This window comes from Netta rufina (genome assembly GCF_964035555.1).
Source record: "Netta rufina genome assembly, chromosome: 5".
Classification (NCBI taxonomy): Eukaryota; Metazoa; Chordata; class Aves; order Anseriformes; family Anatidae; genus Netta; species Netta rufina.
In genome coordinates this window covers 39,930,192-40,033,728 of record NC_140128.1, presented here as the reverse complement: position 1 = coordinate 40,033,728, position 103,537 = coordinate 39,930,192, and the positions used below count along the sequence as shown (strand labels likewise).

The 103,537-nt window shown below is 53.4% G+C and overlaps 4 protein-coding genes across 8 annotated transcripts; 2 read left to right on the top strand and 2 right to left on the bottom strand.

Annotated features, from left to right (window-relative positions):
• Positions 1 to 7,503: 7,503 nt before the first annotated feature.
• On the top strand, positions 7,504 to 27,426 carry VSX2 (visual system homeobox 2; the record flags this gene model as incomplete). Its single annotated transcript, XM_084288250.1, has 5 exons — positions 7,504 to 7,945; positions 9,006 to 9,090; positions 11,810 to 11,933; positions 26,095 to 26,275; positions 27,110 to 27,426. The coding sequence occupies 5 exons, from the start codon at positions 7,504 to 7,506 to the stop codon at positions 27,424 to 27,426; spliced, it is 1,149 nt and encodes a 382-aa protein (XP_084144376.1).
• A 3,538-nt stretch (positions 27,427 to 30,964) lies between these two features.
• On the bottom strand, positions 30,965 to 44,552 carry ABCD4 (ATP binding cassette subfamily D member 4). Of its 5 annotated transcripts, none has more exons than XM_084286913.1 (19): positions 44,500 to 44,552; positions 44,277 to 44,401; positions 44,029 to 44,156; positions 43,680 to 43,819; positions 40,446 to 40,562; positions 40,057 to 40,182; positions 39,378 to 39,428; positions 36,982 to 37,076; positions 36,545 to 36,666; positions 35,847 to 35,938; positions 35,595 to 35,684; positions 35,157 to 35,365; positions 34,785 to 34,876; positions 34,546 to 34,582; positions 33,744 to 33,793; positions 33,416 to 33,468; positions 33,004 to 33,080; positions 31,757 to 31,872; positions 30,965 to 31,591 (listed from the first exon to the last, which is right to left on the bottom strand). In XM_084286913.1, the coding sequence occupies exons 1-19, from the start codon at positions 44,544 to 44,546 to the stop codon at positions 31,496 to 31,498; spliced, it is 1,863 nt and encodes a 620-aa protein (XP_084143039.1). In that variant the 5' UTR covers positions 44,547 to 44,552; the 3' UTR covers positions 30,965 to 31,495. The 5 variants fall into 5 exon arrangements, with proteins under 5 accessions (XP_084143039.1, XP_084143041.1, XP_084143040.1 ...); XM_084286915.1 differs by having other exon boundaries at positions 31,757 to 31,866; XM_084286914.1 differs by having other exon boundaries at positions 35,157 to 35,362.
• A 9,358-nt stretch (positions 44,553 to 53,910) lies between these two features.
• VRTN (vertebrae development associated) lies at positions 53,911 to 55,935 on the top strand (the record flags this gene model as incomplete). Its single annotated transcript, XM_084288249.1, has 1 exon — positions 53,911 to 55,935. One exon carries the CDS (start codon positions 53,911 to 53,913, stop codon positions 55,933 to 55,935), a length of 2,025 nt encoding a protein of 674 aa, XP_084144375.1.
• A 6,707-nt stretch (positions 55,936 to 62,642) lies between these two features.
• Positions 62,643 to 65,824, bottom strand: SYNDIG1L (synapse differentiation inducing 1 like; the record flags this gene model as incomplete). Its single annotated transcript, XM_084287717.1, has 3 exons — positions 62,643 to 62,801; positions 64,192 to 64,329; positions 65,396 to 65,824. The coding sequence occupies 3 exons, from the start codon at positions 65,822 to 65,824 to the stop codon at positions 62,643 to 62,645; spliced, it is 726 nt and encodes a 241-aa protein (XP_084143843.1).
• Between the last annotated feature and the right edge of the window lie 37,713 nt (positions 65,825 to 103,537).

The window sequence follows — 103,537 nt, the reverse complement described above, 5'->3', positions numbered from 1 at the left end:
CTCCACTGGTGGGTGATTCCCTATTTAATTTTCAGAACCACTAATTAGTTGGTTTGTAATTCATTTAATGGGTATAATTCCGATTTTACATCAAGCTAATTTTATTGTTTAAAATGAGAAGGTCACATACTGCCAAGGGATGTGCTAAAATGACAGCAAAGTGTGTAGTGACGACCAAAGCCACCTCCACCCACTGGCTTTGTCATCTTGTTGGAAATGACACGGAGCCTGCATGGCAAGAGATGTTTTCTGTGAACCCAGCCTGATGGCCAGACCCTGCCCTCTCCCTACAGCTGACCCCTGTGCCCGGCACCACCGCATGGTCCCATGTGTGGTGAGGAAATCCTCATCTTTCTACCTTCCTATCAACATTATTGGTCAGGGAGCATCTTGCCTAACACGTGCCGTCACGGTTAGGGCTTCCCTTAGTCCACGCTCTTTTCCTCTAGAGCTGCAGATTTCCACAACTGCTGCCCAGTGGCCTGGGTGAAGCTGCTGGTGTCCACCTCCATGGGGGATCCGCTGGTGGTAGCAGGCCCCAGGGCAAACGGGGGTCCCTGCACGTGGGTTCCCTCCTCACTCGACGCCGGAGCTGCCGCCGGTAATTAGCAGCATTAGCGGAAGGAAAGTTGCCTGCTCTGATCTCCTGTCCCGAGGCCACAAGGTCCCCGGGTGCGCTCCTTCCCTTTCCTCACTGCTCCATTGCACGCCGAGCGGCCCCCTCCCGCCAGCCCCGGCAGCCGCAGGAGGCTCCCGCTTGTATTTACCAGCAAATGATTAATTGCGGCTCTGCGCCCGCCGCTAATGCTGCTAATCCGGGCGGCTGCGTGTTCGGCCGCTCGCCCGGTGCCAGGCCCCACGGGCCGAGGGGCGCAGCGGCGGCTGGGGGGCCGCTCTGGGCTGTAATTACTCCCCAGACAAATCTCCGCCGACGGAGGAGCGGGGAAATCTCTGCCCATATTGCACGGGGCTGCAGCCCCCACCCGCGGGATAATTTGAGACTCAAATCCCAGCAAAGACCTGCTACAAATTGCTGCAAATTAAGCTGATTTTGCCCCGAATGAGGGATTTTCTGCTGCAGATCAGCCCTTCCCGGAGCTGATGAGGTGGGGATTAGAGAGGGGACTGAAATCAAAGGGACAGGATGGCATGGGAGGGGGGAGCGAGAGAGGGGAGCCTAGCAGTGAAAGTCCTGGAGCATTAACACTTATTGATTTCTACTTTGCTGACATTTTATTCTATTACCAAGTTTCCGATTAGCCTTACACTGGGATCCATGACAGCCAAAGCAGGGTGCAGGGGCTGGGGGGCAAAGGGGAGCCCACTCTTTGGGCTGGCACCAGCCCAGTCCTGCATGCATCAGCTGCGAGCAAATGCCTCCTTCTGGGGACACCGGTGCTGGGAGGGCTGGAGGCGAGCTGGGCTTGTGGCTCTGCGAGGGCAGCAAGCTCCTTTTGCTCACCGGAGATGCTGGTGACCTCTGTCAGAGGAAAGGCGCTCCTTCCAAACTCCAACTCTTTATAACCCACCAAATCTTCCCCATAACAAGCGATGGGAGGAGCCAATTTACCCCTTTTTAAACATCCGTCTGTCTGTCCATCTCTCAATCCCTTCCTCTCCTTCCTCCCCCCCGTCTCGGGATCCTCATTTCCATCTGCTTAAACAGCAATAGCAATGTATGTTGCAGGTATTTCAAATTGCACCATTAAAGATTTTATGTAGTGGATGTTAAAATTAAAAAGATATATGTGCAAATAGTCACTACGAATTTAATCAACTTGATTTAATACTAATAGGAAACAGCAAATGGAATTTATGACTCAAAAAGAAGTGAATTTTTTTTTAAATAAATACAAGTACTTTGTGCAAAACAGAAAAAAAATCCCAATCTGAAGAGTTTATTAGAGTCTAATCCCCCAACAACAACCGAAACCGGGGCTGCCCACCCAATAATCCTGGCTGCCATTAAAATATTAAAGATAAATCTAATCGTCTCTTTATCCAAAATAAGCGACTTTTATGTGGAGAGAAAATGTCTAACCCTTTGGGAAGAGAATTACTCCTAATGCATCAAATGGAATTCAGTCAGGATGGCAAAACTAGGTTTAAAAGCAAATGAGATGGTAATAGAGATAAAGGCCAGTATAACAAATTAAAAACACTCATTTACACGAATTAAAATCCCTCCTGAAGGGGTTCCGAGTAAGGAGGCCACTGGACGGTCTTGGTCCTTCTTGGAGCACAGGGGCTGAGGTGGGCTCTCTGGATGCAGGGGAAGGCAGGATGCGGTGCTGAGCAGCTGCAGGGAAGAAGTTTTTCTTGTGATCCCACATCCCACAACCAGTTTTTAGCCCCGTCCTACCATGGATGTGTGCTGCAGCTCCAGACCCACACATCAGAGGTGATACCAGCCCACATCTTCCTAATAGCTGCCTCTGCCCCCAGCAGCTCTGCCCCAGCAGGTGCTGTCTTGCCGGGATGTCTCTTTCCACCCGTGCTCGTAACACGTGGTGGCAGCCCCCAGTGTCACCCTGAGCCCATGCTGTTAGATCATTTTGAGAGTTTTTGTGTGCCACAGCTCGGAAACCCCAACCAATTTGTGGGTGCAATGGAGGGAAAATCCCACCAGGAGTACTTCTGTAAGTTAAACCCAGCCCACGGCACACTCCCAGGCCAGGTACTGTTTGCGATGGGTTACAGCCAAGCACATTTGCCAGAGCTCGGAAGGCACTGAGTTCTCTCACAACCAGCTTCGCGAAAGATACTTGGTAAATCCATAAGAATAGACCTTTACCTGCTTAGATTTCTTCTTCCAGTAAGAAACACAAACTTGTTTCCGTGGTGAGAAAGTGAACGGCAGAGAAATTTGACCTGTCACCATTATCAACATAGGACATGAACAAGGGCAGGTCTCCGTAGAGCTGGAGCTTCAGGCTGCTTAGGTTTCCCAGCATAATTTAGTGATCGTGTTATAACTTTAAGATTATTGATGAAATTTTATAGGCAAGATAATTTTTTCTTTAGTCAATGCTCAGGGCCTGGCGAACAAGGATGCTTCCTTTAGGAAAACCAAAATGAAACACTTGTCTTTCCAGTTCTGATCTTTAGATTTCAACCATAGTAGAAGGCTTTTGTCTTCTGAATGTCCTCCTATACTAATGCCTATCCCATGAGGTAGGCATCCTGTCCTAACACTTTCCTAACACTCTCACATTGTTAGAGAGTTTCTCCTACTGTCTTGTTACAGACTAAGCCATTTCACCTGATTCTCAATAAATAAAATGGACAAATTTGGCAGCTCATCACTGCTGCATTTTTAAAATGTATTTGAAGACTTGATGGTATCTCACCTCAGTTATCTCTCCAGAACAAAGAAATCCAGGCTTTCTAGACATCTCATTATTTTTCTCTGGTTCCTCACCAATTAGCTCAGATCAATCTTGAAGTTTGGAACCAAGGATGGATACAGTAGGATGCAATCCAAGCCAGCAACTGGCTAGAAAGTTGCTTTAGATACTTCCCTTTTTATTGTATACTGTCCCCTGTACAGACATTCACTTGTGGACAGAAGCTGGGTCTGATAATGTTTTCCTGTATCTTTATTTTCCTGAAAGGCTCCATGCCCTGGAATAAAACTGGCTCTCCCTGTATTTCCCCCACAAACCCAGACTCAGGCTTTCCGCTAAACAAGGCAAAAAATTTTGTTACATGGCAATGGAAAGGATTAATCCATTAAATGGATGAGAAATCCATTAAATGGATTCCCAAATTTCCTCTTCCTCACAAACTAAGAAAGGGGACCACTTAATGCAGTTAAAGGACAATGCATCAGAGAAAATACTTAGCACAAGTCCTGTGGTATTTATATGCCAGAACATTATATAGAACTGAGCAGCACATCCTTGCCCCCAAAATTAGTACTAGAATAAACAGGCTACTGAGGTGGCCAACAAGCAAAATGGATCAAGCAAGACTTTATGAAGGCTCATGGAAACTTGATTTAGTTTGTCCAGGTCAAGTCCCATTACTTCCCTTTGCTATGTTTTAGTTGGCTTTAAATGTTACCTCTACTGAATGGATTTTAGTAAACTTTTTTGTATCCTGGGATAGTTCCTGTCTGGTCACTTTTATATATATATATATATATATATATTTTTTTTTTTTTATTTTTCTCTGATCAGTCAATAGAAGCAACTGAAACTGGCTGAGTAAAAATAAGCTTGGTTGCTCCAGAACAGTTAAGAGCATACCTACATAGTAAGCTTGTTTGAAAAATAAATGGAAACATTTCTTTGTTTCATATTATTCTCTTTTATTTTAGGGGATGGGAAAGAGTGACAAGAAACTTCTGGTGTTGCCCCATTGCCCATCTAGCACTGCCTGCTGTCAGCAAGGGGATGTGGGATCAGATGTGATGGGGCTGCTGTCTAACCCCTTGTCCTGAGCAGGGCAGAGTTGCTCAATGTCTCCAGCTGAAAGATGCTGGGGGAAATGTGCCATGAGGGGTTCTGTCCTTGCCACAGAAAAACTGCAGTGCAGGGAAATGGCTTCTGGCACAGTGTGGTGGGGTCCCAGCAGCTGGGTGCTCCACACAGCACGAACAGAGGGGCTCAGCCACAGAGACAAACTGTGGGGGAAATACAGATGTGTCTGTCAGGAGAGATGAGGTGCCATGAAAAAAGCAAAACATCACAAGAAGTGCTGTGCAAAGCGAAATTCTGGCTCTATTCAGTGCCGCTGACCAAAGTCCCTGTGACTTCAGTGGGGTAAGGATTTTACCCAGGGGTTAAGAAGTGCAACTCAAAACTACTGGGATAATTCAGGGCAGACAGAAATGGAGAGTCCTGCTCAGGGCTGCAGTAACTCAGCCAGCAGCTGCCAGCTGAGAGCATTTACTGATGGCCATGACAAGTGCCATAATCGCCTTGTCATCTTGTACTTTGTAGCTCCAGTGATTATTTAGAAATCAATACACTGGCATGTAAAGAAAAAAAATATGCTTAATGGGACACTGGAATAGACATCAGGAGCTTCTTATGTGTGAAGATTGTGTTTTGTTTGTTTGAAAAAGGAGCATATCCAACTAACAACATGAGCTCCATGGAGTCAAAGATTTTAAGGCCTGAAGGGAGCATCACCATCTTCTAGCCTGAACTTCAACGTAAAAAAAGGCTACAAAACTTCACCAGATAATTTCTGCATCAAGCCAATAGCTTCTGGATGAGTTATAGATCATCTCTTGAAAAGACTTTCAGCCTTGATTTGAAGACTTTATGTGACAGAGAGAATCTACAACATCTGTGGGTAGGTAGCTCTCGTCACTCCTTGTGCCTCAGCAGTTTTTATTAATACAGCAAGTTTTCTTGTCATATTAGCATTATCATGTCCTATATCCATCTACAGTGCAACATATGGCAGAAGGATAATGAAAATGCCCAGTGTCTATGACTCCAGTAGATCACAAGTGCTTCCTAAAGTTAAAGAACAGCTAAAATAAAAATGTGCTGGGAGACAATTTTATACCAAGCATTCGTCCCCATAGGGGATTTGAAAAGAGAGAGGCAGGAGCTGTGTGGCCACTTCCACTGGGAGGACACACAGAGGAGACCAGGATGAGTGAGGCTACGCTGGCAGGACAGAAAAGCCATTGTGAAGGAATGGAAAGCACAGGTGTGACCTGACCAGTGTGAATGCACCAAAGTCTCTCTAGACAAAGGACAAGGTGGCTTTGAACCAGGTGCTGGGTGAAATGATGCACAAGATGTGACAGAAATGGAGGGGAAGTGACATCTCTCTGCAGGCTGAGGGGTGATAACACTTCTTGCTGGGATTCAGGCTGTCCATGGACATGGAAAAAGGCTGGCAGAAAGTCATGACTGGGTGAAGAACCAAGGCGGCCCAACATGCATGCTCAGGATGATGGATGTTTGCAAACAGGTGGGAGAAGAGGAAAAGTTCAGCATTAAGGATAATGCAGCAGAATGATGGAAGAGGGCAAAGGATGAGTTGGATCATGAAAATGTGAGAAGGATTGAAGCTACCGAGATGCCTCTCCTCAGGAGAACATCTGAGTCATTTGGGTGAGGAAAGCTCACATAAAGCCAATATTTACTCTGGCCATGACAGGCTGAAAAAGGTTGCCAGAGATTAATCACAGGGGTTTTGAAAGGGGTATAAGTAAGTGTCTAGTGACTTAAGTCCACTGGACTTACTGAAATATAATTTCTGTTTCAAAGCTCTGGTAGCTTGCAGAGTGGCAAAGTGTGAGTGAAGGCATATCAAAAAGCAGACAGCCAACCACGGAGTTTTGTAGCTCAGTGACCAAAGTCACGAAGAAATTGGCAGAGGGGGACAGAGCTGTCCTCACAAAACACCCTAGTGGGCAGGTGATGAAGTACTTGGAGAAAAGCAAGGAAAACACCAAGAAACTCCAGTCCATACAAGCATGCTCACATAACCCACAGCCCTGTACCTGGCCTTGGGCAGGGATGTAAAGCTATGTCTGAAAGAAGCAAGGGAGAAAGGGTGGTGGACAAAGAGTGATGAGAACATGGCCTCAAGCTGAGACGCAGCCCCTGTGCACCAAAAAGGCCCTGCAGATCCTCCTCCAGAGACGAGGAGAGCTCCCACTCTGCGGGAAGGCAGGAGCCTTCGGGCCTGACCTTGGAGGCCTACAAGGCTGAGGAGAGGAGGGACAGGGAGCTGCTTCCCCTCTGCTCTGGGCTTTTTGTGGTGATCTGGGGCTGCAGTCCCAGCCTTGGGTTGGCATGAGTGGACCTGGGAGCTGTGCTGTGGTCTGTTTGCCTTTTTTAATGAACATGATGCAGAAGAGTTGCTGTCCCAGCTTTGTGAGACTTAGGCTCTCTCTTAGTTTAATGCCTTTGGCTGGGGTCAGGCAGGCAAGGACGAGGTGTGTGGTTTCTTCCCATGAGTGGTGAGAGGTCCTCTAGCTACCAAGGAACTGGGCACGGGTACAGGTCCGAGCAGACGTTTCAGCACCTCTGATGCTATAACCAGGTGTTTCAGTGCCATAACCAGGTGTTTCAGTGCCATAACCAGGTGTCTCTCCAACATACAACTCCCATCCCTCCCCTGCTTCAAGGACGCAGCTCAGCGCCAACCCTGAGCCCCCTCCACGCTCCCCCATTTCCCCCCGACCATGCATTTCCCTGGGAGCCCTGTCAGAGCAGGGAAGCCGGGGGAGCCGCCGTTCTCCTGCAGGGCCCCGCTGCGCACCCCTCCCCGGGGGGCCGTGCCCGTGCCCCCCGAGCCCACCTCCCCGCGGCCTCCCGGGGGCCAAGCGGGGTCCGGGCCTTACCCCAGCGGGCAGCGGCCCCTCCGCCGCCGGTGCCGGCTTTTTGGCATCCCTAATCGCGGCTGGCCCCTGTGATTGGCTGCGCCGCTCTGACCCCGCTCGGGCTCCCGGCTGGGCGGATAAAAGGGGCCTGAGCCGGGGGCTCCCAGGCATTCCCGGAGCGGGCACCAGGGACCGACGGCCGCAGGATGACGGGCAAAGCGGGCGCGGCGCTGGCCCCCAGCCTGCCCGGCAAGCCCAAGCCCGACGGCGCGGCCGCCGCCGCCGCCCCGCCGCCGCCACCGCCTCCGCCGCCCCCCGCGGCGGGGGCCAAGCCCAGCTCCGGGCCCACCCCTCCCCGCTGCACCGGGTTCGGCATCCAGGAGATCCTGGGCTTGAACAAGGAGCCGCCGTCGCACCCGCGGGCCGCCCTGGACTCGCTGCCCGCCGGGCACCTGCTGGCGGCCCGCTCCGTCCTCAGCCCCGCCGGGGTGGGCGGCGTGGGCATGGGGCTGCTGGGGGCCGGCGGCATCCCCGGCTTCTACACGCAGCCCACCTTCCTGGAGGTGCTCTCCGACCCCCAGAGCGTCCACCTGCAGCCGCTGGCCCGGGCCCCCGGGCAGCTGGACAGCAGCCAGACGGCCAGCTCAGGTAGGCACGGCCCCGGTCCCCGGGGACCCCCCGCCACCTCCCTGCCCCGGGCCCAGGGCCGCCGATTTCGTTTCGGCCCCGAGGAGGAGGAGGAAGAAAACGGGGAGAACGGGGCAGATGGGCACCGCACCCACCCCCGCCCGGGGCCGCGGCCGCGCTGCGATGGAGGGGCCGGGGGCGCCGAGCCCTGGCCGAGCGGCCCCTCCCGCGGTCCCGGCGGCCCCATTTCGTTGTCGGGGAATTAGGGGCCGCCCGGCATCCCCTTCTTAGACGGCGGCAGCCTCCCGCAGCCCTGCCCGCTGGCCCTACTGCTCCCAGGCCGCCTCGGGTCCCTCCGGTGCACCGGGCGGCGGTGCCCGGCCCCGACCCCATCCCCGGGGGTCCCGGCAAGCGGGGCACAGCTTCTCGCATCGAAACGGAGGGTCCGGTTCCGACCCCCGGCTGCTCCTTTGGGGCCGAGCCGGCGCCGCCTTGCCCCCCGCACCCCCCGGCCTGGGCACCCCAGGGGACGCGGGGCGGCGGCGGCCGGCTGCCAGCTCTGCCCGGGATCATTTTTATTATTTTTATTATTATTATTATTATTATTATTATTATTTCCCCGGTACCTGCCTCAGCCCTGCTCTTTTCTCCCCTCCCCGGTGTTTCTGCGGGGTCCCCGCAGCGGGGCGGGGGGCAGCGGGTGCCCCGGGGCGGGGAGGGGGCCGCGGCTCCTTCTTTTTCCTTCGGTTTCTGTTGAGACCGCGGCGGCTTCGCCTTCGAGCCGCACGGCAGCGGCAGCCCCGGCAAACGACTCCGGGGCAGAGAGGGGACAGCGGGAGCCCGGTGCCGGCCCGGAGCCATCCCCCGGCAGGGGACGAGCTCCCGGAGCCCCCGGCCCGGGACCAGCGGCGGGGCCGGGCTGGAGGCAGCGCCCGGCTGCGGGGCCCCGTCCGCGGCGCGATCGCAACGAAATCCTCGGCCGGGGCCGCAGGAACGAGCGGAGCCGCCGGGCCCGGGCCGGCCGGCGGGGCCCCGGTTGGGAGGGAGCCCCAGCCCACGGCCGCTGCCCTTCTCTCCGCAGATTCCGAAGATGTCTCCTCCAGCGACCGAAAAATGTCCAAATCCTCCCTCAGCCAGAGCAAGAAACGGAAGAAGAGGCGGCACAGGTAAGCGAGGGGCCGCCGGCACCGGCAGCACCGGGCACCGCCGCGGGATGCTGCAGCCGGGCGAAGCTGCCCGGCCTCGGCAGCCCAGGGCTCCCCCCCGGCTCTCCTTCCTTTTTCTTCCTTCTCCGCAATAAATCGGACCTGGGACGTGGCCGTAAGGAGCTGGGAACCGGCCGCAGGTGCCGTTTAGATTTCGTTTCCCTGGCTGCGGTTAAATAGCCCAAACTGGCCCCTGCTCCGCCTCTAGCAACCTTACCGTGGGCTGTCAATTTCTATCAAGGTTTAAGCATTTTATTACTTACAAATAAATGTTTTGCCAATAGATTAAATAGTCGGGAAGCGGGCTGCCTGCTTCCCGAAGCTGAAGAAGGCTGCTGAATTGCTTAAGGAAACGAAAATCCACTCTGGGAGGTAGTTAGGGGATTTGCTTTCCCCTCCGGAGTGGTCTGGGTAACGCACTTTGCCTGACTTCTCCCCCAGTTAAAATGGGATTGAATTACCTGCGCTTTACAAACGGAAACGAAAAATCCCTTGCTGGGTCCTGGCATTGCCGTGGCTGGAGAGTCAGGACAAAGGAAGGCCAGACACTGTCACCGTGGGCGATTTAGGAATAATTAAATCAATCCTGCCACGATGCAGGAAGGGTGGATTAAAAGATGCCCCAGTGAAAGCTTAGCGGGATGCGGGGTGGAAGGAGGCCGGCTGTCCCAGGAGGGTCCTGCTCTTCGTGCAACAGGAGGCTTGGTCTGGGGGGCTCATCCCAAATCAGGGGTTCCTCCCGAGAAAATGCCGCAAGTTTGCATGCTCCGGTGTCAATTTGGATTAGTTTCCTTTCCAGACTGGACCGGGCTGGGGGACAGCAGAGCCGGAACGGGTGTACAGGTCATGGTTGGGATGGATGAGAGGAAATGAATTTCAGATTGGTTTAATTTTCAGCTCTAGACAGCATCAAATCCGTAATATTTATCTGTAGTTGTGTATTCTGTAAGAAATGGTTAAAAGCTCCAGTTGTACGGAGGAGCAGAGGCAGATGACAGGCCGATAGTCTGCAAATAGCTGCAGGACGTAAACAGCAAAAGGCAGCGCGCGTTGTGCATTGCAACGGGGACAGGGGCTGAGAAGGGGGAACTTAAGGTGGGTGTCAGGCAAAACCCTCCTGCTGGTGCGCCTCACTCGGCTTTGGTGCCCTTCTCGCAGGAGGGTGCAGGGGGATGCTTCAAATCTAAACTGGATCAAAATTGGAATCGTCTTTCCTCTGGTCCCAGGGAGAGAAAATGCAGGAGCTGGTGTGCCTCTGCTGTCCCGAGAGCTCACAGATTTGTCGGAGCCAAAGGAAAACTATTTGAAAAGAGAATGGGTTTAGGAGTGAATTTAAACAAGGATCTGATTGCAGGCAGGTCCCTCGCATTTGCATGCTGCTTTTGTTGGTAATGTTATTGATCTGACAGAATCATTTCGATTCTGAATAGCAGAGGATATTGCTGAGGCTTTCTGTTTATGCTCTCTCGAATTTTATGGCTTTTCTGAAATTCTTATTTTTTTAAAATGACTCTTTCCCTCCCTCTTTCCTTCCCCCTTCTGGGACTTAGACGTTTCTTAGTTTGGTAATATATTTATACATTTACTTTGAACAAAGGCTGCAGGGTTTTGTTATTGTTGATTTCTGTGTTGGTTTTGTTGTGTGTTTTTTTTTTTTGGTGATGGTGGTTAGCATTTTTTTTTTTCCATTGGATTGTTGATAGTTGTTATTGAAAATTGCACTTTGCATACAGTACAGTTGGAGGGTGGGAATTTTAACAATTTTAACCCTCGGGGGAGTGGAAATGGTGTGAGATCTCTCATCCATCCCCCTGGAGAAGGGCTTTCATCCGTCTCAGCTTTCCAGCTGCTGATTTTTCAATCTGGCTGTCCCAAGCTGAGAACTGGCTGTGCCGAGGCAGGCTGGGCTGCTGCCCGCCCAGGGCGGTCCAGGAGGATTTCCAGAGGATAATGGGGTAATGCAAACTGGCAGAGAGCAGCTAATGGGATGTCGGTGTGGGTGCAACCAGTGTAAAGGCAGAGGAAGGGAGTTTGCACCGCTTCTTGGAGAGGCACCGTCTTGGGGAAGGGCTGGATTAAAGCAGGAGGGAGCAGAGTGGAGGACAAAAAGCTTTGGAGGATTCAGGCGAGGACCAGGCTCCAGGGAAAGGTGGTTTTGACTAAGGAAGAGGCTAAGGGAAGCGGCTGGGGAAGGGCTCAGCCCCTCTGAGACAGGGTGCAGAGCTGACACCGATTTATCTCAGCACAACCAAAGGGTTAAGTTAAGAAGCCTCTGGATGCAGGAGCAGGGGGCGGCTGTTGGCCGGGCCAGGGCTGGTTGTGGTCCTGGTGTCAGGGCAAGGGATGGGGACACCCCCAGGGTCCCAAAGGTGGCAGCAGGGCTGGGATGGGAGGGCAGCTGCCAGCGCGGGTGCTCACTGCTGGGGGGGATGCTTCCAGCAGGAGGTTCCCGAAGGGGAAGGTGATTTGTAACTGCCCAAAGCGCTGTCTTCTGGCATTTTCTGGTTCTCCTTTCACCCTGGCACCTGACCTTTTGTGCTCAGAAACACAGGAGGTGGTGGGGGGAAAGGCTATGCATTATCAGGTTGCTCAGGTTTCTGCAGCATCTGTGTCCATTTCTCTGACTCTCCATCTCCTTTGCTTCTTATGTTTTTTGATCAAAGAGTTTTACTCCCTTCAGGACAATCTTCACATCCTACCAACTGGAGGAGCTGGAAAAGGCCTTCAATGAGGCCCACTACCCTGACGTGTATGCTAGAGAGATGTTGGCCATGAAAACAGAGTTGCCAGAAGACAGGATACAGGTAACCATGCTTCTTGCCCCTCCTTGTCCTGCCCCTCCCGGCCACACTCATCCCTCCCTGAAGAAAAGGCAGTGCCGTGGGATGGATCACATTTATCTGCATAAATCTCCATGGGCTGTCCCCTCCCCACTTTAAATATGCGGGCAGCCAGCCCAGCTGTTCTTTGCTGCTTCGTATTTGGTGTTTGTCTGCCAACATGTGTTACATGTGGCGTGTTATAATGGTGATTTGGGGTGTGTGCAGCAGAGGGAATCCCAAATCACTGAAGGGGACTGGTATGCGAGGGAAGACTGAGGTTTTGAGGTATTAGTAGTGAAGGTAACAAGAGCCTCCTGGAGACTGGGTCTGGATGGACAGCGTGGGTCACAGAGAGCTTGTCAGTGCCTCCTTGGGCACAGGAGGGTGTGTGGGGATGTGGCAGGCAGCTGGCACCATCAGGGGTGGCACTGCAGGGGAGTGAGTCCCAGGTGGGTGTTTGCACCATCTTGTCCACTGCATTTGCCCCTTCAAAGCTTCCCTGAACGTTTCTGGGGATCTTTCATTTTAATTATTTTGAATGTTTGGGCATTAATCGTGTGCCTGTTGTGCCACTGAGGAGGCAGAACAAGGCCGTGTGGAATATCAGTGCTGTGTGCTGAACCCTCCAGTGGCAAGGAGCAGCGAGGCTGTGCCAGCCTTTGGCATGTGGCAGCCTGCATGCAAGCAGTCGGGACAGCCCAAAGAGCTGGAGAAGATTTGCACTGGCTGTGTAGTGTGGGAGGCAGAATGTGCTTTGACAGGCCCAACACGAAGCTCACAAGGGTGAACCCCAGCAGCTTTTGCTGCCTCCCCATGTCCCGCTCCCACCAGGCTGCTGCAAAAGGCACAGGAATGTAATGGCTTTCTTTTAACAAAAGCAAGTTGTGCTTCTTATCCCCTTGTGCTAGCAGGACTTATAGATATGCTGCAGGCTGAGAGGACTTCCACCAGAGTTCAGAAATAATGGCCCTTCACCCCAAATCCTAGCTGATACATTAGGATTTTGCTCTGAGCAACTGGCCCCATGGTTTGCCTCTAGAGGGAGGGGGCTGGATGGAGGGTCACTTCTCCACTAGTGGGCCTGGATGAGGGAAAAGAGACCTCAAAAAAGAGAAGCTGAGTGTTGCCTGCATCCACCGTCTGATGCTGGGCTGGGAAGAAGGTCCTTTGGTTTCCTGTAAAGGGCCTTTTCAAGGAAGAGCTTCATCTGGCTCTCGCTGTGGTAAGGCTGAGGGAGATGTTATGGCAGACAGGGCAGAGCTGCACGCTACAGGTACTGCTTCAGCATCTGGGGCATCATAGTGCAGAGCCAGTATTTTATATTTTATCTGACTTAGGAAGGAAGTAGTGGCAACCTCATTTCAGCTCTCTCTGACGTGCTGCCTGTCATTATGCTGATGAGCAAATGCAACTCATCCTCTACTGTAGAGTTCTTAAACCTAGGATTGCTATGTAGTGTGACAGCCCCAGAGATCAGGCCAGACTTGGACAGCAGAAGCCCCCTGTGATATGGCTGTCCTGAACATCAGGTGCTGCTGACGGCACAAGTATTACAGGAGAAAGCATTCCTGAGTGATGCTTTCATTCCTTATAAAAGGGAAAATCAAGACAAACAGCAGGATTTCTGTGGTATCTACTGTGTGAGTGCCAGAGCATCATGCCAGGGTGAGTGTCAGGGCCATGCAAGAGACCCAGGGACTACTGATGGGGGAGAAGGGTCAGTTCCCACTGATCTTCCCGGTAGGTCAGCACCAGGCTGTCTTACCACATACTCTGACATCTTCTTGTCCATACCTTTAATTTTGTGTCACAAGCCATGACAAGATGATTCCCAGCTTTGGTCATGTTTCTTGATGTTTCACCTTGTCTTCCTTGTTACTTAGCTCCCTTTGTATGAGCTTGTTTTTCCCCTTGTTATAGCACTTGCACTCTTTAAATCTGAACTGTTCACCTGTTTTCTTCTCCCACCTATCACTTTTAGCTTTCTTCATTGCCTAAGCAACCTGTGAAGATCTTTTCTTAAACCATTCTTCATAAATAACACATTAGTCTCTGAAACATATGGACGTTCTCCTTTGAAAACCATCCTGTCTGCCTGTCCTGGTCTTAAGGGACTTGACACTTCAAGCTTTTTTTTAGGAAGCTTTTTCTCCTCAGGCTTTTCCTTCCAGTATTCTGGGTTCCAAATGGCATTTTGCAAGGACAGTAATGGCTCAGCCAGCTTAGACAGCGGTGAGAGGTGGATGTTAGAGAAGAGTATGAGAGCAAGGCTAGTGTCTAGTGATACTTACCAAGTACTTTAACAATGTCCTGGGACTGTACACACAGGTTAAGATGCTCTGGACTGCATGGGTGAAGTAAATCAAGCTTTGAATCTATTAACATCATTTAATGTCACATACTTCTGCCCTTGGAAGAGACAGCTGACAATTAATCTTTACTCCCTTCTTCATAATATTTACAATTTCACGTCATCTTATCTTTTTTTCTTTGCATGTGTTTATAACTGCTCAAGGGAGCTCTATATTTTTGCATTTTCTTTGTAGCTTGTACTTCCTCCCATCTTTCAGCATTGTTCTCTCCCTCTTGTTGGTCCTTAATGAAAGTGTTTTCTAAGATTGTTGTGAACATCACATGCTGTGGGCTCTCACAGCATTTCATGTGGGTTCCCACAGGATCCACACCTAAGAGTGATATCTCCCCCTTATTTTCATTCATGGGATTATTTCTCAGGAGGTAGTAGTCAAAGAGAAAGTAAATCACCTATGAAATTCAATATGAAAGTGAAATTCAGAGAGTGCAATTGAGAGAATGATATATAGGAACTGCTTGCGTGTAAAACCTTCAGCAGAACACTACAAATAGCCATCAGAGGCCAGGAAAGTTATTGGTTTGAGAGAACATTGAATTCAGGAAAAATATTCAAATCTTCCATTTAAAGAGAAGATGAGCATGTATTTTTTTTCAAGGCAGCATTCTTTTGCATTGCATGCATCTTCCCCCTGTATTGAGCTGGCTGCTCCTAGAAGGAACGTGAGCATCCTCCCACTGGGCAACATGGGAAAAGGATTTAATTTTCCTAGTGAGACACCAGTCAGACCAAATGTCACCGTGGCCATTTTGCAAAGTACTTGAAAAAGACTACATTAATCAATGTATTTAAAAGAATATTCAGAAGAGTTGAAGTGCTGCTATTAAAATAAACCCAGGCCATTCTGTAAAATGCAGGTGGGATAAATAGATTTCTGTGGGGAAGTACATCCTTAATGGACAACTTGAAGTGTTTAAAATGGCCTCAAGCTGACAAGTATTCTAACACCTGACTTAAATCAGTGTCTTTCTCAAAACAGATTCTCTTAAATGTAACGTGTGAATTTTAGATAAGTTATCCCTATTGAATTTATTAATATGTGACACTTCCAAATTTTAAATGCCACTATATAAAATATTAAAGGTCAGTAACAGTTTGATTTGGGATTATTGAAATAACAGTGTATGTTTGTCACTCCAGGATGTCTCTTACTGATCAAATGCATCATTTAACCATTTAATTTAATTTCCAAAGCATAAAATCCTGACTGCCATTGTGGGGACACTAGATTCACCTTTGAAGGAAAATAATAATAAAAAAATAGAATGAAAATAGTAAAAAAGGACATTTTTTATTGCTAAATAAATATATGGTACTTATGATGATGAAGTGTTTTGGAACAATTAAATTGCACAAGCAAGCAAAAAGAAAGCCACTGAGGTGTTTGTGCCATGTTTGGGGAGTGGGAATTATCTGTGGTTCCAGCAATTTTGGCTAAAAACAAAAGAAAACCAACTAAAGCTGTAATTGGAAATGTATTGTTTTGGTTGCTGTCAGATTAACGCATTTCAGTATCACTGTGTAGCCTGTTAGAAGCAGAACGGGGGTGGAAGAACCAGGAGGGGTGGTTATTTGGAGGGAAACATTCACACCAAGAGTATTTTTCCAGAAAAAAAGAGGTTTATCCTGCTTCAGTTGTGCAAGCGTGTTCAGTATTTAGGGATGAATGTGATCTGGAAAGATGTGAAGAACCTGTATTGCACTGAGCAGGAGCTTGATAGTGAACCCATGGAGCCCCCTCAAGAAACACGATACAAAGTGAGAAGGAAGAGCTGGCTCTGTGCAGCTTCAGCAGCCCTGGCTTCTTGTTTTCCCAGATTGCTGAAAAGCATTGCTGCAGGTGCTGCTGGAGCACTGGGATCTGGTCACTTCATCCTGCCCTGCTGCCCATGCCTGCTGTGGGCTGTTTCTGCTCCCATCCCTTTCCAGCTCTCTGTGGGTACAGGATCCCTCCTGAGATGCCCCAGAATCTCCCTTGCTCAGATGTAGTATTTAAAACACAGCTCCTGGATGCATGACCCTAATAAAGAGGATCCTGGCTGCCAGGGCTTGCAGTACAATCAGAGAAGTATTATTTTTGCAAAGGAATGAATTTTAGTCCTAATCCCATAGAATAAGTGTGGAATGGGGATGATTGCTCCATGCGGTCACTGACCTTTCCTGAGTCTCTGCCTGGAATGGCTGCCAAGGCATTTCTTAGTGCTGCAGAAAGTGGTGTTTTGTGGATTTTTCTAAGGTTTTGGGGTTCCAGTCATCACTCTCAGTAGGCTAGGACCTGGCTATTCTTGCTAGAACTTTGGGTTATTCTCACACTTGTGCCAGAATGGGGCACAGGGCCAATGGGTTCCCACCTGTTTCTCTACAGGCAGAAATCTGAAGCAGATTCTTGGCAGTCATGTAGCTGGAGATAAATTACCAGGGTGAGTAGGACGGTTGGAGGTAGATTACCAAGGTGATGGAGAAGCTGAAATCATTGCTCCTGTGTGAGACAACCATTTCAATACTTTTATTTTATTTTTTTTTTTTAAAGAGCCATGCAAGAAGTTAATCATGCAATAGAGCTGAGGAGCCAGTGCTGGCTACCTTTCTCAATAATTCCTGAGCACTGGGGCAAGCCATGGCAGTATGATACCAGATAAATGTCATTAACTTCCCCTATGCTTTTAGAGATGTAGGAAGTGTACAAGTGAGAGCAATAAAACTAATCAAACTTACTGGCTTGGTGAGAATATGATTATGAATGTTTCTCATGGCGTATGGTGCATCTCTGCCTCCATGTCTTTAATTGGTATGTGAGGAGTTCATCTACTTTGCTGCCTCTTCAATATCGTGCTTGTGTAGTTGATCTAAATTCATATTAATTTCCATTTTTCAATTAAGAGTTGTTTAATTTGGCCCTTTCTGTAATGGAGTGTTTTCATTACCCTTTAACTGTGGCCTGTTTTCAGCCCATGTGCTAGAACTTCGTTTATGAGTTAATTACCAGAGCCATAAACAGAGGAGCTGGGTGGTGTGCAAGTGCAGGGCTCTGTGCAAGCCTTCCCAGAGGAATTACCAACTGAAAAGTTTGACACGGCATGAATTTGGGCAGAGAGAGGGAAAAACAAGGTGGGAAAGAAAATGGATGGCCTGAGACATCTCCTCAGCTTACTGTGAAATGGGGACTTTCCTGCCTGTTGCTAGACCATGCAGGTACCTGCCCAGCTTGTGGGATTTTCCCTGGTAGAACAGGAGCTGGAGGTGCAATTTAAATTTTTTTTTTTTTTTTTTTTGGTACAGAATTGCAGGTGTGGAAGTATGTACACTTTGTATACCCAGGTACCACTTTTTCCCTCCATGTCCAGTCCCTGAGTTCCACCAGCTACAGACCAAATTTCTAAATGGGGCAGAAAAATCAAACTAAAACAACCTTGTGTGTCCTAGTCTGCTACCTTCTGCTGTGTTCCTTGCAAGCTGATTATGGCTATCACAACATAAAAACCACTGGGAGGAAAGACAGGTACCCAACAAAGTATACCACAGCCCACTGCTGTGAAGTGCCTTTGTAAGGACTTTATTTATCATGGGTGGGAGAATAAGGAATGACTCTGCAGGGTTAACGCCAGGCTGAGACTACTCAGGCTCTCTTCCCCACATTCATCATTTTTTTCTTAACAGTAGTAACACTTCTCTGAGTTAGATTAGGCACTGTGGTACCTTGGTTGCTTGAGCTTTTCTGGAAACTCAACCTCTTTGCTAGAAATACTTGCATTCACTCATCCTTTAAATGACGAACTTTCTTTTCTCTCCTCTGACACCTCTGCAATTTTTCAAAACTTATTTAAAAAAAAAAATAATTGGGCAGCCCAGCAAGGTCAATAGTTAATTCCCCTCCAGCCTTTGGATGGCTGGCAGAGGGACCAACTGATGGCTGTGTGTTCAGGTTTTCCTTTAATGACCCTTTATTATAAAGTTTTCCTCCTTTCCTGACTTTAAATACAGATTTTTTTAACAGTTCAATAACAGAGGCACTTTAGAGACACAGTTAATTTACTCTTCCCTTTATTTCCTAATGGATCTATTTTTCTGTATAGCGTTTATCGTTTATCCTGATAGATCTCAACAAGTTCTGATTCTTCTGGCAGCACAACCCCTCTCTGCCTTTTTCACTGTTGTTCTTTGTGGACATTTGGTGAGCCTGGATTTGCACGGGCCTGTGAACACATGTAAAAAATATTCCTATCTTCCTCATGCACCAAGCTGCTCAGAGCACCCCAGAAGTTCCTCAGAGCACCAAGCTGCCCAACAGACATGCAGATGACCTTTATCTGTGTATGTGCGGAGATGGCAGGAGAAAAGAGGACCTGAGATGGAGAACAAGCTTGACACAATATCCTATAGCAAGGCAGCTTCCAGAGCCCACCTTCATCAGAGGCTATGGGAAAGCATTAGGTGCTCCTCTGCCTGCTGGGGGTGGCATTACCCCAAGAGCTGCAAGGGGTCTTCAGTTCAGGGTCTGCTTAGTGTGAGAGCAGTTTGCTCCCCATTTTCTCTTTCTGTGGGTTTCTTTTAGGCTCCCAGCTGTCTGAGCAAAGGCTGAGCTGTGAGTAAATACGTGTGCAGTGTTGTTGGTGGAGAAACAACCCCATGACCGAGAGCAAGGCTTCAGAGGCTGTGTGTGCAACAGAGGGAGGGTGCCTGCCTCGGAGACGTTACCCTGGGTGCCCTAAGCATGGGGCACGCCTGGGAATGCCCTGCTGAGCTCGGATGTGCTGCCCTGCTGGGAGCAGCATCCAGGAGCAGGGTGTGTTTTGCCAGCCCTGTGGGTTGCACCATAGTTGTGCTGTGCACTAGCCCAAGGTGACAGCATCAGCTACAGGCTTCAGTGACGCAACTGCAGTGAGTGCCCAGAGCACGAGCCTTCTGGAGCCGTGAGGTGTCATGTAAAAAATCCTGGTGTCCAAGGAAGGCTGATGTCCCAGGATCTGATTTTAGTGTCCCTTGAAAGGCTTCATGAAGGGGAATGTGCCATTTCTCCTCTGCATGCCTTGGCTCACCTTTTTCCAAGCTGAAGGTGACAACACGATGTGTCTCTGCATGTTCACAGAGTGTATTGCTTATGGATGTTAATGAAGACCCAGAGTAAGGTTTCCTCTGTGCCAGAGGAGGTGTGGAGCAGCTTTAGCATGGGAAAATGAGGCAAAATGGAGTTACACCATGGAAGGACACCAGCTTGGTTAATGGAGGCCAAGCTTACTGTCAGCATTGTGAGCACCTGTAGGACAGATGTTTTGTTCAGCATCATCCTTTGTACCAATGGCAAATATCTCCCTGGGTGGGTGTGGACTGGGATGATGGGTGCACCCTTGCCAGCTTTCCTGTGTCTGTTTTGCATCCACACCCCTGATGTTTTTCCTTTCCTTTCCAACAAGTGTGAGAAAACATGCTACTGCGTGAACTGGAAGGCCAGGTGAAAACCTCAGGTTCTTCAGGGGGACACAATTAAGACATGTTCCCTGGTCAAGAGGGATTTTTGCCTCCTTACACCTCCTTATTTGTCTTTGGATTTTTATCTTTGACTCTGTGCAAGGGATGGGAGAATAAAGTCACAGCAATGGGAGAATGCACTGAGGCCTGGAGTGAGGTGAGATATTTACAGCTCTGGCTGCATTACTCAGAGTGCAACAAATAGCTATATCAGGCCCACTTTGGGCTGTTTGAAGTGGGATTCAGAGGCATGCATGGCTTGCAAGAGCTGCGGCATGGTGTTGCCAGACACACTGTTGGTGGTTGTCATATTGAGCCTTGTGCTAGCCTAGCTTAGAAGATTCTCGAGCTTGGATGAACCACTTTGACAAAAAGTCACCACTGTGTCTTTGCTCAGGAGGGGTGAGTACTGTCTCACAGCTCATCTCAGCTATCACCAGGAAGAGCTCTTGCCATGACGTGTGTGGGAATTGCTCTTTCTAACGTGAGCTCAGAAAGCTCTTTCGTAGCGTCAGTAAGTGGAGGGGTGATGAGCCCGTGATCAGCCATGCAGGCCATGTGCAACCTTTACTACTCTCATTTAACTTCATATCCGTTTTACACCAGCCATAGAAAGTGATGTCACCATAAACAGGGCCAATAATTTTGACATTACATTTGAAAAGACATCAATAAACTGTTGCCAGGCGTGCACGAGTGGTGCAGTCTCCACCAGCAGCCTGGGGACAAGAAGCTTTCCTGGGACAGTCGCTGCAGAGCAGGGATTCAGGAACACCCCAGGACCCTGTCAGACCTTACACTGTCACGGCAATTCCTTATAAAGCCCCAGGACATGTAAGTGTGGATGGGGAGATGCCCAGGGGAAGATATAAAGTCATTCCTTGCACTCCCACATCCTCAAATTGGACCCTGGCCCTGTCTGGTACAAGGGTGAGGACATCACTGTTTTGTTCAGTGGAGGTTTTTGCTTTGACTACTCTCAGTTTAAAGGCTTGGATTGGAAAGGGAGAGAGCAACCCTCGTCCAGGCAAAGGAACATGCTGGTGTGTCCGTGTGTCTGTGTGTGCATTTGCTTGTGGCCATCTAGTGGACGTTGCAGCATGCACTGCCTTGGTCTGGGACCATCTTGTGCTCCATCAGCCAGGCTGGTTAATTGAGAGAGCCCTGCTGGAATACGACATCAAAGGTAGCATGCGAGATTTGGTGAAGCAAAAATTCACCATTATGTAGCCTGGTATTGTCCTTTAAAGGACGAGGAATGAAGGAATATTAACTTCTTTGTCGTTGTTGATAGAAAGACAAAACAGCCATAGCCATTTCCAGCTCCCCTGGCTGTGTTCCCCAGCTTGGAAAGCAGAAGCCAAGAAAATGAGAGAAAATGAGTGTAACCAATAAAAAATTTAGGTTGTGCTTGGGCACAGAAGCAGTACAGAGACACACACTAGATACCTTAAAATATCCCTTTGCTGATTGAGATTCCTGGTTCGTGGCTAGCCTCAGGCAGATTTCATTCTTTAGCAGACAGTGTTTCAGGAGCTGATTAGGTAAACTAACTAATATGATGAATGCGGACAACAAGGACACACCGAGCCTCATGTCCCTTTGCAAAATGAGAGATTCCTCCTACCACAATTTGCTCCTCTGCACCATCAATAATACGAAGGAATATCAGTCATCATTTGGGATTCAGAGGAGGAGCCTGGCAAGGATAACCTTCCTAGTCTTTACTCCAAGGTGCTGTAACCCTGCCGTGCAGTGCATAGTGCCTGAGATGAGATTGTCTTGGGCAGTGGATACTGGGGATGAGAATTAGATGAGGATTAGGATTGGAAACATTCCCAGACTTTCCAGTACTGCTGGTTTTGGTAAGGGGTCAGAGAAGGACAGGCACGTGGAACAAGCATCCAGGAGATGATGCTGAAGGTGCTGGTATTTGCTACAGCAAGTGTGCCCACACGGGCCAAACCCTGATACTAATGTGTCCTGTGGCGAAGAAAATGTCTCCTTGGGGTGGTGTCACCGTAATGGGATGGGAATGACTGTACTGATGGTAGCAATTGGCAGAGATAAAAGTTTTATGAGCACTGAACATGGAAAATACCAGTCCTACATCAGTGAATTACACCCCTTCCCGGCCTAATGAGGGACAGACAGGAAGCAGGACCAGGTCCTTTTCTAAAGAGAACAGGAAAGACAAGAGATAAGACAGAGAAGTTAAACTGACTGCAAACAGAGCAAGGAAGGAGGAGTCTTGCAGTCTCCAGTACTGACCAGCTAAACACAGCTGGATGTCCAGACCAGGAAAGGAAATGAGTGCTGAGCCTGAGGGCTTCAGTTGGGGCGAGGAAGCTCCCCTGAGCACTCTGTGTAGATGGAGAGGATCTAAAGGGAAGCACTGATCAGTTTACCCTCCTGCTCAAGATGCTGCATTAGCTTCCTCTGGAGCCTGGCCAGCTTCTCTTTCCTTCCATGCCTTGCTCATCTCCACCCATTGCTATCTCTGCCCCTTCGCTCCCTCTAGCGTTCATCCTTACCCTACAAAATCCTGCAGTGCCTCTTTGCACATCCTTCTCTAATTCAAGTGCTTTTTAATCATTTTTTCTTCCTTATGCCACAGAAATGCTGCTTCTTCTCATTCAGCTCCATGTTTAAAACTGATGTATTTAAAGGGGCTGGTTCTTGGGTTTTCTGGTCACTGCCTTGCATCACCAAGACAGATTTGCCCTCTTTACTGTTCTGTTTCTGAGGATAGGGTTTCAGAACAAGCTTCCCGTCTTTAACAGAGGTGCTTTTGTGGTAATAAAAAGATGTAAATCACTTTAAGATGTAGAATGTTGGTCCAAAAGACACCTTTGCTCATCAAACTGTGATAGCTTTGCAAAAACATCAGATGTGCTTCAGTAAATGCAGTCTGAAATTAGTAATGGGTTTCAGCTACTGCTCGTGAAGTGTGGAAGTGCAAACTCAATCCTTTCACCACACCCTGTGATGTACCATGGAGAACCAGAGGAAAGCAAGTGAGAAGAAAGCTGTGTGGTAAATAAGGTGTTTCACAAAGCTGAGCTGACCCATGTGGGGGGAAGGAGCAAGTCCAAACATGGACAAATCCAAACATTGTTTGAGGCAGACCAAATTTTACATCATGAAGTTGTAGAAGAACAAATATTTGAAAACAAAGACAACTGCAGCCAAAGAGGACACAGTCCAAAAACTGCAAGTAAATGGAATTGAAACCATCTCCAATCAAGGAAGGAAACGTGAGATGTCAATAATCAATAACTGCATTTTCAGAAGTTGTTACTGATGCACCAACACTGCTGAAAATACCTCAGAGCTACTAACACTGTTGCATAATTATTCCCAGAATCAAGGCACAGGAAAATGTTGGTAACATGTCAAGAAATCCAAAGAAAAAAATAAGACTTCTCAGAAGGAATTGCCACTGATGGAACCATTTTAATGAGGGCAAAATCCCAAGAATGGGCCCCAGAGAATAATATTGCCCATACAAAATAGTGTGGGGGCTGTGGGTGCTTGGAATGGGGTGGTGGTAGAGATGCTGGTTTTGGTCCTGACGCCATTAATATTCAATATTGAGCACCACCAGTTTCACTCCAGTTCATGCCTGAGGTTGAGATATGGGCACTGGTGTCAAAACAAGGTGGGCCGCCCTCCTCATTCCTGTTATGCTAGAAATTCTGCTATTTCCAAGTTTCCTTCTTCTTTTTATTTATTTATTTATTTTTGTTTTGTTTTCTCTCTCTTTTTTTTTCTCTCTCTCTCTTTTTTTTTTTTTTTTTTTTTTTTTTCCAGTCAAAACCATGAGAAAATTCCCCTCAAATCTCAAAAATCGATTTGGGAAATCTCAGAATGATCTTCCTGAGGTGTTGATATATTTTGATTTACTCATTTGGCTTTATAGCATAGATTTTACATGTTATGTGGATGAGATTTAAATGCAACATTGAGAAGAAAGCTATAGATAATTTTGATTATGCTTCCTCTGGCCAGGCTCAGCTTTTCCATGTGATTGTATCAGCATTTTTTGACAGATTTTTTCCCCCCCACAAGTTCCAGTCAAAATTGGGCTGCTGGCTACATTTGTTTGTCCACGCTGTGGGAAAAGGGATGCTCTGGGATAGCAGGTTTAGAGGCAGTAGTGGGAGAAACTACTGCTGTGACATGGCTGAAACCCATCTGGGGAGGAGGACAGGGGCATAGGACATGGGGTAAGATGTTTGGGGTGTCAAGACAGGAGGAAGGAAGAAGGGAGAGGTGATGAAAATATCAGTGAGGAGGCACCTGGGTAAAATGACTGAGGTTTGTTTCAAAAGTGGCCCAGTTGGTAACTGATGGAAAAAGCTTTGCCTGGCTGAAAATCCAGGTGTGGTGGCAAGAGGACACCCAGGATGGAGACGGAGTCACCCAGTCCCCTCCAGCTCTGCCAGCCTGGCACTGAGACTGAGATCAGGAGGAGTGCACAGCCTGGAGCAAGAGACCATGCCACGAACCCGTGCATTGTGCAGGCACCCTGCATTGGGTCTGGCCACAGAAATGGTTGGAGAGGGGATGCTGAGCCCACCTGAGGGTCCTTGCTCTGGTCTTTCTGCATTTGCAGCCATCAGCGGTCCAGGGGGTTGCCTATTGGCAGAAGGAAGGAGTAAGTGATTTTGCTTTTCATGCAGAGGAGGTGCCAGCATGTCATGTTTCAGGAAGCAGCCTGGCTGTAACATCCCCTCTGCCGTGCACAGCGTGTCTTCTGCCAGGAGAGGTGGGATCACAGCCCCAGGAACCACGTCCCCACTCCCCTGGGGAGACAGATTGTCCCCATCACACCAGTGCTGGGGTGGCAGGCAGAAGAGGAGAGCTTGCTCTACACCAAAGGGGCCTGGCTCCGTGGTGAGGTTGCAGTGAGGCACTGATCTTGTGGTCCCCACGGCAGAGCTGGGGGTCTCAGGCCCTACCTAAGCCCCCTGGTGCTCCCCCCTGCAGCCTGTGCTCCCCCACAGCTCTGGGTGGTGGAGGCAAGAGAGGGTTAAGCTGTCAGCTCCGTAATGTTAAACAGGTGTCAAAGGCACCTCCATATATCTGCAGATTGAAATCAAATTCTTTGCAGTATAAAAAGATAAATTACCCAGGCGATTCCCGCCTCATCCCACTCATCAGGCCAGCGCCAGACGGCAAGCAATTTTTTTTTTTAATGTGCTAACGACCTAATCAAGCAATCAAGTCGGAGAAGATTGCGGAGTGACCCCGAGCATCCATCTGCCAGCGAGACCCCACCATTCATTTCCATTCTGCCGTGTACTTTCCGGGAAAGGGAGGGAAAAAATAGGAGAAAAAAAAAAATCCTAAACAAATTAACACCCAATTTTCTGTGAGTCTAATTAGTTAAATGAGGAGGTGTTTGGGGTGTCCGCGGGGAGGGAGGGGCTGCCTCTCGGAGAGGGGACTGGTAACTCCATGGCATTAATTAGCGCAGGTCAATGGCGTGGTTCCCCGGGGACCAGCTGCTTTAATTTCCCGTGATATTTCAGTGCCTGAGGCCCATCGATTCAAACTGAAATTAACTTATTTTTCAATCAGGCCTGGGCTGCCCCTGGGGCTGACTCTTCCTTTGCCTCCTTCTGAATAGACCTCGAGCAATTTTTCATCTAAAGCTGATGCCTCTGCTCTGCAGGAAGGGAGGGGATGCGGGGAGGGAGGAGGGCAGGCAAGACAAGAGGGATGGAAATCGGAGAGCGAGCGCTAATAGATTTCTGCGAGCACCCCCCCACCGCCGCCTGCGTCTCCGCTTGCTGCCCCCCAGGTCACAGCTTGGAGATTATTCTGCCAATTTTCTGAGAAGATGAGGGGCTTTTCAAACTGGGAATTCAGGGCGAGCCGTGCGGATCAGCTCCCCCTTCTCCCTCCTCCCCAGAGCATGCCCCCCGGCCCAGCCCTCCCCGCAGGCACCGTGGCGCACAGCCCCTCGCTGCAGCTCAGGCACCCGGTAAATAATGAAAGAAAATCCCAGGCACGAGAGCCAAAAGCCATTGGAAAAAGACACCGCAATGGCAAATTAATTACATCCTGCAGGGAGAGGTGGGAGCTGCTCGCAGGCTTGGCCCTCGTCGCTTCTGCAAGGGAGGGTGAGGAGAGAAATACCCGGCAGCTGCTGCACGGGGGAAAAGCCACGGTGCTCTCAGGAGGATGTACATGCACCCTTCTTCATCCCCATGCACAGGCATGTGTGTGTGTGCAGGAATGGGACCGTCCCACCCCCCTGCTCCCATCACCCACATCCCTGTGTGTCGCCCACCCCAGGTTTGGTTCCAGAACCGCCGGGCCAAGTGGAGGAAGCGGGAGAAGTGCTGGGGCCGGAGCAGCGTGATGGCCGAGTACGGGCTCTACGGCGCCATGGTGCGCCACTCCATCCCGCTGCCCGAGTCCATCCTCAAGTCGGCCAAGGATGGCATCATGGAGTCCTGCGCACCCTGGCTCCTGGGTAAGAGAGCTGCTGCCCTCACGGGTGCGTGGCGAGGGGGTCGAGGTGAAGGGGGGCCATGAGGAGGAAACCTGATGCAGAGAGCATCAAGCACGGGGGGGATTTTCCCTGTGACACCGCTCACCAGCTAGCCCCAATTGCCTGCTGGTGCTTGGAGCCTGGCCTGCGGGGAGAGGGTGAGCTCCTGGGACAAGCAAGGGGATGAATGCCCTGTCTTGCTTGGGGTCCCTGTGAGGCTCTGTGGGGTGCCAGGAGCCCCTGTCCTCACCCTTGCCCCACTCCCCGTCCCCTGAGTGCCCCCACAGTCCCTCCTCATGCTCTCGGCACTCAGGAGAGCTGCACCACTGCCTGCTTTTGCTTTGTTTTCTGTGGAGAAGGGGTGGTGGATGTAGTGGGGCTGCCCTGCCATGCTCTTGCTCTTTGCTTCCTGCTTTCTGACCTTTCAGGCTGATTCTGCCCCAAAACTGAATTCTGGTGTCCTAATGATGGGCTGTCCTGTCCTCCTGTCTGCGTGAAGCTGGGGGAGGCAGGAGGCGGGTTGTGGGGGGAACAAACTGATAGGGAAAGGCAACGGGAGACCTCCCCTTACTGGTCCCAGTAAGCGAATGGCCCTGGGGTGCAGGCACCTGCTGTGTCTGAGACCCTCGTCCCCACAGAATCGGGGTTGCCCTTGCACGGGGCCAAAGCGCCCGGCTCGCCATGACTGCTGTTTGAAGCAAGGGTTTCTGCTTTTCCTTAATTCTGGCCTCTCTTTATCTTTGCTGTTTTCAGTTCAAGATGGCTTTCCCATGCCCAGGCGCTTTTCTAAACCCGAATACCAACAATTCTTTTTAGGGATGCACAAAAAGTCTCTGGAAGCAGCGGCTGAGGCGGGGAGGAAGACGGAGGTGGAGCGCCAGGCCCTGCCCAAGCTTGACAAGGGTGACAAGGAAGAGAGGGGCCCAGATCCCAAAACCGCCATTTCCCAGGAGGAACTGAGAGAAAACAGCATTGCCGCCCTCAGGGCCAAAGCTCAGGAGCACAGCACCAAAGTCCTGGGGACCATCGCTGGGGACACCCCCAGGAAGCCAGAGAAAGGGGAGGAGGCGGCGGAGGACGAGAGGCAGACGGAGAAGTCCAGCGTGTCGCAGAAGGAGGAGAAGCTGATCTAGGAGGGGCAGAGGCGGCAGGAGACAGCCCTGACAGACACTGTGTCCTCCAGGGGCTGAAGCTGGCCAGGCCCCCCCCTGCCGCCCCCTTTTGGGGCATGGGGCCCGGCCTCTGTGCATGGGGCAGCCCCAAGGGGCACTCCCCTGGAGCACAGCCCTGCCCCTCGCTCCTCTGCCCCCAGGGCCTCCCTCACCCCTGCCCCTTCCTCATCTCCATCGCCACCCCAGGGGGGACCGTGGCTCCGGCCCCAGGCCCCATCCAGCCTCCTCCGGGCTGGCTCAGCCTGGTTCAGCTCCTCCTCCTGCCCCGTGTTGCTGCTGTGCCCCACGCCCCGGCCATCACCCGCTGCCCCAGCCCTGCCTGTGGCAGGACAAGCCTGCGGCCCCCAGCACCAGGGGCTGTGGGTTTGTTGCGGTTCATTTTTGCCTCCTTTATGAGGGGAGACACAGGCTTTGCCCACAGACCTGATGTCCCGTTCACACCTTGCACCTCCAGGTCACCCCGGCCCACACCGTCGTCTCCTCCACACACACTCAGGGGCTGAAGCCATCACGATGGTGGGCGCTGGAGGCCGGTGCCACGCTATTTAGCTCAGCATCCCTCGGGCTGCAGGGCCAGGCACCATCCCTGCAGCTTCTACCTCGCTGCACAGCAATGCCTGCAGCCCTGGCTGTAAAACATGCTAGGGACAGGCTGCTCCCGCAAGGCTGGCAGAGACGGCTAAATGTGTCTGTGTCCCAAAGGCCAGAGCCTCCACTGCAGAGAGGTCGAATGCCAGGGAAAACATTTACCACTTAAATTATTCCAGGAGATGCAACAACATTTGCCAAACTTATTTATGGAATTGAATTTGCCCCGCTTGCCCTCTGAGCGCTAAAGGGAACGACAGCCATGCAGATACGCCCCTGACACATGCTGTAATGTGTACATATGTCTCCTCGCTGACCCCACACGTGCGCACACAGACCCATGCAGCCAAACCCACTGTTTTTTGCAGTGCCCCATGTTAACATCACCCCTCCATCCCGGTCAGGCTGTGTTCCCCAAGGAGGATGTAGGACAGTCACTTCCACACAGCCCTCTCTGCCCCGCTTTCAGCTGCCAGCACCCTCTCCCCAGAGCTACTGTTTTTATTCTGTCAAAATTGACCCCCTTCATACAGCCCCCATCTGTCTTTGTCCCCAGTTTGTTCAAAGTTCAACGTGTTAGATTATAGCCCGCAGTGTGTAAATAATGTATATACAGTGAGAAAAGAATTCAGTATTGAGGTGTTTGAGATATGGAGCTGTAACAACTTCTAGTCATTCAGAACCTGTGATTTATGTGCCATTTTCTGTAAAGATATGAACGAGAATAAAACTAAACTGGAATATTGTGTATGAGCCTGGTCACTTCTTCAAGGAAGATGTATTCAGCCAAAGAGAAGAAGGGGTTGGGTGTCAGACCTTAGCCAGAAAGCATTTCAGTGAGCTCCAAAGCAGCACAGAGAGACCAACATCTTCCTGCCCACCCAGATATGGAGATGAGGCTCAGGTGCTGCTCTCCCTGATCAGTTAGAGGGCAGGGCATACATGGGGAATTCCAGCCAGGGGAGCTCTGGCTGGAGAGCAGTGGGAACCGGCACTGAATTGTGAGAGGAGGAGCTGAGATATGTATGCTCTGCTAAGGGTGTCTGGGGATGCTCCTGTGGAAAACACGGATGTCTTACAGGGAAAAAAGGCTGAGTTGGAGCAGGTGTGAGTAGGAAATAAAAGATCGTGATTAGGCAGTGACGAGGGTGAGTGGACTTTGCCCTGCAGAGGTGCTGTAACCTATGAGGCTGGATGTCTCCAAGAGACAGTGGCTTCATAGGTCCTCATCTAGCTCTGGGGGCAGCTTTGATACAAAATCAGGTATGTTTGGCATGAAAGGACCTGCTGTCAAATAATGATTTTGTACCATGTTGGTGTCCAGCTTATTCACCAGATGTATCAGACCTGTAGACCACAAGGGGTATCATGCCACAAAGAGCAAAGAGAACATGAGACCTCTTAGTGCTGTTGGTCCATCCTGCGGCTATGGGGCCTCCATAGCTCCGTAGGGGAGGCAGTAGTACTCTGATCAAAGACAACTCCCCATGAAGCTTCCAGGTGCTGAATGCCAGACTATGCACCACGGGGAGGCATGGGACATTTCCCAAACCTGTTGAGTGCAGGGATGGTGCATGATGAGGGGATGTTGTCCTGCAGCAGCAGTGGCTGGAGCTGCAGACAAACCCAGGAGCATCTGCTGGTCAGTAACCGGTGGCTCCTCCTGCAGTGCCTGTACTTTCAGGCAGGCAGCGCACAGCCTTTGCTGACCAGATCTGAAAGCAATTCATGCTTGGAAGGCTTCCTGGAAGGCTCCTGTGCTGGTCAGAAAGGTGGCTGTGTAAAAATAGCCACCTCTTACTCAGCGGGCCTGCTCTGACAGAGGAGAGCAGTTGCCAGCTCAGCAAAGTGAGGGAGTTGGGACTCGGGAGTGAGGGGAGAGGAGGTGCAGAGGCAGGGGAAGGAGGAGGATGTGTACTGTGAGCCTGCCACCATGGACAGCAAAGACATGTTGTCCCTTCTCTACACGGCAAGCTGAAGGGTCTGGTCCATCCCCAGGCTGGTTGCTTGCTGTGTGCTGCTCTCACACACAAGGTAATGAGTCCCTAACACACGGCTCTCATGAGCTAGCTGTAGGCAGTGCAGGGGATAGATGCACTGCCTTGTTGCAGCAAGAGCTCCTCGTTAGCCAGAACAAAGGCTCTGGGAGCTGCTGAAGGGCATCACCCCAGCAGAGTGCATCTGCATGTAGCCAACCACTTTCTCTTGGCCATCAGCTCTGCTCCTCCCCGTCCCACATCACACATTAGGGAAGATTATGTGTCAGGTGCTGAGGAAGATTGTTGAGGACAAAGCCTGTGAGCTCAGGGACCTAACCACCCTAGGTGACCATGAAGCGGTGCAGCAGATCACAGAGGGACACAAGCACCTTGTGGAAGGGCAGAAGAGCTGCTAGCATGGCCCTCCCAGCAGCCACCTCCTTTGCTGCAGCACTGGGACCAGGGCCAGAAACACTGCTGAGCAACTTACTGTGCCCAGTAAGAGCTCAGACCGTACCTGCAGGGTAGTCTGAGGGAACTCTGAGATCCTCAAAAGCTCTGCCTCTGCACACAGATAGGAGGCAAGGGAGAGAACAGGATGCATTACAGACAGAACTGTAAGGAGGAGCTCTGTTTGCTCCCTTAAAAGCAGAAGGCCAAAAGCTATCCTTGAGGTTCCTTGTGCCTTGCAGGAGCTGTGGAGAAAGGAAGAGACCAGCCAGGATAGGTGTATTACCCCTACCCCTGCTCTGCTCTTCACCACTAGTCTAGTCCAAGAGCACTGCCAACACACAGTCATCTCTTCCAAAGCAGAAAGAAAAAAGCAGAAGAGGCAGAAGCCTGGATAACACAAACAGATTCTTCTCCAGGAACATGGATAACAGACCCTAGATTTAATACAAAAATGTTTATTTGAACCTTAACCCTGTGTCTTAAGGAGAGGAGAGCCATGTCCTTTTCTGTGCCAGCCTCCTCCTCCCATTACAATGCATCCCTTAACTGCTTGGGGAGCCAGCAGCTCAGAATCCCTTTTGTTAGAAACCAGAGCTACAGAAGCCCGTTCTGCAGAGCTGTACACCAGATGCAGAGGTCCCAGCGAGGCACAGACAGCACAACATCAGGTTGCATCCCATCCTTGCACTGCTGCGTCCTGGATGAGGGGAGGTTCCTCTGCCCATGGCTTATACGAACCCCACGAGGCAGTGTTGTCTTTTGCAGCAGCCCAGCAGCTCAGCCCCTTCCCCCGTGAGTGGTAGGGAGGACAAAGAGTGGGACTGAGAGGGATAGGGTAGACATGTCCAGTCCTGGCGTAAGTTAAGACTTCTCTGGGCATCCATCAGCAAAATCTGTAACTGGTTTTGCACCAAACGAATCCCTTGTTGGCAGCTGCTGGCTCTGCACTCCCAGTCTGCTCTTCAGAGCTCTCCCAGGGGTGCACAGCTGTGCAGCCTCAGGCATGTTTATCAGCATCCTTCCTCAGATGGGAGCCGCTTCATCCTCTCACATCGCATGAGTTCCCATCTTCCTTCGCCATGAAGCTTCAAAATCCAGCTGTGGAACTGCAATTCAACGACACAACAACTGAGGGATGTCCCTGTTGAGGGTGTGTTCTCCCACAGCGGGGCTCTGCAGCCTCAGCCATTCCCCTCTGCTCACCAGGCACCCTCTCAGCCTCCCCCCTTGCCACCAGCGGAGAGTCATATAACGCCACCTCCCCTCCTCACCTTCTCCAGGCTGGGCCTGTGTCCCACGCTGACCAGCGTCATGCCCAGCTGAAGGCACACACGGTACAGCTCATGCTCTACCTCTTCTGTCAGGGCGCTGGTGGCTTCATCTAGCACTGAGAGACAAGCCGTAAACCCCACACATCCCTCCTCTCCCAACTTGTCCCCTCCCCCTGGGCAAAAGAGCAGTGACTGCTCTGGATATTTCACACATCAAGTGTTGCTCACCAAGAGCAAGTGAGGAGAAGCCTAAGGACCTTGACTTTTCTCTGCCACAGCTGCTGCCAGCCGAGTGGGAAGGCTGCCCTTCCCCACAAGCCCTTAAATCCACTCAAACAGCCCTGTTCACCTCATTCCTTTCCCTCAAAAGCTGCCAGCCACTGCCCTGTTCTCACCAGTGTGAAATCTAAGCCGTGACCTTCCCAAGACGGGCTGCGTGCCAGAGCTCCTGGCTGAACAGCAGCCTCGCCACCTCCCTGGCCAAGAGCCCAGGTGCAGCAGCCAGGACGGCCTGGCGTGGCTTCCTGACAGCTAAAAGCAAATACTACTGGCCTGGAGCAAATGAATGCGATTTGTTTTACATCATCTCTACAGCTCTTAGTTGACAGTCCTCAGGTTCCTTCTGACCAGATAGCACAGAGCAGTGCTGCAGGCTTCAGGAGATGAGAGGTACTTAAATGTGGCTCTGGGCTACTGACACTGGCTCTGTGCACACACATCTACCCTGGCCCCTCTGATAACTCCTCCAGTAGCCCCCCAGCCATCTAAATGTGCAAAGCAATTAGACCAAACTGCAAATGTGAGCTGCCTCTGTGATCTCTCAGCAGTGTTTCTTCCACCACTCCTTGTCCTTTTTTGCCATGTTATAGCTGTTCCCAAGGGTACATCATTTCCACAGCCCCACGGAGGCTGGTGAGCCGCACACACGGCAGCTGACACTGTGCTTGTGCTCACTAGCACACCCGCTTCTTTACACGGCAGCTGTTGAGCAGGCTGAGAGGGTGCTCTCTCAGGTGTAATTACACCTGGACCAAGAACACTCATTAATATTTCCCTAAGAACACGAGGTTTTACACAAAACCTCTTCATTTACCCCCTGCCACAAAGATAGTGAAATATTTTCACCTCTGAATCCTGCATGTGCTGCCTAAAATTATCACTAAGACCGAGCATGCTCCCGAGCTGCCTCTGTACCAGCTTCTGTTTGTGCCGAAGGCACTGCCTTTCTTCTGCAGTTGCTCACTCACCTGCGTATCTTGGCTGGAGGTAGAAGAGACGTGCAAATGAGAGCCTCTGCATCTCCCCTGGGGACAGGATGTCATACCTGCAGCAGGGTCGAGATTCAAAAATCTCCCTTAACAAAGAGAGCTTGTTTGCCAAAGAGCTTGTGGTTGCTGATACCGGAGACCCCAGCAAACGACTGTCCCTGTGTGTACCCTGCGCTCCCCCTCTGCTCTGCACAGTGAGTTTCCTGCAGAGAGCATGGCTGCTGACGTTGGTATTGATGCTTGGGGCAGGAACCTTTCAGCCCTGCACAGCCCACCTCCCACAAGACACAGGTGGACACAAATGCTCCTCAGTCCAGCAGCAATGTGCAGCTGCTTAGAAGCGTTCCCCAACCAGAGGGATCATCCAAATTCCCCCAGTGAGCTGCCTTACCAGTTCCAGTCCACCTGCTCATCCAGTCCTCCAGCCCTTGCCAGCAGATCAGCCTGCAGAGAGCAGAGCAGATGTGTGAACACCACCCCAGCCCTGCTAGCCCCCCGGGGACACAGCCCTGAGTACAACCATCCCCTTCCTGCTACCCAGTCTTCTCCTGCTTGGTCTGAAATTGCTCCATACCCCTCCTCCTCTGCCTGTTCCCATGGACAGTCCTGTCCCAGCTACAGCCCAGTCCCCTGCGTGTGTCCAGCCCGTGGTCGTGCCGTGCTGCCACAGCACCTCATCCCTTCGTCCCTCTCCAGCAGCAGCGCCACCAGGGACTCACCAGCCCGGCCAGCTCCAGGAATCGCACGATCCTCTCATCATCTGCAGGCCCTGGGGGAGAAAGTATTTAAGTACAGGACGTGTCTGCTGAGACCACAGCTGCAAGGGGGAGTCCATGGGGTAGGAGGGAAGGTTTGGAGAAGCTCCTGAGGTCCGCTGAAGCTGACTCAATCACTTATCTATACTGGGTCCTGGTGTGTCACAGACACACCTGAGGCTTGGCTTAGTCCAAGGGCACAGATGGACACAGCCTGAACACAAGGATCCAGGCTTCACTCAGACAGAAACTTAAACTTGGACATCTGCACGATGCAGCAGCTTATACTTAGATGTGTGATCTGGCTCATGAGGAGGGCAGGGGAGAGTAAGAATGCACACTGACCTCAACAGCATGCAAGGACCCAGGACATCGTTTGAAAAAGAGGGACGGTGAAAGATGGAGGTATGTGGAAACTGAGATAAAGGCAAACAAGGCTTCCCATACGCAGGTTGCACCAGATGGATCAGATGAATCCCAACATATTTAGAAAGCAGCAGGGTGTCTCAGCACGGATCATAGTACAACATGCAGAGCACAGCCAGCCTGTCCTCACTGTATCAGGAGAAAGCATTCTTCTTGAAGGCAAGGGAATGCTGAGCTGATCCAAAGCTACAGAAAGGCAAACCTTGCAGGGAAAAGCAGAGTGCAACAGAAGTGAAACAGCATTCCTGATGGGGCATGGGAGAGGAGAAGCTGCACTGGGCACAGAACAGAGAGCTGAAACCACCGGGTTGGCTAATTGCTGCGATGAATTTCCACGTACCTGACACTGGGTAGATCTCCTTCAGGGGGTAGATCACCTGTCGAACAGACCAACAGAAGCCATGTCAGAGGGAGCTGCACACGGCCCATCCGAAACACAGCGGTGGTGGCACAAAGTCAGCCAAAAGGGAAGGAGCAGCCGCACGCATCCTCCCTCTTGCAGGCCTTCCTGCTGCACGCAGGTTTGCAGAGGCACGGTAAGAGCCCTGCAGGGCTGGGGCCAGCTGGCCCAGGGCTCACCTGCTCGCGCAGGCTGCCATCGGTGAAGAACGGCCGCTGCGGCAGGAACAGCACTCCGTGGGGGCCAAAGCAGGTCAGCATCTGGATACTCCCTGCACAGAGACACACGCATGCCGAGCCTGCAGAGCCTGCTAGGAACTCCTCGCTGCCGCCATGGATTCGCCTTCACATCCCAGAAAAGGCAGATTGGCAGCACGGAGCAAAGCCATGAGAGCCACAGAGAAGTTTGTGATCCAGAGAAGGGACAGTTCAAATGGTGACACGTTTAACATCACAAGTGGCACTCATCTTGCAAATTCCTGTTGCCACCTTCTAAACTCAGCTAGGATAGCCCTCATTGAAGAGAAGGATATGGAGACCTGCAGTCCTTACCCCGTGTGCTTTCCCAGAGTCCCCCGAGGACCCTCAGGAGAGATGTTTTCCCTGTGCCAGTGTTCCCCACGATCATCACGCTGTCTCCTTGTGAGATCCTGAGGCTCAGGTCTTTAATGAGCAGCTTGCCAGAGGATGGCACTGAGAGTGTCACTCGCTCCAGAAGGAAAGCCGTGTCCTTTGGCACTGCGTCCTCCTCAGAAAAGCTGCTGGGCCACCACCGAGACAAAGGAGAAGAGACCTTAGACCTCCTGTGCTTCTGTGACATGAATCCTGCCCCACACACCCCAGGTTACAGCGAGCACTGCATTGCTTGGTCCAACCAACTGCATGCAGCAGGCTGTGACACCAGGGGACACCTCCACCCAGTGACAGCCCCGCACACTGGCAGGAAAGCTGCAAGCCAACGTGCTGCTGAGGAGAGACTCAGAGACTCACCTGTCCAGGTCCCAGCCAGCTTTGGCTTCTGAGTAGTTTTCATTTTTTCTTCTGCCAAGACTCAGCAAAGTCTCCTGCAGTTCACCAATCCTGGGCAAATAAAAGGGTGCAAAAATGCCAGGGGCAGCTCCTCACTTCTAACCTTGTCCATACTCACTCACAAACAATGGTTTCTTATGTATTTAGCACAGACTTGGGCACAGCCATGTCCCATGACCTCTCCTGCAGAGCCCTGCCCCCACAGAAGCTCACCTGTGTGTGTAGCCAGCTACATCGGTCACAGTGCTGGAGAGATCAATGAGCTGGCTGAAGCAGCTGATGAGGTAGATGGAAACGAAGGCATTCTGGGGAGAAATCACATCCCAAAGCACCTCAGAGCAGGGTGTCAGCCTGCAGCACCCACTTTTTACTATTTTTACTTCTGCATTCTCCATCACAAGCCAGCTTTGAGCACCTGGAAACAACTTGGGCTGGGAAGGCTTCTCTCCAGCAGCCTGGTGGCAACCACAGGCGAGCACAGCCTCACAACCAGCCATGGGCAGCAGCCACGGGCAGAACCCACACCCACAGCACTGCGTGGGCCAGCACTGAAAGCCAGAGCCTTCTGACCTCCCAGTTTTTACAGACAGGGGTCTGAGCTGGGAAACACTTTGGCAGTTGTGTCCTTGGCAGCTTTCACCCCCAAGTTAATCTTACACCAGGCTGGCTCACAGCTCCCATTTCCATGTACCAACAGGCAGGGTCAGTGTATCCTGAATGTCACTCACTGTGGGTTTTTCAGCCCCCCTGCCAACAGCCCAAAGCCCAAACCTCAATCGTCAGTGCTCCACAACAGGGCCCAGCCATGTGAATTTACAGCCCTAAGTCTTCGGGCTGGCTCATGCAGTTGACACAAGCTCACAGAGCACATTTTGCCCCCAGCCCGGTGTGGGTCACAACCCTTAGCTCACCTTGCTGACCAGGGCGCTGAGCTCTGTCGGACTCAGGTCACCGTAGACCCCAGAAAAGATAGGAATGGCAATGACCACGTAGCTCAGGATGCTGCCCAGGTAGTCAAAGGTGTTGATCCCAACTGGGTGGAAGCACATGGAGACAAAGCAGTAAGTTGGGGTGGGAACCTCTCTCCCAGCCAGTACCAAGCCCACTCAAAAGGAAGACCCAGATCCTGTCTCAGCCTCTCATGATGCACTCGAGCAGAAAACCCTATCTCACAGCCCAGCAGAAGCACTGGGGTGAAAACCCATTTGCCAAGCAAAGAGCTCCTTAGAACAGGCCCCAGAGAAAGAAAAAACAGCACTGCTGCTCTAGCAGTCAGGCTTCCAAGCCCGTGGGCCACTAGGACAGAGCTACTCCATGCCCGTGCTCACCCCCCAAGCTCCCCACTCACTGTAGAGCCACAGCTCCTTGCCAATCAGCTCCCTCTGGGTCTGCAGCAAACTCTGCAGCCTGCGGTTCGTGCGCATGTGCTCCACTCGCCCAGCCCTGTAAAATATGATAGCAACATGACTCCCAGACTTCCTGGGAGCACACAACGGGGTAAAAGCCTAGGCTTTAGGACTGAGACCTAGAGAGGGCCTCTTACTTCAGCCTCCAAGCTCTTTGTTGAGCTGGAACTGAACACCCATGAGATCCTTCTTGAAACACCAAGAAACTCCGGCTGCAATGAACAGCCCTGCGACTTTCAGAGCACATGGGTGTTTCTGTCCCATACAGGAGGCGAGATGGGGACACACACTATCAGCGAGGCTCAGGCCTTGAGCAAAACACACCCAAGATTACAACACACAGTTTCTGAACAAAGCCTTTTTTGGAAGAGAGGGACAGTGCTGCCACACATCTGGAGCCAGAAAGGAGAGGACAGAGGCAAAGGAGGTGACAGCAAGCAAATGGGTGAGGTGACCCCAGCCCCAAAGCCCTCTCTTTCTCGGAGCTTCCCAAAAGCATCAGCGTGTCCCCCAGCACCTGAGGGCTGTGCTGTCTGCACTGCCAGCTGTTCCCAGAGCAGTCAGCAGGGAGGCACATCCTGCTCCAAATCACCACCTGAGCAAAGTGTGGCAGCTCCTTCTGCTCGTTCACAAGGGCTGGGCTGCCCTCAGGTGGCAAAATGCAGACAGAGCTCCATGGTTTGCTCCAGACAATGAATTCCCGTGGCAGCTGAATATTCAGCAAGGACACAGGGAGATAATGGCCAGGCATCAGAGAGCAGAAGTTTTGGCTGAAGTGCACAGTGTTGGTAGCTACTATTACTTCGCAGATGTGGAGAGGTTGTTGGATTGGTTTCAGGTTTTCTTCCCATTTACTTTCAAAGCAAGTTTGCCAAAGGTTAAGCAAACAAATAAACAAAATGCTGACAATGCCGGTTTTGGTTTTCCGTTATCAAAACAATCAATGGTTCAGCAGGTACAAGAGGACAGATTTAACAGCTTCTACAAGCCTGGGAAGCCTGGCAATCAAAATGGGCCACTCACCACACACTCTTCCTTTTGCAGGATTCTAGGAATGTAACTCTTAAAAATTGCCTTTGCTTTTAGTTAACTCATACCACAAAAATGTCAGTTTTAACACAATTCGATTACGTTCTAGTTTCCTGCCAGATTAACTTTCTCTGCCTATGAACTGTACTGGAATAAGACAGTCCATTTTCTAGTTTGATAATTTATTTTTAGTAATAGAATATAAAAAACTTAAAAACTGCAACTTAACTAAGGAGATGTAATTAAAGTATCTTCTTGATTAAGAAAAATTAGCATAAACCAATAAGAATCAACCAGTCCACAAAGAAATAATTTAGACTTGCCAATGCAAAACAAGATTGATTTCAATTACTTATACCAAGGTTTCATGCCTGCCAATATTAATCTTTACCAAACTGGCAATTCTGAATCCAGCCACCTTGGGGATAACGCTGCAACACTTGAAATGCTCTGTCACTACGGTGAGAATGGGCAAATAGAGATCACAGTCAGGGAAGTCCAGAGATAGTGCAGCCCCTGCTTTCTTAAGCTCCTGGAAGAAGTGTGATTACACAACACACAGAACAAAGGCAGACACGTGACAAGAGTTGAGCAATGACCTTCTTCCACTGACCAGGCACCCCAGTAAAACTGTGGGCCTTTTGTTGGGCGCTAGCTATTTCTGTAGAACACCTTAAAGGCTCTAAGCAACAACTCAGCAGACCTCAGGGCATCACTAAGCGTGAAGGTGCTGCTGGGCTCCCAGCTTTATGCTCAGCTCTGGGAGCCCTGCTAATAGCCAGATAGAAATGGCATCAAGCAAATCCAGAGAACTGCAGTGCAGCGCTAAGAAGGTGACGGCACAGGCTGACCCAGAAGAGCACGCAGAGATAACGAAGCAAGGCAAAAGCTTGGCACAGCCCCAGAAGACACACAGATTTGCAGCAGCAGGATGGGGCCAGAAGCAACCTGCAAAAAGTGCCCCAAGGGAACATCCTGACAAGATGCAATGGGACCTTGAGCAATCTTCCAGGTAAGGACCATGGCAAAGGAAGGGTCTCTAAGCCAGCACCAAATCTGTATCAAGCCTCTGGGCACGCTAGAAGGCAGGCAGAGAGCAACCAGCTGTCTCCAGCTGCTGTGAAGCATTCCTGCAGGCAGTGCATGGAATGCAAACACCGTGGCAGGGAGCAGACGCTCTGTGATGCTGCACCTGCAGCAGGGTGGAGGGGACAGAAAGCTCAGGCTGCAGCAACAGCACTTGGACTCCTCTGGGATACAGGAATACACTGAGGATGCTCCGAGCTGGCAGGATCCCTTTTCTACCTACCTGTAGAAAGCAGCTGGTTCTGCATTGACCCGAATCTGCATGTGCTTGAACCTGAACAACCCCAAAAAACATCATCAGGATCATATATAAATGCCTAGTGAATTATACAGCCAGCACCCTTGCTAAAGGTAACTCATCTTGCATCTGTCGGAGCAGCAATCTGAGGCACCTCTCGACAGAAATATTCAACAGGCTCATAAAGGCACTGAAACCCAAACCTTAGCGCAAGGTGACATAATTCTGGGACAGCTCAGTGGTGCATTTGTTTGGTATTGTGCTCACTGCGAGTCTTAGCCCTAGGGGATCTATTTCCCTTGGGCATTTACTACCCCAGAACCTCCACCATACAGAATCATCACAGCCCACGTCTGGGCTGTACCACAGCAGCTTCTGCTGTCCCTGGGTGCCCCGAGGCACAGGGAAAACCGCAAAACTTCCCTGAACTGAACCAGTGGCACTACGTGACATGATGCAGGGCACCAAAAGGAGCACTTGGGGCTCAGCAGACTGAGTTTGGGGCAGCACTGAGCTGTTGGGTCTCTCCGAGCTGGGAAGCAGCTGGCTGCATGTCACGGACAAGAGATGTAGCTGCAAACGTAGCACTGAACAGGGACTAAAGTGTGGCTCTTGCAGGAGCTGCCAAAATAGGCAGTGAAAATGCTGCTCCACTGTGACTCACCTGAAATCCCCCTCCAGCTTTTCCTGCTGCACAAGTTTAGACACAATTGGGCTCATCAATACCTTGTTAACGATTGTCCCGATGACGAAATACCCAAAGATGCTCATGGGGCCTAGCCAGCCTGTGCTGCAGAGGAGGAGAAAGAGAGGTTGGCTAAGAAGCCAGACAGAAGGACACCCCTGGGCTGTCAGAGCCCTCAGCTGTCACCTCTCTTCACCTTCACAGGACTTTGGGGGCCAGCACTGCACAAGGCAGAAGTCCCTTGGTAGAGCAGAGCCCCTTCACCCACAAGTACAGTGCCCCTGCAGTTACAGCAGCAGTTGTAACGTGGGTGCCAGGCTCCAAAACAGAGCAAAGAGGTGAGCTCAGGGGTCAGGGTGGGCCCTTACCTGTGGAAGCACTGGTACGTGTAGTAGGCCAGCGTGAAGGGAGAGATGACGAGCTTGCTGGCCATGGAGCTGAGCTGCTTGCAAAACCTCTCCACGTCCTGGCTGATGCGCTGGTCCCTGCCCAACACAAAGAGGCATTGATGCTGTTAAAGCCCAGAGTGAGAACCAGATGGTGCAGGGCGCAGTAACTCCCTAACAGGGCACAAGCCGGGCAGTTTCACTGCCTGAACTTAGGACAGGGGGAATGGGAACAACTCCATACGGGAGGGACCTGCAGCCTGCCTCCTGCTGCCCCACTAGGAGACAATTGCCATGGCTCAGCATGGCCCAAGGGCTTTCCTGGCACCCAGGAAGGACAGCTCCTGTTGTGACTGTCACCCCATTCCTTGTGTTAACTCCTTGTTCCCTCTTCTACAACGCTGTCTGCTCTGTGCTGAAGGTCTCTGCATCCTTGTTCATTACTCCCTGGTCCCTCCCCTGCACTAACAAAACCACTGGCTTTCTCCCAGACCTTTAGTATTGGTGCTGCAACCCCAGGCACCAGAGATACCGGGGCTGGTTAGAGCACAGGGCAAGCCCTAACCAGCTGCAAGGTATTAGGCAAGTCCTCCAGCAAAGTTGCCCTTCCAGTCAGCAGCAGGTCCCTTTGCTACAAGGAACTAAGTGTGCTCACCCTCGCACATCCCACAACAGCAGCCAGCATCGCACCAAGCCTCCTTGTCTCAGCAGCAGCAGGCAGGTGGGTGACAGACCCCGAGGTCCCACATGCCCCACTGCTGGGCAAAAGATGAGCTTGGGGTAACTTGAAAGGATTTTAGTGTACATAATCCCTCAGTGTCTGATCTGTCCAGAGCACATGGGTAAGGGTGTCAGCCTCTGATGCTCTGAGCTCAGGCAGAAAGGTAATGAGTGTGGATGCAACAAAGAGCAAGGCTGGAGTCCTGCTTAGCCATTCATGCAGATATGACCACAAGGACATTTGTCTCTCAGCTCTTGTGCAGTCCTGGAGCAGCAATGGATTCAATCTGGGGGCAGCTCCCACCCTGACTGACATTACAGTCATTATTTTTCCTTTTCTTAGACTGTAATTGTTCCCGTGATGTTATCATTTAACTCATGCTGTAAACTCATGGCAGGATATTGCTTTTTATGAGCTATTAAGCAACATGTACTGATAACGCACAGACATCAACTCAAATGCCCTGCTAGGAGCCACGGTATTTGTATGATACTCTAAGCCCACTCTTCATTCTCTCTAGAAGGGAAAGAAGGATCACACAGCGCATCTAACACTTAGCTTGGTTTGCACTGCATGTAAGCCAATTCACTGCCCTAATTCATTCTCTAAATATCTCCTACATGGAAAAAAATTCTCATCAGAACTGCAAGATAAAGAGAATTCTTGTAGTGGCATCAAAAAGGCGCTGAACAATAAGATTGGATGTTTGAGCAGAAGCAAGGGAGTGATGAAAAATACTCAGCAGCAATCCCACACTCTGGGTGTGCTAAGGTCAGGAGAGCTGGCTCTATCACTGTGGAGCAGATAGACCCAGTTATCTCATGCATTTCACTGCACAATGTGAACACATTCCCTGGTTAAAAATAAACCTTAAGGACAGTCATGTGGTGAGGGTGGTGAGGGGCCCCTGTGCTCCCCTTCCCCCAGCCCAAGGAAAAGATGGGTGTGTAGGGGACCTTCCAGCCACGGCCAATGTGCTACACAGCCTGGGAGGCACCACAAGCCTTAACCTGTCCTTGCAATTCCATTTCAATGAAGATGAGAGTAATTTCACCAGCTGCTGGGAAGCATATCATGAAGCTGTAATTTCTTGTTTGGCAATAGGGCTGCTTGACCCTTTCCTTGTTTTCTGCTGCCCCAGGCACAGCTGTTTGTTCTTACTCATGCTGTCACTCAGCACTGGGCTAGCAGAAGCAGCCAGGGAGCAGGTCTGGCTGAAAAATTACATAGGAAAAGGAAAAATGTATGACATATCCTGTACCATTTCTCATGCTGTGCAATGAAAGAGTAAGGACAGCCCAGCAGGAGCACTGGGGAGCAGAAGCACAGAGGCTGCTTCAGTCCCTTGAACTGTCAGCAACAGCTGGGAGTCTGCAAGACAGTCACTTCTCACGTGGACCCCACACTTGGTCACCTCACGTGCCATCACCGTGCTAAGCGGCACCAGAGCAGTGAAAGGGACTAGACCACAGGTGCCCCCTTCAGGGGAAGAGAGATTGTGGTCTTGACACAACTGTATAAAGCCTCAAAATTTGGAAAAAGTTTTCTCCAGGTTTCTAGTTTTTCAGCAAGTGTTTAATAACGAGTTCTTTAAATTCCAGAAAGGCAAAACAAAACAAAAATCTCTCCTCTGAAGTGCTGTCTAATGTAGGATCTTTAACTCTTCAAACTGCATAACTGTGTCAGCAGTGTCCTGTGTGCAGAGTACAGGCTGAAAGGCCGGGGTCAACGTGACACTGCGAGGAAGGGAGGTGTTTGATCTTTTCTGCTGAGAAAAGCAGTTCTGCAGTAACCAGAACAGTGCAAGAAGCAGAACTTCTCCCTGTCTGCAGCTGTGTCAGAGGCTGCTACAGAGGGACTAGAAGATGATCTGAGTGTAGGCTGGCATACCAGGAGGGCCTGAATGCTCCTCCTTCTCTCAAATTTCAAGACAACCCTGACATTTCCTTCCTAGGAACAGGGAAGAGGAAATGCAGCCCTCAGAGAGCAAAACAAAGCCTTTCCTGAATGTGGCTTCCACGGGCTATCAAAACCACTAAAAACCCTACTAAGCAAAACTGCGTTCAGCTGGAGACTGGTGGTTGAAGTTCAAACTGAATGCCAGGGACTGTCCTGAGCGCACTGGCTGCGTGAAGACAGGGAGAGGCAGTGCTCTCTGCCTCCAGACAGGCCCTTTGCAACATCACACCACGTGCCAAGAGCTGAGATTGCAGACTGATTGGCTGATAGCAGCGCTAGATCCCTATTCTGATGGCTCTCCATTTTCCTTGCAACAGAAACATCCTGCCTACAAAACCTTCAAGGCCAGTGGTCACGGGAGTTCCCATCACTGGGTACCACCACCCACCCAGGTCGGATGGGTGTATCTGTGTCTAGGTAGAAAAAAGCTCCTATGGCTTAAACCCCTACCCAGAGATACAGAGAGGTCAGGAAAAGGCGAGGAGCAGCTCAGGAGAAGCCAAGCAAGAGGATGAAGGAAGCCGCAGGCAGCCTACGGGTTATCGATGTCCTCGTGCAGAACATGCAGGCTGTAGTAAACCTGGCCATGGAAGTAGCAGCGGTGGAGGTATTCGGTGAGGGATTTCCTCCAGCTCACGTACATCAGGTTGCAGATAAACTGGTCGAAGCTTTTTAGCTGGAATGGAGGCAAGAAGACAGATGGGAAGGGATAAGCCAGCAGAACAAGCATTTCCCAAAATGAAACAATTAGCAGTTGGCATCAGTGGTCACATAGCTACCCAACAGGGCTAGGGCAGACCCAGATTCTTCAACGGGATCATGCCAAGAGCCACGGGCAGCTGTCCCCTCCCTTCCCAAGACGAGGGAGCCTCTGGCCTGTCTTACCGTGGAGTTCACCACGATCAGGGTGAGGGCGATGGCAGTCAGCGCTTTGAATCCGGAGAAGTCCTTGTTCCCCAGCACCTCGTAGTACTGGCTGGGGATCACACCGACCTGATAAATAACGAGCTGCTCTGGAGGAAAGAGGGAAGCACGGGATGGGAAGGAAGGATGGTGGTGTGGTGAAAAAAAAAAAAGGGGTTTTGGGGGGATTGAGGAGCACTCGGTCCAACCTGCCCTGCTCCCCGGCTTACCCAGCAAGGCGACGCAGAGCAGCGTGAGGAACATCAGCGCGTTGCGGGAGGGCCACTGGGGAAACAAGACAGCCTGGATCCTCAGGAAGCGCCGCAGGAACACCATATCGAGCTGGGGCCGGGGCCTGGCGAGAGGAAGAGCCGCACCGGGGGTGGACGCGAGCTCTGCGAGCCCGGCGGCACCCCAAAAACCCCCCAAACCACCCGACCCGCTCTGCCTCACCGGCTGCCGGCCCCGGCGCCCCGACCGCCGGCGCTGCCTCCCGCCATGATGGCGCGGCCCGCCCCCGGGCTGTCCCTGCCTAAATATTCATAAAGCTCGCGAATAAAGTGGCGGATATGCAGGAGCCCTCCTCGCTGTGCAGGAGCTCGCTATCGACTAGCTCCGGCCTCCATGGCGGCCGGGAGCGCCACCTTGCGAGGCGGGGGGGACAGCTCTGAAGGGAAGGGGATGGCCGCTGCCCGCCCTTCCCTTCAGGGCTGTCCCCCTTTTATTTCACCCGCTCGCCCCCACTGGCTTCCACCCCTCAGCCCCATCTCCCCTGTCCCTGCTCCAGGTGCTTCCAAACACAACCCAGCCGGAGCCCTAGCGAGCAGCGCTGTCCCTAAGCAGCGTCCCTCCCTCCCTGCCTCCCCTCACTGCTGCAGCTCAGGGTGCTATCAGCCCTGCCGACCTCCCTGGTGACTCAGTTTTATGCTCAAAAGGACACTTTTCTCCCAGGTGTTGCGCCAGCCCTGGGTGATGATTGCTGACGGAAGCCATATCCTATCGCGGTGCGATACGGTGGCTCTGGATGCGGTGTGTCACCGTGCCGGGCATTACCGGGACAATGACCCCCGTGCTTTGCCTCATGGCAGGGGGCACTGCTCCCCTTCCTCCTCTGCCCATTAAATGGTTTCCCAGCACCAAGGCATCCAGGGGATCCGACACAGAGATGTGATGGCCAGGGTGGTCTGTCCCAAACTCTTCCTCCTTCTCCCTGCCCTTTGCCCATCCCTGTCAGCTCTGGGACCCTCTCTGCGGCAGCCCTGATTGAGCACAAAGGAGTGGTGCCTCCCCATATCTCTCCACCCCCATGCTCGGAGCAGCACCCAGGCATTTACATCTTTTACAGCATTCCCCTCTGCCTTCCACCTTTCCTCCCCAAAACTAGTGTGGCCTTCTCAGTGCCTGCCCTCCCTGCGTTGCTGGCTCTCCATATCTGTCCATGTCCCGGGGGTCTCCTGAGCTCTGCAGCAAGCAGGAGCTGCCATGACCACCAGAACAGACACAGAACGGCAGTCTTGACTCGCCAGCTTTCATCCCCTCAGTTTTCCCATCCCAAGTCTTTCCTCACACTGCTGGTTTTGCGCAATAGTTTGTAATGAGGCACTGCCAGAAGAATGTCATCTTCCTGGTTTTTCCAAAATTCAATCCGCCGTTTCCTGCCCATTCCCAGTGTCCAGCTTCTTTGTACATGTCTATACGAGCTTGCAGCTTCTTCAGCTTGCTATCACTTGCAGTCTTTAGCCCTGTTCCTATTCAATAGTAATTAAAGGGCATTTGGCCAGGTATAATGCATTCTGAGCTTTATCTCTCTCTGTATCAGTGCATGAACTAAAACAATTGTTTTTCAGCAGGACTGGCCACCTGAACTCATCAGCAGTCACCAACGCTCCCGTGCCACCACAAAGCAGAGGGTGGGAATGGAGAACCGATGGCACCAGGCTCATCCTGGCTGAAGCCACCCTGGAGCCGCACCATTGGCTCCCGCTGTGCTATCTTAATGATCCTGTCTTTTCCCCCTCCATGCTCTGTGCCTTAATTAGCCTTTCCCCCTCCTGTGGGCCCAACTGCTCTGCTTTCTTTTAAATCCTTCTTCCCCGTGCTTCGCCTCTAACAGCATCTTTCTACTGTACACTTCAAAGGCTTTGCTCACCGCATCTGTCCTGGCTGGCATTGGCCGGCAACGCCCCAGCAAAGGCCAGGTCTGCCATGAAATCACAGTCATTGAAAAGACTTCAGGCCCTCTGGGAGAGGAGCGGGGATGGGGGAGGAGGGGTGGAAGGATTTTCACCATTTCACCTCTGGGAAGAGCTATTAGTAACACAGGAAAAGCAAGGGGGAAACCAGCCCCCTCCTCCCACCACCCTCCCGCCTAGGGAGCCTGCTGAGGGCAGAGTGCTTTTATGTGCAAGTGGGAGGGAAGGAGAGTGTTAGGGCTTCAGAGGGAAACGCTTTGATCTTGACTTTGAATCCTCAGCAGTTCCCGGCTCACCCCCACCCCTCCCAGGGACCCCAGGATACGGCCACGGCTCCTGCTCGTCGCTGCTGCTGAGGTGCAGCGCTCGCTGTTTCACAGGGACTGCCCTCCTGCCCAAGCGGGAGCACGATGCCTCTGGAGGCAAGGGCATGGCACCGGCACCAAGTTCAAACTTTCCCTCTGGGAAGGAAGAGGGAACCCAGCTGGAAAAGGGAAAAGAGCCCTGAGAGAAGCAGAGGGTAATTAGAGATGGGACCTATTTTCAACGCTACCCCTGGGCGTTGGACTTGTACATCCTGAACATCACCTAGAAGGTGAAAGGGGAGGCAGCCACACTAACAGGGTGCTCGGTGTCCCTCTCAGGGGACAGCACTAAGGTCCCACATGAGAATGAAGAGGGAATCTTAAGGCAGAGGTGGGAAAACAGCAATGGGGACCCAGGCACTTTGCATGGGATGGGAAAGAAGTGGCACTGAGGCAGATGTGAGTGATGGGGAACGACACTGAGCTCTGAGTCACTGCAGAGGCAGCGGGCAGCAGGATGCGGAGGAGCCTTAGGGGCCTCCAGTCTCTTGTTCAAGATGGGATCTAATGCCCAGGCCAACTCCTTGCTGCCCTCAGGGAGAGGAAACTCCTGGCTGGGCCTTGCCACCAATCTGTCCTAATGTTCAGGCCAAGTTCTTCTGTCCTCCGTGCCATTCCTCTGTCCTCAGTCACACAGCTGAGGTCATCCCCATTAATTCCTCTCACCCTCTGTGATTTACACACTGGGCTGTCCCTGCCCACCAGTTCTCACTTCAGCACCACTAAACAGATCTTGCTCCTCACATCATCTCCTATAATTCAATCACAGCGGCTCTCTTGCTCCTGTCTGTAAACTCCCTGTAATTTGCAGCTCTCCCTCTCTGTGCAGTGTTAGCAGAACTGAACACAACTGTCTTTCTGCTGGCACCAGCATTGCCTGGAGGCAGACACAGAAATGAAAGAGCCTCACAGGTCCTCTCCGCTGGGCCCACCGGTCTGTCTACCCGCACATCCCGTTATGAGCTCCAGCAGCAGTGTGAGGCAGTGTGCTCATAGTTGGTTTCAGGGCTGGGAATGAGATGTACCTGACAAAATGAGCACAAAACCAGGACTTTTGAAATTCAGTTTGAACAAGTTACTCTGGAGAGTAACCATGCTTTCCAACCCTCCTGGCCACAGTCACGGCAGGACCACAGAGAAGTATTTCATGCAACTTGATGTTCCTTCCACCTAAGATATGTGAGCAGACTGCAGCTGCAGTGGCCCTATGTCTGTTGCCATCTCAGGCTGCAAGCTCTGCTCACTGGTGTTTCTTCATGGAGCAATGCTAGGGGAGAAACCCAGCCAAAACAGCAGACACTTGGGACCCTCCTTGGAGCCCTCCATGCTCTCAGTCCTGCCAGTGCCTCGTCAGTTCCAGTTAGTGCCTCGTCAGTTCCAGTTCCCTTGACTTCCCAGAGGGATGACAGCACTCAGATTTTGACTCTGCAGTGCTCTGGGGGGAGAAAGATGGGAAAAACAGAAGTCAGAATACCAGTAATGTTTTTGAAGGATGGACATGTCAATCTAGCCTGTTTAGGTCAATCTGTTCCAATTCCAGAGCTGGTTTTGGCAATGAGTCCACAGTCTGACCTGCTCCCAATGGCATTATTTCAGATATTTCCCATCCTACCTGGATGGTCACCTCTGGTCCAGCCATGGACTGCGGGTAGGGAGCTCTGACTCCATCCACTAGGATTGGAGGTGGGTTTGGGGGGCTTTCCTTGCAGGGAGGATAACTGAGTGTTTGAATATCATCCCCATGTGTGGCACTATTGCGCAGGAACCCAGCACCACGTTCTTGGGACACCCTCCTCATGGGGTTCAAACCGATGAGAATTGTACCTACTGAACACAGAGGTTGCTCTTGGCCTGTGCCCAAACTCGGAGCAGCAAAACCTGCCTTCCAGTGCTGCTGGATGTCCATGCCCCCCGGCACCAAGGCCCACGTGTGGCTGGATATCTGCCCACCTTTGCTGTGAAAGGATGGGCTGCATCAAGCACGTTAAAGCACAACAGGCAGAGAAGCTTCTGGCAAGCTGAGCTGAACTGCAAAGGTCTCCACAACCCGCTGCCGTGCTGAAGCATCCAGCAGCAAAGCAGGAAGCGCGCTGGTCCCCCACTGAACTCCTCCAAGGAACAGAAAAATGCTAACTACTTGTTTATATGCTGGAAGCCCGTGTGTGCAGTGATCTGCATAACAGAACTGCCCAGGCTGTCTCTTTGTGTGTTTTCCAGCTCCTATGTTAATCACTGACCCTGCTGACTCTGGCATTTACCAGTGTCTCACTGCCCTGTGAGCACTGCTTTGCATTTGCAACCAAAGAAGTTAAAAGGATGAAGGATGAGAAGGGGAGGGAGCAGCTGTGGCTGCGAGCACCAGCCGCCCGGGGAGCACATCCAGGGCTGGCCAGGTTGATAGCAAGAGTGGAGCTGGTGGTGGAGATACAAAGATTGCCTGAGCTGGGGGAGAAAAGCTCACAGGGGGATGGTTTAGGTCTCTCTTCCTTGCAGTGCGACTTGTCTGTGTGTAGTATGAGACAGGGAGCACTGGGGCCCAGGTTTCGGTCAGCTTGGGTGATGGATCTTAGCTGGGGCAGGGCGGACTCATGAGGGGTGGGAGTGGGGCCAGTCCGCAGCTTCCAGGGAGCTCACTCCTATCAAACTGTGCTCCTGGGAGGTGAGAGGAGCAGTGCTAAGGCTGGATAGGTGGCGAAACTTAAGGCCAATGGCCAACCCACCCAGCTGGGACTGGAAACCCCTGGTGGCTACAGCCAGCGGCTGAGTCTTTCTGAGGATCATCCCCCGCTGGCCAGCCCCAGGTGGTGGCCAGGAAAAGCTGTGCAGGAGAGCCAGAGGTGCAGGAGTGTGGGGTTTAGTGGGTGGCAGGAGGCCCTGGGGTCAGCAGGGGCTTTGGGACAGGGATGGGGTTGGGTGGGGAGAGCTTGGGAAGAGGAAGGGCCCGGAGGAAGCTCTGGGCTTGTGAGGAGGACGCAGGGTGGAGCTGGTTTTGGTGGCTTAGCGGTGGCGGAGCGACGTGCCTGGCGCGCGTGCTGTTTGCACAGCCTCACGTGAGCCCCGCTGAACCCATTGTGTGTGTGCGGGAGTTAAGGAGTGGGACATGGGGCCGAGATTAGGCAGCGGGGCAGGGACAGCGGGCACGGGCCTGCGGGTGGCATGAGCGTGGCTGGAGGGCAAGGGCAGGGAGAAGGCGGCTGTTTGTGCCCAGCTGAGAAGGTCTGGAAGCCTTCATCATCACGGTGCAAGGAGCACCGGGTCAGACACACGCAGCGGCAGTGCCAGCCCCACAACCACAGCGATGCCCGCTGCAGCCCCGGCACCCAGACAGCAGCACGGGGCCATCCCCATCCCACGGGGCGCAAAGGGCCGGGCTCACCCCCGGTCCCGGGGCCGCCGTGCTGCGGGATGTGGGGGCATCCGCGGCCCTACAGGGGCCGCGAGGCTGTGGGGCCGGGCGCGGCGGGCCCTTTAAGCTCGCTGTCGGCGGGACAATGGCCATTAGCACTTCAGCTTTGGAAGTGACCCCCGGCCCGCTCCGCTTTCATCTGGGCCGGGGCGGCGGGGATGGCCCGCTTCCTGCCGGGGGAGGGGAAGGGGGAACGAGGGAGGGGCGGCCCGACCCGATCCCCGACCCGATCCCCGACCCGGCTCGGCCCCGCACGCTGCCGAGGGTCCCCTCGGGGCTGGCACCGGGGCCGGCGGCGGCGGCGGCTCCGCGCCGCTTCCTGCCGCCGCCCTTAAAGGTGCGCAGCCACGGGGCCAGGTGAGTGCGCCCCGACGGCGGCTGCTGCTCCCCCTCCTTCCCCCGCCCGGCCTTTTGTCCCCCGGGCGACAGCGCGGTCCCCGTGGACTCGGGGCTCTCCTCCTCTTCCTCCTCCTCGGCTCGGGGAGGTCCTTCTCGGGGAGCGGGGCCGCAGTCAGGTGCCGCTTGCGCTCCGCAGGTAAGTTCCCCATCCCCGGGGAGCCGCAGCCAGGTGTCGCTGGGTTAGTGCACGTCGGGGATTTATTTTTTTTTTTTTCCCCTCTAAAATAAAGCCGGGTAGAAGGGGTGTGGGGGGGTGCTGGCGGGTGGGAGCGGGCTTCTTTTGCTTGCGGCAGCCCCAGGGGGTGATATTTCTCACCTAGACGGCCCCTTGAGGTTTTTGTGCTGCTCTTGTGCCCCTGCCGTGGTTCAGCTGAAAGCCCTCAGTGCCCGCAGCTGGGTTCAAGAGCCAGCTGAGCTGTCCCACCCAGCAGCCCTGTGAGGTTCAGGGGCTGAGGGCTCCCGGATTCCTGCTGCTGGGAGCGTTTTTGGGACAGGCTCGGGGAACTTGCACTACTGGATGCCACCAGCCCATCAGTTTAGGTGAGAGAACGTGATCTGTGAGTGCTTGCTTATCTGTTACAATGCAAAAGCGGCCGGGTTAGCAAAAACCTCCGTTATCAGTGCTGCAAAGCTCCCTCGGTTGTTTCTCAGGGCTGTGTTGGGTTGGGGAGCGTTTGTCCATCGCGTTCAGCTGGCTGTGCTGGGGGAGCAAGGGGGAAAAAAACCTCACTTTGCAGCAACTCCTATGTGTCAGGAGCTGCTGGGCTTGCTCTGCTGATGAGCACAAGCCTGCAGCTCAGCAGGGGCTGATGTCCTTTGCTTCTGGCTTGCCCGGCCCCCCTCCATGCAGTCTCCCAGGAGTTTATCTGTGATGCCGGAGCCCTGGCTTTTGCCTCAGGCTTGCCTGCGGGGTCCTGTTGCTCCAGCTCTGGGCTGCAGGAGCTGGCAGTGACATTGAGGCTGTGGGTTATTCCTTACGAAGAGGATTTAAATCTGTGACTCCAGCTCTCTCTGTTCCCCCCTCCAAGCCATAAGGGAGTGGGAAATGCCCACCAGGCCATAAAGACCTGGCGTGGTCCCTGTGCTCCCTAGCCTGTCCCAGCTCCTCTTCCCCTCCAGGGGAAAAGCTTTTCACCTCTTCTTTGCCCTGCTCTCCCAGCGGTTGCAGGGGATGTGGCCGTGGAGAGTGAGGGCTTGGGCTGTGCGGGGGCTCTCCCTGCCCAGCTGTACAGAGGGGCAGCTCTGCTTCAGCTCCTCACCATGTGCTGTTCACCATTGGCTTTGTGAAAATGCTGCTCTGCAGGATAAACTTCCGTGAGCCTCCAGGGCAGCAGAAGTACAGACCTGACCCAAAGTGACAATCTATTGTGGGTTAACTCTGATAGGGGTGGGATAAAAGCGAGGGAACTTGTGGTTTGAGATAAAAAATCATTTAGTGAGCAAAGGAGAGGTGGAAGAAGAAAGAACAAAACTAAATGATGCAAAGCAATCACTCACCACCTTCCATGACTATGTTAATACCCAGCCAGTCCTCAAGCAAAAGATGGCTAAAGGTCTCCTTAAACCCCCTCCTCAACCTGTTTATTGCTTATATGGCATGGAATAGCTCTGGTTAATTTGGTCATCTGCCTGGTTGTGCCCCCTCCCAGCCTCTTGTGCATCCTGAGTTTATTCACTGGGGGGGGCAGAGTGAGAAACAGAAGGCCTGGATGCTGTGCATGTGCTGTTTAGCACTAGGTGAAACATCAGTGTGTTATCAGCATTGTTCTGGTCACAAATGTAAAATGCACCCCTGCAGGGGCTGCTGTGAACAGAATTAACTCCGTCCCAGCCAGACCCAGCACACAACCCTGTGCTTGCTTGGTCAAAAGGGCTGAGGACAAATCTATCCCTTTTCTTTGCAGCTGTGGCCTTCTCCTGTGTTGTCTCTGAGTGCTGATGCCCTGCAGCTGTAGGAGAAGGCCCTGGCCTCCAACGTGTGGGAGACCATGGAGGGGCTCAGCTCAGGGAGGGGAGCTGATCTGGTGACCTGATTAAAGGCAAGGGGCAGCGGCAGCAGCACAGGGCTCCCCGTGGTGATGCAGCGGTGTGATATGTGGCACCTTGTCCCGTTTGCTGTTTGGTCACGGCCAGGGGCTGTAGGTACTGCAGCAACAGTAATGTTATCTGCAGCAGGGCACGGGATGGAGAGTCAGGAAGAGTCAGGCAGGACGGCTGCTTTGCTTCAGGGCTGCCGCCTCTCTCTGTGGCATCTCCCTGCAGAGCTGAGTGTGTAATGATACCTCCAAAGTGTTGTGAGAAGGTGGGTCTCCAGCTGGGATAGGAATGAAGGAGACGACAAAGTGATGTCCAGTATGCAGGGGGTGGCACTGAATGAGCAGGGCTCTGTGTAAGGAGAAAACTGACCAGATTGGGCTGCTCTGGGTGAAATGCTGTGCTCCCGGTGTGCAAATTGGTTTGAGAGGGAAGGATGGGGCTGGTGGGGTGCGGGATCTGAGCTGGCTGCTGGTGAAACTGTGCTGGAGGGGGATGTGGTGGTGGAGCTGGATCACAGGGGTGCTCCTGGAGAGGTTGGGGCAGAGCCGTGTGGGTGTCAGGACCAATGCTGACAAAGGAGGGGATGCGGGTTTGGCCCCTTGGGTCCTCTGAGTGGGAGCTGGCACGCGGGGGATTGGGACGGGCTGATTTGGGGAAGAAGGGCTCCATGTGGCCTCTGAACCACCCCACCCCATTCTCTCTGCGTCTGTGCTTTGGGGTTGCCTCCTGCCTGGCAGGGCTTCTGGGGGCTGCATTCTTTTTGCCCCTTCTCCCCGGCTGGCCTTGCTTCTCTGCTGAGCAGCAAGTGACACCTAGTGTCAGCTCAGGCACCCGTAACTGTGGCTTGGCTCTGACTGTTCCTCCTGTCTCAGGTTTTGAGGTGCCCTGCTCTGAGGGAGGGAGCAGCTCCCTGTCCCTTCTGCTGTTGGCCTGGATGCCTTGCAGGCTGGCCCCTCCATGCTCCTGCACAGTGCTGTGTCACCTGGTTGTTCCTGCTGAGATGATGAATATTTCACCCCTGAGGCTCCTTATATGTGCTGGTAGAGGGGAGATTAAATGCGCTGTGGGGGAGCTGGGGGTAGGGGTGAGGCTGGGCACAAAGCTCGGTGTGCAGGGGCTGAGGGTGGCCTCGTCTCCCACCCCGATGGATGCAGTTGCTCCTTAGTTTGACCCATCCATCCCAGACATCTCTGGAGGCTGTGTGCCATGCGTGCTGCCCACAGGAGGTCACTGCAGAGCAAGCTGAGCCTATATCCCCGTCCCAAGTCTGCCTGTGGGGACCCAGGCTTCCTCCTTTGTCCTTGGGATGTGTTTGTGCGGGTGGGGGGGAAAGGAGAGGCCTTTCCTCCACCCTCTTCCCCCTTCCTAACGCTTGGGGAAGAGCAGGAGGTAACAGGCCCCCATCAGTCTGGAGCATGCACTGTCTTGATCTCATGCGACTCCTTTCTTTCTGCTCCCCTTCAGGATGATCCAGCGGCACCAGCTGGTGCAGTCTGTGCTGCAGGAGCTGCAGGAGGCCACCGAATGCTTCGGTCTGGAGGGCCTCACCAGCGCCGCGCTGGAGGCAGAGAGGACCCTGTCGTCCTTCTCCCTGCCTGGCTATCACGGGAGGCAATTCCAAGAGGAGCTGGAAGTTGACCGAGTAGCCAGGAGCCTCTACCCCGAGGATGCCCCAAGTAACATGCTGCCCCTGGTTTGCAAAGGGGAGGGGAACCGCCTCTTCGAGGCCGCCAGCGTGCTGCTCTGGGGCAACCCCAGCCTCAGCCTGGAGCTGCAGGTGCGGACGGTGGTGGAGATGCTGCTGCACAAGCAGTACTACTTGAACGGCATGATAGACTCCAAGGTGATGCTGCAGGCTGCCCGCTACTCGCTCTGCACCGAGGAGACCCCGGAGATGACCAGCCTCCCCATGGCTATCCTGGAGGCGATCTTTGATGCTGATATCAAAGCTACCTGTTTCCCTGGCACCTTCGCCAACATGTGGCACGTCTACGCTCTGGCCTCCGTGCTGCAGTGTAACATCTACTCCATCTACCCCATGAGCAACTTGAAGATCCGGCCGTATTTCAACCGCCTCATCCGGCCCAGAAAGTGTGGCCCGCGGACCTCCACGCTCCACATCATGTGGTCGGGGCAGCAGCTTTCCCGGCAGGTCTTCAAAGCGCAGTACTTCGTGGCTGTGGTGGGTCTGGAGGAGCTGGAACCCACCATGCCCTCGCCAGAGCCTCCCGTCCAGCCCATGAAGACCCTCGAGCTGCTGAACAGCGACCCGCAGCTGACGTACTCCAACCTCCGTGACAGGTACAGCATCACCAAGAGCACCTTCTACCGCTGGAAGCGCCAGTCTCGCGAGCACCGGCAGAAAGCAGCTGCCAGGTTTGCAGCCAAACACTTCCTTCAGTCCTGCTTCCAAGAGGGCAATGTAGTCCCCCTCCAGCACTTCCGACAGATGTTTCCAGAAATTTCCCGGTCCACGTACTATGCCTGGAAGCACGAGATGCAGAGCGTGGTCAATGGAGATGCCTCTGCTCTGGCTGAGGCCCATGGGTTGCAGGAGCTGCACAGGGATGTCCCAAAAAAGGCTGTGGATGAGCCGGCAAATTCAGAGGCAAGCTTTAGGCCCCCGAGTCCTTCCCTGGACCCGGTCCAAGCAGGGATCTTCATGCGAGGAGCCAAATCCTACCTGGAGAAATGCATTTCCATGAACACTCTGGTGCCTTACAGGTGCTTCAAGCGCAGCTTCCCCGGCATCTCCAGGTCCACGTACTACAACTGGCGAAGAAAAGCCATCAAGGAGAACCCCAACTTCAAGCCCCCTCAGTCTCCCTTGGATAACCCCAAACCTCTAGCCATAGGAAAACCACTCCTCCAGCTGAAGCCAGGCAGTTTGCCTGTTAGGAAGAGGCTGAACGGAGACCGGCCAGCGCCCAGGAGTCTCCTGCAGCTCAAGCCCTCTCTCTGCTGGAGGAAGCAGCTGCGAGACGTGGCCCGGAGGCAGGTCCAGCAGTGGCAGCTGCCCTTCAGCAAGTTTCGCCTGCGCTACCCAGCGCTCTCCTCCACGACCTACTGGTTTTGGAAGGGCATCGGCCGGGCGCTCAGGCGGCAGCGCCTGTGCTGGGCCAGCTCCAGGCGGCTGTTGAAGCGGGTGGCTGCCATGGGGCCGCAGAGGGCCGAGCTGGCTGTCAAACCCCAGTTCCCCGCGGAGGTAGCGAGCAAGCAGCTAGAGAAGCCAGCACCAGCCACCCCGTACAACGCCACCATCTCGGGCTACGCCGTGTCGGAGCGGGCCAACAGCCGGATGTTTGTGATGGATGTGATCGCCACCGCCCAGTTCAAGGCGCAAGCCAAGCTGTTCCTGCAGCAGCGCTTCGAGTCGAAGACCTTCCCCACCTACAAGGAGTTCAGCGCCCGCTTCCCCCTCACGGCCCGCTCCACCTACTACATGTGGAAGCGTGCCCTGCACGACGGGCTGACCCTCGTGGATGCCTGAGGGCTGCTCTGTGCCCTGCGGCTCTCCGGCGGGGTGTCCAGGCCGGGGCTCAGGCCTAACTTTTTGTTCTGGTTTTGTTTTGTTCCTATTCTGATTTTTATTTTTTTGTTGTTTTGGGGAGTTTCAATCAGGTATCGAGTGCCTGCACGGTGCCCACTCCCAGAGATGGGAGGAGTGGGAGGCAGGCTCTGGCTGCCCCAAAGGAGAGGGGCAGAGGGGTTTTGTCCTCAGTTGTGCTCAGGGGATGCGCAGGGGTCACAGGGCATGGCAGCCCCCCTGTGTGTGCTCGGGGTGGAGGACTGGAAGGGCTGTATGCCCTGGGCACAAGTGTGAAGGAGTGGGGATGTGCAGAACTGAGCATGGAGGTGCCCGGCATCCCCTCAGCTGTGGGTGAGGGGGGTTTTGGGGCGTGCTGAGTGTTTTTTGGGGGGATATGTGTACATCTCTGATCTGTGCTCCTCCCGGTTAAGGAGGATGAAGGCTTAATCTCAGGCCAGCACTGATGCCACTTTAGCTTTTGAGCTTTTAATAGCTGTCCCTAGCTGCCCTGATCTTCCCTGGAGGAACCAGAGGCTGGTAGAGGATGGCTTTGGGTTGTGTCCCTGTTGTAGCCTGTGCTGGGAATGTGTTAGGTTCCCTTGCCAAGCCAGGAGCTGCTGTCCTTTTTTTTTTTTTTTTTTTTTTTTTCTTTTTGTTTAGGCTCCAGAGAAGCCATCCCTGACCTTCCTGGTCTTTTAGCAATAGCCTCTTTCACGCAGTCCTTCACTCAGAGCTGGCAGCTGCCTTCTGTGTCTCTTCCCTGGTGCCTGCATGAAGGTGTCTGCCCCACCGCAGGCAGGGACCAAACCCCATGGGCCCAAAGTCTCTCCCTGAGCCACTCAAGGCAGGGTGGCTGCCTCCTCGCAGCAAGCATGGCTGTGTAGGCCTGACTTGTAAGAATTGAAAGCAATAAAGACTTCTGCTCCCAGTCCTGTGTGGTTCCTCACTCCTACATAAGGGATTTCTGGGCAAGGCTTTTCCCTCTCCCTTTGCTTTTCAGAAGGGGGTGGTGACCCATTAGCTCCTTGGCAGTGGTGCTAGTGGGACCTTGTCACCATTGATCCACCCCTAGAAAATGCTCTGTGGGGTGAGGGGATGCCAGGTTGCTGTGTGTGGTCCCAAGGGAGGGGATCTGGGGCTGGGGGTGCCTTGGGGACGGGATGGGGCCTGCAGTGGGAGCAGCGCTGGGTGCTGCTGCAGAGCTCTGAGTGCCTGGGCTCTGTGTGTCAGGAAGTAATTGGAGTAATTAGCTGCCAGTGACTTCTCACCAGTGAACTCCTCCAAGGGAGCAAGCTGGTAATTACTCCAGAGTGATTACTCGTGTCTCCAAACTGCCGGGGGCTGGAGATAGCCACTTTCCATGGCAGCAGCGGCTGTGAAGGCAGGCAGGAGAGAGACCTCCGGGCTGGGGCTGGGCCCTCCCTCTGCTGAGCCATGGCAGCAGGAGCTGTGGGTTGTCTGACTGCTGCTGCTATCCCAGGTCCTCCCAGGGGACCCTGAGCCTGGGGTGGGCTGGGGACAGGGGCAGGGTGCCCATCAGGCATGGGGGGGGTGCTGCTGATGTGGTGGGTGGTGGGCAGTGCCTGTCTGGGGGAAATCCACGGAGCCCAATTCACACCTGTTGTGCCGTGCTTGTATGGCAGGAGATGAATTTGAGGCAGTCCCAGCAGCTCTGCCCCGTGCTGCTGATAAATCTCTCCCTTTGCAGGCACGGAGCGAGATTTAGTTGAGGCGTCACTCAGATCCCTCACAGGCGGGTGCTCAAAAGCACTGACCCCAAACCAAGACGGAAATGAAAACAGTAAAAGGAGATTAAAATGCTGTAAAGCTCTGCAGAGTAGCTCCCCACCTGCCTGTGATTTAGGGCTCTGCTCATCTGCTAACACACCCATCACATCCATCCAGGTCCATCGCGCTGTGCTGGCTGGGTCGGGGTGGTGGGGCAGGACATGAACGTGGCAGGGGTGCTCTGGGGACAGGGACAGTGGTGCCACCCTGCTGTGTCCCTCCTGTCCTCGGGTGGGCCAAGAGCAGCGTCCCACCCCGTGGCAGCACAGAGCAAAGGTGGAGGCAGAATGTCATCCCTGCAATAAAACCAGGTGGTTACGTGGGGGATGGCTCGTTCCTCTTCAATGGGGATGTTAAACGTGGGGACTAGCAGGGCAATAAGCCTGCCTAATAAACCAGGTGACTGTGAATGGCTTAATGAGAGATAATGGCCTGCGGGAAGGGCCAGTCTGGGTGCTGCTCCTTGGTGTGGTGCAGGAGCACCTACGGTGGGCAGCGGTCTCTGTCCAGAGGCTGTCCTTCCCATGGGACCAACAAGCTGCAGTCCTGAAATTCAGCATGTGTTTGGCATCTGGGCCATTCAAACAAGAGGTTTGCCAGATACAGTCTTTGTGGTGGAAGTGATGTCTTAACAAAAGGACCTGGGAGCCCTCATGGTCCCCGTTACCTCCCCACAGCTCACAGGGGCACGAGCAGCTCTGAGCCTTGCAAGGCCCACCAGGGTGGAGATAGATCCACAGCAGGAGGACAGAAAAGCCAGTATCACCATTCAAATGTGAGCAGCAAGCATAAACACAATCATCCAGAATATCTATGTGGGGAAGGGCGGAAGAAAGGTGAGGAAAAAAAGGGACCTCCTGGGTAAGCCCCTCCATGCAACATCCTTGCATCTCCCACTGCCCCATCCCAGTGCTGCAGCTCTGGTCTTCAGGGTTGCCCAGTTTCTTTATTCGTACTCGGTATTTCCAAATCCTCCTGATTTTGTCTCATTAGCAAATGTCACCAACGCACCCTTCCTTCCTCTGCCGACTTGCTAATGAGAATACGGGAAAAGATCAATCCTCATCCTGATCTTCAAGGATTTTACCCTCCAGCCCAACAGAACTTCTTCTAAAATATGAATACCCCATTTACACCCATCTCAGCTGGCCTGGACCAGCCCTGCCTGACAGCTGTCCACACGGTGCCACACCAGCTGTTTGGCCGACATCCAGATGCTGCATTCCCTGCCCTTTTCTAGAAAAAAAGTGAGCTGATGTGCCCTGTTGATTTAGCTTAATCAACATCTGGAAAACACGCGAGCTTTGGAGAAAACACTCAAATATAAACACACTTTGGGAAGGAAAAAAAAAATCCATCTTTCTTGTTCAATGCTGTCAAGAGTTCTCTGTCTGCACACAGACTTTGATTTATGACTTCGGGGATGGCATTTTGGCAGAGATTACATTTCTTTGCATGTCAGGTCTCCTTCCCTGGCTTCTTCCCCATCCCTGTCCCCAGCCTTCCTTCACTGGAGGACCTTGCTCAGGAGATACAGCGATGTGCCGATGGTGCTGGGGAGAGGAGGGGATGATGCCCGGTGCTGAAGCATGCAGGTGTTTGTTTGCTGACAGAAGGAGGTGGAAAAATCCTGGTGCTGTGGGGTGCTGCAGGATGATCCCCAACCATTCCCAAGCGTCCCCATACCTTGGGATCAGGGGGACGCAGAGGAGGGGGGCGTGCAGGGTGAGACAGCTCAACCCCATGGTGCCCTCCTGCATGCGGGGCTGCCTGAGATGGCAGAGGGAGAGGAGAGGTAATGAGCACCCAGGTTTCTTGCCTGGTGCTGCAGTGATGGCCCTTACTTGGCTTCTCTCCCAAAAATCCTTCTCCCAGCCCCCGCAGGGGAGGCATGGCCATGGGCTGTGCCTCCCCGCACACCCTGCTGCAGGCTGTTTGTGGGGAGCAGTGGGGAGAGGAGAGGAGAGGCTGCCCAAGGCACGCACTGATACATGCTCTTGCTTGCCTTTTCTTTTTTTTTTTTTTTTTTCCTTCTTTTTACGGGAATAGATGATGTGCCCTGTCTCAGCTAATTAGCTATTTCCTCACCAGATTGTTGTGGAGGGAAAGCACTGGTGGTGCCATTAAGCGAGGAGGACGAACCCTGCTCGTCGTCATTCCCTGCGGCTCTTCTCTCACCAGCCCCAGAGGAGTCTTGGTGGGGCAGTGGAGGTGGTTTTGCCCTGACAGCACTGGCTCGGGGAGCAGGTGTCTGTGTACATCCTTGTAGGGCATCACCAGTTAACCAAGCTCCCATCCCCAGCTCAGGGAACCCCAAGTCCCGGGGACCCACTGCCATGCATCACTGCCCTGGGGTGGGCACCTCTGATTGCCCATTGAGTCTCCTATTTTCTGGGTTAGAAATGCTGCCAGACCAGAATTCATCCCCCTTTGCCCAAAATTTCTGAGAACCCGCTGTGGGGCCAGGACACCTGAAGCTCTGCTGTGGGGCTGCAGGTTCTGGGGGGGGTCCCTTCCACCTGGGAGAATGGGAGGGAGAGGGTGAGGAATCACATCTTCACAGCCCTGGCTGGGCTTATTTTTTTCTTTCTTTTTTTTCCTTTTCTTTTTTTTTTTTTTTAATTTTCTCAGCTCAGTCACATTTCTGGAGCTCGCATGTCCCCCGACTGCGTGGCTTCCAGGCTTTTTGCTTCCTTCCCTTCTGCTCCGGTGGCTGCAGCAGACGCTGTGAGTCTGCGATAAGTTATTCAGCAGCATTCTCCACGCTGGTCCTTGGATTTCAATTTCCACATGTTTCCCTTCAGGCTGTTTCCAACTAATTTCTCCATTTGCATAATGCCCCCCTTAGGGATGCGCTTGCTCAGCCTCTTCCCCCCCCTTTTACAAGATCATCAGAGATCCAGGCTATTAGTGGAAAACTCTCTTTAATTCTGTTGGTCCTTTGGAATTAGCCCAGTCCTGCCTCGTGTGCCTCCAATTAAAGGAGACAAAGGGGCGTGCAGGGATGAGCAGATTTGGGGAACGAGCCCTGGCAAGGCTTGGGGGCACTCCCATGGGGATGAGAAGTGGGACCATGGGGGCAGGGGGAGGCTGGTCCCCGTGCCCATCGCATGCATCCAGCTCCTCGGGCAGGGATGCCCCTCACCTCTCCTGGGCACCCCATCACTTCTCTCCACCATCAGAAGCCAGACCTGGCTAGTCACTCCTAATATTCACATTTTCCTGCCCCTCTCTGAGCTTGTTTTATTTTCAGCTTCTCCTCTAGGCAGCCTGACCAGAAACCTTCCATCCTCTACCTAATTCTCATCCATCCCCGCATGGCTAGAAGCTCCCATTACCACCCTGCTCCCAGTGCGGGCTGCTGGCTGGGATCTACATCGCAGTACGACCCCCCCCGAGCTGCCCAGACACCAGCTGGATGATAAACTCCGCAGGGAGCTGCAGAAACACCTCCAGCTCCCAGCCAGCTCAGCACTCCCGCAGCAGCCTGCAGAGCTCACCTCTTCCCGCTCCAGCTCCGCGTTGTTACAAACAGCATCCTTTTTGCCTGCTCCTTTATTAGCTCTTCCACATTATAAAAGATAATGGGAACTCTCAGAACTGCTTCTGAACAGGTCTCTGATGTGCTTCTCTCCTTTATGGCTCGAGTACAACAGAAATCGCAGACATTAACATGCTTCTTTAGGGTGAAATGTACATTTGAATGACACGCAGCCGGAGGGGCACGCTGCGCCTCTTGCAGAGCCATGGGCAGAGAGGGGCAAGGAGGATACTGGGGAGGGGGAGCCCTTTGGGTCAGTCATTGCCTTCATATCAAACTGGATGGGCATTTTTTCCTTGCCTTTGGATGACGGAGATGCCCCCATCTCGTGCTGCCTCCAAGACTCCCCCCTCAGGACCCTGTGCCCTTGTTCCCAGCACCCCACCCCGGGCTCTGCAAGCTGTGCCAGCCCTTCCTCTCCACCCCCTTGGTGCTCAAGCCCCCGACCTAGTGCCGAGAGCTGAGATCTTTCCCCCTGGTTCCTCCCCCCCGGTCACTTCTTGGGCAGAAATTCCCTCTGCAAGTCTCCCCAGGGCCAAGCAGCGAGGGATGCCAGCCTTCCCGGGGCCCCGACTTGCAATTATCGTGACAGTCGTTATGAATGCTGGAAAGCCTTGCTGGCTCTGCCAGACACCTTTGATGAGCAGTGTCTGCAGCTTGCATTTCTCCTTTGTTTTTGTCTGGGATGGGCTGGTGACCACGGATGTGTCCGGAGGGAGGTGCAGAGAGCACCCCAGGACCTTTTGGTTGTGTCCATGCTGTGCCCTCCTCCTTCGCTGCAGCTGAAGGGCCAGGTGCCACCCATGGCACCAACATGAGAGCGTTGTCCCCATCGTGGGCGTCCTGACACCACCCCCAGATGCCCAGAAGAAAGAGCGGTCATTGCCTGGTGGCTGCAGGGATGCCACGGCCCTGCAGCAGGGATGGGGGCACCAAGCTGGCAGCAGGATGCGGCATTGCTCTTGTACTCCTTCCATGGTGCTCCTCCTGGTCCCTGCAGGCAGCCCGCTGCTCAGTTCCCTGCTGTGGGATGGTGTCACCCCACAGCACCAGGCAGAACGGGTGTCACCGGCTCACAGGATGGCTGAGGATGGCTGGGACCTCGGGAGGCCACCTGGTCCAACCCCTGCCCAACCAGTGCCACCTAGAGCAGGTTGCCCAGGACCATATCCAGGTGGTTTTGAATATCTCCAAGGATCTGCTGTTAGTCTGAAAAGGGAAAGAGCCTGCACAGGGCATCCAGGGCTGGGTCCTGCCGTGCGAGTAGCCCTTTTCCTGCAGGAAAGCTCGATCCCAGGAGGGCTGGCGGCTGGGGACGGCGCTGGTGTGCAGGCGGCAGCTACACGTGGCCCCCTTTGGAGAGGTAAGCGATGAGTGCCACCACCACCCCGACGTACACGCCTGTGCCGATGGTGATGGAGAGCGCCGCGAGGAAGAGAGCTCGGCGGGAGGCTGAGCTGGCCAGGTGGAAATCTCCTTTGGAGACAGCCTTGCTGGTCTGGAGGAAGAAGAAGCACACACAGCTGTACCTTCTCGTCTCCCTGTGATACGAGTTCATGCAGTGGGCACAGGGGGATGGATGTGCACAGGGATGAGCTGGAACGTGCCCCAGTCAAGCTACGTGTGGGGTGTGCAGGCATCCGAATGGCCCCTCTCACCAAAAACGCAGGCAAACCCAGAGGGCCAGATCTCCTAGCCACAGCGAGGAGTCTCAGGCCTGATGTCCCCTCTGCAGGTGTCCTCTCTGTGTGGAGCTGGGGAGGGCCCCAGGCTAAGTGCTGCATTTTCTGATACCTAAATTTATCTTGGAAGTGGATGGGTTACATCGCCGCGCTCTGCAAACAGATTTTGGTGCTTTGAGTGGGCTAAGCGGGAAGCCTGCCGATGCTCTGCATTTTTTGCTGATCAGTCTGTGTTTAAAAAGATCTCGGGAAGAATATTGTCACTATCCTGGAGCTGTGGCTTCTGTGCATGTTCAGTGCACAGATGAATCAGCTGCCCAGCCCCAGCCACTTTATCCTTTTTATGCACCAAAATGAAGGAATGGGAAGTCATTTAACGATATTTAATGGATTTTGTCAGGTTTGAGTCTTCAGTTGAAACCTATTGACACAGAAGGGCTTATGGAGCCCGTGACGGAGGCAAACGTGGGTGTTAGCTCTCAGGGCTGGAGACTTCCAGCTTCCCCGAGTGCACAGGGTGCATCCAGAGCTATTCCTAATATCTCTTGCTACTGGGGCTCAAACAGACACAGACACAGCCTGAAGGGATGCTCCTTGCCAAGACAGTGAACCCAAAGGGTAATTACAGCACAGGGAGCTAAGTGTGAGCTGTACAAAGCGCATCATCACATGGCGAAGGCACTGTGCTACCCCGTACCTCACACAAAAATGTGAAATCAGCCACTTCTCAGGTCCCAGGCAGTTGGAGCTTCCCCCTTCTCTCACCGGCTCTGTGCCAGGTGCTCCTGTTATATACTTTTCCATTTCTGTTTCTGTCTTCTTGATTTAACTTCTTAACACCTGTCCCCCTTCTATTCTCGGTACAACAGCATCCGTGCAAACACGGAGCGAATCTCCTGGCTCGACACGAATTATTCTGGGCTGACAGTAACGTGACTGTGAGCAGGCCCTGGGCAAAGCGCTGCAGAAGCCCCAGTTTGCTAAACAGCACCTGAAGGCCCAGAGGAAAAGCCTGCCCCCAAAAGCCCACATAGGAGCTGGAGGGTTTGCAGCCCCATGGCAGTTGTGGAGCCATCCAGAGCTCCCTCTGCCCCAACCCTTGGGGGCCTGGGCACAACACAGAGATGAGCAGAAAGGTCCCTGCAGGACCCTGGCACCAGGGCTGAGCACATGCAGGAAAGCAGAGGGGGCCGGGACATCTCTTACCCCTTGGGAGAAGTAGAAGGCAGCAATCCCCAGGGGCCAGAAGCAGCACAGCATGGAGAACAGGGCCAAGCCCAGGTGGTCCCGGGGAGGAAGCATCAGGAAATGGTCCTCGCTTTCGCTGTCACTGGAGGAGTCGCTCTGCAAAAAGGGATGAAGTCAGGGCTGGTAGGAAGGTTGGTGGGAAGCTCCAGCAGCACGTCCATGAGCTGCCCCACGCCCTGCCATCCACTCCTAATGAACCTGCATGAATCAGAGACCTGCCAGAGCAGCACGCAGGGATGGAGGAAGTGTCTGACAGCACCCCAAGCCCCCCAGAAGTTTTCTCCCCACCCTGGCAGGGCAGGGGAGCAGGGGCTGCAGGCACCCATCTCCTCGTGCCACCAGGCTCCTCGCCACGCTGCGCCCCGAGGCTACCTCTCAGCCCTTTCTCCCACCTCCTGCTCCACCCCGGCCCCACCACATAGTCTCACATGTTTCCTACCTGCAGGTTCAAGGGTGAGTTTCAGAAATATCTCAGCGTCTCAGCCTGGTTTGATGAGAAAACCCGTAGCTCAGCACATTCAGGAGCGGAGCCGCTCCTCGGCTCCCTGCCAGAGCAAACGCTGAGCTCGCTTGCTGGGGGTCTGGGATTTCCCTGGGAGATATTCTCACACTGAAATATCCTGAGCTTTGGTGGAACTGGCTGTTTGTCAGCTCAAACAAACTTAAACAAAGTGCCTTATCCCCATTAGGGACCGGCAGATCGATACCCCGCTAAACTAATTTAGAAATTGAGGGAAAGCGGCTGAAGCAGAGCGGCGATGTGTCCTGTCCTCTTAGCAATCCCATTTCTCAGATCGGCTGCCATGAGCCCGCCTGCATTCGGCCAGGGCTTTCCCGGCAGCCTGTCCTCTGAGTGATACACGGCTGTGGGAGAGGCACGGGGTTGTGGCAGAGCCGTGCTATGGGCTGGGCAGCCCGCACCGCCGGCCTCGGGGACCTGAGGAGCTGGTGGCCTCCTCCTGAGGTCTGCTGTGAGGGAAAGGGGCTGGAAATTATAAGGAGGAGGAAGAAATCCTTGGTGCACGGAGAGTGAGGGGTGAGACAGGAGGTGGTGGGGTCTGGGGGCGAAGCTAAAGGGAAAGAAGAGGAAATATACAACCGAGAAGTTGGCCCAGAGGTAGCAGAGGAGGCGTTTGGTGCCGTCCCACCGCGCAGAGCTCACCTCGTACTCCTGCAGCTCCTCCTCCTCCACCTCGTAGGACACCGTTTGGATGCGGATGTCGCTTTCTACCAGGCGTGACCCTTGCGCCTCGTGCCCGTCAGGCCCTTCAGACGGGACCTCTTTGCTTTCCGTGAAAGTGGTCTCGCAGCTCTCCGCCTTGCTGTCCTTGGCCTTGAGAGCGGTCTCATCCTTCACCAGGATGAAGTTGGGGCCGTACAAGGCTTCGACAGCCAGCTGCAGGGAGCTGGCGTCCAGCAGCTGGTGAGTCCTGGCACCGCCCGTGTTCTGGAAGATGTAGGAGTAGAGTTTCCCTTGGCAGCGGTGGCTGGGGTAGTCCTGGCTGTGATGCTGGTGGTAGGAGTAGGTGCCGCGGAGGTGCCCGTGGGCCTTGGCCAGGAGCGGGTCCTGGAGCTCGCGCACGCTCTCCATGCTGCCGGTGGAAGGGGAGAGCGATCCTGCGGGAGCAGAGAGAGTGGGAGGGAAGAGCTGGCACTTCAGCGAGGCGCGGCAGCCCAAACGCCTGTCGCCCATGCGGAGCCGATGTCACGGCGAGGCTAGCGGGAACAGAAGGATTTGGCGAGGCTGGGGAAAACAAGGGCCCTCCCCCCCTTTTCCCCAGCTTGAATGCTATCTCGGCAAACTGAGCATCTCCTCCCCAGCAAGATAAGGATGCAGCCGTGCGACAAGAAGCTCTGATTCAGGCTGGATTAAGACGAGGATTTGCTGTATCTATAATGCATCTTGAGATGGCCACGCACAGCCTGGCAGGAAAGGACCTTCTGCATCTTTTGTGCGGGCTCCTAATTTGTGCTGCTGCAAGGCGTAACAGCACTGAAGTAGCTAAGAGGCTGACATCCACATGAGGGGCCCTCCTGAATTCCCAAAGTGGAGGCTGGCATGGGGAATTACAGCCCTGTGGGCGTTACGTGCTCAGCTAATGGCCTTCACGGGCACCGGCTGATTTTTGGGGCTGTTTCACAGCCGGGCTAGGGCTGGGACACGAGGAGGCAGCAGTCAAGGAAAGCCAGGATCCCTCAGCTACAGATGTCAACACCAATTCCTGCCTCAGGAAAATTCCCCTCCCTGCTCCGTTCCTCCATTTCAGAGCACTGAAACACCGCCCTGCTTCTTCTCTTTTTTTTTTTTTTCTTTTTGGCATGAAAATTTCTGAGATGAAATGTTTCGACCCAGTTTCTTCTGAGGAGCGTTTGCTATTTTGGCTCTCCAACCCACCTTGGCACAAAGACACCGCGTAGTGAGATACCCAAATCCCCCAGGAGAGAGAGAAACGATCGCTCTGTGCTCCTCGGCACCCGAGCACTGTGTTTTACAGCCGCTCTCCGGCATGTTCCCAGCTCCTGGAGCATGCCACCCTCTCGCCTTGCAAGCCCAAAGGTTGCTTCTCCTCCCCAGAGACCTCTGCAGCTGCTTCCTCTGCAGGATGCTGCGTGGCAGAGGCACGCTGCCACCTGCTACAGGGCTCCCAGTGGCGCACCAGCCTTTCTGACGGGAGGTGCATCACCTTGGCTTCAAACCAACCCTCGGGAGGAAAACAGAAATGAAGGAGTGGGAGCCGAACGCTCCAGGGAGTGAACAGCCCAATTGCCTCCCAAGCGGTCCTGTTCCCCTCGGACGAATTCTGCCACAGTGCACGGGTTTGAGTGCTGTAGCCTGTTGTAAATGTCCTCGTTGATGGGTTTTGTTTTGGCAGCGGTCGTCGCATTTTGGAAAGCTGTTCAGGAAAATGAAGCCATTCAAAAGCACTCCTGCATCGCTAAAGCACTGCGCATTTTGGCGAGTGCCCTCCACACCTCCCTCCCCCAAATCATTGTCTGCTCTCCTCACCCTCCCACCTTGCTAATAAAGCACTCAGTGGCTCCTGTGGCAGATGGCTGCGAAGTATTTTCCCAATATTTAAAGGCGATGCCTATTGGTACCACAGAGCATTTTATTTCCTGCACAGAGCCAGATAAATGCGCTCGGAGCACAAAGCCTCCTCCCTGCTTCCAGGTGAGGAAAGCACGAACATCTTCTTTGCTTCCCTCAACATGCAGATTAGATTTCCGATGAAATATGTTTCTTTTTTAATGAAACGATAAGGGCTGACCAGACCCTGAGCATCCCTCGAATGTAGGAGCCCAACCTGGAGCAGGACACCATGCAGCAGGACACCAAGGTCCAGCAAGAGAAAGCTGGTGGTTGTGGTGAGGCACCAACACCTCCTCTCCAGAAGTGTTTCTGGCTCTGAACCACGATGGGGAGGGATGGCAGCCTGCTGGGATCTGAGCCCAAATGTGCTGGGAAGCAGCCGCAGCCGGGCTGTGGGCAGGCTGCCGGCAAGAGGATGCTGCAGGCGTGGAGGCTGCTGCCTGTCATGCACCAGGTCGTCAGCACCGATTTTGAGGAGGGAGAGAGGTGTGTGGCAAAGCTGCTGGCTCACAGCTGGCTGGCACTCAGAACATGGGCTGAGGAAAGAAGGGCCAAGAGGCATTAGGAACCCCAAAAGTGGCGTGGGAGAAGGCAGGGGGTGCTCAGGGTGTGTGCTCTGAAGCGCACGAGCTGGATGAAGTGGGGCTGCCACCTCCAGCAGGGGCTGCAGGAGGGGTCCTTGTGGCCACATGGGGAGCCCAGAAGAGCAACTCCTCTCTCTGGGAGAAGCACGAGGTGATAACGGGGCTGCTGGGACCAGGAGGAAATGAGGAATGAAGATCTCACTGCCATTCTCCTACAGATGCAACGGGACCACGAAGTGCAGCTGTAGCACCCAGTCCTGGCATTGGGCTGACCACACACGTCTGCAGGGCAGGATTGTACCATGCACTGGGCCATAAAAATACCAGAGATAATACTGGAGGGAAGAGTGCAGGGCTGGGAAGAACCAATGCAGCCCTGCGGTCTTCCCCAAACCCCATTCGTTTTATCTGGATCCCACGGAGAATTCAGCCACACTGGGACTGAATAAAGTAAGCCTGGTAATAACCAGGCTTGGGGGAAGAGGAACGGAGCAGGCAGATGAAAGCAAGGAAGCTGTAAAAGCCCAAGGTGGTGAGCACCTTGGCCTCGTGTCCAGCCAGGACACCCCTTGGGGGGCAGAGCCCCATGCCTCAGCCATCACTGTGGGCAGGCTGTGCCCTGCAGAGGACAGGAGCAAATGCTGGCTCCCTGAAAACTGCTTCATCCTCCTGGCACCACAAACCATGAGACTGGGCTCCCCCAGGCTCCCCCAGGGCAGCTGCAGCGTTCTCCAGCCCAATGCTGGATGAAAAGAGCCAAAATAAGGCCTGACAAAGCAAGGTGCCAACCCCGGCTCTGCTCATCGTGCAGCCCAGCCCCGCACCCCGGCCCCGTGGCTGGCGCAGGTTGGCGGCGCAGCCCTCGCTGGGACCCTCAGTGCAGATGCTGGCCACGATAAGCCCAGTTAATGGTGAATTAAGTAGCTGTTCCAGGAATCAATCATCGTCTAATTGCCCTGTCAAGCAAACACTCTGCCTGGCTTCCCGGGCTCATTAGGAGGTTGGGATTTCTTTGCACGTCCCCTGGCTCCCGAGCGAGAAGGTCAGCTCTGCCTGGCCAGAGGCTGTCCCTTGGGACCAGCACCCCGCAGGCTGGCGTGCTCGGGGAGTGATGCCCGCTGTGCTGCCGTGTCCCTGATGGGTCTGGGGGCAGGGGACAGCAAAAACTGCTGGGAAGCAGCATCGTGGAGAGGTACAGCTGCTGTGGCCCCAGGACAGCAATGGTCCCACTCCTGATGGAGCAGGAACATGGAGGAGACGTGGCCAGCACCCTTCCCATCCCAGCTGTGAGCCTTGGGGTCAGGTGCAGCTCGAGGGGAGAAGAAAAACCCTTTTATCAGGCCAGCAGGCATCGCTGCAGAAAGCAGCCGTGCTCCGGCTGGCGGAGGAGGAATGAGGAATGAGGACATGTGGTGGCAGCCGGGGCACCCAGAGGAGCAAAGGGGCACGGTGGGGGCAGCGGTGGGAGAGGATTGACACGGAGCCAACAGCCACGGGTTAGAGGGAGGACAGCTGAGCGTGCTCGTGATGGGAAGCAGCAGATTCACAACTTCAATGCAGCCAGTTTGATGGAGCTGGAAGGGGTGAGCTGATCTCTCACTCGTCTGATCTCCTAACGGGTACAGAGCCAGGGCCTCGGCAGCGGGCTCCCGGCTCCAGCAGAGACTAAATTGCTGCGAGAATTGGGACGCGGTGGGCTGCTTCTCGAGGCTGGCGAGTCAAATTGGGCAATTTCCAGGTGGAAGCCGAGCCTTTGCTCTCCCTGGTTAAAACGTTTCTCTGCAGCAGCGCTTCCACCCCGCTGCGCTCAGAGCTCCTGCGCCGCTCCTAACGGGGAGCAACAGCACATCCAGCCCCCGGGGCGCTTCGGCAGCAGCGACCCCAGCCCCTAAACCTCTGGAAATCAACTCCGGCCGTGAGCTCCGAGCTAGGAGAGGGGGGCTGCCCCCAACCCTGGCTGTCCTGCCCCCGGGGGGCCGCTGCCACCGCGTCCCCTCGGGCCCGGCGTTTGGAGAGGTGGCCGCTAGATGTCCCAGGTGCTCCACGCAGCGCGGGGGCCGGGGGAAGGCACGGCGTGGAAAGGCACCGGGGGGGTCCCCAAGTGCGTGCCCCGGCTGCGAGGAGGGGGCTGACTGAGCTGGAGGGCGGTGGGGATGGAGGAGGGCTGGAGGAGAGGGGTGGTGGTGAGACACGCGGCTGTGTGGGCGGCTAGGGGTAAAATTAGCACGTCCGGAGTCTCTCCGTGTCCTTTTTTTCAGCTGGAGAGACACCTACAAGTAAACAAAGCTGCTGGCAGGAGTTCCCGCAGCCTGGCTCGGGGTGCGGGGTGCGATGCAGGGGCTGCCCTGGCGCTGCAGGCTGTGGGGAGGCTGCCCAAGGGGTGACCTGGCCGGCAGCGTTGGGCTGGGGACGTGGCCAGGACAGGATCGGGGCTGGGTGAGCCCTGGAGGTGCCGACAGCCGCGCTGGGACCATCAGCTCAGCCCTGGGGACTTGTGCACTTGCACCCACCCAACCTGCGGCCCCGCAGAGCGCTCAGCAGCCAGCCCTGGTGAGCAGCGGGAGCACTCGGTGCCCATCAAAACCGATTGATAGCTCCCACCGGAGGCCTCTGTGCCTTGCCACACGTTGGTTTGATGGCCAGGAGGGATTGCTGGGGGGAAGCACGGGTCAGCGCGATGACTCCGGCGCGGGGAGGCTGCCGGGGCTGTCGCTCAGCATCGCCAGCCCTTGGAGGCACCAGCCCGCCAGGAGAGCTCGGCCACACAATTCCAGCCCAGAATTTCCAGGGGAAAGCAAATTCCCATCCTGCTGCAACACCCAAATCACCGGCCTGGAGGAACAGCAGCTCAGGCTGGGGGCAGGCTGCAAGCTCCCCTTGCCCAGCTTAGGACCACCCTCAGGAAATGTTGTGGCTGCTGCATGCGAAGCTGCCTGGAGAGATGGGTACTGGCTCCCAGCCCTCAGTGCAACAGCCTGCCTGGAAACACCCGTGTGTGTAGGGCTGCTGAGAACCAAAATTACGGGGCCTTGTTCCTGGCAGAAGCTCGCAGCCTGGAGGCAGACCCGTTCCTTGCCCAGACCAGGCTCCCTGCATGGGGTGCCCGCATGGACACCAAGCCCACGCTGCCAGGAGCAGCTCTCGGAGCTCCCCCAAGGCTCTCCGATGGCCAGGGTGTTCTTGCTGCTGCTGGGAGGCACACAGAAGCTCGTGCCTGTGGATTGTAATTTTACTCATGGCTGGTTTTCCTACGCTAGTGGTTACAGTCTTCGGTTTCCCATCACATTTTCCTCATCACTATTTATACCTAGAGCTGAACTGAACATGGTGGGTATCCCAGGTGGCTCCAAGCTCCTCTCATGGCTTCTTCCATGTCACCCTGTGCTCCAGTCCCACCATCTCCACTTCAAGGCTCTTTTCCTTCACGTCCCCCAGGCCATGGCACCCTGAGGTGCTCCCCTGGCCACAGCCTGCCACCCAGAGCAGGAGTGACCCGGCAAACATCATCCTGCTTTCCTCCAGGAGAGAGATCTCAACCCCAGCTTCATCCCGGATCTCCCTCCGAGTCCCAGCTCTGTCAGCCGAGGCTGGCAATGTAAAGCAGTTGTTAGGGGCTGCTCATTTGTCTCTGTTTAAAACATATACGTACAAATGATTCATAACCACCCTGAAGGCTGGTGCATGCCATCACCTCCTTTCCCCACTGTCCTGTTTATTTTATCTGCCTTCATTCAGCTCAGGGCTATTTCCACCGTGCTTGCTGTGGTCCTGTTCTCCTGGGGTGTCCCTGTGCCCCTGCACACTTCAGATGTTGAATTCATTTGCCAATGAGCTGCTCTCCCTTTAAAAAATGAACTTACACTCTGGGCACGGCACATCTCTAGCTTGTTTTTCCAACCCCTAAGTTTCCAAACACGGCCTGTGCTTATCGTGGGTGCAGCCAGCTGGTCTCCAGCAGAGGAAGAGATCCCTCCGTTCCTGCTCCAGACAAACCTCAAAGGTTAGGCTGTCACCCAGGTGCAGCTCTTGCTGGCCCTGCAGCCCCCTGGGGCAGCCAGGAGCATCTGCAAGGGCAAAGACACGCAGGACATGACTGCTAGGTTACCTGCCATGGGGCTGGAAAGAGCTGATGAAAACCGATGTCATGTGCTCTTTTTAATGTCTCTGTCAAGTCCTGACCACGGCTTGCTGAGCGGTCCCCTGAGCTTGCCCTTGCCTTTGCTGTATCCATGCTTTCCCTCTCTTTCTGGCTCATTGCTCTTCCCCAGGCTGGAATTAGACCAGCCCTTCCCGGCACTGCGCTCAGGCTGCACCCCTAAAGCTGCTGTCAGCATGCTCCTGGCACGTCCCTGCTACATGGGGACAAGCCACAGCCCCGTCCATCTCACCCTGTATGGTATCTTAGGGTCTGTGGGGTCTGTGGGGCATTCGGGGAGAGCCCAGCCCCGGAGCTCCACCACAACTGGGGAGGCTCGACCTGGCCCCACGGGGCTGGGTGGAAATTGTCACGCAATCATTTGGTTCTCCAGAAACAGAGCCTGGGGACAAACCCTGTGCTTGCTTTTGTTTTTCAAGAGAGAGATGAAACGTTTCGCTCCAAAGGGAAGCTGTTGGAAGCGAGGCACCTGAAAAACGCTGGAGACGAGCGCAGCTTTCCCCTCCAGGCTGACCAAGGCATTCAGACTGCTTTGCTGCCTTTTGCGCTTCACTAAGAAGCAGCAGCAGAAAGACTATTTGGAGGAAATCTATAATGGACTTTTTTTTTCCCCCTGTCTCAATGCTATGGCTTGGCTCTTCAGCCGGAAAAGTCAATCATTTGCCCATCACTAATTCTACAGATAGAGAAAAGCTGGCTCAAGATCTGGCCTAAAATAACCCCCTCGAACTTGTACCACGAGCACTGCCTGCCAGAATCAGGCCCAGCTTTAGAAAACAGGCAGAAAAGAGCAAAAAATCTGCCTGATTCAGAGAAAATGCCTGCAAGAGAGCTAGAAAACAACTCCGGGCATGGCTGTTGAGATGGGAGGGAGGGCAGTGGTCAAGGAGAGGTGAGAGACCTGGGGAAGGGGCACGGTGCTTCAGTGTCCAGAGGGGTCTGATGCCAACGGGGTTGGGGGCAGGATGGGCAGAGCTGTGGGCTTCACCTCGTCCTCCTCCACCCCAGAGGGCAGGGAGGGGTTTGGTACCAGGCAAAAGCCGGGATTTGCTGTACAAATTCACCGCGCCGGAGCTGCAGCAAATTACTCATTCTTTAATAATCGTGTTTATTACCTGCCTCTGATGGTGGTTCAGGGAGTTGAAGTGAAGCCGATTCAGCTCCCCGAAGCTTTTGGTCTGCCAGCCATTTTCATGAAACGAGAAACTTTTGCCGGAGAAATGCAGCCACTACATCTTTGATTGGGTAATTCCTTCTCCTGACAGCCTACAAAGTAACCAGCTATTATCCCCAGGGGACCGGGGCTTTTTTTGCCATGTGTTGTTGCAGGCAGCCTCAGACCCCGCTCCTCTGGTTAGCCCTGTCATTTACGTAGTGCTACCTTCCACTCGGGGTCCTCCTGGGGGGAAAAAAAAAAAAAAAAAGGTTTCTACCGGTGACAGATCCTGAGCTGGCGGAAAGGCGATTTGTTTTTCAGAGGCAAAAAGCAAGCAACCCGGCAAAGTGGCTTGGTGGCGAAGAGCCTAGGTTTCGCGAAACCCGCAGCAGCTTTGGAGAAGGAATCATAAACAGGCGCTGCTCAGGCACTGAAAGCTCTTCCCTTCCCAACTCCTGGGCTCTCGGCTCTTCCCCCGGGCACGGGCAGGCACAGGGACACCGGGAGGAGGTGCAGCTCCGGCGGGGCACGGTGCGGCCACGGCTCCCCGCTGCCCACGGCTGCAGGAGCGAGCCCCGTCCCTTCCCCTGCCGCTGCCCGGGGGTGCCCGGGGGGAGCCGGGGGAGGGTCTCGGGGGGCTCCCTCGGCTGTGCAGGAGGGCAGGCAGCCCCCAAGTCCTGCGGGCGGCCGAGCCGCCTGGCCGGGAGCCCCGCAGGCTGCCTCCCGTGCACGCAGCAGCGCAAGGTGCCATTGCAGCTCCCGTGCCATAGCTGGCCTGCAAAACTTTTCCCGAAATCCTTCCATTTCGCCCCCCCCACCCGCCCCCCGGCCCCATCAGCAGGCGCTCCCTCCCCGGCTGCCCGCTGCCCGCTTTCTCCACCTCGCAGCCCCCCGGCTCGGCCCGACACCCCCCCCCACCATCTATTTCTCATCTATTCCCTCCGGGACCCCCCGTCCCCTCTCCATCCCCATCCTCCCCCCCCCAAGCACCGCCAGCTCCCCCGGCTCGGAGCCCGCTCCCTTACCTGCGGGGCTCAGCCGCGAAGTTGGAGCGGCGGCGGCGGGGCGGCGGCGGGCATGGCCGCGGCGGGGGGGGCCGCGCTGCGGCGGGGCGAGGGCTGCGGGGAGCGGCTCGGGGGGGCTCCGGGCAGGGCCCTCGGGCACGGCCGGGGGGCGCCGAGGCGGGCACGGAGCCGGCCGGGAGGCGGCGGAGCCCTCCGGTGGCGGCGGCGGCTCCGCGCCCCGGTGCGCCCGGCGGCGGAGCGCGGCCGGTTCCGTTCCCCGGTTGCCGGTTCCCTGTGCCAGGAGCCTCCTCCCGGCGCGGCTCCGTCCCCTGCCGCCCGTTCAGACGGCGAGGCTGGAAGTGGCTCCGCTGCCTCCTGCTCGCTGCCTTCGCCAGGGCGCAGCGCTCGCCGCTCCCCCCCCCCCCCCCTCCAACCCCAGCGCCCGGGGGGAGCCCCCGGCAAGGCGGAGAGGCGCGGCGGGCAGGTAGAGCTCCGGGGGGGGCTCTGCTGCTGCGGCTCAGCCCGGGGTTTTCCTGCCCTGCCCCGCGGGGAGCTGCCGCCCGCCCGCCCGCCCGGGGGTCGCCCCGCTTGGAGGAGTTAATCCGGATTCGCATCAGCGCAGCGCGAGTTGGCACCCGGGCCCTGGCAGCCCGTCCCTCCCGCAGCCCCCCTCCATCCCCGCGGTGCCCCGGGAGCTCTGCTGCTCCCCGCCGCTCCGGCAGCTCCCCGAGCCCCCCCGCCGTCTCCCCCGTTGCTCCCAAACTCCCCAAATCCCGGCTCCTCCCCGGCTCAGGGGCACCCAGCAGCGTGACGGCTGCCAGCAGAAGTGTGAGAGGCTGAAGGGTGGCCCGGCTGGGGCACCTGGACCCCCCCCCCCAGAGGGGTCCAGGAGCTGCAGAGAGCCTTTTCCAAAACCAAAGGGATTGGCTGGGTGGTGCAGGCTAAGCACAGCACCTGGGCTTTGTGTCCTCACAGTGAGAACCAGCAACAAGTGGCACAGCCCCGCACCTGGCAGCTTTCAGCTCCCTGGGGGCAAACCAAGTCCCACTGTCTGCATCCCCAAGCAGCTCCGGGAAGGATGCGAGCCCAGAACGCCAGCCAGAGGCTGGTGGCTGCAGCCAGGGGACTGTCTTCCAGGGTGAGAGCTGGAGCATGGAGTTGCTATTATTAATACACGGATCCCCAGGGAAAAGTGCTCCTGTTGGCCAGACCCAGCTGGCATAGCTTCAGGGGGGTCACCTGCACAGCCTGCAAACCCCGAGAAGGACATAGTCCATCCAGGTGTTCCTAGGGAGTGGGACAAATGGGAAAGGGCTCAGGATGCCACAAAGAGGTTGGGGTGGGCTGCTAAAAAGCAGCCCTATGGCATCTCCGTCATCAGAGGTCTGCCACTGCCAGTTAGACAGTGGGACTTGCTGTTTGCTGGGACAGTTTGGTGGCAGTGACCTTCCCAGGGTGACAGCCCCAGCCAGGGTCCCCCTTGTGCCTCCGGGAGCTGCTGGTACCAGCGGGCATGCGCTCCGCTGGAGCCCAGCCTGCCGCAGGCAGCCCTGCGGTGTGCCTTGGTTATTGGCCCCCGCGCAGCCACGGTCAGCCAGCACCTGCTAATTAAGGGCTGACAAAGAAGGCCAGGAAGGAAAAGCCTCATCACGTATGGACAGCCCTTCGGCGAGGCCTGAGGGGCTCGGGGTGGTGGGAAGCGAGTCGTGAGCTTGAAACCCTGTCTCTCCATGCTGTCGGGGAGCCTGAGAGAAAAACTCAGTAGCTGGATGAAGCGTCTTGATCCACGGCTTGCCAAGGCCCTGGGAGCTGCCGTGGCTCCACACGATGCCGAGGTGACGAGATGCCCAGCAGGAGGATGAGCAGGAGAGCGGGGAGGATGGCTGATGGGTGGCAGTGCTGTCACCGCCGGCGTGCAGGCAGCTCTGCCCCCGCAAGCAGCTTTCGGCAGCTCCGTCCTTCACACGGGCCGCGCACAATCGCTGGATTAAAATGCAGGCGCAGTGATTAGCTGGCTGGGCGGGGGATTAGCCCTCTCCAACTTTACAGGCAGCACTTAGCGGCGGAGCTGCAGCTCTGCTTCTCCTGCTTTAGTGACGATAAGGTGACATTAGCATCCCCAATCAAAGCCTCGCCGACCTCAGGCGGCTCTGGGAGAAATGCATGCATGCACTTGTATCAGAGGACATGCTTGTGCTTAGGAAGGTATGGTGAAAAACAGCTTAGGCAGTGGGGTTTTGGGGTCGTTGTTGTAACAGCAGCCACCCGGCCCATGTCAGAGCTGGGCAGCATCCCTGGGATGCGACACGAGCTCTCCTTGTGCCTTCTTGGCTGAAAGGAATGTGTGACCCAGAGGAATCGTTCAGGAATGAGCCGCCTCCAGGGCAGCGAGGAAAAAACCACCCATGGGAAACCTCCCTACCCGGAGAGATAAAAGGGCCAGAATTCAAGGCAGAGGCGACAATAACACCCGGAGTCTCCTGCTCGGCTGAAAGTTGTAGCTAGATTTATGCATCCACTGGGGTGAATGAAAGAAAAATGGATGTACAAATGGCCCCCCTCTCTCAGCTGCAGGCAGCAAGGGAGACCTCTGGCAAGAACCCATCCAGCAGAAGGAAATGAGATCTCATTACATTAAATATTAGCCGACGTGTTATCACATTGGGCTTGTTATACCAGCTAAATGATGCCTCTCTTCAAAAAATAATTAAGAAAACGTTGCCGTAGACATAGAATACGCGAGTAAAAGGCTGTGCTTGTGTTTCGGAGCTGCCTTGCACAGGAAGGTGGGTTTTTGTTTTTGATTATGTTCTATCAAACATTCAAAACTCACTGCCAATATGTCCTGAGCTTCGCAGGCTTCATCTAGATACAGACATAGCAACAGATAAATACGCCACGACAGATTTGGTAACACTACTTTATTGACGGCCAAAAACCAGATCACTTTATGCGGAGAGCCTGAACTCCTGCCAACCAGTCACGAGTGGCGAGGCGAGACGGAAGATTTACCGCCAGACAGGGACCGAAACCACTAAAACCCCAAATCATTGGGAGGGCTGCGCCAAGGTGAGGACTCAGCTGCAGAAAAGCAGAAGGAGAGAGAGAAGAGGAGATGAAAAGCAAGCCCTGCTCAACCAGGAGGCGTCAGGCAGGGCCCATGGTCTGAGGGAGCAAGGCGAGCGGCGGGGCTCTGCACATGCGTCCGCGGGGACTGGGGGAGCACTGAACAGATTAGCTTCTATTTGCAGCTATTAAAAATGATCAGATTAGTGAAAGCTAGAACCGAGAGAGGAGCTTTGGAGGGATCAGCCAAACCTAATTAATTGGGCAGCGTGATGGGAGAAGAAATTAAGTGTGGACAAGTAGAGGGTGAAGCATATTGGAAGGAACAACCTCGGCTTTTCATAATCGCTAGTGATTTCTAAATTAACTGGAAGCATTAAGGGAAGAAAGATGTGGGTGGATCTGTGGACAATAGAGTGAAAACCATCTGGTTAATGTACAGTGGTGAGGAAAAAAAAAACAAACGCGCTGTCAGATTGCTTTCATAAGGGGATATAGAAAATAATAAAAATATTACAGTACTGTGTTGATAGTGACTCAGCTGTTATGGACGAGTTCAGTTTTTCAATTAGAAGACAAATTCAGATTATTTATGATGAAAAATACAGTAAAAAGAAAAAAAAAAAAAAAAGAAGAAGAAGAGTTTTGTGTAGAAGCGAAGCGCCTTGGGGTGTAGAATGAAGTTTCTCAGCATGCACGGGGAGATCTGGCCATTTCGCAGGATGCAGTAAGACAGACGCAAGCTACAGGTCCCTTAAGAAATGTGGCACCCAGCATCAGATTTTGTCATGCCTCTAATACCATTAGCACCTGATAATGCGGATGCCTCAAACTTTAAAAAAAAAAAAAAAAAGCTGAGTAAAAGCCTGCATCTGCAATATATTTGAATATCTTCCTTTTGGGATTAGCGTCATTTTCGTCCCTCCTGGTAAGAAGAAACGTCGGCTGCTGCCAAACCAAAAGCGCTGGAGCACAGAGGAGCCTGCAGGAACGTCCCTTCACGCCCCCTGGTCCCCACCAGCACCTTGAGGGGTCTCGGGGAAGCGGGGCTCATCCTGCTGCGGTGCGGGAGCGGTGCTCCTGCTGCCTGCTGCCAGGCGCTTTCCTTCGGCAGATGATTGATGGAGGAAGGCGGGTGCCTTTAGAAAGCTATTCAGAGCACCTGAATCTTGCGGTAATTAAGCTCTCAATTTACATACCATGAATAGCCATTCAGTGGTACCTTCCTTTCCCCTGGTTCAGCTAGGAAGCCTTGCTAGATGCCTGAAGTGTGTGGCAGCAGCTCCAGCTCCTCTCAGCACAGGCAACTCCCTTCCTCCAGGACAGCCATGTGGATGCCCATCCTGCTTGGGACAAGAGGGCGAGGAGGTCATTGCAGAAAAAAGCAGGTTCTTATGAGGGTGGGAGACCTCTGTGAATCCCAAATGCCCTCTTAAGCTCGTCCTTCTGGCCTGGAGCCAGCTGAGGGGGAGGCTGGAAGAGTGGGGTGACAGCGCCCTATATACAAGGACTTGATGGGGGCAAGGAGGAAGAGTGATGTGCTCAGGAGGACATCTGGAGGATGAGAGGAATAGGGGAGTGACCCCAGTGTGCAGGCTCACTGCTTTGCATCACTTTGGCAAAGCAAGGCAGCTTTAAACCCAGAATAAGGGTCCATATGCTTTGGCTGCTTTTGCTGGCAGCCAGATCCTTATGGTAAATCTGGCCATAAAAGGTAACTTTCTCTCAGAAAAATGAAGCTGGGCTGGGACTACCTGTCTGGTAGTTGCCACACAGGGAGATCATCTGGGAAGGGACTCTCTGGGGCTCTCCTTTGGTGTCCAGATGAATGCCTGTAGCCAGCACTCAAGACCACAGTGTTTTCCTGAGAGAAAATGAAAAGAAAAGGCTGCACCTCCAGAAATCTGTTATTCCAGCCTGCCCTGACACCTGCACGTGTTATTTATGGCTGAGGTTACATGTGGAAACTTTCCAATGGTCAGGATGTCTCAGCAGTGGAACAGGTTATCTGCAGAGGCTGCAGAGGCTCCACTCCTGGAGGATTTAAACCAGGTTAGAGAAATATCTGTCCAAAATGTTCTGGGCAGAACTGATCCCACCCTGGGGGAGAGAGATGGATGCAATGACTTTGGCAAGATCCTCCCCAGCCTTATGGGCTGTGACTCTGTGGTCACGTAGTGCTTGAATGGGGCCACCAAGTAGCAGAGTTGGGACTTCTGCTGAAGATGGAACTGAATTTAGAAAATCAAGGGGAAAAAGCCACTGACCCTCAAGTCAGCCCCAAGCCTCTATGCTGTGCAGCCCATACCAAAAAATCCATGAGCTTCATACAGAAAAAATGAGATGTGTTTGGGCCAGGGCAGAGGTGCGGGTGCTTGAGAGCTGTCTGTACACATCTGCATCCTGTTATGTTGCATTTAGGGCACAAACAGCAGGCTTGCCGTAATTCCTCCCCAGAACAGAAGTCAGTGACACGTGCCTGCCTGGAAAGCTGTGCCAGCTCTGATGAGGATGGAAGTGAGGTCAATGGCTGGCGGCCGTGATTCAGCCTCCCCGCACCAGGGACAGCCGCGCTGCTGGCGCTGCCTGCAGCACCCGGTCCCCGGGGCTGGCAGGGCGAGAGGGAAGGAGCAGGATAGGGCGGTGGATGGAGAGGAGATGACGGCGAGGAAACATCCCACATTCCAGAGCTGGCTTTGAACCAACGGGGTTCAGTCTTTAAATCCCACAGGGGCCTGATCTGTGCAGCTTCACTTCCTCAACTGTTTATTGTCTTCTGTTTTTTTCTGTTCTCCCCTCATTTCTGGGAGTTGCACACCTCTATCCAAAGAGTGTGGACGTGTCCCAGCCTGAGCACAGGTGGATGTGGGCAGGAGCTACAGCAGCTGAGAGCTCCCCCTTCTGCAGTGGCTCCCATGTTGCGATGTGGGCACAGAGGGTTACCCCCATCCCCTGCAAAGACAGAGCCCACCTGTGCTGGAGGTCACCTGCTGGAAAGCAGGTCCCCCGCCGCCCGACTGCTGAATAAAGCATCGTTACGGGCTGACAGACGGAGCCCCGGGGAGCTCCTAGCTCAGCTACTGGCAGGAGGCACAGTCTCTGGAAATGAAGCTTTACAGCGCTGCCGAAGCCCGAGATGAAAGGGAGGCAGCAGGGTTAGGAATAAGATATCAAGTGGCAGCCCTGTGAGCACTGCGGGGGCCTTCCCCATTCCTGCTCGCTCCCTTGCCGGCACAGAGGAGGGGTGGCAGGGGTCGCACCCCTGCCTGCATGGCCTGAGAGCCTCCTGCAGAGCCCCCAGCATCCCACTGCCCTGTCCCCGAGCCTTGTGTACAGCTTCTGGGCACACAGGGACCTTTTCCACCTCACATCCCTGGGTGGGGAGCGAGCCTTTTGCAGGGTGAGGTTCCCGCTGTGCACCCTGACCTGCAGCTCCCGGGGTTTTTTCCTCTCTGCAGTGAATCGTTTCCTTCCTGGTGTCAAGCCTCCAGGAAGCCGGCTGTGGAAATTTTAGGGAAAATCAGCTCAGCAAGCAGGAACAGAAGGGCCTTGTCCCCCAAACACTTTAAAAATATTGAAATTCACTTGAATAAGCAAAAAAAAATGGCTGAACTGTCACGCATGAGGCACATGAATCATCTTCAGGGAGGAAAGCGATCCTGGCAATGTCTGGGCTTGAAGTAACAGTAGTTAACATTATAATGACTCATACCACATATGCGTCACATCGTTTTTCATTAAGAGCAGGATCCTGGTGTCCTGTGACTAACTGGGAGCTGGAACCACGGTCCTAAAGCCTGGGGCCAGGGACCGGCTCTCCCATATGTTCTGGGTCAGCGCCAGAAGCATTATCGGCCATCAGATATTAAATAATAATAATTCTCAGATCAAACACTTCATTCGAATGACAAAATGAGATGGGCTTTGGAGCTGCCTTCCCCAGGGAGTGGTGTGATTTTAATAGGGAGAAAATGGATAAATTGAGGGCAGGCACCTCCAGAGAGGCCCTTCTTCTGCTCTCAGCTCATTAATGTCAACCCCTGGCTCTGCAGCCCTTTTCTGATCTTCAGACAAGGTCAAAATTTCCATTTTTGTTTCTCCACAGAAAGACCTTGGATTCCTTCTCAGTAACCTCCCGCCCCCCCTCAGCATTCTCTCAGCAGATTTCCTGATGGTGCAACCCCCTGCTGGCAAGCCCTGGATGCCAGCTCCTGCAGCCCGAGCCTCTCGGTGAACCTCACCCCGAGCACCGTGTCCCACCAAGACTCTTGGTTTGCCTGCACTTGCCCATCTACGCCTGGGCAGCGGGACATGAAGGGGACTGGCACTGGCACCGAGCCTTCAGCTCACAAAATGGAGGGCTGGGGGCTAGAGGAGGCAGGGGTGAAAGAGGCGGAGGGGAGAGGGGAGATGCAGGGCCAAAATCAGAGGACGGATGTATCAGGGAGGGAGAGGTGCAGGAGGAGATGGATACGTTATTGGCATGGTGCTGGGATGACCTCAGTTTATGGGGGCAGCAGCTGCAGCACTCGTGGGCTCGAGCCATGGAGTTAGGCCTCACCCAGCTGTGCCTCATCCCAGGGCAGCGGGGTGCTGAGCCTCGCACCTGCCCCGCTTGGCCAGGCTGTTTTTGGGGTCACTGTCAGCCTGCTGGCGGGCCAGCCGGCCCACTGCAGTGCTCACAGACCTTCGACTCTGCACTGCTGACAAAATGCTTGGATTATATAGAGAACTGATGAGAGGCAGGGAGAAATTGCTGGGAAATGGGAGGTGAAGGTGAGGAGACCCCCAGGAACAGCCTGTCAAGGGGAAAAACGGGTGAGACTCAGCTCTGGGATAGGAGCCAAGGATGTGCTGAGCTAATGGGGACACGGTTTCAGGCTGAGAGCTGGCAGTGTGTCCCATCAGGGGAGGCTCAAATGCCACAGCTGTGTTTTGTGGCATTTGGCTCCTTCCCAGAGGACCTCTGGGGGCTTTGAAATCACTTGTGGGCAGTGGTTGCCTTTTTTTCGGTGCTGGTAGCCCTAACAACGTGTTAGGGCAAGCAGAGAGGCTGGAGATTCTCCTGGGGAGGGCAACAAGCACGTGTTAATGTGGGTGGGTGGGTGGGCTGCCTTGCTGCAGACCTGAGGAAGGAGACAGGCTGTGTGCCAGCTGCGCTGCAGGGGGCTGTGCAAGCACCTCTGCGAGGCTGAGGAACAGCCCTCCTGCTAACACCTGCCTCGAGACAGGGCTCTGGAGAGCATGGTCCATGGGACGGGTGGGAAACCCTCAGTGTGGAGCAGCAGACAATGTGCTTGTGGCAAGGGTAACTCGCTTTGGGCATCCTCGGAGTCTCACGTTCTAAGGGCAATGGCTCCTTCAGGCTCAGGACCCTGATCAAGCGCGTGCCATCATGTTAAATCTGCTTCTCATAACCAAATCGTCCTCCAGCATAATGACAGCATTGGCCCTGAGTGAGAGCAGAGTAGCCAAGGAATGTGCTGAAGTTAATGCATCAAACTGCAGGAAGAGAAAAAAACAAAATCTGGAAGATACCCATGGTGCTAAAATCACTTTACCCCCCTCCTATCTGAATAAAATAAACCAGCCAAGCGGATTTTTGTCAAACTTTACAAAATATGCCACCTGTGGGCTGAAAGAAGCAAGCAAAAATGTATCTCAAAGGGTAGTATTTGTACTGAATGATGAACTACCAAAAATAAGTGCTTATAATTGAAGCTCTCTCTCCAGTCATTGCAGCAGGACCAGCGCAGTGCTCTCCCTGCTGAAGACCAAGCACTGCGGAGGGCACTGAAGCACCATCTGAAATCCATTGTGGGCCAACAGTCATTCACGTCAGATGCTGAAATACCCCGCAGGGGCTAGGTTAACAGGAGGAAAAGTTTTACAGACCTTGGGAAGCAAGATTGCCTGGAGATAGAGACAAAAATACAAGAGCAGTGGGGTTCAGGGGGAAGCAGTGGTCATGTTAATTGCCCGTTCAGTCTTCTCTCCTTAAGCCCAGGACACCCCCAGAGCTGGACCTGTGACAAGCTCGGCATCTGCAGCCATTCCGGAGCCACGCTGGCTTAGACGAGCTCCAGGTGCTCTCAGAAGCAGGCAGGCAGTGGCAGGGAGGTTTAATCTAAGAAGAAGTAGGCAGTATATTTGTTTTCTTGTGGAGACTCAGCTATAGCAGCCAACTGTGCTTGAAGTCCATGCAGCTGCTTGTTTTTCATTTGGGTCTGTTCTTGGGGTTATAGATTTAACTGTAGCAATAATGGGCTCAACCTCAGACTAGGGATCATTTATAAAGAGGGAAGTTTTTTTGGTTTCCAGAAAGCCGGGCTGCGGCATGAATGGTAACACTTTGCAGCAGCCTCACCATAATCCGTTGGCTCAAGATATTGTTCTATGTGAGACGTTTAAAGATGCAAACTAACAGGTACATTTCTAAAAGGTGAAAATATAAGCCCCAGACAGATGGTGTTTGCAGCCTGGGCTAAGAGAGGGGTCGGGGAGGTCCCCCTGGCACCCCCTGGCGTGGGGCAGCTCCCAGAAGAGAGTGCTGGGCCTGGGCAAGCCTCTTGTTTCTCCTCCTGGCATGGTGCCTGGCTGCTGGTGAAGCCTGGGCAACCCCACCTTTGGGGTGTAGGTGGTGAAGCTCAGCCTGGCCTGTGCCCACTGAAGCCACACGGTCACCAAGCATGCTGTCAGCACCCCTGGGAGACCACAGAAACACTGCTGTGGGCCCAAGTGGGTAAGGCCTGAGGAGCACCACAACTGTGTAGCTCCTGGATTGCGCTGTCCCACTCAGGGTCACCTCACAGCAGCATGTCCTAGCCTCGGCCTGCATGGCCAGAAATCCTTTCCCATCCACAGCCTCTCTCAGCAGCCCGACGCTCCTGTATTTTTAAGAACAACCCACCGCTCCAGCCACGTTTGCCAACTTTGCACGATTGCCTTGGCTGGGCTCGTCACAGCTGGGTATCGCCCCCGGCCCCGTACCCACCATGGGTGGGCTTTGAAGGCACGAGGGGTCCTGCAGCAGTCCTGCCAGCCCTTCAGGCCAAGCGGGTGGGCTACCGATGTATATCCTGTCTTTTTCCCCGGTTGTGCAATTTGTACAGGCTTTACACCCTTATTGACTGCATCCCGTGATGACCTTGCAAGAGCAGCAAACACCCACACGGCCATTTGGTTCAATTATTGTAATTCCCTCTCTACAGGGCTTCTCCTCCATGCCTTGCAGGTTGTTCTGAAAGCAGCAGCATGCTTCTTGCTGGCTTGAGCTGCATCGATCATATTATCGTCACTTCTGCTGCTTTAAAGCAGCGGATTGACTAACTTGGCCTCACCGGTCCTTAAAGCCTTTGCCAATGTTTTCGTGGATGCTTTAAAGTCCTGTTCTCCCTTCTTTATATGCACAGGAATTGCCTGTCAAGTCTTGACAAATCTCTTTCCTTGCCGTAGCCTAGCCTGATCCTGCAGCGGTGCCACAAAACAGTAAGAGGTCTGGGCCTTTCCTTAAAAAGGAAAGATAAAGATGGTGCACAGTTGGTGTAATTTTTGTCTATCTGCTGGCTGCAACGTGGGCTTCCATAAATACTGTTTTCCAGCACATGGTGACACCAGGGACAGGCCATACACTGGCAGCAGGTGCTGCATGGACATGGAAGAGGGAAAGGTGGGTGTGTATCCCAGAAGCCACACATAATGGCATAAAGCCAGTCACAGAAGGAATGCCCTAAGGAGAGCTCAGAGTTAAGGTGATCAGGGGACCAGGGAGGGTAATCAGAAGCTGAGCAGATGAGAAAGGAAAGTCAAAGTTAGGGAATTCAGGATAAGAAGTTTAGGCCTGATACAAGAAGAAGCCAACAGAGACAAAGCCCTCAGTGATGTTGTGGCGATGCAAGCAGGTGTCCTCAGCAGCTGCCATCATGAATGGGCTGAAGGAGATGGAGAGGTAAGGACCATGGTGGTGTCTACAAGGCAGGGGCTGGCTGCACGTGCATCTGACCAGCAGCAGAGTTAAACCAAGGGCTCTTCATCCAGTGGGGAAGGCCAGACCCCAGCGGAGGCAGGCACAAGAGATTGGCCAGCCCTGGACGTTGGCTCAATGTGCAGGGCAAGAGATGGAGCCTGGATGAAGGTGCCCACACTGGCATCAAGCTTGGGTCTTGGGGAGAAGGACATCACTGGAAAAATGTCACCCCACCAGTACAGCAGATTTTTAGTATTCTCCTCACCATCCCATTTTTCCCTCCTGCTCTGTACCAACTTCTTTTAATTTGCTCATTAAAGGGAGCCGGGTTATTAAAACAAATTGTGGCATTTTCTGTTGAAACCTGTGAAAGAGCTAGATGCCTGAAATTGCCCTCACACTAATGGGTACAGTCCTGGCTCAAGTGAGTTATTGGCAAGCTGCTTGCTGACTCCTGTGGAGCCAAGATTTCACCTCAGATGGAGCCTATCTTTCAATTAAAGGTATTACTCTTAATATTCATTAAAATTCTGTTTAATCCAGGCTCTGCAAGGGGCAAACCCTGAAATTCATTAAGAGTTTTATAAAAAGCCACTGCAAAGGACCACAGTCAGGAAAAGTGGCTCCTGGGGGGAGCAGAGCATGGCGAGAGAGAGCATGCCTTCACCTGGGGAAGGACAAGCACCTGCAGCTTGCCGATGAAGCGTGGGATGGTTTTTAGTACCCCTCTATTTACCCCATGGAAAAGGGAGGCTGGGCATAGAAAAGGTTGGTGGCTCCTTCCCTTTTGTGGCATTTTGGCCTCTGCTCGTGCTGCAGGAGAGCACCCAAATGTGGCATCTTGCCCCAAACTGCCCAGGTGCCCAGATAAACCTGAAGAAAAACAACTTGGGCTCGTGCTCCACCTGAACCAAAGCCTCCATCCCCACCACTGTTTGCATTCACTGCACACCTGTGCAAAGCCCTGTAGGCTGCTGGTGGCTTACTGCTGCGTATGACAGAGGTCTTGTGGGCTTCAAAATCCATCTGGAGGCCGTGCTCAGTGAGCCATTGAGTGAATACCCTGAAAAGTTGCCTAGAGGTCTGTAGGTACCTGCCTTGAGACACTCCTGTCATCACGCAGCCAGCTGGCTCGCAGCTCTGACGTTCGCAGTCGGGATAAAAGCGCTGCAGATTGCTAAGGAGAGAAAATGGCTCGGAGGCTGGAGGAGAGAGAAATGAAATGGAAGGATCTCCAGGTGGAGCCTGCAAAAGAGCACACTGGAGAGCTGGGTGCTTCTGCAGGGGCTGAGTCTGGGACCAAGGTGAGATTGGAGACGCTTGGACAAAATGCCAGCAACTCACCTCCAGCAGGGAGCTGCAGCCTGGATGCTGCAGAGTTTTGTGACCCCCCCAGATTTGAGTCGAGGTGTCTTGGGACTGTGTTGTAGGTCGCTCTAGTTTCAGTGCTAGCATGTTCATTTCTCTGCCTGTATTTGCAGGTGCTGTGATTTTATATGCAGTTTCACAAGGCTTATAAATATACCCAAATATTTCTTCATTAAATGAGTATTAGTGCATTTTTCAAGGGCTGCAGCCTTAGGTGGTGGCTTGACCCCTGCAAGAAGCCCTGCTCTGCCACATGTGCTAGATGAATTATTTTTGTCTGTCCCTTGTGTTCCTCTGCACCTGTTAATTTCTTTATTTTTATTTTTTATTTCCAAAAGTCATCCTGCAGGGCTGAGTGACCCCTAAATCCCTGTCCCCATTTTGTGCATTTGGCATTCCACAACTCTGGTTTAGCCCTGGGAGAGTTGCTGCTGCCCACAGTCAGAAGGCAGGCTGCCAGCAGCCCTGCTTTCCTCTCCTCTCAAACATCAGCTGCCTTCCCCAACTAGAAAATATTGCTGTATGAAATACACTGGGTTCCCCAGATCAATAACCCATCAGTACTCTGAACTCGGGGGAAGCAGCCAGTTCCTGCCTCTGCCAGCCAATTCCCTGAGAACCTCTCTCCTTTCTCCTGTTGCCCTCTAAACCCTATTTCTCTCTATCCCTCCCCTTTTTCCTCTGTTGCTCCCAAAGTCCATCACTGTTTCTTCTTTTCCCTGTGTTGTTTTATTTCCCTAAACTGTGCCCACATTTCTCTTACTTCTTTCTCTCTACCTCTCCTCTCTTCTTCCAGCCTCTCCCCTCTGCCTCCTCATTACTCCTATCTCTCGGCAAATTGTATGCTGTCATTTACAACTGTAATGATGATGAAATACCTGAGACATGGAAATAGCAGGCATCATTTCCCTCCCTGCCCCTTCCCTCCTCCCCGTACACACAAGGCATATTTCATTTCTCTTGCTTTCCTGCAGCCACAGCACCGGAGCTCCAGCATGCCCGGGGAGCATCAGCGTGGTGCCAGCAGATGCAGAAGTGATGAAGGATGGCAGAGAGGGCCAGCTCCCCCGGCTAATCTCCTTTGGGGACCCATCTTGTTACAGACGGAGCAAGGTGAGGGCTGGCTCTTGGAGTACTTCTCACCCAGCCCTCTCTGAGTGCTCTGCAGCGATAGGCAAATCACTTTATCTCCGTGACACAGACGGAGGAGCTGAAACAAATCACCGCGCTGATGAGCGGGAGGGATACTAGCAGAGTGTACCCACTCTTAATGCTTTGAAGGAAAACATCACCGAAGGGGACTAGCCCCAAGGACCAACCATTACATGTGATTGAGTCTCCTGGTGGGAACAGTAACAAAGCTTTCTACCTCAAATCTGGAGTCTGCAATGCACAATTCAGACCAAAGTTTGATGTTCCTCTGCTTCCAGCCTGTTCTTCAGGTGGCAGGGGACAGACTTGCAGTGACAATTTGCAGAGAGCTGGACCTCTGCTGCAGTGTGCCCGCTGACTGAGTGCGGCTGCACACACCTGCAGACCAGCACGGTGATGGGTGTGAATATTTCATGGACAAGTCCATGGGAGACAGGCACGAGCATGTACTTTGACTGGAAGTTGATCCCTGCAGCCCCTGGGCAGACCCAGCCCAGCATCACACCTTGGCCTGAGCTACAGGTATCCACAGAGCCACCAGCTCAGCTCCTGCTTGTTCTGCTTGTCCTCACTTGAAACGAGTGGCTTTTACTTGTCCCTTCTCTTGAAATACCTATGTCTGTTCCTACATCGCTTGTGTCATTCTTGGTGATCTCAGTAAATCAGAACAGGTAGCCAACTGTTGACTGACACTGGCCGTGCTGGGGATGCTTTTCCAGTGGCATAAGCTGTTTCAGTAAGATAATGAGAAATTAGTCAAGCATTCATGAACAGATGCTCTTCCTCCTGAAAAACACGGGGCTTGCTTCATTGTTTGAACAAATCTTTCTGCTAAGCTGCCTCTAGCTGCTAAGGCACTGATTTGATGCGACGCGTGCCATTCGTCTTCATACAAGCCTCCACGTTGGGCACGACGGGCTGAGGTCAGCCGCTGCCGGCGGGCTGCTTTGGCAGAAGTGGCAGCTGAGCCAAAAGTGCACTCGGGGGTGAGAAGGAAACGTGGGGCTCCTTGTTTCGATGCCTCCCGATGACTCCTCCTGCGGCACTGCTGGGCATCCAGCCACCATGTGCGAGGCCCCAAAACTGATGGCTGCTGTCAGGTTGGCTCTGAGGAGCACATAGGTTCCCCTATGTTTTCTTTCCCTGATTAATTTTCTGGAGTGTTATAAAGCATTAAGTCAGGACTAAAGATCCCCACGTGAGTGGCCGGTCTAAGCAGAGCAGTGTGTGACAGTTTTGTTTGTGTTCCCAGAGGAAAAGCAGGACCTACAGAAATCCAGGACCTACAGAAATCCTGCTCTGGGTTCTCAGGGCATTGTCACAGACACGAACCCACCAAGCCCAGCACCTCCATCACGATGTTATCAGCAATTTCTTCATCCACCTGAAGGAGGCCGTCAGGATGGCATACCCCTCACGTACGTACCCCGTACAGCACTGCACGTGCAGCTCTCTGCAGGGATGTGGTGTGAAATACGTGTGGTGGGTCACCTCCACGGTGTCCTCTCCAGATGGACATAAAGTCATAAAGACAGCTCGGTGCTGGCTCTGCCATGCAGTATAGTTTTGGTGAGCCTTGGCCTGATATATGTATTTATATATATATACATATTTTTTTTTTTTTGTATTGCAGGAATCCCTGTGTAAGAACACTGCATTACGAAATGGCGTGCATTTCTGGAGTGAGAGCAGACACTGCAGTTTGGAGACTCAGCAGCTTCATCCATAATGGCCCAAACACTCTATAAATGTTGATAAGTTGATACTTGTGCATCCAAAAAACACAGCTCTTCATGTGGGGCCTGGCTGCACCCAGACCCTCAGGACCCTCATTTTATGTCTGGCAGGCTCTAGCAGTCAATTAGCACTTTACACTGGTCCAGCCTCTTGCTCTCAGCTCTGTGCACCAAGGGTGACGCCAGCTCAGCACAGCCCACTGCTCTGGGCTGCTGAAATCCCAGCCTCTTGCAGAGAAGCAGGGAGAGCCAAGGTATGAGAAAGAGGTTATTCCCCTGGATTTACAGCCTCTCCAAAATCTCTACAGCTCTGACACCATCTCATTTATATATATATATATTTATTTTTTTTTTGTATAAGCATGCACAGTGGGTATGGTTCATGCACTGTATGAAGCTGTAACCTAATCCATCCTTCTCCTTCAAGGGTGGCACACCTAAAGCCCCAGTTATTCAGACCCACTTCTCCTCCTGGCATGCCGTGTTTATTACTGTCTGTCTTCTGACTATCACAACAAATTCAGATATGAACTCAGTGATGGGCTTCATGGGGCAGAGAAGACAATTATAAGGAGCAGAAATAGCCCACATACACAGCGGGAAGAGCTCTCCGATTCAGAGCCCTTATTATAGATCAGAGTCCGTAAGATTCAAAGCCCATATAGACCATCACAGACTGTATTTCTTCTGAATCTTGCCTTGGCAAGTAGAAAAAGACCTGTCTGTCATAGAAACAGATTTATTTAACCCTTGCTAGTTTGTTGTGAACCAGTGTAGTAGAAAGAGAGTGGTCTGAAGCTGGGGCTAGGTTAAAGAGGAACAGACTGGTATGGAGATTTTTAGATCTGGATTCTGCAGCAGCAATGGGTGACTTGAGGAGGATCAGTGGGGAAGCTCCAGAGACGGCTGCACTAATTGTATCTTGGCCCTGAAAACAGAACCCCAGGCAGAAAATGAAGCCATCTAGTTCTGTCCATGGGTATCATCTCACTCTCTGCTTTCCCTGTACACTGGCGAGGCTGTCTTCATAAGCAGAGGGGTTCGTCACTGAGGATACAACATACTCTGAGAGCCATTTCTGCTCAAACCCGTTCCCTTTCCAACAGGATCACTCCGAATCCTTGGGAAGACCCTGGTGCTGTGGCAATGTATCTGACCAGTTGCTCCCATTAGAGGGCATTTATGTTTGTTGTTTCCTCTTTGCTGCTTTCCATCAGAGATTTGCACACCTCACTGCCCAAGCCCGAGAGCTCATCAATGCCATGATATGTTTGTGAGGCCCGTCAAAGCACTGGGATTAGAGGCTTCACAAGCCACCAGTTTTCTGCTGAACGCTTCCCCAACTTTGCCGTCAAATCTGCAACAGCCTCGACCCAATTTCATCTCTCTCTGCCACTCAACCCGAGACAACAGCGTAGGATTTATTATGCTGGGACTTGTGCTCCTGAGCGTGAGGACATTCCCGTTATCAGTGGTTGACAGGCCATCACGAAAACACTGCTGTCAAAGCAACGAGCTGGCGGCGAGCATTTCCCCGAACCCCTGTTTGTCTGCAAACAGCAGCGAAAGAGCAGCTCCTGCTCAGGAAAGCAGCTCTCCAGCGGCTGCGGGGAAATGTGGTCCCCCTGCCCAGGACAGGACCTGGTCCTGGTTTATTATTCTGTAGTATTCCAGCACAGCTCGCCTCATCTCCTCTCCAAAAGGCTCAGCCCAGGCTTTTGCCCCAGCGATGAGGGAATGGGAAACCCTCATGCGATGTTCACAGATTTTAACATTTGCCCTGATGTCTCAAGCCACTCCTTAACCACTTTCCTCTTCTTCCGTACTAAGCCTCCTTGTTAAAATTTAACACTGCCACTCTCAGCACGCTGCTTTTCTTGGCGGGGTGGCCGCTATCACTTCGGATGAGGCCGTCAGAAGCCCTGGTGCCACTGCAGCGGCGCTGAGCAGCAGCCCACGTGCATTATCCACAGCTGAGTCCAGGCCAACCCTTACCGTGTGCCCCTGAGCCAGCCTGCCTAAAACGCGATTGTTTAAATGTCACATCGGGAGCACCTCCGCCAGGAAGCACTGAGTGCAAAAATATATGTTTGGGAAACATTGGCGTGTTTTATCTCTTTCTGGGGGCTGGTCTGGTTCGTGGGCAGCCTGCCTCGCTCGGTGTCTGTTCTCTGGAGGCCCAGCCAGGTCACAGCTGCTTGGTTATTTCTGATAACGGCTGTGGGGTTTCCATCGGACACGAAGCCTGAGCCCAGGGCATTACGTCCCTCAGCATTTCAGGTCCTTTCCTAAATTTCCAGGGGGCTTTATTGCTCCATTTCCTCCACAGGCATTTTCCCTCTAATAATGTGTCACAAACTAATGAAAAAAGAGGAAAAGACTGCCTGAGACCATCTTGTGACACAAATAGCCACAGCCAGATATTAAAGGTGGCTTTTAGTACCTTGCTCCCTCCTCCCAGAAGATCCTTCATCCTTGTGAGACACTTCACTGCCGTGCCCACGGGTACTAAAAGATGATGGACGACCCTTGCTCTGAACAAGCCCCCTGGCTGGAATTTCATCACTGAAATTCAGAAGCCTTCCTCATCTCAAAAATCAGATTTTTGGCAGCCTGTGGTTCCCATCCAGGTGGCGGTGTGCAGGGCACGGCGCAGGCCCAGCTCTGCTGTGGGTGGGCTGGGGGTGAGCAGAAGTCTGCCTCCCTAACGAGGAAGGAAGCCCAATTAATCCCATTCAGACTCAAAGCCTACCATCAGAGGAAGGCTGAGAGTTCACTGGAGAATTGCTCTACATAGCTGCATTTTTATTGTATTAATTTCCTGGCTGCTCGGTCGGAGGATGCTAAAGCATCTAACATTTACACAGAGAAAATGATTTGGAAAATGGTGGGGATCAACATTACCTCAGAACAAAAAGTCTGCGTTTGCCCAGCTGTGCTCATTCCAAGAACAACGCTGCCTTTCCGAGGGAGATGGGCATTAAGCTGGGGTCTCTGTGCTGGGGGCTGGCTCCCAGTGCTGGGATCCTGGTGAAGCTGAAGCTTGCAAATTCACAAACTGAGCGTGGGGGCAGCTCTGTGGTTAGGTGGGGGGACTTCTGGACGTGGTCTTTGTGCACACAGGCTGCAGAGGTCCTTTCTGCCAGGCTTCACAGCCTGAACCCATCAGTTCCCACCTGAGTCCTTTCCCACTTGGCAGCCTGTGGGTGGCTTTGGCCAGCAGCATGTGTGCTTTGGCATATTTTTGGCCAAGCCCGTGCCCTAACACGCCGCTGAGTTCTGTGATGTGCCTGTGACCGGCCCCTCGCAGTGCCTTCACCTACACTCATCCAAGAAATAATTGGATGGTTTGAAGTGCAGCACCCTTTTACTTCACAGATAATAAATTTCATATCTTCTCTGATTCGGGGCCGAGAGATACGAGCTCTCTCCAGAGCTGGCGATGGAGGCAATTTCATTTCACTTCTGCTGACACAGGAAGAAGTTTGGGGGGCCGAGCGCTGCTGCTGCTGATTGCTGTGTTAATAACCCCCTCCTGCCCCGGGGGTCCTACCTGTGCTCTTGCACCTCTGCTCCCTCATCACATGTGCGAAACACCCAGAGCAGCACACAAAATCGGTGTGGAGCCAAAGTTATGAAGGTCCGCGGGGCTGTTTAATCCACCAGCAGCTCGGCTGGCTCCCATTCAGCACGCACAGCTGGGGCAGGCGAGCAGGCGGGGGGGAGGCAGGAAGGACTGGTGCCTGTGCTCACGCGGAGGCCAGTGAAGCTGCTAATTTTCAGCAGCAGAGTGTCCTCAGCCCTCACAGCTTTGTCCCTAAGCCGGTGGCATTTGGCAGCCCTCCTTGGGGCCCCACGTCCCCAGGCAGGTCTCTGTGAGCTGCAGATAAAGGGTTGGTAACAAATAACTGCCAGCCTGGAGGAGCCTGAGCTGGGGTGCGTGATGGGGGCATGGGCAGTGCCGCATCCTGCTCCATGGGATACTCATCTGCATGGCGGGCAATCCTTATTAATTAAATGGTATTGGTTTGGCTAATGAGGTGGGTCCAACTTCAGCATGGCTGGTGAGAGGTGGAGAAGAGAGGCGTGCTGACAAGTGTTGCACAGCAGCCAGGGCATGCCTGAAAATGCCCCTGTAACCAGCAGAGCCACGGAACGGAGGAGAAGCCCCATATGCTGGGAGCCCCTGGGGCTTTGTGTCCCCTCACACGGCCCCACAGGAGGCACGGGGCTGGGATGAGCCGGGGATGGAAGGGGGCATGGTGCCGGGCATCCTGCGCGTGAAGCCAGGCAGATTTCCCCTCTGCTACAAAAGTGATGTTGAGTTTTTAGATCAATAGCCTCACCTTCTAAAATGTTCCAGAAGAGCCTGTAACGATTTTTAATCTGTTCTAAATGTCAGAACAAACAGCATTTCCTTCTGAAAGGCTTTGCAGGAGGCCACGCCGGCAGCTGCTCGGCCCCGCAGTGGGTCAGGCAGCTGCCCCGGCAGCAGCATCGCGCCCCAGCCCTGGCCTCAGCAGCGAGCTCTATTTCTTGCCTGATTTCTATTAAAGCTGCAATAGCTGCAGAGAGAAGTGCTGTGCCCAGGGCAAAGCTCTCTCCCTCTCACTGCTCTGTGTAGATGCCCCTGGCACCTGCCTGGTGTGAGGTGTCCCCCCCAGAAGGGGTCCCGCCTGCAGCAAGCGGTGCTGGGGGGTGCTCAGGAGGACCCCCGGGGATTTGCAGGGGGTTCGGATCACATCTGCTGCCTGCTTTGGTATCCCCTACCTCGCAGCCACATCGTTTTTCTCACATTCCCTTTGCCAGGCCCCTCCTCCAGGCTGCGGGAGCAAAAGTGGCAGAGATGGGAAGATGGTGAATGCATGGAAATAGGTCAGAGCCGAGGAACTCCAGCGGGTGCGGGCAGAGACAGCGAGGTCTCCAGGTGTGCAGGTCCTTGAGGTGGGCAAGCGTTAGGCTATTTATGCAAGGAAATGATAGAGGGGCACACCTTGTGAAAATCTGTGTTACCACACTTGAAATAACCCCAGGCAGCCTGGCCCTGAGTGGCACAGGGGTTAGGAAACCTCCTCAAGCCTTTCTAACATGCCCCAAGTGGGGATTTGGGAGCGGGTTGGAGCAGTGGGCACTGTGCTGCAGCTGGCACCCAAGGCAGAGCTGCCAGAGGAGAGCAGGGGGCTGCGGTGTGAAGCCCCTGTCAGTGGCAATTTCCCCGTGCCATCCATCGCCCTGCTGGAGGCACGTCCCCCTCTCAGCAGGGCAGGCAGGGAGGCAGCTTCCCGTGCCCGTGCCTTCCCATTTCTCTCCCCTTTCAGGGCCTTGATCGTGTCAAAAACCTCCGCGTTTCTCTTTCACAACCTATTTAAGGGCTGCTCTGTCTTATTTATAGTTCCTTTCCCCACCATTGTACGCTGAAAATGATCAGGGCTCAGCTTTCCCCTGCAGCAGAGCTGAGGCTGGAGCCCAGCCCACATCCCCGGGCACCCCCAGGCACCTCTCCAGGCACCCTCATGCCCCTGGCACCTGGCTTCTGCCCAGCAGCATGCGAAATGCTTGGCAAATGGCATACCTGCCCCAGCACACGGGTTTTTTTAGGGCTCCAAACTTCTCAGTCACATTTGCTAACAAGTTTTGTCTGAAAATGTACCGGATAATTTGTCCCTGAGAAATGTCAAAACATTTTGTTTAGACATTTGCTAAATGAACCATCCTGGCTTTGTTTCAAGACGACAGATCCATCTCAAAGCTGACCTGGTTTTTAGGTTTCTAAAGTTTTTTCCTTTTTTTTTTTTTTTTTTTTTTTTTTTTTTTTTGTTTTAAACTGCAAAATCATGTGGAATGTTTTATGGTATGCACTGACCCCTTTATTTTGTGAAAACCTCCATTGTTTTTCCATTTGCTTCGAATGAGAAGCTCTGCACCTTCCCCCTGTGGTGGAGGGCTAGGGCCGGTGAGCAAACAATGAAACCCACTCTTCCCGTAGTGCTGAGCGCCCCCAAACCCCCCCCTCACTTCGTGCTGGGGCACTGGCTCGGATGCCCACGTTTCTGTGGGTTGCCTGAGCCCTCTCCCTCCCTGAGAGCTTGCTCCGGTGCCCCAGCCCGCCACCCGGGGAATACAAATGCTGCCTTCGAGGCTGCGTGCACTCCTCCTGCCCCCACACCTTGTTTTCCATTAAAAGCAGACATTAGTTTCTGACTTCACTGGTTGGAAAAGCACCAAGGAAGGAAAAATGGAGCAGACCGCAGGGGAAAGAGCTGCAGGAGAGGACAACCAGGGCCGGCACCAGCTCTGCCCCAAGCAGGGCACAGCTCACATGTGGGTCCCCAAAACCTTCCACGTGGGGTACAAACCCCTCCTCGTGCCCTGGCCTGGCTGAGGCTGAGCTGCAGCATCCTCCCACCCCTATTCCCACCCCACAGCAGCGCAGGATGGGGAGAAACCCTCGTTTCCCTCCATCGGCTTCCCCGCACGGCTGACACCGATTGCTATGGAAACCTGGGGGACGCAGGGAAGGGGCACCCACTGCTCCCCAGCAGCGGGAAGGGGGTGATGTGGTGACAGGGGTGCCTCTGCGGGGCTGAGCCCAGAGCCGAGCCACTGTGAGGAGGTGGCGGGTGAGCGCTGGCTCCTGGCTCGCCCTCCCCATCCCGGGTGGTTCGGAGGTGCTGGTTGCTGCCTCCCGTCCGTCCTGTGCTTTTCCTCTCTCTCTGCATCAGCTGTGACAAGAGCTCCAGGCAGAAAAGCACCTCCCTCGCCAGCTGGGGACTGTTGCCAGATTTCGGCTCCTCCAGCCTTTCTTCCCCCAGCAATGCACAGAGGTTTTTTCTTCCTACGTGCAGCTCAAAGGCTCTTCTGTTTCACTTTCTTGTGAGGACTATCAAAGCGCTCACAGATTTATTATTTTTTTTTAATGTTTAGCAGCTTTTGAGAGGGGTCCCAGCACAGGTGAACCGCTCTCACCAGGCACAGGCTCTGCTTTCCCCCCACAAGCACTGCAAATTGAAAGGCAGACAGAGGGAGAAAGTCCCCTAATTAGAGACCCGGTGCCCCCATCCCTCCTCCTCCTATCCAACCCCAGCAAAAGTCCAGGAGCATCCCTCTGGGGCACTGAAACCAGCTGCTGCTGCTGCTGCTGCCTCCCTTGGCTAGGCTCGCACACCTCCTGGCAGCTCCACAGACATTTGAGGAAAACACATGCAACTTTTCTTCTGCAGAGACCAAATCAGTTTTGTCCGCCCAAGCTGTGTCCGCAGCCCTCTCTCCTCGCGGTCTCTCTCCCTTGTGAAGGGAGGAAGGCTCCTGCCACAGGACGTGCTCTTATCTCCCTACTGCAGGTCATAAAGTGGCGCGAGCGAAGGCTGAGAGCAAGCAGGAGGTACTAAAACGAGGTTCTCTGTGTGGGCACGCTCTGAAACGGGGCAACAGCACGGCAAATACCGGGGTTGTCAGCCAGGAACACACCAGAGAGGCACACACACAGGGAGCATTGGGCTTTTAAGGATGGCTGAGTGCTTCCTCCAGCTTCTCCCCAACTCTGTTTCCTCTGGGGTAAATTCATAAAGAAAAATCCTTTCCAGAGTCACCAGCTCTGTCCAGCTGGGGCAGGAAAGGTGCAGGAGCCCACGAGATGGACGTATGCTGCCTGCAGCCCTGGCTGCGGTGCCATTTACCAGCTCAGGAGGTGAGGGATGCAGAGAGGGAGCTGCTCACCAGGACTCAGGTTTTGTTCAGGTGGTGGCATAAAACAGGTGGGTGTCGCTTTGAGTCCTCCCAGAGTCCTGGGCTGTGACAACTCACGCAGGGAATTACAGAAGGATGGAGGGAGACCTAGAAAATGCTCCTTGCTCGAGACGGGGCTTAGTTAGGCTCCTGTAATTAACGACTGCGGCTCTCCTAAGAAAGATTCCAGCTGCTTCGCTCTGCAGCCGGCTCCATCAATTTGCTCTCACGCAACCGATACACACCAAAACTCATTCCTGTGAGGAAAAGAACAAGGATGTAAAAATCAAGTGCATCTGGGAAGTGGGAGTGGGAGGGGAGGGAGCAGAGGGAGTGCAGACTCCAAAGGAAGCAACACAAATCAGCATCCCTGGGAGGATACTGTCACCTTCCTCCAGGCCAGAGAAGCTTGTAGGGTCATGGGCAGCTGGTCCTGCAGTGCCTGGAGAGCTGTAGAAGGTGGAGACCTCTGGTAGCAGAGGTCTTGGGCAGCTTTAAGTGCCTTGCACCTTCTGACAGCCACTACTGTTCACAAATTTGTTCTCCTGCACTGGAGCTAGGGGAGGCTCAGTGATCATCTCCTGCCCATGGGGCTGTCTGCTTTGGGGAAAGAAGAACAGGACACATGCCTGCCAAGCTGTGTCCTTTCCCATTTCCCTCCCCACTGTTCCACCTCCTTGCTGCTTCAGAAAGCCAATGGTTTCTCACAGCCCTCATCCGCTTGATCTCCTGACCCTGTTGCTCCACTCCAAGGCTGGATCTTTTCAGCCCTGCTCTTCTCTGGGCTATTCACCCTTCTCCCATAGCAGGTCCATTTTCTCTTCGCTCTCTCACTGTGCTGGAGTTCGCTTTGATTTGCAGACACAATTTTCTCCCATGTAATTCAGCTCTGCCCTGTGAATTGGCTTTTCAGTGACACGTTTTTGCTTAGCTCGAAGAGGATTAAGTAACATCTTTCACCACGGCCGTCCTATTTCTGGCCTGTGCCTGTTATCTGGGAACATAGGGCGGCAGCAGCAGGGGAAGCACTTTATGAACGGGCTGAGGGATCTGCCACACAGTTCCACTGCTCCCCACAAAGCTTGTGCAAGTGCTAGCAGATAAAGCTCTGCTAACAATAGCATCTTCCCGTTATTTCCACCCCTGTCACCAAAGTCATTCCCTTTACCACATGCTATTAGCTCTTCCCTGCCCCTGAGTGAAAAGTTTCTATATTTAACATGAATCTACCAGGCCTGAAGTTTCCAGCAGGCATGCGTGGGTATGCAGAGAGCCAGGGGAAGCTTGCAACATGGGCTGCCGGGAAGAGCTGGCCAGGGCATGGCCATCCTTGCTCATGAGCTTGCTGTGCACAAACTCTGAGTTTGTGCAGCAAAAGCCTTCCTCCATACCCTCCACTGCAGCACCTCGCAGAGCCCAGCCTGCACTGCCTGGCAGCGGGAGCACGTCCTCCTGTGAACCATGCAGGCTTTCCCAGTGCAAGCTGTAAAAGCCTCTGGAGTGCAGGAATGCTGCCCTCAGCTCCTTGCTTCAGGGAGATGCCCATGGCTCAGGGACCGTTGTCCATGTCTTCCAAGAAAGAGCTCCCATCCAAACCCTGGGAGCGTGTTGGGTAGTAATTCTTCTGGGGTGAAATCCTGCACGTTCAGCAATGCTCTCTGCTCTCCCCTTGATGAGCCACCACAAACCTGGCTGACCGTGAGAGCTCTGACACACGAGAACAGCACTTTGGCAGACTGTAGCAAGGAAATGGACTGTGCTTGAGGAGCCCTTGCCTCACCTGCCCCGTGGACCACCGTGCTAACTCCTGGGCAGACAGAACTCTGTCATCCTCTGCTTCAGCAACTGTGAAGAACCAGTGGGGCAGACACGGAAGGAGAGCTCTACACATCCCGTCCATGGATGACTCAATTGCATCAGGCTAGAACAGGGCAAGATGCGAGCTTTTTCCCTCAGTAACCAAGATTAGACCATGAATAAGAGGAATTAGCTAAAGGTCAAGCCAGCTAGAACAAGAATAATGAACACAGGCTTAAGGAACAGCTGTGTGCAATTTCTCAAAGTACAGCAAATTCTCTTTTTTTTTTTGACTCAGTAGCTTGGGGGGGGGCATAGATGTTAGCAGGGGCCAAGAGCTCATCTGGCAGGGGGCTGGCAAGTCCCATCAGACAGCAGACACCTGTTTTCTCTGCCTTGCACCCTCCGAGTCGCACACAAAGGCAATCAGCCTTGCCTTTGATGCCCAGCTCTCTGATGGTCACAGCCTCCTGGAGCAGGCCATGCTGCCTCCTTGCAAGAAGGTCGCTTGCTCCTGAGGTCAAGGTCGTGTTCCCTGGCGCCTCCAGTTCGAGAAGATAAGGTCTGAGACTCTGAGGAGAAGTCTTTGTCATTAACCCTCAGCCCTTCGGACCAGGAGGAGCTGGAACACGCCGACCTTTGGAGCCCGCTGGAAAGTTCAATTAACTTCAAGGGCCTGTTCTGGGAGCGCTCACTGAGGAAACAAAGAGCCCTGAGAAGTGCGGGAGTGCTGTCATCAAATCCTTCTAAACGTCCCTATTTTTAGAAGGGTGAAGGGGAGAAGGGAGCTGAAGCCAGCACCTTGGAGCCCCAGCGCACGGCATGGCGGCAGCCACCACGGGCCTCTCCCCACAGCCGGGTGCCTCAGGCCCCAGGCCCGGGACAGAGGGGGAGAGGGGCCTGCGGTGGTTGCACAGTTTTTAATTTTTAATTGATTTTTTTTTTTTTTTAAAGAGATGAAACTCCACTTTCACCACCCCACCCCCATGGTCAGAAAATGAGACCCACAGATAGAGCTGGAGATAATGGCAGGTTGCCATGGAAATGTGCATTTAGTCTCGCTGTTTCCATGGCGACCGAAAGACATACCATTCTGTGCCTCCGAAGGATGCCAAAGGTAAATGAGCACTGATTAAAACAGGGGCACAAACTTGGGCTCTAATCAACCACAAAGACTAGGGCCATAAACTCTTATTGCTCAAGCAGGAAATATTAAGAGCCGCGCGAGCGCTGGGAAGGCCAGCGGCAGGAAGCCCTGTGCACAAACTGCTCCCCGCAGAGCCAGGAATCGCCGCCGTGCCCAGCTTCAGCTGCCTCATCATGGCTCATCTGTCCACGGCCCACCATAGGTCCACGACCCATGAGTTGTTTCCTTTTGGGATATTAAAAAAAAAAAAAAAAGCCACTTGCACTCTAACCCTGGAGGCTACGTAGAGCAAACTCACCTCTGAGAACCTACCAAGATCTAAACTGCACCATTAATCCTGTGCCTAGCCCCTAATAGTGCTTGATTCAAGGATTCGTCCTCTTCAAAAGGAAAAAAAAAAAAAAGGCAATAAAAAAGATTACCCAAATGGAAGACTTTGATGTGATACAGGTGGCTGCACTTTATTCTTGCCAAAGCTCTGTCTCCTTGAATCATGGTTCTCTCTCCACGCTGGCTGACAGTCGTATCAAACAAACCATTATGCAAAGTTATCCCTTCCTCTGCTGCCAATCTCGCCGGCAGCCACGGCCTGTTCCAGAGGAGGATGGTGCACGCTGGGCGAGAGCTCACGTTGGCATGCATGAAAGAGCAGGCAAAGAGGATGAAGCATCAAAATGGTGCAGATCCTCTCCCACACTGCTAACGAACCCAACTGCTGCATTTGTGGGAGGAAACCGCACGCAGGTCAGGCCTCGAGCGTGTGTTGTAGCAGCTCGTCCTAAAAGTACAAATTGCTTGCTCTGAATTCGGTGAGCTCCTCTGGCCAGCCCCAGCTAAGGGTGGGATTTAATAGTGGGGTTTCTACCACTTTGGTTTTTACTTCCTGCTGCTAGCAGATGTTCAAAACGCTTGCAAGGCTGAAGGGAGTCGTGATGCAAAAGCAGTTGTCTTCACAGTGTGGGACACGGACAAGAGAAGCCTTCTTTCATGCACTTTTGCTTTCCTATTATTGCCTCCTCCACCATTTAGTGATTCCTCCCCCAGGTACTGGATTCAGGCAAGCCCTAAGAAAGCAGGAAATTATACTACTGCGTGGGGGAGGCAGAAGCCCAACTGGGTGTCATCGGGAGGGTACGGGCTGTGGAGCCACCCACCCCAAATGCTCTTTTTAGCAAGTAGTACCACACAGAAGTCCACCCAAGGTGAACATGGCCTTCTCACACATAACCCTAACCCACAAGAAAAGGAGCATGACAAAGGTCAGCTATTTCTGTACTGCTTCCTGGAAGAGGGGCAGGTTACCCATGGTATATAAGTGGCAGTAGCTACCTAGTTTTAAGAACAGAGCTGGAATGTTGCTCTTAAACAGGCTGAGGATGTGCTGGTCATCTACCAACAAGTCCCTGCAGAGCTCCAACATGCCCTGACCAAAGCGAGTATTTCTATTCCACCTTCCCCTTCCCACCTGTCAGTGACACTGATGATTGTGCCCTTTCCCTCGAAGTTTTATCTTAACACAGGTTTCCATAAATATCTTTCTTGATCATTCATTCCTTGTCAGGTGGGTGAACTGAGAGAATCCTTCATGTGGGAGCAGAGAAAGATTTTCCACTGCGGTTTCTCACTTGCAGTGAAGCAAAGGCAGAATCTCCAGCTCCATACTCCTGCCCCGTTCTCAGGGTTTCAGTGCAAGTCACTGCCCAGTCAGAAATGAATTCCTCTTATAAACCTCTGCTTCCATCTTTTTCTTTAAAAAAGGTCACTGGTCTTTACCCACAGCCTATAGTGTGGTGACAACTTTGCCCTCTAAGGCTATTATTCAGTGTATAAACCTCAACAGTTTGTTTCCCCCTTTCAGGGGAAAATCCAGTCTTTTCTGCCTACACGGCCAAAATTCAACAGTTGCACATCCACCCCCTCCTTTGCTGACTTTCTTCACGTAGACAGAAGTTTCAAAGTTTCCAATTTCGGATGTACTGACATGCTTTTTTTAGAGCCAGTGGGGTTCTGGAGACAACAGACAGCCCTTTGCATCCATTCCCTATTGGGAACTGGAAGACTAGTAGTTTTGGCCAGTAGGTTATAGCTACTTACAGGAAGCTGGAGGCCAAGGAGCAGCGTACTGTAGAGCTGGAACCTTTCCAGCTCCTAGCAGTTTCTCTGATCTAAAGACGACACCGCTGCAGAGCTAGAACTCAGCTCCAGACTGCCTCCAGGCAAAGAAGCTTTTGCTCTTGCCTCAGTCCTGCAAGGAGTACACCTCACCTCACTCCAGATGCAAGTCTAAATATCTGTACATGCCCAGTGCAGTGAATCCCAAGGAGTAAGGGGTCCACCTAGTGCAGTTCGAGCAGTACTGCCAGAACCGCAGGCAGACAAGCTTCCAGTGAGCCCAGTGACAAGCTGCTGGTTGACACTGGTGTGGAAAAAAAGCCTCATCCTCTGTACAGTCCCCAGGAGGGGGGAGGTGGCAAGTTACCTTAAAGTGGTGGCACTCCATGTGGACAGCACTTATTTGATTTACTTCAGCAGCGGGAGTGAGTAAAGGCAAGTGGCACTTGGTTAGGTTCAGCAGAGACAGCACAGTCACATTTTGTAAGAACAATAACCCAAGACACAGGAGCTAAAGACAGGTTTTCATTTAGGAAAAAAAAAAAAAAAAAAGCCTTGCTAGTTCCTGGTTTGCTTCCTTCCCTTCAGTACTACTGCACTTACATTTCCCACAACAAAAATGCCAAAAGATACTTGACCAAGGTCAAATTGTATGAAACATATCAAGAACTAGATAACGTACTCTCTGGTTCAGAAAGCAATGCCTCCTGCCATCTTTCATTGCTCGGTTACCCCACCTCAAAGAAATTAAGTTTATTTAATGTATTCTTCCTACAGAAGCCTTTAGGTCTTATAGTTTCTTTCAAAGGCATTTCGGGCAAACATCCCACTCAAGATTTGGGAGCTTAAGGGTAGGGCCCGGACATCCTGCAGAGGTTTAGACAAATCTTTTAACCACATCTTTTTACTCCCTGTTACAAACCGGGACAGTGCTACATCCATCTCTCTCTGCCGGGGACACAACTACATAGAACATAGTCTTGTTGATTTCAAGAAACAGAAGTCAGAAAGGCTAAACCAAAGGAACTGCTGCTCCAAAGCCCAACCGCATTCAAATGACAAAGCTGCAGCAGATCACAAATGAACTCCAGTAACATTTACAGATGAAGCTAACACTGTCTGGCTATAAACTGAGCACTAGAAATCAGTAGGCAGACGTGTAGCATATGTACGCACTGCTGACTAGCTTAGGAAGGAATCTGTTAAGTTCAACAACAACCACAAAAATACCTGTGGCACAGAGC

Bases quoted from the DNA above. Each gene is read 5' to 3' on its own strand.
- ABCD4 (XM_084286913.1), bottom strand. From the start codon at position 44,546: ATGGCGGGAGGCAGCGCCGGCGGTCGGGGCGCCGGGGCCGGCAGCCG. The intron at 44,157-44,276 runs GTAAGCCGGGGA...TCTTTCCTCCAG, and splicing joins GCTCTGCGTCGCCTTGCTGG to AGCAGCTCGTTATTTATCAG. The intron at 40,563-43,679 runs GTAGGCTGCCTG...TGTGTTGGGCAG, and splicing joins CACGAGGACATCGATAACCC to GGACCAGCGCATCAGCCAGG.